The sequence below is a fragment of the Nyctibius grandis genome, chromosome 8 (genome assembly GCF_013368605.1).
Source record: "Nyctibius grandis isolate bNycGra1 chromosome 8, bNycGra1.pri, whole genome shotgun sequence".
NCBI lineage: Eukaryota > Metazoa > Chordata > Aves > Nyctibiiformes > Nyctibiidae > Nyctibius > Nyctibius grandis.
The window spans coordinates 7,454,785-7,598,963 of NC_090665.1; the positions used below are offsets into that span (position 1 = coordinate 7,454,785).

Sequence of the window (144,179 nt, forward strand, 5' to 3'; positions counted from 1 at the left end):
GGGCAACTCTGGACAAGACCTGTCACTAGCTGAAAACCAGGAAGGGGGAACAGCGCAAATGAAGGCTTGAAGAAGAGAAAAAAGGTGTTTATATAAAACTTCCAAGAACAATGGGGTCCCATCTTTGCTGGGACATCAGTAATACAAACCCATAAATTATTGAGCCATTGTTCGTATTTATTATAGCAGAATTGCAAAACTGGGAGTCGTATTTCATTTTCACAGTTTCCCCCCTGCTCTTCCTTACTCATGCCAGAGACTGTATTTCTCATAAACAAGATTCTTATTTCGGTATTCATTAGATTGTTTGTCAAGAAGAGCAGCTGGTGTTGATGAATTGATTAAGATGCACTGAGGACAGTTCAGCCTAAAGAAGAAAAGACACAACAACAGATTTCAAATACATAAAAGGCTGCTGTGAACAATAACAAAACAGCTTTTGCTTTCCCCCAACATTCAGGGTGGACAAAAATAGTGAGATTTTAATTGCAATAAAGACAACTCAGATTAGACACACAGGTGCTTTAACATTAAAGCCATCACAGCTGGAACAGATTGCTCAGGAAAGCCTTCGAGCCCAGGTTAGCAGCTGTCTGTCAGAAACAGGCGCGTGCAGCCTGCCGGACTGCCGAGCTCCCTTGGAGACCGCCGGTTCCCCTTGCCTTCCTCATTATTTGATGACCTCGTTATTTTCAAACAGAACCTCCAAAAGCAAAAGTATTCAATTTGATCCTGCTCATTTAAAAGTCCTCCTAAATAAAGTGGAATAAAATGGCTGGAAAGCCGGAAAGACAGAACTCTCCTAATTCCTGTATCCACACATCTAAAAAGTGATTCAGCTGTGAACGACACAGAAAGCCACGTAACGGGCTGATGTTCAAACCAACAGAGCACTATGGGCACAGATTTCTTATCCTTATTATTTCTTATTTTTTGTCCAATTCAGAGGCACAACTTACCTGTAATAAGAAAAGCATCCGATAGAAACACCGAGTTGATTTATCCACCAAACAGTAATAAGCCAGGAGATAAATAAATAAATGGGTCAACATTAATTTTGCAGTTTAATGCTCTGGATAAGAATCCATATACCTAAAGCCCAAACTCGGAGGCATACCCACTCCCCAGGAAACAGCAACAAACTACACCTCTATTTAAATCATTTCGAATGGGTACCAAACAGGAAATTTCCTTGCTTTAAAAATACACACTGCAAAGTTGTAATAATAAAAAAAAAGCCATATTGAATGATTTCCTGTAAAATTAGCTGCAGGAACTGAACTGAAATAGACTATTTAATAGAATAAAATAATAGAATATTTAATTCAGCACACGCAGCAAGATTTACTGATTTGAGCATGAGAAGGTAAACAATGCAATTGAAACAAACTACACACACTTCTACTTCTTTGCCTTGGGAATTGGCTCCTGGCTTCAAATTACTTACTGCTAGAAAGCAGTTTGTTCCTATCCACCTAATCAGCACCTGACTTTGCTGCAGTATTCAAGCAAACTGAAGATAGATAAGGTGTGACAACACAAAGTAAAAGAACTCCAAAACTTTCAAATAACACTTTAAACTAAGCATCGGTCACCACAATTCTTCACTGTTTTCTTGAGGTGGGAAATTCCTACCTTACAAAATGATTCACTGACAAGAAATTAAGGGATATATGTCAGAATCTACTGCGGCTCCCAATTTAAGTATTAGGAATGCACAGTTATTATATCATAAAAAGTCTTTCTTCCATATTTATAAAGTGTAAAGCCATAATGCAGTTCAAGCGTAACAGCTAGCAGACATTACGCTCCTACTAAGCTTTTGTAATCGCAAATGATGCAGCACCACAACTCCGTGAGGAAGAGCAAGCTTGTGAAGACCCAGTACAGCTCTGGAGACCCAACAGCCACATTCAGACGACTTAACACCCTACCTATGCCCCTGTGCCTGGCATTTAGTAAAGGTTGACCCTACACCTTCAAGATGTTCTTGTCAGTAGAAGACACTTGAAGCAGGGACAAAGGTAGAAATGAAACTAAATGGAGCCTGCATATTTACTTTTTTCTATCAAGGCTGAGACAACACACAAGAAGAGCAAACGGTGCCTTAGCTGTGTTGTATGTGCACTTCAATATAGTGGAATGGGAAACATGATCTTTAACAGATAGATTTTTAATATTTGTCAGAAAAAAACCCTTCACCCACCAACATTTCTTTTCAGAAGTGCTGCCCTATGTCTGCTGGCACTGAAGTAATTGGAAATTTTCCCTCAGCATTGCCGTGAGCAGGGATCTTTCATTCTCTAATGGGGAAGGGAGAACACCCAGTCTGAGTTGTCATCAGTCCAGTGGAGAAGTCTTGAAATGTTCAAGAAAATGTAATTCAGAAAGTTCAAAATGTAGCTCTTTCAAGGTAAAAATCACGTTTCTCAGCATCTAGAACAAGTCAGAAAATCTCTGTGCAAACAAGAAAACTGTCTGTTGAAAGTACTTGACCTCTGTTGATACTTCTTGACATCTGTTAGAGAGCAAAGTCTTGACTTGGTATCTGAAGAATGAATCTAGGAGCTGAACATTAAGTATATTAAGAAAATCTGTATCTTTTTTAATCCTTCAAACTGTCCTTTATGGTACCAATTTTCAGTTAGTCAGATGAATAAGAAAGCCTCTGCACTGCAGATCTCCTGGGTCAGCTTTCCTTGATGACAAATTGTACTAACTGGGGCACCATCATTCTCTACAGAATCCTTGATAAACTCCTCCTAAATCATTATTCTGTTACAGCTGCCCTGTGCTGACATCAGGGAACCAAAAATGTTGCTTAGACTTCCATTAAACCATTTCCCTACCAGGTAGGGAACATGGACTTTATGAATACCTGAGATCACAAGTTCCTACAGGATCACAAAAGCCAGATCACTATAGCATGAGGAGAATCAAACTTCAAAGGAAAGATTCGGGCAGTAACAGCATAATGCACCTCCCTGGAATAGTCTCCTCCTCACAGAACAGAGGTGGGCATCACCACCATGCAAGTGTAACACCTGCGCACTGCAACACCTCTCTCTGGTTCCTGCATCTCAGGGTGGCCGTACTCTGGAGGGGAGCATTTGCACTGATGACATTTCAAGACACACAACATTTCTGTATCGTGACATTAGTCTGTACAAACAGCCTGTCTCAAAACTGTGAAATTGCTTCAATATTGCTCTCTCAAAATTCAAACAATGACAGAGAAATCCTGAAGTGCAATCAGACTCCAGGTGAAGGGAATCCAAGACTGGTTTTACACTTGTACAATACAATCCCTCCTCCATCTTCCATCCATTACGTATGCTTTTCAACAGCATGTTTCAACATATTAAAATAAATTCATTTTGATAACATTACTGAAATAAGAAAGCTATTACTTTCAAACATATTATAGCAAATAAATAGTCTACATGAAAAAGCAGAAATTTCACCATAAAGTTCTAGCGACATGGAAAATAAACCATTCAGGTTCCCTATCGTGGATTATGATACGACCCACAATTCTAAAAGAATTAAAACATCACTATGTATAGATGGATGCATGTTACTTCATGTGTAAATCTAGATGGTTTCAAATAGCTGAAGTACAGTGACACAAATAACATTCCTTTCCATAATCAAATTGAATCACTCTGTAAGAAGGGATCTCTGTGAGATTGCATTACTATACAGGAGCCGGCTCCCACACCTCCAAAGTCTTCTGAACAGCTGGTGTGTAGCTGTGAGTGTCACAAGACTCAGTTTCTCTTCCACAAGTGTCTGGGTAAGGAGAAGATGAAGCACAGAAAACACACACATGAGAAAGCAGTTCATCTAAATCAAACGCACAGCGGTAAATGGTGGCAGAGGACCGCTTCAGAGGATCTACCGTGTGTTCATCAAGAGTATGTAGCTGTGCAATGTATTACCTCCCACTGCTTCTTCCATACTGTCTTACGTGAAAATGTGCCAAAATAAATATTAAAACCAGTGGTTTTCAGTCTATCACTTCCCCAACGTAATCATCTGTAAATCTTCTGTACCAAGCACTTAAAACTACATTCAGCCAAGGTAATATCAAAATATATTTTATTCTGGACCTCTTTCAGATCTGATTCAAATTACAGTTGTCAAAGCAATACAATGCAAAGGGAAACTGCAACAGAAAATGTGCCTAGAAGGGATATAAGGGCCTTGGGGACAAATCATTGTGATGTAGAACCAAAATACATCATAAAGTGTAATTAACATGGTCCAGGACAGTATAGAACATCTATATCAGTCTTCTTGAGACAATAATCATGAAAACTGAACAATAAAAGTCCTTTAAACAAGTACAAAAAACTGTCATGGGCTGGTTTACACTTTTACAACAGTTGTAATTTAACTGGATAACTGAAGAAATGATGCAGACATTTTAATCCAGTGCTATAGGTAGGCTCACAGAATTAGACCCAAAGGATTTGTAACTCCAAATGAAACCATTACAACTACAATGTCAATGTCAGGAGAGAGAGAAAATTACTTCTGTATTCTAGAATTACTGTTCTGCACACTGCAGTCTGTTGAGGACAAGATTGCAAAGTACACTGGACTAGCAACAACATGCAGACTGGTTTCTTGTATTTACCCACAAATGTCAAAAAACATTATGAAGTAAAAATGAATGATTATTTAAAAAAAAAAGAAAACAAAACAAAAACATGCCTCAAGTTATTGTCAAGCTTCAAACTTAAAGGCAGAGAAAGCGAATTATGTACTCAAAACTACTGATCTGAAGCGCTATTAACACTAAATCTGCAAGAAAGGGCAGATTTTCCTGTTCGTCTGCCTTCCATCAGCCTGACAGTGAAGACAGCCACACTTTCACAGACCGTGGTATCTCAGAGCTTTCTCTAGAGGGAGAGGTGAGGACTGCTCCACAGCCCTCTCCCTACGGAAAACGTCAGGGATCATGATGGAGATTTACTGCTGTCTCCCGAAGCCATATTTGCTTCTAACATGCCACAATGTTGCTTCTGCTTTCTTCAGACTTCTGGAGAGTGTGAAACTGATCCCACGGGGGAACGGCTCTCCAGGACTTTGTGAAGGGAGAAGCTATCACGCTTGTCAATGAAAAAGGAACGCTGGGCTAAATCTGGCAGGCCCTGCTCTGGCAAATCCCCACCGAAGCCAAGGGCAGTCCTGGCTTGAGTGAGATATGGCTCATTTTACCTACAGATCCAATGCCTCCAATGCTTATTCTGGCAAGGTTTTCTCATGAAGTGAACTACAATGGGATGTCTGGTTAAGTAAAGATTGAAAAAATCCGGTCCCAAGGCTCCTCTTTGCTAAACAGAAAAAACATACAACCTTTTATTTACAAGCTGAAAAACCCAGTTTGCGATTTTAATGAAATTCCTTCATTCAGGAGGACTAAACGCATCGGCTGCTACGATCGCTCCTTAGGCAAACTGGCACAACCGCCCTATGCCACCTACTATTCTTCCTAAACACAAAGAACATTTCAAAGGTACAATGTCCCATTAAATACCCTAGCATGAGGTAAGCAGTGTAAGAAAAAAGGAGTGCTTTTCAAATGAAAATTAATTAAAATTGGTAGAAATCTTTGGCCTTTCTCTCAAGATGCATTAAAGTGTCATGAAATCAAGAAACATGCTTCAAAATGCCATGTCATTCTGACTCTGGTAACTATTACCTCCCTCCACCCAACCCAGAAAAAGAGGCACTTTTAGTGTTTCATATAAGATTTCCAATCATCTAGTAGACACGCTAAATAACCCTGCACAATTGTAGTCCCAGAATAAACTGAGTTTATCGACATTACAAAGAGTCTAAAAAAGCTTTTATGAGGACCTAGATATTCTCTTAACTACACCAAAAAGTCCACTGGTTGGGAATCTTTACATCAATTTAAAAATGCAGAAAAAGGTAAAGTAAAAACAGAAAAAGAGGAACTCTACAGAAACCTGGGCCTAATTATGCAGAAATGAGAAACGGGATTCTGAGATGGATGCATAGAAAGACAGCGAACTCACGAGCAGTTCATTTCTTATTCCATCATTAATTCTGAGCCCAGTTTTTCCCCTTCCTTTTATCCTCTATTTGAATATTTTCCCATTAACGTGTTGAACTGGAAAAAACAGGAACTGTAACGTATGCAAAGGCTTACGCACACCTTTGCCTTTACACTTGGAAAACGGGTGCAACAGAATTAGTCAGTATGTAAGACTAAGCATGTGCATACGTTTACAGAAAGTTAGGGTCTAACTGATATTTGGCGTACTCAATTTAAAGGAAGAATTTGGATAGTCTACCTCACTATTGAATACAAGGTCTTTGTGCTATAGAAGATAATAATTAATGTCATGGTTCTCTTTATTTTTTTCTTTTTGCTTCACAGAATCACAGAACCTGGCACACCTTGCATGCATGCGTTTAACAGTGTATAAAACAAGAGGCGAGAAGGGGTGTGAGCAGGAGCAGCACTGTGGCATGCTAGTAAAGGACAACAATAAAATACCTGTTGGCCAGATCCTTTGCTAGTGGAAACTGGCATCATTCCACTACCGTGGGGCACTGCTGATTAACACGAGGTTGGGGGTCTCAGAGCGCTCAAGTCAACAGATCTGACGTTCCTGCTGGACTGTGCTTCAAGCACATGAAAACCCTGGACCTGTGAAGCTCTGTTTTATCTATTTCTGAATATGTGATACTATGCTTAAGCAACTAGAATTACAACCAAAACAGCTGATGATTGAGAAAGAGGAAAATGGCAATACCCTAAAACATGGCTGTGTGATTTTGCAGCTATGTCACAGAATTCCACCACAATTGTTTAGATTGGCTGAAAGAATCATCCAATAACTTTTATGAAAATGAATAAACTGTCCATATTAAAATACAAAAGTACTATCAAGAATCACTTCTGACTTTCAGATTTAAATTCAGTGCAATTGACAAATGCATTGCTAAACGAAAAATGCAGCTTAAACATACTCAAAACATTTGTGTCTATTCCTGGGAGCACAGTTTAAAATTATTGCACAGAATTTTTTTTTATTTTTTTTTTCCATTAAATGACAGAGGTCAGCCACAGTCATGGACCTCCAGCAATAAAAGCAATATTTCAAGTGCCAGACACTCAATATAATAGGTTTCCTACATATTGTAACTCACAGGGTAATTGCTCTAAACATTTGTAATATGTTCCAAAGCCCTACAAATAGCTGGCACTGAACCACCACGGATGACTGTCTTCATGGATATGACTTTTTGTTGGTTTTAAACGCTGTGTACGGTAGTATTATAATCCTGGGGTATATATAAAGAATGTATTGTTGATTTCTCTTTACCACTGGCAAATTGCTACCCTACCTTAGCCAAACTCAGACTTGCTTCAAGTCGTGTTTATTCCATGGAAATAGCAGAAATCAATGCCTGAAGAACAATGGTTAAAATGTCAAAGCTGCATTATCTCAATTAAATTGATTTATACATAACTTGGAGGGGGAAAAACCAAACCAAACCAAAAAAGGAGGTTAGAGACTAGCAATCATAAGCCACAAAATTATTTGTGATTGAAATAGTGTTATAAAACTGATAACTTTGCAAAGCTCTGTAATATAACCATTCCTTAAGTAAAATGCCTGTGACATAAATTTGACAACCTCTCTTTTTATAAATTTACACTCTTGGAATCTTATACAAGACACGATGCAACCTTTTCGACTACACATACGCGTAAACACAACCTCATGCTATCATTTACAAATAAAATCACTATCAGTATACTTTTAATCACATGAGCAGAAAAAGGTTTGCCATATACATCTGTCATTGTAAGAAAAATACTTGATATTGTAAACAGAGTAAAAGACACTATATAGTAGTGATTATTAAAAAAATAGCAGCTTACATCTACCCTATATTTGGAAAAAAATGTAGTCACAAGATACAATAAACTGCAGGACTGGAGCAGCAGGGGAATTAGTGCAAGTATTCATCTTTTAAATAAGCTGAATCACTGCTATTAAAATAAACTTGAAGCAAGTCCTCTGTTTAAGATTTTTTTTTAAATCTAAGGTAGTAAACATTTTGCCTCTTAATGGCAGTGTTATCAAATATATGCCAAAGATTTTATTTTAATAAAGAAAAATTACATGTGATACTTTTAATACTGGAGTTTGGTTACAATTATACATCTAAGCTCCTACAAATAATGATGGGCAACTCTCAGAGAAGCTGTGGCATGAACCCTTGTCCGGAAAGATCTTAACCTCTTAAAAATGATCCCCCAGCTATACTTTGCTCCTTTTCACAATAGTGCACAATTTAACCATATTTTAGCTATGGTCTTCAAGCAACAGAAGATGCATTTTTTTGTCCTTTTTTTTTTTTTTTTTGCATCCCTGTAGTTTTCTTTTCTGTATTTTTGTGCCCTTCTATTCTTAAGTTTGGCAGAATTATGTCCCAAATAAGAAACTACTGCATTTCAGCCATGTCACCAGAAAATAAAACATAGCATTATACCCATTATTGTCATACTTCGTAGATGAGTAGGACGTGAAATATCACGTCTTGAAAAATTATTTTTTTTCTTCTCTCTCCATTATCCCTTTTCCACCCTCCCTCTGTTCACAAAATTGTGCTCTGGGAGCCACAAAATGTACCAAACATTATCAGGTTCAATCTACCTCTTCAAAGAATGCATTAAAATACGTTTCAAAGAAACATTTTTTTCCAAGGTGAAAAAAATACAAACAAGAAACTAATTCACTCCCTTACTTCATGCATCCGTAAACTTAACCAAAACAAAACAGAAAACCCAATGTTTAAAAGCAAAGAAAAAAAACTACTGCTGCAGATTTCTGAAAGTTCATTTTCTCTGTACACACAAACTGCTCAACTACTGAGAAGGAAAACAAAAATACCCCACAATCCATTGTCATAATGGATTTAAAGGGGGGAAGGGGTAATGAAGGCTGCCATTAGTATCTTCTGAATTTGGTATGTATATGGGTCTGCTCTTGTGTACGGAATATTTCTCTCTCTCTCGCTCTCTCTTCTGTTTTTCATATCCAAAACCTTTAAACGTTATTTTGGGGCACAGCAGATTCCAGCACTTGGTGAACAGGATTCACAAGCTGTGACAAAACTCTGTCATCCTCTTCAGGGTGTAATTTTTTTTCCTCTTTTTTTTTATATACAGTATTTGTATATATTTCTTTTATGTTTGGCTGTAGTGGACTGGCCATGGTTCAATTGGGACTATAGCAGTACATGGGTCAGGGACAGTCAGTTTGGCTATGTACACATTCATAGTCGGTCCATGGCTTCCAACTAGTAGCGCTATTTCCGTAGGTCTAATACACAAACCTGTAAGACAAAGAAATACATATACAGAAATTGCACATTGCACAATATTCCACATTTATACAATTCCATGTGAAATATCTGAGCAAAACCTATGAAACAGACTGTGCAAACTTCATCTGGTATCTCTTAACAATAGACTAGAGGCGTGGGGGTAACCACTAGGCGAGCACTTTGGCTATGAGCACCCAGCCAGACCTGCTAAGGGTACTGCTGCCTAACGAATTACTACCAGATCATTAACAACTAGTTAATGTTCTAGTTCTGTCAGATATAGAAATACAATCATATAAAAGCTATGGTTTTAGTCATCAAACAGATCAAATGTGCCTGTATTTGCTGAGTTATTATGAGCTGTAAATATATTTAAAGCCGATGGGATGAGGAGGGCTTTCGCTAGCAAACAATATAAAACAAAACAAACCCAACATTTTTAAAAGAGCAAAAACTAAATGAAAACCAATCTGTTGCAAGTACAATCAGCCTCTTGGGTCAAATTAACTGGAAGAGTGGAAAGGTTACACAGCGTGTATATAAAAGGGTCACCTAGGGTGGAATGGTAATTAATTTCTACTCAGGATATGCCTTGAGCTTATGTTCCTTTTATGATATTGTCTATACTTACATGACTAAAATGATATGAAAGACCAATCAAAATTAATTCTCTAGAGTTCAGTCTACTTAAAATTCAGAACTTCCTATTTTCTGTTCTAAACTCTAACAAAGTGATCTCACTTACCAGCATGGAGCACGCAGGACAGGAGAACACTTTGGCACCTGTGTTAAGATACTGCCTGAGACTCTGGGCTAGAAAGCTACCAGGATTGCTTTTTGCTGACGTTTGTTACTTTAAGCTACAGCACTTCAAAATACAATGCCTTTATCACTCCTATTTTATTCTAATTTTGCTTTTCCGTAGGCTCTCTTCTTTCTTTTAAAACCATGGCAAAAGAGGCGCAAGCAGCCAACTGTTGTACTTGTTATGAAGAATCGCGCATTAGTATTTGACTGCAATACTTTGCAGGATGAAGTCAGAAGAGCTAGGAGGTGACGCTGCAATACACCACTATGAAATGATAAAGGGTGCATTCATAATTAATTAAACGTATGATTGTACTTCCTGTTTCTTCTAAGCAATGTAAGCAGACTAGCATTTACATATAGCTCCTGTCATTTTCAGGAACTTTTTAATTATGAGTATTCAGAAACTGGTACTTTGTTTTGCTGCTTTCTGTTGAATGCAATGCAGAAGATATTTCATACCTATCATGCATTACAATAATGTCACCTACACTGAACATGTTCATTCAAAAAGGGCAAAGAGGCAAAAATGAAGTTGTTTCCAGACTACAATGAAAAGACCAGCCACAATGTCCACACATGTCCATGGTAAGCCCCAGCAGGGACAAAAATTTAAATTCGAGGCATCTTCACCTTCTGAGATTTTTGGAGGGTTTAGAACAGCAATGCATTAAGCTGGAATAAAGACATATTCTCCTTTCAACATTACAGCACCCTTATATATGAAAATCTACATGTCAGCTGGCTGTATTAAACTTGAGCTACAGGAGGACATTTTGTCTCCATTGTTAGTCAAAAGACTTCCAAAAGATGCTTGTTGTTAGAATGTCAAACAAGTCAAGTTGCACTTACTGAACCATCTGAAGCACTTGCTCCAACTTTGTCTCCTGCTGCATTCCAGCAAACCTCAAAAATCCCTCCTGTTCCCCGATAACTGTGAACTAGGGCACCTGTCTAAAAAGGGACAAAACACGTAATTAATATAACAAAATCCATGCGAACAAGTAAAATTTGTACAACATGTAAAACTTCCCCACTGCTTTTAAAAGCTGAAATTCTCAAGAGGAAAAGGTCCAGATGAGACTCGTGGACAATCTCAGCACTGTGCTAAAGGACGGGACAAACACAATTACTGCATCTTGATCTCTTGTTTGACAGGCAAAACTGGGGATGGTCATAACTACTTTCAATTACTAAAACGAGCCCTTCAGAAGTTAATATCCAATTCCCAGTACCCAGGGATCACATCTAGTCTAACAACAAGGTCTTTAGACTTTCATTCGCAATCAGCCCTTTTTTTGCCAGGAATACAAAACAACAGTGTCCTTTCTTAGAAAGTTATGTAGAAACATTTTGTTGTCTTCGTCTACTCTCACTTTACATTTCTCTTGTTTTTCAGTGAAATTCAATGAAATAGCTATCAGATTTCTATGTCTACATCCAGTCATCATTTTTCACAGCAAACCTGTTTTATCAGGAGTTTAAAGATCAGAGTTAAAGATAATTTTTGGATGCAACACGTTATTGGAGACATTTTGTTGAATACATTTTGTTTTTGTTGTTTTTTGTTGCTTTTTTTTTGGTGGGGGTTTTTTGAGAGTTTTTGTTTGTTTTTTTCTAAGTAAAGACAACGTAAAGACAATTATTACTTCACCACAGGCAAGCACTCAAAGAGAGAAATTAAATGTACATCCACTAACAGAAGTAACCTTAGAACAAAGAGAAAGCGAATCAGCACGTTAGCAAGGGCAAAGCTCTTTGTGCCCAAAACATGATGGAGCAACAAAGGTTGGAAGGGTGCTGATGAAAAAGACCAAAATACAAACTTCTAAACAGACAGAAGAGCTATACCTGTGTATTCCAGATGTGTACACATTTATCAAAGGAGCCGCTGGCCAGGTACCTGCCATCAGGACTGAAAGCTACACTGTACACAGGTTCTTGATGTTTTGTCAGAGTATGAATACAAATTCCTCTGTCTACATCCCATAACCTAACAGTAGAATCAAAGGATGCACTGTCAAAGGAAAAAACACATATTAATTACATCTCAATTTGACATATTTTTGTTTCTAATATAAATGTAATATGACAAAGTATCCTACATGCTTCAAAACATTCTGTGAACCTACATATATAAAGAATGAAATAAAAATAATGCTTAACAGGCATTTAAAAACAGGATTAAATAGTACCTTGCTAACATAAGATTGGCATTTGGATTATTCGTTCCTGGTCCTGTAGGACTCCATTTGATAGTATAAATTTCTTTGTTGTGTGCTTGCAAATCATGGACACAACTGTCTTGTTTCATACTCCAGATCTATGATAAAAATGGAAGAAAACACCAACACATTTAGTACAATATTGTACCAAAATACATTTTACATCTTTCTTCTTTATCATTTGCAGCCTGACTGCTACTTTTTAGGCCACTCAAAACATTTGCTACGACTGCTGAGTTTCTAAAGTGATTATGACAAGTATTATTCCAGTACCCTCCATTCTGTTATAAGTACCTGATGGGGTTAACGAGTAACAAAGGTACTAGCTATAGAAACCAATCTACATGTGCTAACTACAAGCCCCTGGAAAAGTACCGGGATGATAGCAGGTGATAAAATGAGAAGAGCAATAGATATATGTTCATGTCTGAGTTGACAAAATATCACAGTCCTATTTTTAAATGAACTCCTTGCTACACAGATTGAGTAAAATAAAAGAATAGCAGAGAAATTTTCTGTTTTCTTGCGAAGCCATAGATGTATACCACAAAAACCATTATGGCATTTTCCTGGCTTATTGGGATTTGCATGGCCAGGTGTTCGTTCAGTACTTCATACAAAGCAGGAGTTCCTTAGGACTCCAACTCCTGCATGATAACCTTCAACAAACAAAATATCTTTATTCTATTAAGAGTTTCTATTAAGGCTCGTATACCTCTTCCTAAATGTGAAACTTGACACAGTAGTTAAATCAACTGAATGCTTAATTTTAAGGATATCTGGTTTAGTAGTGCTTTAGCTCACCTTTTGTTAGAAAAAGCTAACAAAGCGTGTTTAAGCCCAACTGTATTTAAGATGCAATTGGGGTGTATGTTTAAATGAATGATGCTTTTCAGAACTGGTGCCTCAACTGAAGGGGAAATTGATTTTCAATGTGCAGTCAGAATTTAAATTGTCTTTCCAGTTTAAATTGATGGGATCAAAACCTAGCTTCTATTCCTGAAACTACTATAGATGAAAAGAGTCCATATTGGCGGCCATAGAGAATATCAAGTTGGCATCACAGGAGAGAAAAATAAACAGGTATCTTCCATATGCTTCAAAACCTGACTTTCATTCCTACTGCCATTGAAAAGTAAGTGATCCACAAGTGATCAGTGACGCAGTATCTACGAGCAATTGGTCTTCCAGTTAATTGTGAACAAAGACAAAATTTTTTCCAGGCTGGGCTGAATTCAAAACAGCAACCAAGAAGTGCCTCAGCCCACAGTGATATGTTCCCAGTTGTCACCTCTCTAGTCACCAAGATGCAGCAGCAACAGCTTGAGCTCTAAACTGGAATTCATCTCACCTGAGTTTCAGCTAAAGATTAAATACCTAGCTTAAGCTGGCTATTTTGACTCCATCCATTGCCAATGGAGAACGACTGATGCTCTCAGGGGTTTACTCATCACACTTGACTTAGACACTTAAGGATTAATTGCTCTTCACTGGTGCTAGACACACTGTTGACTAAAGGTGTCTAGACATCTAGCTTTAGACTGGAGGCTTAATGCTTAAATGTTTATATTTGGATAAGGTGATTTCCATTGCAAGTGCCTGACTGTGTGCCAGCACAGGAGGGGATATCTGGCTACTCATTCAGCCATCCCCTGTCTCTGACTAAACAATGGTGAGCTAGATGGAAATAACTGTCCCAAGGGCTACTAGTAGGACAGTGCTGTCAACATAAAAACAACCATATCCTGAAACTCTACTAAACATAGTGCTAAACACCCACTATATGTAAAGCAGTATGGGAGTAATGGAAAAGCATCTGTAACATGGAAACAACACAGGCCTGTCAGGCATGAACAACCTCGTTTCTTCTAGTGCATCTAACCTGGTGGTATTTTTGTATGGATCTCTAATGTGCCCTGAAGTCATATGTGTAAGTTACAGTATCCTCTGCATTCACAAGTTTGCCCCATTTCTACAAGAAAGCATGTGGCTATGAATTATTTGGAGGAAAAGTGTAGGTGCAATTGCATACTGCAGAATGACTCCTGTTGAATTGGATAAACCAAGGAGTACAAACAGTCTCTTAAGAAACAATATGCCAAAGATTTTAACTAGAAAGGGGAAAACAGAAGAAAATCAGGAAAGGAGCCAGTCACCCATTCTTGTATGTGTTACACGACATGCATTCCAACTCTTCCTTTTAACCAAAAGCAACCATCACGGGTGACAGCTTAATGATTAATGACCTGATTCTGTGAACAGCTAAAAGCACCTAATAAATAATGCTCCAAGTCTCAGGGTGGCAGCCTATAACAAGTTCTCTGGACCAAATCTTGGCTCTGATTAACAAGGATTTCCTAGGATTGCCTGATCTTATTATATTAAAAAAGAACAAATATTAGACAACATGGCAAGTACAGTGATACTGCTAGATTGCCTGAGCTCATGGTGTGCGCTCCAGAGTCCTACAAAGACAAGAGCCAGTCCCAGAACTCCTGTTACCTTTAGAGTCATATCGTCAGAGCAGGATGCCAGAAGATTACCAGTTGGATCCCATTTGATTGCATTTACTTCATTCTAAAATTGAACAGTGAGAATAAGTTGGAGTCTTCACTTCCATTACAAATGACAGCTTACGAAAGAAAGTTGGACAGCACTTATAAGTATTTGTACAATTTGTTAGTATTTTAACATTTACTTTTCATTCCTACCTTTGCCTTCAATAACAACTTTTTGCTACCTTTCATCACATTTTCCATGCATGCTCTTACACAACATAGGCTGTGCACAGCAAAGTCTTAAATTTACCACGTCTCTTCTTCTAAAGCTCACTTCTGCTATGCCATCCTGGCACTTGTTAAAAAAGCTGCGCATGGGAGTAAGAATTGTTCTAATGACAGAGACTACAGTTACCATATGACCTTAACTGCAACTACCTGCCTTTGCACATCTATTGCCTGTTGCCAAACACCAACCATTAGGCAAGTGCCGTATACTGGCAAGTATACTGGGCCCCCAAGCTCTCATTAATAAAAATATCGTACAGCAACCCCCAATTTTCCAGTACTTACTGTGTGACCCTGGAAGGTTTTGATGGGCCTATCTTGTCCTAGTTTACAGACATGAATACACATGTCTGTACTGCAAGAGGCAAACGTGTTGTTACTCTGCCAATCAACATCTAATGCTGGTGCTAAAACAAAAAGAAAGATATTTAAAACTATGGTATATATTCTGCAGGAGTTTGATTTGCAAATTTAGCATGCATCACCTTAGAACAAATACCAACAGGAACCAACCATTAATTTTACAGCAGTTCTATAGATAATCAAACACTATGAACAGTGAGGAATGCAGCCCAAAGCAGTCTTACATGACAAAACGAAACAAAATTTAATAGAAGTCATTAAAACATTGAACATAGGTATCTGAAATGAAACAGTTACACAGAAGACAGTGCAGCAGGACAACAAGCTGTAGTTAAGTCATCTAAAAATAAATCTCAAGAGTCAGCACGAGGAACAGGTTCCCACAACACATCGTCACGCATGAGCTCATCTCCACTAACAGCCCATGCTTGTGCTCATAGATGGCAGCCAGTGAAAGGTAATGATTTATTTTCTTAATTTCAGCATTATAAGGTGTGGTAACTTGCAAGCTTAATCGGGGGTGACATATTCCATTTGGTCAGGCCAAGATATTTATGGCAGATAGCACAGAGTTGCTTGGAGTAAATCAAGAATTGATGTTTTTGATTGTTGTCATGCCACTGAAAACATAGTGTGAGCGGAATAAAAAGTGGAAACAAGACACATTTCTTAAAGGCCCTTCAATGACGTTCGTCATCCTCTCTATTCTATTTTCCAGCTGATTCTGGCAGGCTTGCACAGCATGCAGCCCACAAAGCAATTTGTCTGACCTCCTGAGAGGCTGCACTCTCATCCCAGCTGGGCAGTGAACAGCCTTTCAGCTGGTTTGTGGCCAAACAAATTGGGGACAGCACAGCAGGCAGCGCAGAACAATGGGATGTGGAGCTGGGATTACTGTAGCGGGAAGATGACAAATGCAGTCTGGAGCTGATAAACACAAATCCTTCGTGGCCCACCCACTTCATTTGTCTGCCACTGTACTACAGGATGTTGGCAATATTTGGATTATCTCTTATGACTTTCATGTAACTGCAATAACATTGTGAGTTATAAAGTTATAAAATCTTTGCTTACATTCTTAAAAATTCATAAAACCATGAATATGGGAGTCAGTATCCAAAGACTGCCTGTAAAACTTTACAGTGGTGTAAATAAGCTCCATAAACTTCAGATTTTTTTTTTTTGTCTTTTCTGATGACAATCTTGAATGATCAGAATCAAGACTTACCAGAATGAAAAGGAAACTGCTGCTTGGCTTCACCAGTGTGGGCATCCCAAATAATTGTGGTCTGTATTAAACATATAAATAAACAATAAACAAACTTGTACAAATTGCTAATTTTCCCACAACTATCACCATTCACACGTATCAGACTACCTAGCCTACTCCCCATTGCCCAAACTTGCTCCCGATTAGATATTTCTAGTGTTTTATCCAGTACTGAAGTAAAGTGAAGTAGATGTACAGACAGCAGTAGAGAACCTTAGCATGTGGTAGTATTCAAAAGGTGTTTAGCACAACATCTTGGGGTCTGGAGGGAAGGAGGGGGTTGTGGGCTATTCTCTTTTATAAACAAAAATTAAATAGATTTATCTCCTTAGTCCTATTTATATTCTTGTAATCTACTCCACACATCTATTTTAACTTCAAATACTTGTATATTCAAATTGTAATTTCAAAAAATCACTTGTTCCTAAGATCTTTATATAAACAATTATTCTCATACTTAAGAATCTGAAAGATTTGACTTAAGGGTGTAATTTTGTTCTGAGTTCTTCTCTGCCAATACTTCTGATATCTTTCTGATGAAAGAAACCTTACATGACTAAATTAGTATTTTATAATCACTATATTCTATGCCAACATTCCTGACCTACCTCAATGATCAATGAAAATTCTGACACCGAATTCAGTGGAAGCATGAACTGATCGACAAATTATTTATGGAAAAGCAGCATAAGGTTGAGTCAATCTAATGCAGAATATTTTTCAAAGCATAATCTCAGCTGCTTTGTCCAAGGAGTTTTACTGACTGAAACAAGGCTTCTATCTCCTCCAGCATATTTGTCTGCAAATTCAGGCTGTACCTCCACAAAGATTTAAAAACTAGCATAAGCCATCATGGCTGCCAAGAGAAGAAACCCACCCTTTCCATGCTTTGAGATATTCACTTTTCCTTCCTTTGTGCCAGCACAAGCATTTATAAAGCTGGGCACTAGAGTAAACACGGTTAAATGCGTGTAGGAGAAAAAAATAATAAAGGAGAAAATCTACTACTTTACAGTGACGCTGTCCGTTTTAAGATTGTGGAGCTGTTGTCTTATAGAGCTTGCAGTTTGCCAGTCTCACTGTGAGAAAGCCTGTGTTTACTTCTGCACCTTGAATCAGTTACAGAGGAAAAACCAAACTCTTCTTATTCTTTGCATTCATCTTAAGTCTATTCTTCATCACTATGCGCCCTTCCTACCATTCATAAAATCTCTCACACTAACAGCAGCTTTGAATTTAAAGACCTTGTGAGTCTAAGTTTGTTTAGAGACATGAAATAAAACACAGTTAAACAATGAGCTTCATGGCATTACACTACTGGCACCTCCCTAGTCAGATATATTGACTTTTCTTATGTTCCAGCTCTAACATTTTTAATCATTCTCAGGCTTGACTGATATCCAAATCAGCCTGAAACTATTCCTCCAGCACATATTTTTTCTGAGGCTTTACATAAAGTGCTTCACTAAATTTTAGATGATTTGGTTTTACAAAGGTTTAATGTTCCTGCGTTCGATGTACTTACTTTCCAGCTTACCCTAACCTCACGGGGAAAAGATCCAGGGACATTAAAATCTAATAAAGTAAAATACCTCAATAAACTACTATAAAACACAAGGAAAGATAGCTATCATAACATGTTCTTTCTAAGTACATATTTACGTCCCATGCCTTTACTTTAATTTACTTACTTTCTATAGCTTTGCTATTATGCTTACAATTAGATTATAAAGGTGAAGGAAAGAATTTTAATTTTACCAAAGATTATCTCACCTTGTCCACTCCTGCACTTAAAATGAAGTTTCCTTTCTTGTTCCATTTTAACGCAAATATAGGACCTTTATGTTGCCCTAAGGTGCTGGCAAGATTACCTGAAAATTTATATTGATATGAATACATTAAAAAAAATAAAAAAACTATGCTGTGAGCCACAATACAGGAAAACATACTGGAAATTAAAAGTATTTCACTTACCGTCTTTAGTCCATATCCTTGCAAAGCCATCGTAAGACCCAGTTGCTAGAAGTGTACCTTCACTCTGCCAGCAAAAAGGTTATTTTATTTATTTATTTTTACTGTGCTAAAGAGCACAAAGCATACATCTGTGTAAGATTTATCACATTTGTTCCATGGACTACAGCTTATTAAAAAGAAGTCCCCGAAGTACAATATAAGAAATTACAATGCAACTCACAAACAAATATTTCAGGAGCCGTAGCAGAGGAGCACAGTTGCTGTCACTTAAAATTTGACTATGCAAAATTATAGGTACAATTTTCTCGGGAGTCTTTTGAGCGCTGCCATTTCTACTCACGTTCCAATCCAGCGACGTCACGTCTTTGTTGCTGGGTACATCCTGCCCTCCTTCTCGTATACAGTGTCGAAGTACCAGCTGCGTAGAGCCGCTTGTGCTGTTTTCACTGAGGTTCCATATCCGTGCCGTCGAATCTCCAGATCTACAGAACAGTTAATAAGAATATAACCCTTTCTCTCAAATAATCCAATTTAAAATGTCTTCCTTTCAAGACAGCAAATGTCACGGCATTTGATGTAGAGGGCACTGGGGTAGGTGTTATTTTAACTTGTTACCATCAACATACAGAAGTATGCCAATGAGCATTGATATTACGTACATACATGGTTAATGCACGTACCCTGAGGCCAAAAGGTCACTAACGGGATTCCAGGCACAGATGAATACTTCAGATTCATGGCCACGCAGCACCACTGCCTTGTTGGGAGGGATTTCAACATCTCCATCTACTTCCATCATATCTGTGTGATTATCTGCATTATGGGAAACAACAGTAGAGAGAGGTGGATTTTAATATTTTGGGACAATATGCTGTAACTACTGTATGGTTAATATTCTTCTGGAACGAGCATAACAATTAATTCACAATTTACATGGACCAAAATTTGACAAAGCTGTAGTGTTCCTTTATTTTTCAAGTTCCAGTTTATGAAGTACTATAAACAGATGGGGAGTTTCAAAAATGTGAGAAAGCTCTTAGCCCTTCTAAACCACAGCATCCAAATGGACTTAAATTTGAAACTTCAAAATTGAGGCCAAAAGTTATTTTTTGCTATGTCAAAAAATAAATGCCGATGTTAAAAGCACTCACAGTTTTGCAGGCACGATGCTGCATAGTACAATCTGTTATCAGTCTATCTTGTGCTTTAACAATATATTTATGACACATTTGTTTTCAAAAAGCTCTCTTTTCACCAATAGCAAACTGGTTTTAAATCTACACTTCAGACACTTTGTTTACAAAATGGTTTTAATTAATATAATAACATTTGGCGATACAGTAAACTGACAACAGAGCTTTTTAAACTGCATCGGCAATTACCGTGGAATTGTGGCAATACACAGCTTTTACATGGAAGTAATGTTGAAACCACATCGTTCTGTAAAGCATACTGGGGGTAATTCAACTGACAAAACAGTTTTCTTGTCAGCTACCATCAATAATTTCCTACTATTAAAAATAAAATCACACTGAGTGTAAATGCAGAATATAAAAAATGCTGAACAGTTCACCTGCTCCGTATTTATTCACTGTGGTTAAACAAACCATTTCTCATCTATTGCAACATTAAGGGTTTCTGTTGCTGTTTGTATGTGTGAGAAAACAGAAAAGGCTCTTAGAGCATGCATATTTTTAAGAGCGATCACCATATAAAACATTGCTTCAATTAAAGAGAATCAATGCCAGTATAATTTGGTGTCCCCACCAGCAGGGGCTGCTGGTATATCACATTTAACAGTGGCTGAGATCTGAACGTCACTCTTAACTCTATCCAGTTCACAGTTAACAAGTAAATCCTTTTTTGAGATTTTTAAAGTAGACAGTTTATTTGCTTACGCCAAAGATTGTATTTCCAAGTTTATTTAATATATATTAAAATGAAAAAAATCTAGTAAAATCCAGCTGTAAAATGCAAAACTTGTACACAGCTTGATATGAGTATTCTCTCAAAAATGTCTTTTCTTCAGGTCCTTTCACAGCAAGAGCTGTAACTCCCACTCTCAAATGTGTACTTCAGACTTCCAAAACAGTATGAATACACCAAACCTGCAAGCAGCTGCATCAAATAATTCTGAATCGCAAAACATAAAAACTGATACTGATAAAGGAGACAAATGACCCAGGATTTGTCTCAGCAACCATGATGACCTCAGCATGACAAGGAAGTCTGTCCTACAGAGAACTGGTTACAGCTCCCTGATTCATGGCGTCAGCAGAACCTGTCAGAAGTAGTTCACGGAGCATCACAACCAATGCTCAGTTTTAACAAGCTGCAGATTAGCAGACTCCTCTCCTTATTCCTTGCACAGGGGCCAAAGCTGAGGAGATGCAATATTTAAAGAGTTGTCTTGGATTTTTTTTTTCTCTTTATGCAAGAGCTCTCAGAGGGTCCTGTGAAAAACCTTCAGATGATGGGAAAGGGGCAGTACTGGAAGAGACTGGTCAACAGAATATTGTGAATTAATTAATTCAGAAGTTTGCATCTCCTCCTGCAATTCCAAATACCAAACTGGGGACAGTCAAAGGTGAGACATCATCTTTTAAAATATCACCTATGACGAAGGTATTCTCTGCAAGCTGAAGGCTTACTAGTACCTCTACACATTTATCTCACTGCCTACTAGCTCATACTACGATAAATGATAAGGAAATGATGTTAACACAGGTTAAGGTAACTTCTGCCTCCACTTACTTGCTATAGTATGTGCTCCGTTCTCTTCTCCGTTTGCAGTATTTTCTCCATTTTTCGCTGATCCCTGTTGGTTAGTCACGGCTGCAGCTGCAGCAGCTGCTGCCTGCTGTTGTGCAAGTTTGTCTCTGTAGGCCTGTTGTCTTGTCTGTACCACATCAGGCATTACTGCATCTATCAGTGAGAGAGACTCTATCGGCCTACCATCGAACAAGGTACCATCCTAAATTACAGCAGAGGGAAAGAACAAAAAAAGACAACACCAAGTACAAATTAACATTATGGGCAAAAATTCCAAGGAAAACTAAAGCAAAAGTTTTGATTTAATATAATAAAACAGTTTATAAATGGTGCTGGAAGCGATATCTCAACATTGTTGCGGTTGGGATTGGAATTTTAGTCTAAAGTTAAGTGGCCAACATAAGTTTGCAAAAAAAAAGCCACCACAGGCCTCTGGCAGAGCTTCTGAAATCAAAAATTATATGCTTCGAGTTTGCTAAATCGCTTGCTAAAGCAAAAAATTCTGTAAGCTATCTATGAATAGAATTTCAAACATGAGTGGCTGCAACAAAATCTAAAGGTTTGTTTGAAGAGCTGCAAACATTGCAAGTCAGGTCACTGGCTTGTGAAGTTATTCTGTCTTATTAAGACTAATACTTTCCATAAACACATTATCTGGAAAGTTGACTAGTTTTCTTCCTTTTTTTAAACAGTGCTGGCATGCCTTCAAACAACAAGGAAGAATTTTATCCTGAAATGGACAAGACCCAGTTAAAAATACCCATATACATATGCCAGGGCTTTGTAAGGACCTATTTTTAAGAGCTAGAAGGATTCCTTGCGACAAATATAGGGTCTCCTTCTTCTGTTCCAATCACTTGCTTCATTTTTCTGAGGCTTCCTAAGGGAAAGGATTTGCTTCACTGGGACTATGAAAACTACACATAAACAGAAGACATAAGGGAGACTGGAAAGAGAGCAGAATTAGTGAAAAAAATGGTTTTCTTCTGCAATATAACTGACACATACAAAGGCTGCTAACCTTCCAGGCATAAATGAGGAATGGAAATTGAGGGTATCTGCAGTGCCAGGCAGGAAGATACATCGCTTTCTGTACTGCTGGAATAACCATTTAAACATCAAATTTAATAGATCCTGCTCAAGATGAATTAGCCAGCAGAGGCAAAAAGCAAACTGGCATATACCTTCATCCTTCCTGGCACAAACTGAAACCCTCTCTCTGTTTGGAAACCTTGCCCTTGGGCTCTCATTACTTCATTATAACAACACATCACCCAAATGAGAGCTGCATAGTGCTCTCCCACCTCCCTAGCGCAAGTCTACAAAAGCAAGAATTAATAGGTTACTTGTCTCAATGATTATTTTATTGCACTTGTCTGGATTTACTACAACATTATATTAGGGTAAAAACTCTACAGACAACGGACCTTTAAGCAATGAGCCAGAACACCATGCCTGGTGTTGTGTGGCTGCACTGGGCAGAACCCCTACCCAGTTATGTCACTCCATTCTGGTTCCACCACTGGAGTCATGGTGAACACCAGCAGTAAGGAATCTGAAGTAAAAGTAAATAAATAGGATACAAGAAAGTTAAGAAAAAATACTAACATTCAAACATACTGCAAGCAAGGACACAATGCTCCTGTAGGCAAAGCCTCCTTACCTCATTAATACTGACTTCTGCCTCTACATACTGCAGACCTTTCTGGATGATGGAAATCAAAGCAGCTGGTGGCACCAGAGCACCGTTTATATTAGACTGGCTGATATGGCTCTCTATACCAAAGGTAAATGCTGAATGGGAAAACCCTAAAGACAAGGCAAAAACATCAGAGTTGATTTATAGATATACAATGCTACTTGCCATACTACTGTAGGGTCTTCTGTTTACAAAGCTAAGCAAGTTATACAAAGTTATAGCATGCTTATGGACTTTAAAAACCTCATCAAAACACCTCTATTGTTTCCCTCTTACATGTTTCTAGTTTAAATGCACAAAAAGACAAAAATTAAGTTTATATAAACACAGCAATTATTAATTATGGTATCATTGGCAAAACATTTGTGCATGAGTAAATATAAAAATATAAAATATGCAATAGTATTTACTATCTATATATTCTAAAGCTATATATATAGAGTATCATATATAGTATTTAATAAAATATGTATCTCCAAGACACCAAGACTCACTTGTTATTTTTATTCACTGATTTGTTACCCATGAAAGTGAAATGGATCTGTATGTAGAACAGAATTCACTTCGTGGTACACTGCTGTCAGAATTGTGTGTGTTTTGGCACGCAGAACTACATCAGTATTACGCACTGATTAAGAAGTGGCAAGCATGTTATGGTGCAGCACTGGTAGTTGCCTGCTTTTATTTGATGGCCCTGAAAAGGCAAATTTAACCTAGAGAAAAACAGTTGTTTCAGCAAATTTACTGTCACAGAATTTTTTCTTAAACTACCGATTTCTTTTTTTGCTGTCAGGTAACTCGGAAGCTGCCTGCAAACTTTCAGATAAAGCAATTTTGTAAGTTTGGCTTCTGTGACAAAAGCAATCTGCAACTGGAGTAAGAACGTATAATAGTTTTCAGTAAATTCAGGTGGAACAATGAGTTTCTGCTTTCCTGACAAGCAGAGATTGAAAAACTCTGTCATTCACCATTGCTTCTGGTGCTTCTTTGTCTCAATTTGAGAAGTCCATGAGCAGTGGACATAAGCAGCAGAGAGATGTTGCATCAGTCAGATTCATTTTCAAGAAGCCTGAAGTTTGTTTTCAAGTTTGATAATATTCATCTGTCTTTTGTTCTTCCTCCTAAGAAGCAGGAGGCTTTGGCTAGCCTGACACCAAAGGACAAAATCCTCCAAGAAAGCGTCCTGCAGGCAGGGTAGCTTTTGAGAACCCAAGAGTCATTCCTGTAAAAAATCTGTTCATCTGTATTTAGATTCAAATGACACAAGTCATATAGTCACAGTTACCACTTCTTCCTTTGAAATACAGCAACATCTGCCCTCCCACAGTCACATTCAGGCAAGGAATTTGGCCAGGCAAGGAACTGGGCCACGCAAGACGAGCTCGCAGGAGCACCGTCACTCCAATACAGAACAGGAGAAAACAGTACTTCCGTGGACTTCCTTTTTTCTTCTTCTTCAAGCAGCCCCAAAGAAAACGCTGCAAAGTGTCACTGTCACCCTGTAGATAAAAGTGATCTCCAGGAAAATGCATTTCTAGCAATCAAGTGACTCCTTAGCTGGTTGACTGCCATCTGAAAACTCCAAATGACTAAATCTGATTAAGTTATAGAAGGTAACTTGGCAGCAATTCATTCTCTTGTTAAGAAGAAACACGAAGAAACAGTTCAGACAGAAGCACGCGCCTACTGGCAAAATAATTAAATGAATCTGCATTTGCTAAAGCCAGTTGCAGATGAATACCAAATAAACTGTGCACTGTTTAACAACCAGAATTGTAAAAACTCACCTGACTCTTGCAAGTATCTATATACCAGGAAGTTAACCTCATCACTGCTTATACTCATCTTTATTCCCAGTTAAACCATGAGGTCACAACAAAGGACACAGCCCTGAAAATAAAAAAGTAGGTCAATTAAATATTTTTAGTACCTAATATGCATTTCTCAACAAATGCTATATTTATAAAGTACCCTGGCAGCAGAGAAAATGGTTTTATTTTATAATGCAAATAAGGCTACAGTAGTCATTAAAAAGTCATTTGTCTCACCACAACATAAAGGTCAGTAAATTAAATATTGAAGGGATGGATTCTTAAATGCTGCAAATTGGTATGGACTGGGGAACTATGCTGCTTAATACCAGTATTAAGGCAGCATCATTTCACAGGTTTTTTTAAAAAAATAACCAGGTGAGTTTCATCTAATCAACACTATTGCTATGGAACTCATTTTTCAAAATGTGGATTTCTTTGTGCCGGGCTAACAAAGACTGAGAACTTGGTTTCACATTGGTATCCAGGCAAGTTCTCATTTTTACTTTCTAATCTAATTCATTTTCCAGGTACTCCTGCTCTAGTAAAAAGGTACAATATGGGCTACAACACTGTATCTGTTCAAAGAAAGCCCAGCTATTTCCACTAAAAATCACAAAACATCTCAGCCATACACTTATGCTTTGCAAAAGAAATTCTTGAAATTAGAGACAAACTTTAAACAGAGTATTTTTAGTAACATTTCTCTAGGCTTTCGATCAATGTTTTAAGAATATTGATGGATATAGATACACAATTTTCCCTTGATTTTATTGATTTTATTAATGATAAATATTTATCAAGACAACGTATCAGACTTTTGGTGACATATTTTGAAAATATGAAGCAACAAGAGTCTTTACAACACAAAGATAAAGAGACAGGATACAGTATTTTTTCTAACTTTAAGCCTCATTTTTGAGAACATTCTCATGACTTCTGAATGTTTGAAAATCCTGATCTTTCCATGACATCTAGTAAACAAGTAAAAACATCAGCTTCCAGAACGTAGTATGAAATAAGGTCCATCTCCTGTCCCTAGTACCCGCTCCACACTTTTCATCAGCGGACCTTCAAGGTTTTTACCCAGCTGTCCACCACTATCATTTTCTTCTACCAACTGGAGTCTGAGAAGGTAAGTGACTTTCCTACTGTCATTCGACAAAGTTTGACCTTGATCTGATGTAAAAAAAAGGACTAGAGAACAGGTTTTCTTGTACTGTTCAAAACAAAGTTCTTGCTGTTAACTATCAGCTATGTGGCTGCACGGTCAGGTCATTCGCCACTGTTGCTCCAAGTGGGAAAGTGGTGAATGCAGCAGTAAGCAACAACTAGAAGATTATGATCAGCATTATAAGGCTGCCATATAGTCAAAGGCTTTACGTACGCTTCCTAAGCATCTTTTCCTACCAAGATTTCCCAAGGAAACACGGCAAAATGACCATGCTCTCTTTCTTACCAGCTAACTTTTTAATTTTACCAGTCAATTGCAATCAGGTTTGACAGCAGGAAGAGCTCTCCAAGATGTGACTTTCCTACAAGTCCGATAGTGTTGTAGAAGAAAGACACAATTAAGCTCCTCGAGAAGAGGAGAGGCTGCAGGATGAACCCAGTCATCAAAAGGAGTGTGTTTGCCCAAAACCATGCACAAACCCTGTTGAGTCAATGAGCACATGGACACCCCCAAACCCACCCCCGTCGCACGGCCACCCACCCAGCTAATAGCCAGGGCTAGGAGGGAGGGCAGCACACACTGCCTGCTTGGCTTGGAGAGGGCACAGGGGAAATGACACAATCCTAGAGCCGGGCAGGGAAGGCTCAGACCCAGCTGGGGCCAGCGGGACCCAAGTGGGAGAGCTGGGGTTATCCTGTGTGGGAAACAGGGCTGCACATGACGCATCCACAGAAACCCACATCTCGTGCTCATAGAGCAGCTCGAGCATACTGCGCTGCCAAAGGGGGCAACTTGCTTTTAGTCTCTTAAGGAAATAAATAAAAATGCAGAGCTACTTAAATCCTCATTTCTAAAGGAAAAAACAAAATTGCTCCAGTACAATAACTTCTAGCTAGTGCAACACAACTTGTAAAGGTACACTAATACCAACCCTGCCTCGCTCCATCCACAGCCCCCAGCGATGCCTGACATACAAGGTATACCTGTCAAATTACAGTATACTTTGAGGGCTCGTTTATTGAGCAGTGTGTGAAATGAATGTCATTTTTAGCCATTTCATGCATTAGCAACCAATTCTACCATGTGCAGGATCAAACAGTAATTCTATTCAGCTATGCTGTGTTGTCATACCTGGTGCAAACCATCTTTATTTCAGACTACTTGTTACAGATAAGTTCTGTAGGAAGAGGAACAATATTCTCCCTAAGAAGAAAAGGCAATTATATTTAAGAAGACTTGTAAAGAAACCTTTTTACATTACACACACAAACGGTAGTATTTGTTTCATGGGTCTGTTACCGATTTTTAAAATCTTGCTGCATCATCCAAAAAGATCAAAATGCAGAAATCAGATGAAAGTGCTATTTGCTACACAGAGAAGACCTGCATTATTAATAAAAAGAGGGCTCCCCACTCCAAGCAGAATTGTGGAGATGCCACATAAATTCACCTGTTACGTAGCTGGACAGCTAAAGAAAACACGCTAACATTCTGCTTGTCTGTCAGGAGTGTTATTTGCCCTGTCCGTGTCAAATCAGTATCATTTTTCAAGGCTAGTTCACAGTGTTTTCCACAAGACACTTTAGGAAGGCAAGGATGAGCCGTGCCACACGCTGCCCTGCCTGGCTATCAGGAGGTGGCACTGCAACACCAGCTGTTATACCCTAACAACAGCAAAACACAGAAATGTGGTCAATAAATACACCGGTTGCCTGATGAGGACGTGAAACTGAAAAGGGTGCAAAAGTTTCCAGTTTTTTACCTAAATATTGCTTTATCCATTTTTTCAGTGCTTATTTAGATTTTCTGTATTTACCGTCATCCCAGGAGCAGTCGCTCAGCCAGCGCCCAGGATACAACCATCGCCCGGCCAAGGGAAGTGAGGAATTGTGAGAAGATGAAGCACCACAAAACCACCCTCCTTCCCCTCCCAAACACAAACTATCAAATTAAAGAGAACATACAGCAGAAGTACAGATAGGAGAGGATACAATAATTCCTTTCCTTCAACAAATTTTAAATCGATACCCAGCTTGCCTCTGGCTGCTGGGCTTATGCTGCCCACCCTCGGAACTAGGGGCAAAGCCAGACACCCCTCAGCAAAGGGCACCTCCAGCCTCGGGAGCACTTTGCAGGCAGCTGAAGAACCAGCTCAGAGCTGCCTGCACCCCACTGCATGTGGTGCGAGCAAGGCGTTGACGGCGAAAAGGAGCAGAGGTGGGACGGAGAGGGGAACCACTGACCCCAGGGTCACGGGCCACGTTGCTCTCAGTGCTCAACACGCACGGCCACCCTCTCGCTTCATGCTGAAGTTAGAGCTTACCAAGGATGTCTGCCAAAGAGAAACAGGAATGGGAAAGAAAATAAACCCGCTAGCCTACAAACCACGGGAGCTTCATTTTCCCTAATGCCCCAAACAAGGTCCCAGGGCTTGTTTGGGAGGTGATGGGGAAGATTTCTTAAAAGTGGTGTCATGAAAATGGAAAGAGAAACACGAATAGAGGAGGAAAGGCTGAAAAGAAGAAAACTCAAGGAGAAAAAAAAATAACTTTATGTATGCACCCATGCATGTACACACAAAACCCACATACTAGCAGATCTACTTCATTACTTCAATGGGTGCAAGCTGGAACACAGGAGGTTCCACTTAAATATGAGGAAAAACTTCTTTACGGTGAGGGTGACTGAACACTGGAACAGGCTGCCCAGAGAGGTTGTGGAGTCTCCTTCTCTGGAGACATTCAAAACCCGCCTGGACGCGTTCCTGTGTGATATGGTCTAGGCAATCCTGCCCCGGCAGGGGGATTGGACTAGATGATCTTTCAACGTCCCTTCCAATCCCTAACATTCTGTGATTCTGTGATTAATGCTAGTTTATTTCCCCCAAATCCGATATTCCCATGTGCAATTGACTATTTATTTTGGGTATGTAATAGGATATTAATATTGCTCTTTATTTTAGATAAAGCAATTAAATAACAGAAAAGACAAATAAGTGATCCAAAAATAAGAAATGACACATAATTCCTACCAGTCGTCTGTTTCTAGCCTAATTTGCAAAGGGACCTTTAAAAATATTCCAAGATATCTGCACCTGTACGTCCCAAATCCAATCTGAGAATACAACAAGATCCTTGAGGCCCTTTTTTCCAGCTCTTATAAAAATTCCAAGTGTTCCTCAAAACATTCAGTGGATTTACAGGAAATACAGCAAAGTACAGTGCACCCACACTACTGTTTTAGTGCCAAGTGTGCTCTTAAAGGAAATCTCCCGCTCACCCTTACATTTGTTTTGCACCCTGGAGCAGTCGCAGTGCATGTGAAGTAGATTCCTTGCAGGTAAAAAAAAAAAAAAAAAAAAAAGCTAAAAAATGTCTGTGCACAAGGGCTCTCTAACCATGCCCAAACTGCTCATTGGCTTCCAGTCCCTGGGACCACACCAGGATCAATATCCACTGCTTAAAACCAAGTCCACTTCAGCACATCTCTGCTCAGGCTCTCTCAGCCCACACACATCCCTGCGATGGTTGGCAATGTTGTAGTGCCAACAAAACTGTGTTACAGTGTAAGCACCCCATCACACTGTTCTCTCCGATCATCTGAAACCACCAGGCCACAGGCACTGGTTATATGTAGGATCCTCTTCCTGAAGGATGAGCCCGTGGTTTATAATACCACTGTTCAATTAGAATCAGCATAGTATCAAGATACCCCAGGTAATTCTTAATGTCGCTATAGAAAGTCCCTGAACTCCCAAAATTTATCAGGCATAAAACATACCATCCATAAAATAAAAGTCAATTGTCTATACAGATGCTGGGCTCAAGATCTACTCAAGAACTAGGTGTGCCACAGGTCAGGAACAGACACGATGCACACCTGTGCTTTAGACAGATTGACCTGCTCATTCCAACTCTGAACCCATGTCAGAAATCACACAAAAAGTCATTCAGAAACTATGTTTTTCCAAAGAAAATGAGGTTTCTTGTCCCAAAGCCAACACACCAACTCTGACTTAGCTTCCACTTAGCAAAAACATGCCTGTATTTCCGTAATATGCCTACTGTAAGTCAGACACATCAGCACGCAGAGTCTCACACGGGATCCTCCACCCCTTGAGGACCATTCACACACTTTCATACTTTGGGTAACATTTACAGGTAAAATGTGTTATAACGACATCAAGTTCCACTATCACGAACACCGGATCTGCAGGCTAATGGGTACCCAACAGTACAAATCTGATTGCATTTCTGACAGATTATTATCCTACTCTGCATGTCTATGCTACCTTCATACTCTTCCTCCAGGTTCATGCCAAATGCTAGAGAACAGATGCTGCCTGATACGGCTCCTGGCCTAAGAGTCTTTTTAGGATTTTTTTTGGTGTGGGGTGTTTTGTTTTTGTTTTGTTTTGTTTTTTTAAACAAACCTGAACTGGCAGAGAAAGTTTATACATCAGATTAGCACTTTGTAGCTCTTAATCGCAGTTTTATAACGCATAGTAGATTTACTACAGTTAGATTTATTGTATCATCAAACAACAGCCTAAGAAAATAGTATTTGTACAGTTTTAGGTGGGCTCTAACATATCCTAATTAGGTGGGGTAACAGAAAAATCTGGCAGGCTGCTGTGAATAATTCTTCCCCAAAACATACCAATCATTAGTTTGATACCAAATACGATATGTTAAAGGGAACAGCTAATGCCCTGGGGTAGCTCTGAAAAATGTTTAATGTTCAGATATAAACAGATTGCTACGTTTATCCACAGAAAACAGAAGTCTGGCTACCGAAACAATAAATCTCCTACAACAGAAATATTATCACTAGTCCTTTTACTTTTTCCTCTTTCACAAGAAATCCAGACAAACATTTCGCCAGCATGTGTGCACATGGAGAGTGATACCATTTTTTTAAAATGCTGTTTAAGGATAGTCCTTTTTTCAATGACAACAGTTTAAAAAAAAAAAAGGGGGGGGGGTGGGGGCAAATTACACGGCCCAACCTGGGACTGCGTAGTTTTTTAATTCCACCCAAAAAACGTGTAGGTGCATACAACTCCTTTAGACAGCTTTATTACAATTCTGCTTTACATCTGTATTTCCTCTCCTAAAAATAAAAATGAAGTCCTGCATGCGATACACAACTTCTCTTCCTTACACTTTGCAACGAACACTGGGAGTCCCTCAGGCTGGCAAACACATCTGCTGAACTCGACAGCTATGTGGTTGCTGTCATGGGGGTTCAGGGCACAGACAACACCCCGCAGCCCAGGAAAGTGCCAATGCTCTGAACTCCACCTCTTGTCCAGCTGTATCCAGGTTGAAAAGACAGTGAGGTACCAATGCCACCAAGTCTGCTTTGACTTATCAACCCAGAGGTGCAGAAGAAAGCACAATGGGTGCTACTTAAATCCAACCACTCAGACCAGGCAAACTCCTGGGTTTGCGAGGTCTCTTCATTCAGATATCAAATCTGCCATGTGAGTAGCTTGCAGAAGTGGAGTTTCAATCCAGGGCTCCACAAAACGCTGTTGCTGTGGGCTGCTGTTCTGCTGGAGCCTTCTCCAAAGGCTCTTCCCCAAGACATGGTGGGTCTACCCCAAACAGCTGCTGAACTCAGTAAGACTACACCCAAAAAAGAGTTATGTATAGCCCTTTATAAATGGTTTATAAAGGAAAACTCTAAATAAATTCATGGTTCCTGTATGTCAAGCATGCAGTGAATGATCAGTGTTGTACATCCTTCTGTGTAAGAATTTATTAGACATCAATTTCAATCAAAATTAACATTTTCTCATACTTTAAAAAGAAGAGAAAAAAGTTGACTCTTCTTTAACAGTATCAACTAATTGCTCTAAACACTCCTATTTGCTCCTTCACATCTTCATTTGAGAGACAGGGGCCAATATTGTATTGGGCACAATACAAATGAGCCCTTATTAAAGTTCTCCTACTATCTGACACTCGGTAATTAGGAATTCTTTCTAACCTGAATTTAAAGGAAAACATTTTTTAAATTAAATGCATAAGCTTTGTGCCTTATATTTCAAAAGGAAAGTTATCTCATTTTCTGTATTTTTACCTGTCTCTAAACGGCTATTATTTAAATGTGCCTTTTTTATTTTAAGATTCAATAATCTGTCAAACGTGAACTTGCATGAAGAATTATCTGTAATTCTACCTAATGAAACTTCTTACTGATTTCCCATGATCAAGTTTTGCTAGTTTTCCTTCTAGCAATTTAAACCGAGAGATGCTTCTCATGTTCATCTTTTAACTCTACTGCTTTGCTTTTAATCTCAAGAATACAGCTTCATTTCCAAATACTAAAAAAATAATTTTTCCTTTTGTCATCTGAATTGTTTTCCTTAGCTCAGGCAATAAATATTTGTATTCTGTACTTCAGCTTTAGTGACCTAATTTATGGCAACAATCTCTGTCTTCCCATGCCAATTTGAGAGTATGAAGCATACAAGATGACAAAGCCAGTTTGAAATTTTCTGAAAAAAAAAAAAAAAGAATTATAGCCCTGAAAGGAAAGGGAAAAAAAAAAAACAACACCAAAACCACCCAAAACCTTAGCTAAAAACAACAGTTACCATCTACTTATCTGTCCCCAGAAACACCAAGCACAGTCCTGAGTACTATTACAAAATAAGCTACAGATGAAGCCCATTTGTTGGTTTTGCCTAGAGCAAAGTAGTATTTAATTACTGAACTATGAATCTCCTCCCCAAAGTCATATGCTGCGTGACCCAGGAGACTGGGATTCCGGATGTTACAGCACAGACACAAGCGACACTATATCCAGTATCATATTTCCAGGGCTATGGCTACAAAGCTGCAACTTCTATGCTTTCTAGAGTTAAAAACACATCTTCCTGGACAGCTATAGGGCATCTTGCAGTGATTCTTGGCAGATATATTTTGTAAATCCCTAGAATGACTAAAAAAACAGGGATATTTCTGGTACTGACACTTTATTCCACGCCCTTTAGGTTCCTAAACCTCTTTTTTTCTTAGTTACAGTGCAACACAAGAAGAAATTATGTGTTTGGGGGAGATTTTTCTCTTTATATCCTCTATCAGAATAGCAAAAAGGTATTGTCTATTAGTATTTTAAAGACTTTTCAATTGTTTGGGGAACAATGCAAATAGACATCTCTTTCCAGGCACAACTTTTCTGCATGATAATTACAGACCTGTTGAAATGGAGGTAGTTCTGATACATCTTTCTTCAGGTGCAAATACCTTATTCCTTCAAAACTTAAAAGCCAAACCCAGCTGCTGAGAACATGCACCTGTATGCCAGTAAAACCAGCAGCAGAAAGTCCTGCCTCAACTTTGACTGCTTTACGAAAGCCATCCGTCCCTGACTCCTCCCCATGATCCCAACCCCAAACATCCCATCTTGCTCCTCTGAAGGCAGCCAACGAGAGGACTTTTAATCACACAGCTCAAGCCCACTGACGCAGGCAAACTACGATTAAACGAAAACTGTCCAGAAGTAGTAGTTAAAAAGTTAAATCACTGCCCTCCTTCAATACTTAAATAATCTTCTGAGCATACCAGGAAATATAACCGAAGATTATTAAATTCTCCTTGTCAAACACCTAATCCAGACCAAAGGCATTTTTCAGAAAAGAGGAACCAGTGGCTGGATGGGCTGGATGACCTTCGGGGTTAGACCGTTCCATCTGTGCACAAACTCGGCAGGTGCCTATGGCAGCCAAACTGGAAATGCAGCATTTCTAAAATTGATTAGAAACGGTTCACTTCTGATTGATCACCGGAATCAGCACATTTACCTGGGGAAGCAGTAGTACAGGCTTGGCCAGTATGGATTACTTCAGAAGATGACCTGCAAAATCCACCTTCTAGGCTCTGTATGCTAACCTGTATCTGCTCTGTAACAGAGTGAAGTACCAGATAAAAGCTTGTCATTCCTCCAGGGAGAGACATCTGTCCCCAAAAAGGGGAAATTCTCTTATTGGAGGGGCCACCATGGGAACAGTGACATGGTCAAGCAAGCTGTAGAGCTTCCATTCTTAGGCCATTAGAAGGATGTCCCTTTAGACAGAGTTACAGTCCTTCAAAAACACATAACTCAAATAAATTAAGGCTTTTGCAATCACACAGATAGACCCTTTCTCAAGAAGGCTTTGTAAAATTGTTAAACGGCTTTACTAAGTGCTAAAATAACGGCCTACTAATATTCTCTAGATCTAGACATAGAATAGCAGTAGGTTGCTGGGATCAAGTGCTAGAAGATGAAAACTGGAAGAAGCGTTATCCGCTACGTTGTTTAAAACCCCATGCAACATGCCTCTTCAGCATGCACAGAGTTTTAAGCATGCAACTATACGACTGCTCATCTCCTGTGCTGCAGCAAAAAATTAATTATGGATGAATGTGGGAGCACACCCATTAATCCTCACTTGGATCAAACTGTGTAAAAATTTCAGAGAAAATAACTGATTGAGAAGAGCTCTTGAGTTGGTCAAAATGAGCCCTATCAAGAGCTTCTGCTGAGACTAAGGGAGGGGAGGGGCAATGCCCTAAAAACGTCTTGTATTTGTGACCACGCACCATTGAAAATAAGCACAAGTACTATGGTTCAAGCTTTTTGATCAAGAACGTGTAGAAATTAAACAGTTAAACAGAGTTAGAGATCTACATGCTGTGCTAAGTTTCTGCTCTCAGCTGATTTACTCTCATTTTCACTGCTGGAAACCCCGCTGAATAACATGACCTGTAAGTCTGATCAAGAACATTCCATTTTTTCCAATGCGTTGTTCCTGATGTTCCCACAATAGATCATTCAGGGCTCTAAGGGACTGCGTCAATTGAATTGAATGATGTGGTCGCCTGCTGGTACATAAATGCAAAGGCAAAGCTGAGGGGGTTTATTTTCAAAATAGGAGACATTGATCCCGTGACAATGTTCCATTACCCTGACTTTATTTCTGTTAGAGACAGTGATTACATCTACATCAATCGCTTTGAGCTGATGGATATTGGTGCACTAACAGTGGCACAGTTTTTCACTATGCTGCTGCCACTGACCTGCATACTGATGGCGTACAAAAAGATTCATTCTGAGCTTGGACTAATGCTACTTATTTGTCAATGAAAAATCTACTGAAGTTTGGGCAGAATTTCTTAATTAGTCAATTTTCAACTGTCTGTGATTTTGGATTTTTTTTTTTTTTTTTTTTTTTTGTTCTGGAAATCTTACTGTGGAATCGTGATGAGTGACTGTGTGGCCTGGCACGGATTCTATTTGTTATGATTAATATATTTATATTGCTACAAAGTTCTTACAAGCATCTGTGGAAAGAAATCTCTGCACTCCTACAATACCATCCCTATCTTAACTGGGGATTTTTTCATACAGCTGTATGGATTCCTCTTCCATTTGCCCATACCATCACCCTTTCACAGTTTCTATCTGCTGTACTTGCCATCTTTCCCCGGCTGGTGATCCATCTTCTGGCTTTCATCTCTTGATCTGACACACGATCTTGAGCCTGTGGTCACGCATTTGCCCTGTTTTTCACCTCTTCAACATGCACTGCCTACAAGTACTCTGCACTCCTGAATTCATCTCTCCAACCGCTTCCAAGAGCACTGACTTTATCTGTACTTCCTTCAGTCATTTCTTTTTCTGTGTCCTTCTTTCACTGCTTTTCCATTACAACACATCAGTTGCTAACATTTTGCACAAATAAACTCTGATGGTTGAAAAAAATTCAATTCATCTTCAACAACAGTGATTTCTATTCCAGCTAAGCCCTGTTCATGTTATTTGTTCTTGTTTGTTTAGCCTTGTGCCCTGAGTCACGTCCTGAAGTGCCTGCAGGAGAAAGGACTTTGACTCGCTTCAGTGTAGTTACCGCCACGGGTTCCCTCATTCTTGATTAGGAAGTTTATTTAATGCTGCCATAACAACACATTGAGGAGATCTGGAGTTATACCTACACGGAGTAACAAAGCACAGCAGAGATCGAGGTTAGCAGCATCTGAACAAGGGCAGAAACAAGGATAACAGCATGCCTGCCACCAACCAGCATCTTCTCATGGCACCCCTCTGCACCATGCTGACATCTACAACTCATGGTAGCGTAAGGTTGGGCACCTTCTTGCTGAAGTCCATTCCATACTGCACATCTATAATTTTTCCACAGCCAAAAGTAAAACAAAGAGACCCCAAATCTTCCTCTGTGGTGTGCCCTGGTACTTGCAAGGCTGAGCCTTTAGGGACTCAACCAGACCTTGCCTAGGAGATCCAAGAGCATTCATCTGTGCAGCAATGAATTTTGGTAGAGTCTGAGTTTTGAAATACCCATTAGAGGCCACCTCTGCCTCATGGTTTTGGATTGGGTCTTTTTTGTGAAATGCTAGGTTTTATTAAGTTTGCTATCATTACTCAGGTAATTATCCTAAATTCCTGCAGGTCTTTGGGATCTGGTTCTTCTTTCCCAGTGAACAACTAAAGACAAACTAAAACCAAAGACACTTTACATCAGTTTGGACACAGATGACTACACAAACATGACCTTTTCCAATAAAGGATCCACTTGTTTGCCCTGCCCTTGGTATATGAGCCTGAATGCTCTCACCTCAGCTTTTTAAGCACCTACAAAGCTACTATCAAGTGCAAGTTTTATTTTCAGCATAGCAGTTGACAGAACTACCCTATAAATAATACTAACCACATAAACGGAGTAAGAGAAGCATTTTCTGCAGCGAAAGACCCAGAAGAAAGGGTGCTCTATGAACCCAGCTGGACTAAACAATTTAAAACAGAAAGCATCTTCCTCAACTCCTACATTACTTTAGAACAGATCTTGGATTATCAGGCATAACAGAACTTCTGCAGTGTTGGGGATATAAACCTGCAATTTGATTAGAGGGGAAAAAAAAAAAGAGAGACAGTAACAAGGCACTTTGTTCACAGAGCAGGTGAAGAGGGTTTGATCTATCTACACACAAATAAACCCACCCTGTTTCCCCATTGTTAAGCCTAGTCTTATACACCTGTCCCATGAGAAAAGAAGTTTTGGAACTATGTACTTAGGCAGCGTCTAGTTTGGGGATAACAAATAATTTTTCTGAAATCCCTTTGTGAGCACGCTAAAGCTGCCAATTTTTTCCTGAGGCAGATGTTTTGATGACTACTAACAGCTCCAAGTCCACTGTTTCTGAAAAGTGAAGGCTGAAATGTAAAACCCCTGTGAGAAAATACCATAATGTGGTGGGAAAAAAAAAAAAAAAAAAGGAAAAAACCCCCTAAAAACCTCACAGGAGACAGAGAAGATCCTTCAATTAGAATTTATTACAATTTCAAGTCAGGAAAATAGAACTGTTAACAAGAAAAGATATCATCTCCAGCTTTAGTGGCCATTAATCAAGAACAACTACATCAGAACCTGCTACTTACTGAAGAGGAAGCCAAATATTTATTTTTTTTTTTTTAAATTGGGATGAAGAAAAAGCAAGCAATGCCCTAAAGATAGGGAAAACAATGAATTAATGACACTAAGAATGCAGGGGGTTTGGTTTCCTTGTTTGTTTGTTTGTTTTTTTATAATGGCTTCTGACTACTTGGGACAAGGCCAGTACTACTCATGAGTTGTGGACTTATGGCAAACAGGAAGATTGGTACTTCTGAATGTTCATAATAGAAATACACTGTGCTTTAGACATGTTTTTCTCTATTAACCCAGATATTAAACATGTTGAGAATCCAACTGCAGTTGGACAGCAAAATTTGGTATTGAAAGTATGTGCCAACATTCATCATATTTAGTGTTCAAAGCTCTCTACAGCCATGAAACATATCCTAAAGCCTGGAATAAATTAAATCTAAACTGACAAGTTCTTTCTAGCCCCAAGATATTCACCTAAAAGATTTAAAGATGTGTAACTCATAATTGACTGCAGCATTATGCATGAATGGAGAGTTTTAAAGAAGGCTTAAGAAAGTTTACCCTCAGATTAAAAACTCAGCTCTGTTTCCTTTACCCAAGCGTTTTCACATCCAGCCCTGTTTATTAAAGCAGCCTGAATTGAGCCTGTGGGAATACGCAGGTAAATAACCATTAAGAGTTCAGGACCTTAAAAAATTAAAAAACCCCACCTTCACAAAACCAAAAATAATAGATAACATGCTTCTGCAATTGGCCATAAAATGTAAAAAAAAAAAAAGAACTTGTGAATCTACGTTAGCTATGTCTGCTCCCACACTCCTCCACTATCCCTGCCTCATTAGATTGCTAATCTGCAAAACAAGACATCCTTTCCTCATAACCACTCCACCAATACCACCTACAACAACTTTCTTTCATTCCCAAATAAAAGCCTGATGAAACAAAATGCAACAATAGTATTAAAAGGTGCAAACTGCAGCTCTGAGTTTTTAAAAGCTGTCTTAGAACTGTGGCACATTTTTGTTCAAGAATAATCAAATTGAAATGTCTGAGCTTAAATGACAGAAATCAGTTACCAATGCAAAGAAGATCGAGTGCAAGAGAGTGGTATGAAACCATCTTCACACCTAGGTGCTTTTTTTTTTAATTAAAGACTAATTAGCAGGAAGAAATAATTAAATCAGAGCATTCCTCAGAAAAGAGAGATGTACTAATTAAAATTAATTTAATGCTTACAAATTTACTTTAGAAAAAAAGACCATTGATGCAGATCAGAAACCAACCGCACTTACTTTAGCATCTCAAGATTTAACTTCAGGTGGACTTTCAAATTAGGTAGTTAAATTTTCCAGAAGCACCTACATCACTTGGAAGCCTTATTGGAATTGACTTTTAATGAAGAACAGGGTGTCAAGTACTTGCCTTTTCTGGGTACTTCCTAAGACCAAGCTGATGTGTCTCTCAAAACCCATGAAACAAATCAAGAAACAAACACTGTCTGACAAACATTTTTTGGTATTCAAAGAGTCAAAGCTCTTCTCATCTGTTGAATTTAAATCAAGGATTACAGTAAGAGTTTGATATCCATGATCTTAGCTCTCCTAAGGAGCCTGGGCACGGCCACACATGAACACGACCGATTGCAGCCGCAGACAGCACTCAATGATTCATAGGTGTTAGGCCGTGACACAGCATGATCAACATACTCGTCCTATTTTCTATTTACAACCTAAAATAATATAAATGTGAAACCAAAGTAGCATTCTCATTTCTTCTTTCACCACACTATACACCAATCTGCAATATTGATGCAATCTATTACAGAACTAATACAGAAATAAAGCAACAGCAAACGCAAGCAACATCTCAGAGATGCTGCACCAGCCATGGGCAAGCAGACACGTATCCCTCAGATGGCACTGGGAATGGCAGTCCAGAGGCAGGGTAGGGGCTGTTGGCGTAGGTCGTGTGGGCAGAGTACTGCATTACTTTTACTGAAACATACGACTGGACGTTCCTGGGCCACCATTCTCTCATCATCTCTCTCTCAGGGCTGTCATTGCCTCTGCTACACACAGTCTAGGAGCCAACAATCAAAGAATGATAGAGGCAATGAAGTGACTTGCACAGCCCACGCCCCAGCTTCCACTATGGGACAGGACACTCAACTACACAAGAAGCTGAGCTGCAGACATGAGACTCTTGCCAGGACACAGGTAGCTCCGACAAAATCTCCTCATCCCCAGTAACTGCAACAAGGGCCAGATTGTGTTCCAAGCCTTCAAGTATCTCTTTCCTTAATTTATATAATTTTCAGATTCTGCTACAATAAACACCTTCACTGCAGACATTCAGTCTCCGCATCTCTACATCCTACTCTGTGTAAGGTGTCAGGAGCAAAAGCAACACTATCTAGGCCTTAGTGTAGATAACATCTCTATCTATATTAGCTATACCTAAATTTCATATGAAATAGAATTGATTTTTCCCTTTGAGTACATACATTTAATGAAAAACTCACTCATGCCTCCAAAGCTTGTCTAGCCATTAGTTCAGTCCCCCCCTTCCCGCCTTTAGCATCTGCTATTTTTTTTCTCTAAATGAAGCTGTATCAAGGGTCTTTTGGCAGAATATTAAGAACAGCATATATGCTGAGGTGATATGTGTACAATACATAGAAAAGACATGCAATACAGTCATCATCCTTGACCAGATTTTCCAGACCCTGCAAAATATTTTTTTTTTTTTTCCCCTGGGAGCTGTTCCAATATCTGAATCATCAAGAGCAGTCTTGTCTTTTACAAAATGCCCTGAAAAATAAAAACAAGCTTCTTTCCTTGTCTGTTGAAAATGGAGTATTTTACCTAACTCAAATTATCCTAGACTAAGGGCAGCTTTGAATGAATGCCAAGTTCTGATACTTCATCAGTGTTTAAGTCTAGAGGCACATTTATACTATTGCAAACGAAAAATTCCCAGAGATCCTATCAACACGCCTGCCATAACACAGCCCCAGACGGCTCCTACACATTGTAAAGTCACCCATATCTGTAGAAGCAATTCCACTGTTGTTCTTCGAAGATTAAAGAAATGTACCAAATGTTCTTCTTGCTAATTTGGCACTGTACAGAGAGTCTGACTAGTAAAGGAACCTGAACACACCTCTAGAGGGATAAGCAATGAGTTTCAGCAAAATATTAAAGGATGGTTTAAAAGAACACTATTTTTGCTTTTCTGTATAGCACATATGACAGAAAAAAGTTTTTGTTTTGTGAGGGAAGCATCCTTCAAAGCTGTATGCAAAAGCTTGCATGAGTGTCTATACAGACACATAAAAACCTTAACATTTAAAACCGTTGGCTTTGTACAGTAGAAGCAGGAGAATCTATTGAAGAGACTTTTGTCAAATGAACTGAAAGTCACAAAGGATCCAATTAAGACAAAAAGTTCAAACCCAGGACACCACTGCTTCTTTCTGACTGCTTAGGACAACATCAGACATCTGTTCTCACAAATTTGTGAATTAAACCCTTTCAAAGCAAATGTCAAAACCTGATAATCATCATCTGTCCAGTAGGGATCCCCACTCCATTAGAAGGTGCTATTTTGATTTAAAGAGTCTCCTCTACTGGTGCAGTTGGAAATATGATCATAGTTTCACGCTTTTGTGTAGAGAAAACAGTTTTGCTTAGTCAAATTAAACCATCAGCAGAGATAGAAATACACCATGTCTTATAACTGCAGGCTACTATTACATAGGCAGCTGCACCGAAATTGGTTTCAAATTGTCCCACTAATGACCTCTACTCGATCTTTTACAGAATTAAGCAATCACAGTAACTACTTCTGCTAGTTCAGATTTAAACAAATCAGATAGCTTTTAAAAAAAAAAGAAACCCACCATGTTCGGTTATCTTTACCTTACCTCACAAACACTGAATTATCAGGTTCCACACATGAAAAATTCTGCTCACTCATTTCCAGTAACAAAAGCATTATTTGAAAATACAGAGATGAGAGGAAGAAGCCCATGACTTCTCCAGATCACATTATACTTTAATAAGTACTGCACAAATTGCTCACAACATTTTGAAAAATCCTCACGATTTCTCAGACTCCAAAGAGCTCCCATCATCTTTCTTTTCTTACAATATTTATAAAGCTGTGATGTCTTTACTTTGCAGAATTGCTTTTTAATATTCTTGAGTAATGCTACTCAAAACTTCACAATGCCATTTCTCTCATATAAATCTGAAAGCCTATTTTCTTCCACTCCAAGATTTACAAAATCTAATGTAAGTCTACATGCATTATTTGTGCATACTCAAGGTATTATCTACCTGTAGGGCTAGAAACCATACAGTGTGAATAGCACCATGCCCAAATATTTTAGATAGTCCAATCTAATGCAATGACAGCAGGGAAAATGGTTTCAGTCTTTACACCAATTCACTTGTATCTTCAAATAGCATCCTTTTGCTTCCCTAATTTATCAGCCTCCAGAGCCTTCTCAAGCAAGCCCCTGCCCTCCATACCTCCAACACAGAAAGATCTACTACTAGTTTCTCAGGTTAACTAAAGAATCCCAATTAAGAAGTTCTTGTGTACCCCCTCTTGTTTTTAGAAAATAAAAAAAAAGCTTTTGAAAGTATACATAGATATGGATCAATCCAGAAGAATATTTAAACATATTGTAGTCCCATTGACTCCAATTGCTTAAGTGATTTGTTGGAGCAGAGCCAGTACAATAGCTCCCTGCAAGAGCAAGGCCATAAAGCACAGTCAGCGATATCCTTCTCTACCTTGTGGGGGTCTACTTGCAAGATAAGGTTTGTTAAAACAAACTCCCTCTGTCTTTGAGTGCCCTCTATAGACCTAAGAGAGTACACAAATAGAGCTTGCTAAAAACTTTAAGGGATTGTGATTTTCAAAAAAAAAACCAAAAAAAAAAAGGAAAAAAGAAGACGACATCTGCTACACCCACAAGACATTTGTTAAAATACAGCATATATTAAAAATTCTACAGATACAAATGTGGTATCAGTTATCTACTGCTGAAAGAACAAATAGTCAGTTGTGCTCTTGCACAATACTTAAGCATGGCTGCTGCTAGACTGGTTCAGAATGAATTCTCCCTTTATTAGAAAAAGTAAGGTAATCTCATCTCCCTTGTAACTCTAGCCATGAAGAAGAGATAAGAAAATACGTTTAAGGAAAGTATGCAAAATCAAAAGAAATGATTGAGGGATTGCAGTTACATACATTCAAAGAAAACAATTTCAAAATCATGACCGTACATTAAATTTAAGATGAAGAGACTAGTAACAGCACACGGTCTGGATATTTGCCCTCTGAACAACACATTCATACTTTCCTTTAGGAAGCCAAGACTTAATATTTAATATTTCCATACTATGAACTGATGGTGTTATATCATAACAACTCTCAAGGAAATGAATATGGATTTACGTATGAGAGAATAACAGCTCCAAAAGGAGCTGTTAAAGACCATTGAATAAAAGAACACTTAATGTAAAGATACAGTGGACTGCAGAAACCGATACCTAACAAATACTGTAAACACACATAATTGCGATTACTAATACTAAATCATAACAAACTCTCAGTCCACTTTTATGACAAATAAATAGATAAATCATTGAGTGACCTTACCAGAACTACTCTCTGAAACCCCACAAAATTGAGATGTGGCAGCAGTACAGCCCTTGGTATTACACCACCTGTAACACAAACCATATTAGGATAGTTTCTATGAATATTTATTTTAAAGGATGAAAAAAAAGAGGATAAAAGCTATTTTTCTACCAGTCTTCTACTGAAAGCATTAAAATAACAGTTTCATACTGATTACAATATATGTTAGATAAGAAGATAAATGAACAAAAACTAAAGACCATCTTTTGATAACTTACATGGAATATGTTTAAAAAATTACAGGCACAGTTTCAAGTTTCTTCTCACTCTTTCAGTTGAAAACAAAACCCCAGCACAGAACAGAGCATTAGCTTTAATGGAATTTCTGGGTTTTTTTGGATGCTCATATTGACAAAAGGGAACTTCATGAGAACTCAGATTAAAGTTCACAAATGGCAAAGTATTGATGCGGTAGATTATTTTAGTTTTAGCTGAAGTATACAACTAAAATGACTCAATAGCAAGATAAAAAATACGAAAAACAAGGCCAAAATCAAACCAGCCAGTGTTTTCCAAATGGACCATTTGGGATCTGAATTTAACACCAACAAATGAAAAAGAACATGTTATATGAAAGAATCCTTAAAATACCTTCATGGAGTAAATTTCCACAAGCAACTTCAAAACATAAACACTCTCTAGAAGTTAAGTACATTACACACCTGTGACCAGAACAATTACTGACCCTACATTTGTGTAACATAGTGGTTCCTACCACCAATATTCATTACAGATGAAATCATTAGAGTAAACTTACATAAACTAAGGGATTAAAGAAAATGGTTTGAAGGTAAGAGCGCAGGAACGCTGTCTGAGCACTGCAAGAAAAGAATCCACGTAGCAAAAAAATGCTGTTTGAAGCAGGACATACTTAACAGTAAAACAGATAACCCTGCCCCAAATGGAAGAGGATCAGGAAAAGAGCAAACTATTTTCTAATTAATAAACTCCAGCCACAAAGGCTCACAAAATACATTACAAATAACACTGAACCTTCCCAAAGACCTCCGTAAAACAAAGAAAGGCAATACATGCCTTAACACGTAGCATTTAAGACTTTCCATCATCTTAAAAATAATCATTGATGTCTAAGAAACCCTCCATTATTTAGTTTGTTACTAAGCTGAATAAGACTTGAAAATGTTTATTCCTTGTTTTCATCGAGGAACTACAGAGTATTTTGGTCAGCGATCATTTTCCTTATTTAAATTCCCAAAAGATTCAAGTAAACCAGTATCTGCTCCTTCCTGACAGCTGGGTAGATACAGTCTTCAACTCAATGGGAAGAGCCCTGGGAGAGAGGAGGAGGAATGCCACCTACGCTGATGGTACTGCACTCCTCCACGTATATGGAAACTGCAGCAATTGTTTAATGAATATTTAATTTATATTTATATATTAATGGTTCTCCTTTTCAGAATGAGAAGATATAAATACTATGACCTAGAGGTGTGAGAAATAAATGCTACAAATGCTTGGAATACCAAGCTCACCAGCTTCCTCATAATAAAAGTCAGTTTATTCATTACTACTTTTCTAAGAAAAACACTCCAGTACCACCACCTTGGTCTTGAAAAGCGTCCTTGTCCTTCTCTGTAACAACACTTACTGACAGTAGCTCACAAGATAAGTGAAAAGGTCCTGACCCTATATTAATGTAATTTTAATTCTCTGCTAGGCTATTATGTACTGCCTTGATCATTGCTGTGAACTTAACTGTATGTGTCAACTGTATTGCTAAAATTTAATTAAAAAAAAATCAGAAGCAAAGCTTAAAACACTTACAAAATTTTAACTCCAAGAAGAATGATAGTGCAAAAGGTCATTAAAAGGGGATGCTGATCCTGCTGGTTGAACAAACAAGAAGGAGCAATAAGTTTCAACATTTACATGCTTTGAACTTCGTGCATTTTACATTTGCGTTAAGTACTTTTCATTCATTTAGAGTAAACTCTGCTTCAAGTAAATAGCTGATATGACCCCCAAATTGATACCAAACAGGAGAATCAGGAGGCCGGCGCTACAGGAGAGCGGTGTACCATTACAGCCTCCACAGAAACTGCTCTCCACAATTCCCCACAGAACGTACACAGAAACACAACACAGCACTAGAAATTCATCCCTGCATTAGCCTCCCTGCAACAGCAACAGGAAACCTGCTTACAGTTCACTAATTTGCCCTGGGATGGAGAGGGCTGAGAGGGGCACAGCAAGAATTCAATGCACGGCCCAAATTAACAGGTCTTTTAAGACGGACTAAGGGACAAAAGTAGGTTTTCAGCTGGACCCTAACAGCCAGCTACTTCTGCAGTCACGTGCATCACAATGTGACCAGAGAATCCCCTAAACTGTATTTATCCTGGAGACATTTTTTTATCATGTTTCAGATTAATAAATAAGAGTAAAATTTAAGGACAACAGAAAGGGCTTCTTCAAATATATTGCAGGTAAAGCCAACACTAGAGGCAATGTAGGCCCACTGATGAATGAGGTGGGGGTCCTGGAGACAGAGGATAAAAAGAAGGCGGAGTTACTGAATGCCTTCTTTGCCTCTGTCTATACTGTTGGAGGCTGTCCTGAGGAGCCCCGGACCCCTGAGGCCTCAGAAGAAGTCAGGATAGAGGAGGAATCTGTCTTGGTTGATGAGGGCTGGGTCAGGGACCAATTAAGCAACCTGGACGTCCATAAATCCATGGGCCCTGATGGGATGCACCCGCGGGTGCTGAGGGAGCTGGCGGAAGTCATTGCTAGGCCACTCTCCATCATCTTTGCTAAGTCGTGGGCAACGGGAGAGGTGCCTGAGGACTGGAGGAAAGCGAATGTCACTCCAGTCTTCAAAAAGGGCAAGAAGGAGGACCCGGGTAACTATAGACTGGTCAGCCTCACCTCCATCCCCAGAAAGGTGATGGAACAACTTGTTCTTGGTGCTGTCTCTAGGCACATCAAGGATAAGGGGATCATTAGGGGCACTCAGCATGGCTTCACCAACGGGAAGTCTTGCTCAACCAACTTGATAGCCTTTTATGAAGATGTTACCCGGTGGATAGATGATGGTAAAGCTGTGGATGTGGTCTATCTCGATTTCAGTAAAGCGTTTGACACGGTCTCCCACAGCATCCTCGCAGCTAAACTGGGGAAGTGTGGTCTGGATGATCGGGTAGTGAGGTGGATTGTGAACTGGCTGAAGGAAAGAAGCCAGAGAGTAGTGGTCAGCGGGACAGAGTCCAGGTGGAGGTCTGTGTCTAGCGGAGTTCCGCAAGGGTCGGTTCTGGGACCAGTTCTATTCAATATATTCATTAATGACTTGGATGAGGGATTAGAGTGCACTGTCAGCAAGTTCGCTGATGACACAAAACTGGGAGGAGTGGCTGAGATACCGGAAGGCTGCGCAGCCATTCAGAGAGACCTGGACAGGCTGGAGAGTTGGGTGGGGAGAAATTTAATGAAATATAACAAGGGCAAGTGTAGAGTCCTGCATCTGGGCAAGAACAACCCCATGTACCAGTACAAGTTGGGGACAGAGCTGTTGGAGAGCAGCGTAGGGGAAAGGGACCTGGGGGTCCTAGTGGACAGCAGGATGACCATGAGCCAGCAGTGTGCCCTTGTGGCCAAGAAGGCCAATGGCATCCTGGGGTGTATTAGAAGGGGTGTGGTCAGCAGGTCAAGAGAGGTTCTCCTCCCCCTCTACTCTGCCCTGGTGAGGCCGCATCTGGAGTATTGTGTCCAGTTCTGGGCCCCTCAGTTCAAGAAGGACAGGGAACTGCTAGAGAGAGTCCAGCGCAGAGCCACGAAGATGATTAAGGGAGTGGAACATCTCCCTTATGAGGAGAGGCTGAGGGAGCTGGGTCTCTTTAGCTTAGAGAAGAGGAGACTGAGGGGTGACCTCATTAATGTTTATAAATATGTAAAGGGCAAGTGTCAAGAGGATGGAGCCAGGCTCTTCTCAGTGACATCCCTTGACAGGACAAGGGGCAATGGGTGCAAGCTGGAGCACAGGAGGTTCCACTTAAATTTGAGGAAAAACTTCTTTACGGTGAGGGTGACTGAACACTGGAACAGGCTGCCCAGAGAGGTTGTGGACTCTCCTTCTCTGGAGACATTCAAAACACGCCTGGACGCGTTCCTGTGTGATATGGTCTAGGCAATCCTGCTCCGGCAGGGGGATTGGACTAGATGATCTTTCGAGGTCCCTTCCAATCCCTAACATTCTGTGATTCTGTGATTCTGTGAAAATTTATTGCATGTGCTACAAAGACTTAAACATTACATAGAATATGTTCATTTATTTTTTTTTAATTTAAGTTAGTGACATGAACAGAATTTGTAGCATGTAGGACAAAAACTTGACATTTAATTATATTCCTACCAAGCGATGCGATGAATGAAGCACATCACAGGATGCTCACCTATAATCACAGGGAAGAATTCCCCTTACTACCTCCACTCTTCAGACTTTCATTCTGCAGTAATGCTGTGGATTGCTTTGTAGTTACATGCTTAGTCTTTTTTTTTTTCTTACAAGATGCTTGTCTAGATACATTTCAGAGAATCTGAAAAGAATCAAACTGCAAACCCAGTCTCATTTGAAAAAAAAAAAAAAAAAAAAGAGTTGGGGAGGAAGGGAAGGGCTAAAGAGATTTACCAGCCTCAGGGAGAGGACAAGAACAGAAAACACTGAAAAAATGTGGATGATTTTGAGCACCCAACATTTTACACGTGACGCTAACTGGCAACCTTAACAACTGTATCTGTTACTAAAATGCTCACACTCCGTCAGAATTTGTGCATCATGAGCATGAAATCTTTCCCTCCGCAGCTTAAAAGAGCTAGTCTTTTAAAAACTGTACACAAAAATATACATTACTTCTGCATTTCAAAATTAATTGCAGAGCAGGAATTTTATCACATTACCACCAATCCACGTAATGATGCCACGTGTAAACATATTGCACTTGTTTTGGCAAAGGACAGCAACAGAAATGGTAATTTGAAAAAGATTCTGTGAAAAGGTTAGCTTTTTTTCTTGAAGTAGTTAATGAATGTCGGTGCATTTGGTGGATGGGGTACTTGAGAAGGCCATGCTGGATTGACCTGCCACTGGGGCATTCTCCTTGATCAGCACCCAGTCCTAGTTACCCATTTCATGGGAGTTTCTTTTTTCCCACAAGCTTTTTCATTTCGCTAACTGAAAGAAATACAGGGAAAAGTATGTCTTGTAGTTTTCTAAATTAAAGGAACACAGCTATCCAAACTAGACTGACTCGATCTCTTAAAATGATGGCTTTGTTTGCAACTCTGCCAAGCTTTTGGGCAGCAATTTCCAATATAGATTCTTCTCTTCCATGACATGTAACTGAAATCCTTACTACTATTAGATTGGGACTTAAGTCAATGCCATTTGTTTAAAAAAATCAAAAATGGATTTTTTAACAAACAAGTAGCATTTCTTTTTTGAATGACTATCTAGGGGTTTTGCTTGTTTTGATATTAAATCATGTACAGTTAGGGGAAAAAAAGACAAAAAAGTAAATTATGTGCTCATAAAAAGTACTGATGTGCATTTTATAAATTGAATGTGGCCCATCAGGGAGAAAGAAATGATCTACTTTTGGGAAGTATTGTTTACTGCTGCCTTACCCACTAGACCACCTGTTAGTAGTATTTGATGTTTTCTCTCTGTATGACTATAGCAAGGACTGCTACTAAGGTGATAAAATGCATGTGTACAGAAAAAGAATTCAGTATAAACTGACATTAAACAAAAATGTAAGTCTCTCTCTTGAACTTAAAGCAATGCATGTATTTGGATCTTCAGAGAGCTCAGTGCATGAATAAGGCCTTATTTTTAGTCTGTCCTATGAACGCAGCATAATTTCTGGTCTGCTTCTCCCTCCATTTGCATAAACCCAAATGTTACCACTGAGATATTTGATCTCCTCACTACCACTTATTCCCTCTAATCCCTCTATTTCAAAGACCATCCAACCAACAAACGTCACCAGCAGAGAAACCGAAATCCAAGTAATGCGTTAACAAAATAAGGGTTGATTCATCTACAAAAACAAGATTTGCTTTTCCATTTTGTCTCTGCAAACAGTACCACAGATCCCTTTTTGCCACACCTGAGGAAAAAAATCACAACAGGAGAGGTGGCTTAGAGAAAACCAGTCTTGGGTTGAAAAATGCACCTCGGCCTCTTAGACTCGCTCTACGGCACGTAAGCAAATTCTTTAATTTTCAAGTAGGATTGCACTGATTGCTGAATATTTTGTCGTAATTCAGAAGCTTACACACAGCACAACCAAACACAGCATCAGAAGTTAAACTGACAATAAATAATTTATCACATGCAACGTTTAAGATGACAATTCACCAAATAATGGTTATGATCACAAAGTAAACATGACAAAAGTGGTATTTCCTTGATAACAGCAGACGCAGTAATTTCAGGAGAAAACTGAAACACTGATCACAGAGTGATGATTGGAGTGATCCAAGACAGCCCTAATCCTGCTGAAAGGGACTCAGCAAAACTATTCATGAAAATGGATGCAGGAAGTTTGAGCATTACAAAAGCTTAAGTCTTTGGTCATAACCACACTCAAGTTAAAACCTCCAAGAAAATTTTATCCTGTAAGCTTAAGCCCAGACAACTAACATTTTCCATAAAGCTCCCCAGGCAGATGACAACCAGACATGGATTAAAATGCTACAGACAAGCAAAGCTTCAGCATTATTGCATCTTTAAGTATAACTGTACTAGTAAACATTACTTGTTAGCCAAACAGTTATTCCAGGTTCTGAAAGTTAAACTATGAAGTTTAAGATCTTTATCTGTAAAGGATTAATGTTCTGCTTTGACTACCTCGAGGCAATGTCCCAAGTGAACGCACATGTTTTCTTCTCTTCCTTATCCACTGTCATTTCCATAATTCATCCGTTTAACGATTTAAGAAGTCGTACATTACCAGTGCAGAGGATATTTTCAAAGTCCATTGATGATGCTCAAGACATCTTATATTTGACTAGCTGCTGAGGGCACACCAAGGAAGCAGTATGTACACCCATACAAGCTTTGACTGGTGCATATAGGGAGCAGACAGGTTTTTGAGCTTTATTGTTTTGTACATTCTTCAGATGAGATGTGTCTTTCAAACACTGAATGAAAACAACCCAAGAATTAAAGAACTTGAGCAGTGACTTGCATTTCCGATTGCCCGATATCCATCATACATAGAAGACAGGCTTTTTTCCTTCCTTTTCTTTTCTCTTTTTTTTTTCCCTCTTTAGTATTTTGTAGCATATCTCCAAGGAGCTGGTGCATATTGCTTTTTTTTTTCCATGAGATTGCTTATGTACTGTCTATCACAGACACTAATATATATTTCTATAAAGTTACTTGGTCAGACTATTTTGGAAAAAAAATACACTGAAATTGTCATTCTTTCTTTTTGAGAGTTATTCCAGTTCTTTGGCCTAATCATACTTAAAAGTATTTGGCTTAAAGCCTTCAAGTATTATATGTATATTCTCACTGAAAAATGAAACATGGGAATGATTTTTACCAAAGTGTATGGCAGAAGCATTTCATTTTTTAAAGGTTGCCTCCACTTACATTGTTTTATGACTGCTCTTGCAAATGCTACAGGCACTACTTCGCATACTCATTAAGAACGATCTCTGGAGCTTGCATCTCTCTTTCCTAAAAAAGCAGCCTTCAAAATGTAAGCTGATCAAAAGCATTGAAAAGCTGTGGTCTTCTTTCTCATTCCTGAAAATCCTCAATTTTGCCATTTTAATATTTAGTAAAAACATCCCCTCCCTATCACCACCATTCTGCATATGATCTCTAGCAACTTATCTCATGGCAGCAACCCTCACCACGATCACAATCCCAGAGCAGAAGGCTGCTACATGCTTCATGCCTACAAATGCAGAAAACCAGCAGCCTTCAGCTTTCCATTTAGCCGCGTTAAGTCAGTGCCACCATGTTCTCCCAGGAGAAAATCACAAGAGCTGAAACACTGCAAGGGACAGTAGACAAAGACGCTCAGAAATAAGGTCTGCCCTCGCCGCTCTGGGACTGTGAGAAGGAAAGAGCCAAACTGCCAGGCAGTGACCGTGTCTTGCAGGAGCCTCATTTCCTTTCGAATAAATATCAAGTGGCACTTCTGGGATGGAGCACACACCTCAAAGTGGGCTTTAATTTGCCTGGGTATCCATGTAAAAATAGTGGGACTTGGTCCTAAATTGGACTGAAAGCAGGTTATGTCATAATTATGTCATATCTAATTAAAGTCTGTATCACTAAAATAGACACTCACCAAGGTAGATACAAACGTCACTTGGCAGCCACAGAGGTTCTCAAACCTGCAACTGGAACATAGCTCAGGACATGAAAGCATAATAAAGCTACTGACTGAATAGCCTGATTTCTAGAATTTACGTAGATTTGGCCTTTTTTTAATAGCATTGTAGTAACACTTTACTAGAGGGAAAGACAAGTTCTTGGATTTCAGAGTTGTAACTCAATAGTCATATGGAGTTACAACATAGATAGCTCTTGTGCTCTCTCAGGAGACTCAAGTTAAATTCTTGGATCAAGTCTGTAGTGAAAATAAACAGGCAGCATTAACCTGGTCACCATTTATTCATAAATCACATTAAAAAATACCAAATCTTAGTTTACTAAATGGCAGCCCAAAAGATTATGAATGCATCTGTCAGGAGTAACAGCAAAAAGAAAGTGCCTGACCAACTCTTTAAAGTAGCTCTTGTAATCTGTGTATCATCTACTTACGGAGACAAAAATCATCTTGGGACAGACGGATTCACAAAGTCAACTGAACAACTCAAACCAGGCTTACCAACGCCCACGGTCCTGCTCCATGGAAGAGACTTTTGACAAGGAAATAGCGTCTGTTTTTCTCCAATTTTGGAAATATTGCAGCTGCATATTGCTTAACAATTTAGTTTATTAAAGGCAACAACTGTCAAAATCTATACAAACTAATTTGTCATGCAGCAACTTTACATTATTGGAACCTTGTTATAATCTGACTAATGCACGCTATCACTTTCTAACCATGCCTATAATTGGCTTCTTGGCCGTATAGGCCTAAAGAAGTAATCCAAAACATCTTCCAATTACACTGAAAAAAATATGCATGTTTGCAGAAAGTTACATTACTTAATTTTCAGACTCAATAGGCCTTCAATAATTTGAGATTTAAAAAAATGTTTGCAAAGGACACTGATTTTTGGTGCTATTCAGAAAGTCACATGTTTATGTAGGAAAATACCATCTCAAGACTTGTAAACACCAAAGAAGCACATATTGAGATACTTAAGGAATACGAGACAAACTTGAGAAAAAAAGGTCAAAAATTCATTCAAATGGAAGAATATATTCCCAGTCTATACACCCAAACCAAACAAGAAACACAGACATTAAAAAAAGTCCCGTATCTCAAAACTTATGGAGGTATGACAGTTACTCATGAACTTAACTTGTTTACTTTCAACACATGCAACTGCCTATTGCCCTTGCCTGCAATCCTTCACAGATTATTTGAAGTTCCTTGAATCTGTTGGTAGATCGGCAGCAGTTCAAAACACAAGAACTTTGTACAGGAGCCGTTGCTTAATATTCCCAGAGCACGGTATTTGACAGACACTTTCATTGCAGTACCAGGATTGGCATACAGGTAATTTTTAAGATGCTTAAAGTGTTGCAGCCTGCTATATTAAGTCTTTGACAAATACAGTTTACTATTTTTGACAGAAAAGATAAGCAAGTATTACAAGGACAAGCAGGATTGCCCAGATGTAGATATGCTTCTTAGCAAAGGCAAAAACATTGAAGTTGCCACTTGAAATGCAAGGGAATTTTTGTAAATTTTTAATGTATTAGAGATTTTTTTTAAACTACTACAGAATCTTAGAATTTGTCTATAAATCTTGGTAGATTAAGTCTGCACCTTGTGATGGATTCTCATGATTACAGTCAAATCAACAGGACTACGTTACATACAGGACTAGATGCAATAAGCACATGCATAGATACAATATTCCCCGAGTCACAAGGAACTGAAAATAAAAACAAGTACTGTCATGCAGAAGTATACAGGGACCAAAAAAAAATGCAAACCAAACCATTGACAGTCACTCCCAACGTGACTCAAACTGACTGTGAAACATGAGAAATCACGCTTCAAGTGTCCCGCAGAGTTTAAATGCGGGCCTCGTTATCTGCCTTCATATACAACGCTCATCACTGGAGCAGGCGAGTGCTTTAGCCGTGTCAGTTCTTCCTCAAGCCACTGTGAACTGGGCAAACTCTACCAGCTGCATTTTATCAATAACTGAACCTTAAGCACTTCTCGAAATGTCCTGGATCCCAAGCAATGCCTAAAACACCAATCTCTCCACCTATGCTCACTGTATCAGTAACACAAGTTGTCTGGGTTGGTTCTCTGCCCAGAGCTGTACCGTGCACAGTAAATTACATAAGAGCCAGGAAAAAAAAATTAAAAAAAACACAAAAAAAAAAACAAAACCCACCTTAAAATTGAAATCTTTGGATATCTGCAAGAAAATGGAAGCAAGAAGCTTGCTGCAGAGAGTCTGTCTATCCTTAATTATTTCTTTCACAACTATGGCACTGTGAACTATGCTGAAACACGTGCAGAGACACAGCTCTGGGACCGGCAGCAGAGGAAAAATACAAAGAGCTCATCACCTTTCAAAGGACATTGGCAGTTGCCAGGAGGGCTGTGAAAGCTCAAAGCCCCGCACTGTGCTTCCACTATTGTCAATAACTGTGCCCTCCAACAAGCAAACAGCTGCAGCACCCCGCCCTCCAAAGTACAGGGTATTAAACGGCAGACCAGTGCATCTGCTCACGATTAGATGATCGGCACTAGTATGGGTTTTTCCTCACGCTTGCAACAAATGCTGAGAAGACCTTAATGCCGAAGATGCAGCATGTGGTCAAAGGTACCACTGACGCTTCCACTAGCAGGTGAGTTTCACAGATAACAGCCAGCAGGCTTTGGATCCAGCAACAGCAAACGCCTTGTAGGACACAGCTTAAACCTCCTAGGACAGCTAGGTAAATGAATAACGTAAACTCTATAGGTGGGGAAACAACTCTTGTTTCCCGTGAGTTGAGTGCTCACAGCAAAGTTACTCACACAAGAGGGACGAGATGCAAAGACGACGCACGCAGATTCCACAGCCGGCAGTCACAGCCTGGGGTACTGCAGCACTGCTCTACCAAGTTTAGTGGAATGCATTTAAAAATGTTTGGATATGTGACAAAACAGATCTAAAAATATCAAGTACGTGCAAAGTAATGCATCTCTCACATAATCTTCCTGCCTTATTATAAATTCATTTAAGAATTCATTAAAAGGACAAGTATCACACAGTTATTAATTTACAGATGAGTGTAAGTGCGAGAAAGAAGGCAGGAGGCAAGACAAACAGGTAGAAGAGAGACGTGGAAATTTTTCCTGTCAGAGCAAACCAAATGTATCTCTCTGGTATAGCAACACATGTGCTGTGAGAAGCGACATGCACTTGAATGCATGTTTTACTCTGATCCCAAAGGATCAAGGTTCTTGTGAGATGCTCCTTCTTGTTTTATTCCTCTTCAGTTTGACCATGAGCTACCCACTTCCAATGGAGGCCTGAAAACTGCCCTATGTTTTACTTTATACACAGGAAAACATATAGTATTGATGCTGATTTAGGACACACAAATTAAGGCGATACGTAGGCGCCACATCGTTGGCTTTCCTCTTAGGCCTTGCTTCAAGATGGAAGCTTTTCTTAAGATAGTTTAAGTGACATTACTTTGAAATCATCCTCAGAAAGTAGTTTTGAGAAATACAACCAACTTTGCTTTCAAGCTTTTGATTGCAAAGGCACATAAGCGTGAATGTTACTGAAGCCAAAGTTTCAGAATTAAACATATATGCAAAGAAGGATACACAGCATAGATGAATAATATATGCCTATAAATAAGTAGAAAAATAGGCTTAAAATATCCACATAACTATTAATTAGTTATTAATATTAGATCTCTGGTCTATTTCCCTTCAAATTAGCCACCCACTAGCAAAATGTCAATTGCAAAACAAGTGACTGTATTTATAGTACAACCTACTTTGAGTTTTGAGAGACATGTCAGCCACTGCTAAATTACAATACCCCTATTGTGTGCCTTCCTAAATTAACACCTAACTTTCATTTTAGGCAACTATACATTTGACTAAAGTCATATTAGATTTTAATAGTCTTTGTTACATCACATGAGCTTGTGCAAACATTTTTTCCATATAGAGGTCTACCCAGAGGGAAATAAAAAAAAAAGAGTAGTGTTAAGTAATTCATCGGTATGAAGCTGGGTCAGACACTGGCACAGCCGTATCTTAGAAGGTCCTATGCAGCAGTGATGCTGGGAGGAGTGACTGTACAGGAGGTGGTAATAAGGAATTACTGGATCAAATTTTATTATTTCCCACCCAGAGACTAGCTTTGATTGCTAGCACTACAAGCAATGCACCGTGAAATGCGATACAACATACTAGTCGATCTTTAGACTGTATTTCATGTGAAAGAGCCGCCAACAAAGGTGAAACAACATCTCTAACAATGTTCTTATCAATCAGTGGGGGAAGGGGTATGCACATGCATAAGATACCCTGCACAAAATCATACTGGGTCCAGACGAAGCCCCCCGGTGACTGCCAGCTCCCCGAGATGGAAGATGTGCTTTACACATGGCTATGGACTGAGATGCAGAGGTCCCTCTATGGCCTCTCCGGCTTCTCTTCTATCATGGAAAAAACAAGTAAAGTTCAACCAACATGGGACGCCTCTTCTCTGTAGCTTTTACAAAATGAGGTAATTTAGGGCTCCTTTGGCAAAGCTAGACCATTTGGGGGATTTCAGAGGAGGCCAAAAGTCACTGCGGTGAGTTATGCTTTTAAAGAATATGGCCCATTCTGCTGAGTTTTCTTCTGGTTTCTGTTTTGTAATTTGCCTTGAAAACAGTTCTCCCCTTCCTTCTCCAGATACCTGACACTATCCACAGAAAAAGCAGAAAAAAAGAGCATCCTGCAGACGTTCACTGAAGACAGAGCTGGCAGGAGAAAGAAACCCTGGCAACACACTCTAAAGCGCCTCAAGCCTTCTGCTGAAAGAGCAGCAGGACCCATTGTTTCAGGTACGTCTGGCATAGAGAGGAAATAGAAACAGAGAAAGAATTACAAGGAAACAGTTCCCTAAGCAAACCTAAGACTAAGGAACATCACGGCCTCAACCAAAGGTGACCTGTGCTCACATTTTGGTGGATAATAGTCTATTTTACAGTTTTATAGCAGATTAATTTGGGATACTCAGAAATGTCTGAGAGACAGACTTGAAGAGAAACACAGTAATCATTGCTGCTCATCCTCCCTCTCAGCATAAAAATCACATCACCTCCCATCAGCTTGCAGGAGCACACTCCTCCTAATAATGCCTTTTACAGAACTTCCTTCTACAGCTAGCTCTTTTACTCTTGTAAAAAAAATAAACAAAAAATCATCCTTCGAGCCTTAAGATTTGCACAAAACCAGGGGCCCTGTGCCAGCTCTTTAATTTCTCACGTATTTATCCATACCAAAGTATTTGTACAAAGAAATCAATTGCAGCTGCAACTAACTTTACACATTGCTGATTCACCTTTGAATCCACAGGGAGTGAAGAGAATCCTGCATTAAGATCATAAATTGCTATCTGGGAACAGGATTGTCTATGTTTGTACATTTACTAAATTTTCCTTTTATCCAAAAATTCACTTCAACACTGTAACTACTAAAAACTAGAGGAGTCAAAATTGAGAAAAGGAAACAAGAGCTCAAGAAGAAACAAAATACGAAGCCAGCTGGGATCCAAAGCCACTTCCATCACACGGGATATTTTTATATCCATTGTCCACTATTTTTTCTAATAACTGTCACACATGTAAGCAGGAAAGCTGCGAGGTAATTTGAAAGGGGATAAGGAAGAAAAGATGAACACAGTCCCATCTATAGCTTGCTGTGCTTTTCCTTTTTTGTATCCTGAAAATATTTAAGCCCTCAGCAGATCATTTAAAATTTTTCAGGATTAGGATGGGCTTGACCAGCTAAATGAAAGTCTCCACTATCAGCGAATTTCATTCAATGGCTGTGGGGGGATCAGCGTGTCTTATACCTATGAACAAAAACTGGAGCCCAGCTATCGATAAGCAAATTTGTCTCTGTAGCTGTAACACTGAAATCAGTCTCACACTGCATGCTTTATATCAAGCCAGCACCGAGTCACGGCCTAGTTCGTATCTTTTGATTTTTCTCCTATTCTGAATCAGTTTACTGCAACAGCTTATCGCAAAACACGCAAACACTATCAGCAGAAGGAAAAATTATTTTAATTTTAAAATTTTTTTTAGTTGCACTTATCCTAGGCAAAAACTGGCGTAATAGATGGAAGGACATTTGACAGGATTTTCACGTTTTAATTAATCTTAATAGAAATAGGAATAGAACTTTGAGGTTTGGGTATGTTATGAAGATAAAGGCAAGTGGTTTTCTGGGAAGTCCTGGCTCATACAGACCACTCAAAAAATCCACAACAGGAACTTCTTCAAACCACAGAAAAAGAACAAGCCAATAACAGAGACTTAATCCCTATTGCTTGTAGATGAACACCCATTTCTAAGCACTATGGCTTCAGATGTTTATTCCACATCCCACAGGCTCCCTGCCACTACCAAAGGCTGCTTTCCACCAGACAAACCACAGACTTCACGGTAAATCTAGGTGCACCTCCTGGTAAGAGCATCCCTCTCAAGGATGCCAGTGAAGCTGCCTTTCCACCGATTTTAACTGAATGAATTCGGTTATTAACTGAATTGTAATTATTATAACCAAATATTCTACTATATAACCACAGAAACAATTAATCCCTTGCCATCATATCCTTCACCTGAACTGCAGTTAAGAAGAAAGCCAAATCTGACAATCCCACGCTGTACAGCAGTAAGCAGACATGGTTATTCAGTTACACAACCTCTCTGTGGATGAAGATGAGGGCAAAAGTGTCATTCAGGCAGAGGCAAAAGAATGAGGCAGCACTGTCAAGTGATCATGGACTTTAACTTTGGCTCCTAAATCTGCTAGACTCTTACAAATGTTGTTCAAAATACATAAAAAAATGTTATTTCCTACCTCAGGTGAAGTAAACCTGTCTGTCTACTAATAGCAACACTCAGAGGAGAAAGAGGTTCACTGTAGATATGCAACAACATATAGTGTTGTTGGGGGAAGCTCATTTCGTCAAGAAGAAAACTGAGAGCACTTGCAAGTAGTTAAAGGTTTGTAGGGTTTTCTACAACTATTATACTTTACATTTATACATACCTACTACATTTTTATAAGTGCTAGAAAAAAAGATAATAGCAGATCTGTTTTTGTTCCCTTTTCTATTGAGAAGCAAACTATTTAAGCACTAAATACCCCTGACAATGCAATTAAAACCTGACCCAATTTCTAGACACAAACGAGCTGTGTATTTCACAGTGATACATAACCAAGTTCATCCCTATTTACCCTGCCCCTCAATTCCATTTGTAACACTGAAACTGGAAAAAAAAAAAAAAAACCAAAACAGGGCTACTCCAAATCAGTGCCTTGGAGGAAAATGAGCCGGTATGCATGCAGGGGAGTGGGTGGGAACCCACACAGGCGTGCTTCCATGACTCGTAGAGAAGGAAAAGCCAAACAAATCTATGTGCAGAGTTTATATCACTTATCTGCACTGCAAAACAGACAGCAAGTGAATTACAAGGCTGCAAGGCCAGGATTATATAAAACCATAAAACCTCTGGTAATCATCATCTTTACTATCTGAGTATAAATCACAATGTGCCTTGATACAAACCGTTGTAAAAACTTTGATGTGGTTATCCATGCTCGGATAAAATGGAGCTGTACAAAAAGATCTATGAAATACACACACAATGTAAAAACAACACATGCAACAGATCACGGGGATTTTACTCATTTCACTTAAAATTTTTCTGTTCTATTTCAGGCACCTCTCTTTTTGCTCACAACAATTCACAACAATTAAAACCAGACATTATAAACATTATTATTACCGCTATTTATTTGAATAACAGCAGCATCCAAAGACTTTTTCAAGATGGGGGCCCCACTGTGCTAACGTTGCATAAACATATAAGACTTTGTTCCTGTGCTGAAGAGATTGTAATCTAACCAGACAAGGTCGATAAACAACATAAAAGTAAAATGTCAACAACAAAAAAAATCTGCTGTGCAGGACTTTTGTTGTTTTGTTTTAATATATTTTCCTTAGACCATCTGCTACTCTTTCTTTCTGACCAAGGTCCTCCAGACAGTCTGCATCACTGCTCCTGCTGATTCTGTCCTCCTAGAACATACCATTAAAAAAAAAAAAATAAAAAAAATTCCTCTTCTCTGGGAGGCAAAAAGCATTGAAGAGTCTTCAAAGATAATGAAAGTGCCAAGATGTAACATAGCTTTTGCAGTCATTCCTCAAAGTGCTAGTGTTTCTGAGTTAGGATAAATACAATGTTGAACATTGCCATCTTTATCTAAATTCAGTAACTTCCCTGGTCAGTGAAATGAAATATTTCAGTACTAAACGAGCATTAAAGGCTAGCCCTTGGTTTATGTGCAAAAACAACCTAGATAAAGAGCTATATAACATGTCTATTCTGTGTTTGGAAAAAACAATCTATATACAAGTTATAGTGAGAGAACACGATTTCTCTTATTTTAAACGAGCCATATACCAAACAGCCTCCTACAGATGTGTCTTTCCTCAGCCCCACAGCCCTGTGAACGTGGCAGAAATGCGAGCACTGAGCTAGTTGAGAGCCCAGCAAGCTGGAAAGTGTTTTGAGGGAACAGGCTCAGGGAGGAAAGGAAAAAGCATCACGGAACAGGCACTCTGGCTGCTGGGCTGAGTTAGGGAATGCCTTATTAAACAGCTAAAGCTCTAGAAATTTGTGAGGCAAGATGTTACACATGCACTTCTGTCTAGAATTCTTTCCTCATTCAGCAAATACTTAGTAGATTTAAGATTCCCAAAACAAACAATTTGTCTAGGTGTTACTAAAAAATACATACAGCTTGCCTAGATTTGGTTAGAAGTGATAAATAGATGCATTTCCTACAGTAAAGGCCACAGTTTACAGATCCTACAGTCGCTTTCCTCATTGCAACTTAGTACAGGAGAAAGGAAGCAAAAAACACCCTGTTCAAAATGCTCCGTTTTAGAGGATTTTTTGGCATTCGCCTGTTACTACAGAAACACACCGCACCGCCCCCCCCCGGTATATTCCTGCTGTTCGACAGCATTGCTCTTTTCATTTAACCTGAGATGCCTATCATGAAATTCTTCCAGGAATACACAGCAAATCAGGGAACGCTTTACCTATTGACAAATCCACTAAACTTAAGGAATATAAGAGTTTCCCCCACCCAATTCTTCAACTAAGCTTCCTAATTATAGCACTCTTATCACAGAATTTCAACATATGATAGCAGAGGCGTTGTATAGCACACTGTGAATTTAAATTTGAGATAGCCACAAAATTGCTCATCAAATACACTAAAACCATGCACACGGTAACAGCGTCCCATCATTTCTCAGCCCTGACAGTGTGCAGCAAGTTGCTTGTGTGAAGAAGTCCCAGTGTTATCTCCCAAATTGACCTAAGTGACACTCAGCTCCCATAAACCATCCAAGGAAGGGCTACGAACACCTCTCACGGGGCAGTCACGTTTCACCCACTTCTGTTCCCAAACAGGCCCTTTTAGTTGACCTCTAGGCAATTTTCATGCGTGTCACCAGAAGAGAGATGTGAGGCAGGGCTAGTGTTTTTTTGGTTTTTTGGGGTTTTTTTTAATATATATACATAACTACTCTGACATGCATTAGTTTTCCAATGGAAGATCCCCGGGGAGGTAGCACTGTACAAAGCACAAATGACATGCTGCCAGGGCGAAAGAATAAGGAAGCAAGTGTGTTATTCTGTGACCTAGATCTCCTGGGATCTCCAAGCTCCTTCCCCTACCCAGAGCACTGTGCCTACAAATCACTGTGGATTTTCCACCGGATGATTATAAGTCACAAAAATATGTGGAACAATTAACTTTGCTTAAGCTGCAATGCTTTTTCTTCAAAAGCAAGCACTGGGGTTCATAACTTATGAGTCTTGAATAGCTGAGATCTTTTCAAGTAGATGTCACCCACCACAGCTCTAACTTGGCAATTCTAGTAACGCTCTGCTCAAGTTTTGCCTTTGCTGATATTTATCCACTCGAGCATTGTGCAAAAAGTCCCAGATCAATCTTGGGTAACAATTGAAACTTAGGAACCCCAAACAAATGTTTTTTCCATAGGTTTGCTACATATAGATGCCATGAGTTCTCTTTGGAAGGCTTCAGAATTTAGGTAACACTCCTTTTCAAAGCATAAATTTAAACACATTTACATAACAGATTAATGTAAACTGTTTTCAAATCAGACAAAAAAAATGAGTCTAAGACCTGTTACATGCTTCTGAATTTGCTGAACTATAATGTTCATATTCATTATATCGTTTTCTCCCAGGCAGCAGTTTTTGTCCCATGTTCCTAACAGAAGGACATGATTTACTTCTATATGCGTCAAACTTGCTAATCTGGCAAAACAGAATGTGGCTGAAAGATTGCTGATGTTCTCTCCAGGTTACACAAAATTAAGCTTTCTTATCTTTCAAAGACAAAACCTGTTACTCCACAAACAAACTGTGCTTGTTAGGAAGACCATTGGGCCCCACCCTTGAGCCCTGTTTGTATTAAAAAGCGTCGAACGCAAAACTAGTGAGGCTGTTTTGCCTCCCATTATATTACTGGAAGATTGTCCCCAAATCTTACTGCCCTGATGGATGAGATCTATTTTCTAATTTCCAGCCTTAATACACTCCTTGCCAAGAGATACACGTTTCTTCTTGTCCCAGTGCTGTCTTCAGTCTAACAGAGAAAAGAGCTTTATTCACTCTAGACTTTATCAACCCCTCATGTATTCAGAGAAAGCAATTATATTCCCTCTCAGACTTCACTTTACTGCAATAAACCAACCAATGTCACAGTGTCTTCTTGTGAGATGGACTCAGCTCTTCCTTCACTATTTCCATAGCCCTCTTCTGCACCTGCTCCACTTTACACTCCCCTTCCTTGAACATGGTCTACCAGAGTAGTTCAGCGTTACACACGGGGATGCTGCCTTGCACATGAGCAGCATTAACACTTTCCTGTTCCTACTATAAGTACCTCTTCACCTCACAGATTTTATGACTCCATTTTTCTGAGCTGCAGGGTACTTGAAAAGATATCCTTTGATTTTTAATGGCTAATATCCTCAAGTCTGTCTGTTCCTCCATCATTTTCAAGAGATGAGCACCCAGGTTAGGGCAAAATTCACATCTATCCAGAAGTGCACAACCATGCATCATGTGCTGTGAAATTTCTGTATTCTTTTTCCACTCAAGTCCTAAAGGTCATCCAGCTCTTGCTGTATGATACTCTGTTCTTCATCTATACTGACAGCATCTCCCAACTTTATGTCACTGGCAAATTTTATTGCACACTCCTACTTTTGTTGCCAAGTTCATTAGTGAACACATTAAAATCAGCCCAAGATCAATTCTTAAGACAGCTAACTTCCTTTAGGCACATCCCCCGTGAGCACAAAATGATGTGACCTCCCTTTAACACGCTCCTTATTGACTTCACAATTCTACATTTCACCACTATTTTAAGGAATAATTTCCTATGTATTGCTGGAGTAAGCGTCATACCACAGTCTAGACAGATTAGCTCTAGAGTATTTTGTATAAAACCAAAAATGAACGACTTTACGAAAGACAGACAACACAGATCCCACTATAGGTACCCATGAAGCCCATGTGCTTCAGTCTCATATATTCTAAATATATATATATGCACGCACGCACACACAATACAGAGTAGCAACCCTTCCTCGGTTCCCTCTCAACAGAAAGCCAGAGCTCCCATGACCTCCAGACACTGGTATGGTAGAACTAAGATATTTCAGAGGATTGTAGTTACGTTACACATATAACATTCATTCTTCTTCCAAATATGCTACAATCCACATCCAACTGCAGATGACTGAAAAGCAGTCTGTTGAAAATGAGAAGCAGTAACAGTCCAAGGGATATTGTCAACCTCAATGGGGCAATTCCTGCAACTGCTACAACATGGTCATATTGCAAGACAAAAATTGATAGTTTATTTAGTTTGCGTTAGGAGAAAAAGGAAATTCAATTGAAACACGTAGACTACCATAGAGACAACCACGGCACATGTGAATAAAATACAAAAAAAGAGGCAGTGCTTGTTGCTGTAGGCTACGAGGAGGTAGATATGCTGAGAAACTTCAGTCAGCTTCAGCAAACAGAAGGGTGGAATAAAACTAGATGGGTCAATGAAAGCGACTTCACTCCACAACAGCTTATTCACCACAGCTTTCAGCTCAAGCCAAAAACCAAGACACACAAAGAGTCCGCCCGCTGACTGCGGTGGGCTTTGAATCATGAATCTAGTAAAGTGTAGCACAGAAAACAGCACAGAAAATATCTTAGCAATAACTGAAATTGAAGGATTCAGCCCAAAAGGATTTTTTTTAAAAAAAAAAAAAACGTTAAATATAAAAGAAACTGGGAAATTAGGCAGTGGAAAGGTATGCCAACAATCCGTTCTAAGCTGCATTCACATTCATAAACTCATAAGCAAACCAGTTACTTGCTTGTAATAAAAAGCATGAAATCTCTAGCAGAAAAGGCAGGAATGATCTTGCCGTGAGAGCAGCACCATTTGCAATGTGTGTAATTAACAGTCACCTCCTCACAGTGCTTCTTTGGGTTCAGATACCCTTACCTACTCCTCAGGTTACTTCCCATTTCCTAGATTGTCAGTCTCCAGAAAATATCTTCTGTGCCTCAGCCACTTCTTGGTTAAATCCATTTTGACAGCTCATTAGTAGAACAATTTACAAACTGTTGCAAGAATAGCTGTTATAAATTTGTTTTCTATGTAAATCAGGTTCCCTGCAACTAGGATGGAATTCCAGCCTTTTCAAATGCATTTTAATGTGAAATGCTAACACCAAGTCTTACGTTCATTTGATTATTTTTTCTGTTTATGTTATTAGTAATCAGTTTTTCTGGCACTCTTTTCTGTTCCAGTTCAATCACTCAGTTGAATTACTTGAACTCCTGGTGAACTGCACCAAAAAAAAGGAAAATTAACTAATGCCTCATTTGATCTTGTGACCATAAAACTTGCATTTTCATTCCCTCTTTAACCTTTGACCATCTATTTTTCCCCTTAATTTGTGTGTTATGTACCTGATAGTTTTAAATTTGTTTCTTTTATTCATGAAAAAAGAATCCGCTCTGACAGTTGATCTGCCCTCTATTCATTTTAACCAACACTGACTTTATTCTAGATTCTCATTAATAAGCACGCATGTAAAATCACTTCTTCATAGTCCATCATACATGCATGTTATTTGATTTACTGTACTATATGCATGGCTGTTTTCACAAAAAGTGGCGACTACACTAATAGAGAAAACAAGCTTACAGAAGAGTGAAATGGCTATTTTTGTAAAAGCTCAATTGCCAGTTTATTGCTTTTTTAAAGTTCTCTCCTTTTCATATTGGTATGATGGACTTGAACTTAATTTTTGCTACCGAGTTTATCTTTTTTTGAAACAGATATCAAACACCTGAACACATGATAAACCATTTTTAAAACACACACAGACTGTAATAAAATATGGTCCATCTACAGCCAAAAGAAATTAAATGAAAGGGGAAAATTTTATGAATATCATTAATGAGGACAAGTATTCCAACTATGGCTCACATTTGATATCAATACTCTCCATTCGTGTGAATATTAAATTCATGGATGTCGAGCCTACATACACATGCTCAATATCAACCCTGGGAGGATGCAGATCCCTTGTTTTGAACAGTTTTTTACATATATGTTCATTAAATCACAATAAGAACACCACACATGACCTTCATTTACAAACATGGGTGCACTCACCCAGTGACTACAATCTTTATTTCTATTCATATGGTGAACTAGAGACCTGGAATGTAAGTACAGGCTTCTAGATCTGGCATCCATGTTGATGGCCACGCAGACACAGGGTCCCTGGTCTTTGATGGCGAACAGGTCTCAGTTTCTCCAGAGCAAACAGAAGTCAGTATATTTAATATCATTCCCACCAGCCTAGAGAATTCCTGTTGTTCTGCAGCAATATTCATTATCTCCCAGCATCAACACACTGAAACTAAGGGCAGCTTTTACTTTTGTTGACTTGAACTAATATCAACTTTCTGTTGACAGGAAGGAAACCAGGATCAAGGCCTGATGATACAAGTGACACATTAACATGGTCTTCTGTGAAATAAACCCTGCTCTTCTCCAGACAGTAATGCTCACATGCTCGGACACAAAAAAGCCTGTCCTTAGGTTTTCTCTACAACATCCTACCTCACGTACACCTAAAAGCCAGTTTAATTTTTTAAATGTGCAACAAACTTAGTCATTGTCAAAAACATTTAACACTTTTTCTAATTCTTTCATATAATAGAGCGAGAAAAGGGTCATTTCAGGTTATGCAACTTCACCACGGGCATATGGCAGTGAACCCACAGCAGAAACATAAAATCTCCCTCTCCTCTAAAGCAGATGGCACGCTGATCAAGTAAGATATAATCTAATGCTAGCTGCACTACTACTGCTGCTATTAACTATTGAACAAAAACCAGTGTAAAGTGGTAAAGACGGAAAAACCCAAGGCAGGGGAGGTGAAGGAGGAGGAAGATGACAAGGAAAAAAACATGGAGTAAAAAAGCTGTAACGTAAGACAACCTATTGCAGCAGAAACAGCCTCTTTTCAGGTACATTTAAGATTTAAAACCTAGGAATAGCAATAGGCAAGGAATGGCAATGGCCCTCATCTTGTTTTAGAGAACACTCTCCTAGTTTGAGATACTGGCCAGGTTGACTTTGCTCTTGTGACTGCACTGAGTACCTCCCCAGGGCTACATATCCCGGCTGCTTAGATAATTGCATATTTACGATTCTGCCGAGAATTCTTAGTCAAAGCTTATTTCTGAACTGTAAAATGGTTAGAGAATCGGCAGAGAAAGTTCTCTGACAAATGCTACTTCAAAATAGAGCCACCACTTCCTAAAATTTTTAATGACAGTAGTTTCCCTTTCAGTTGATTCATTCAGTAGTGAATTTTAATAGTAGAAAAAGGAGGCACGGGGTGTCTTCCCTCTGAACCAGAAAGAGATCTTATTAGTGTGTTTAACTTGCTTTCTATAAACAAACAGAAAATTAAAAAACCCTTCCAAAAATGGATCTGAATGCAGTATTACATAACACTTTTAATGCTTATCACAGTATGCATCCTACCACACCACACAATTTTTCTATATCACTTCATTAGCACTTCCTTTTCAACGCATATACCACTAGATCAGCTAATTCATGCTGATCCAATAAACAATTTATGAACACTCTGAAATATAATTGTTCAGGTGTAACCAATTATCAGACAAAATACATTGCACTTCACCTTCCTTCATTGATAATAGCATCCATTGATTTTAGAAGGAGCAGAACAGTCCAAAATTTCATGTTGTCACTTAGCTTAGACTCTTTCAGAAACTGGTAGAATTTTTTTTTTCCTTTTAAAGCTGTGCTCTATAAATTGCACAACCAACTGCCTCAACAATAAATTTCACGAGCACTTTTAGGCCCTACCGTTGAAACACTTTCAAGCTTGGTTAGCTTTATGCATGCAAGTACTCCTCATTTATATCTCAGAATAACTAGTCCTACACTTTAAGTTACATGTACGCACATGCATATTTATTTGAAGAATAAGGGCCTTAGTCTTGCAGGTTTATTTATTTTGAAGCAACTATTGATGTCTCTTGCAATCAACATCTTAAGTACTGTCAAGTTTTATAAACTCTTGAAAGCAGGGGTCCCTGTTCTCAGTATAACGAAAACGAACCCCCAGCTATACCGTCTTTCAAAGGTCTGCCCACCCGCAGATATTCTTTCGTGTATACTTATAGTTGTGAGATGACATTCAGCTCCTGTTGAAACAAAGTCAGTTTTGCAATTCCAGTGCAAACCCTGGAGCTAGCGGCACAGACCTCCCGCTGTCCTTGGCAGGCGCCCGCAGAGGCAGGGCTTCCACTCAAAACCCAACTCCTCCAGTTCTGAGTGAAGGCTCCTGCCTTCTTCCTTGCTTGTCTTACTCTGCATGAAACCATTTTAACATAAGGCACTGGCAGATGATTAAGCTGGCAGACAGATCAGCATTTAGATGGGTTAGCTGTTGTGGAACCACAGGCTAATAGTTATATTCATTTATTCCTTCAGCTGTCTTCCAAGGAGTGGTGAGGTCACAGGATGACACTACAGAAGGCACCACAAAGGGGTTTGAAGAAAAAGTCTTGCTGCAGTTTTGGGGAAGTTTTTGCAGACATCTTCCAATCCCTTCACTGACTGCCTTTTTCTTTGGAGTGACTTTTTCACCCTCTCCAGCTCCTCCAACCACTCCTGCTGTTTCTGGGCTCAATCCACTGGGTAGATAATCACACTGAAGTGTTGCACACATGGAATTGCCTGGCCCAAGAGACTTAGCACCTGCAGAGCTGTTCTCCTATAACAAGTCTCTTACATGTAAAAACGGTTGATGTAACACATAATGGGTGTGTTACACCTCCAAAACATGGTATGATATATTCACCCAAAAGTAGAGAGCATTGAAAAGAATGGATTTAAAACACTTACTTTGTATTCCTCTCAAGAGACTATGACGACATGACTTAGCAGTTGACGACCCTGCTTTCCTGGAGACTAAATAACTTTGTGCTCAATGCCTATCCCCAGACTTTGCCTCTGTCAGCTTGTAATAAATGATAACATCCTCCGTTCTCTTCTGCAGGAGACCTTTTTAACTGATCAGTGTGCTGACCTTTGTCAAACTGACCGTGCAGTAAGAGATGGAGCCAAGAACCCGGGCATAGAGTTTTTCAGGTTGCCTCTCGGAAAGCCACCATGTTGCCTCCCTTGCTCGATTCTTCCATAGCCCTTTTCGGTTACTTCCTGCAAAATTAAACCCATCACAGCAAGCTGTTGTATGATAGTCACAAACGGAGACTTCCCAGATTTCTGCAAGTTCCTGGTTTTTGTATACTCCTTTTTATATATGTAGATATACATCTATATGTATACACATACATACACACACAAGCACACCCCTATATAGCCGCACGTATTTATGCATACACACATGCAGGCCTGCTTCAACGACTTGTAAAAGACAGAAAGGCAAACTGCTTTGCTTCTAAACTCACAAGAGAAGCCTTGCAAGGTACGATGGAAAAATCTCTCTCAGGTAAGCTACCTGCTCCATCACATAACAAGAATATTAATTTGCTAAAGCCTTTGCGGAAATCCTGACGTGATCTTTTGCTTAGGCCAAAGGTCCAGGACTTTGGATCTTTATTTCCAACACATTCATTAATCCTTGTGACCGTGGATTAAGTACCCAGGTACATATACTCTAAACGAACCTTTGAAATCCTAGGAAAAATAGCATTATACACTAATTTTCCTTCACTTAACAGGCCTTTTTTGTTAAGCCTTTGCATCTTTCCTTTGAGACTCTAAGGAACATCACAGTTGACTGGAAGAATGGGAAGGAGAACTCACACCAACCGAACACAGCCATTCTCTCTTTTAGCAGGCTATATCACAATATAAATTTTATTCTTAAAAAAATTGCCAACAATTACAATAAGTTTTTAAGGAGTAACTGATATTTTACCTTATTTAGTTATCAGTTAACATAGCATATACGATGCAAAAAATAAGCATCTTTTAATTACCTTTAAAATAGAAAAGCAAAGAAAAACCAAAAGCGGATGTGTAGCTTTATGTTTCACTTTTTTTTTTTAGTACTAAGAAATGGAACTGATAATCATGATTAAAAAACTGATCAAAAATGCTAGTATGATTTCTCAAGGGAATCAGAAATTAATTTCTCATTCAAATATATGTACCAAACATGGGTAGGCAAGTTAAGCCAAGTCTTGTTTGGGAGAAGAACACAAACTGCTTTTTTCAGGTCAACCTCTGGCCCATACTTTGTCTACAAACATCAGAGAGAAAAATAACATAATAAAACCCTATAAAAGTCTTTTTTACTATAAACGAGATTAAGTTATGATTACTTTTGGGATGATGAAGAATGTGTCTAGCTTGTCTCTTAAATCTACATTCAAACAGTTTCAAAGTTAATTAAGAGGTGAGTAATTGTTTAGAAAACTCTAGAATAATAAAATAACAACTTATAGCACAAAAGCAGCCCTTAAAGAAAAGAGTGAGGAGTATTTCACTTCACTACAAGGAACAGTTGAATATGTTTTATGATCGCTGTAACAACTAGCATGCCCCTGAGACCGTGCGATTCTGAATTTCTAATATAATTTGTAGAAGGAAAATTACGACAAAATGCAGTAACATTTCAAGTACAGTCTCTCGCTATTTTAAAATTTTATGAAGTATAAGGACTAGGTTAATATGGAATGAGTCATGCTTTTAAGAGAAGCAGTAACATGGACCTGTATTTTAAATCATAACTAAAACCATGCTCAACTAATGCAAAATAAAAAGAAGTCAAAGTAGCTTTTTGTTGCAAAAAGGTCAACAACAACAATGAAAATTTAGCAATAATAGAAAAGGCTGAGAGCACTGCTAGTTTCAGTTTTGGGAGGTTAAAATACCAGGATAAGTGACCAGGTAAATATGATGCCTTCTCACTCAACAAATTCATTCCCACCAGCTGAAATTCATCCCAAATCAATATAAACTTTACACATACCAACTCTGAGCCTAAACATCAGGCTATTAAATGACATACACACTTGGTGCAGATCTTCTGATTTCAGAGTCATATTTGCTTAGTGTCAAATACATTTCACTCCATGATGTCTTGAGAGTCAACAGAATTACTTACTACCTTTCAAAGTAAAGCAGTTACAGCCAAGCAAACTCTCTTAGAGTGTCATTTTGCTCACAGCATAAAGACAGTGAAGTTGCAAAGGTATAAGTGAGGTTATAGTTTATTTACATATTCTTTAGATCCACACCCCCACGCAAACCAAAGGAACCCATCTCAGCTCTCAGATCCCAAATTGAGTTTTCAAAGCTAGTGGTTAAAATACTATCCCGTTAACTTTTATCCTGAGTACAGTGATCTAGAGATGCTTGAAATACAAAACTCAGGCTGGCACTTCATGTATTTATTTCTTAAGGCTAATGCTGCAATTACCATTCTTGTAGTACACCTCAACTGTGACAACACAAGATACCAAAACTACTGAAAAAAAGATTGTTTGATCAAAGCTGAAGCAGTAAGTTCCAGCCCTTCTCTTCAGACCTCACCTCTGCCTTCCATCTGCACAACTATCAGAAAGCATAAGTAAACCACAAAGACAATCTGCAAATATGAACTTTCATAGTTTGTAACATTGAGCAATATTCCAGAGATGGAATGAGATCGCATCAACCAAGCCCCTTTCTACAGGAGCTAAGATTTTACCTTCACTAGTTTCATGCTGTCAAATGTGCTGAAGCAAAATACACCTGGCACTGTGTGGGTTTTTTATAGAGGAAGCTGTTAGTACTGAAACAAACTGCAGAGAGCACCCAAGGAGGGGGAACAGAGCACTCAGCTAGGCTACAGCTCACCCAGAACAGGCTTTTAGCCAAAAGAGGAAGCAAAACCAGTTACCAACAGGATGAGCTATGTTATTGTCAAGTCACGCTTCTCACTTCAACATTAACACACTGCCCGACTTTCCATGGGATAAAATCCAGATACAATTTTAATACTTTTGTCAAACAGAATAATGGTCTAGATGCATCTTAAAAAATTAAAATAATCCACTTGTGTACTAAAAAGTAGTTATTCTAAAAATACGATTTGCAATACAAGTTGGCTTACAGGACATCTGCAGGAAGGAACCACACCACCTTTAGTCAGTTAAAAAGGTACTTACCATTGGCAGTGCATTGATATACGGAAGTTTTCCTTTCAGGTACCTCTTGCCACAGAAGGGTGATGCTGACGAGGAAATAAGGAGACAAAATAGGAAATATTAATATTTATTATTTTGAAAACTGTGGTGTTACATTATCAAGTATGGGCTCTTGCTGCCTACTCTGTTGGAGGAGCCGCGTGATCACCACTGAATTTGTGTGCAGCCTACAGCAGCAGCCATCGGGCACGCAGGGCTGGGGGTTTGCATATATCCTGTCACTACCCACATCACACGAACTGCTCCTGAGGGGAGCCTGAAACACAGACCTTTGAACAAATAAGCCTGTTGAATGAATACTTACACCATCAGACCTCTAGACAGTCACACCCATTCAGCAGGAGCGTACACAAACAAAACAACCTGTCTATAAAAATCCCCATGTCTCGGTTTTGCCTTAGCTCTCCAGGAAAGGCTTTGGGAAGTTAACTAGGCAAATAGGCAGCTTACAGTATCTTCTGCCCATGCCAAATTGCTTCTGGAAATAAACCTCAGCTCCCAACTTCTAAACACTCTGAAAAGCCCCAAACAAAATATTAACATTCCAGCAGTTTGACTTCCAAAATGGTTACATCCACTGAAAGGTGTTTTTTTTTTTAAAAAAAAAAAAAAAATCTGTTTTCATAATACATACTGCACTAAATAACTTCATTTATGTGCACAGGTGTGCCCATGCACCCAGATAGTTACCAACCCCTGCAGGGACCTCAGTGATTGAAAATACAGCTCATACTAGTTGCTGGCTACATCTGAGACATGTACACAAGAGAAATCTTCCTAGTGCAATATTCAAGAGAAATCTTTCCCATCTTCAAAAATCAAACAAAAACATAACACTAAAAAACCCACGCTCTCCTATGTTTTAGTATTTTTTTTTTACATATCGATAATATTTTTATGCATCTGACAATAAAATAGTTAAGTATAAGCAAACACAGTTTCATGTCCAAATATGCGTTAACTCCATCCACTGTAACATCCGTTTCTATTCAGTAATAACAAACAATTTTTATTCACACTAGTATTTCTCAGTGGTTGCTCTCCATACTCATACTTGCCAGACTACTTTTCTTTAGGAAATAATCTAATCGCCCACTCAAAGAACAGGAAGGGGGACAGATGGACATGGGTGACTAATAAAGTATTATCAGACTATTTTTAGATTAAACTATTTACAAAGCATCTGCAAACTGCATTCAAAAACTTACACTACGAGTAAAGAATAACTGGTTTTCGGGGCTCATGATCAACACAAAGTCCTCGCGTGCAATTTTCAAGCTCGACCAGTAGGAGATGGGTTATTATAGAGCTGGTTTTGGACCCAGACAAAAAAAAAAAAAAAAAAAAACTGCTGCAGCAGTTGAGCTTATTTTATTCTTAGAAGATCCCATCGCACCACCAAGGCGGGCAGAAACGTAACCTTCACAGTGTAAGTGAGAGGCGCTGCAGAGGATGCTGAAGCACGCAGGAATGCTGGGAATTGAAAGAATTTGCAAACATGCTCTTGTTCCCTTGTTTAGTTGTACTGGTGCCGCAGAAATTATGTAAATAGGCTGAGGGAAAACTCCACTCCTCAAGTGCCGCGTTTCCTACGTGGAGTTACTCAGAAATTGTGTTTTTTCCACAGCCAGAGCTGCAGACCAGCAGAGAAGAGGAGGCTTTATCACCTCGCTCGGCAGACCCCATACACAAACATTACTTGCTTATAACAAGAGTTTTCCTTAAAACCAGAATAACCGGCCAATGGATATTTGCACTCTTGGCAGAGGAGGGCTCTGCTGCCCCATTCTGAGTGTGACGCTTGGTTTGGGTTATTTCATTTGGGAAGGAGCATGGCAAACATAAATAAAAGGATGATTGAACAAACATAAACCATTTTCTTCACTGAAAAAAAGGCTTTCTTCAGTATACACTGCCCAGACTGTGTCCTTCCAACACCCCTTTGCCCTTGTGCAATCTTCTGAGTGCTGTACTTATCGTCGAAGCCAGAGAGGGAAACCTTTCCATCTGATCCGTGGAAGAGCCTTCTTGTCCTTCGCTTTATATCTAAACAGGGCAGTGACACGGAAAGAAGCTGGAAGCAAAGACTCAAGAGAGCAGAGAATGAGAAAAGAAAGGGTTCACTGACTCTGCTTCATTCCTCACTAATGTTAATTGGTTGTAGGCTCCAGTTTTAAATAAGAGCGCTTGAAATGACACAAACATTTAGAAAACTCTGCAATGTCCTTCCTCAGAATCAAGTACTGAGTACAAATGCCTCATCAGCAGCTTTTCGCTTTCCAAACTTAACCTATTGGATCTTGCCATTTTGGCACGTACCTTGAAACAATGCGGGTGATGGCTATAATTTATTGATTTTAGACTCTCACCTTTATATACTGACCTGTTAGGGTGATTTAAACAGGTGACCAGGTGCAGTAACAGCTACACTATGTGACACTTCAAAATAATCCACCAGATGCCCTTGAAGTTGATAAAGCACACCTGGGGAATGCACAGGAGCTTGTGAGTTTGGATCCTTCATCTCAGAGGGGCTGGGGGTTCACCACTGGCTGGGGACTAACGCCTTCAGCATCGAATGAATACTGGCTCCCCTCGACTTAAAAAGTAGTAAGATTTTGCTGCGTGTGTACCGTGTTGCCAGCCAGTGCTCACCAGCTTTGTCCACACTGGGTTTTTCTGCACCAGAATGACACACCAGATGCTTGTGCCCCCCATGACACCGTGTCCAAACACTCGGTACAATGCCCAACAACTTCTCCTCAGAAAGAGCATCCCACTGCTGTGTACAGAGCGGCAGCAACGCCTGAAGCCATAAACTCTTGAGACCTGCTTGCACGCAGAGGTGGCAAAAAGGTCTAGGCAAACAGGTTGCACGAGACAGGCAGTTCCCATCTGCAGAGCCAGAACTAACACACCAAACCAGCTACCCCAAAAGCAAACACCGACCCATGCTGCTAGCACAGTCTGGGCTGCTGTTATCAACCGGGTAATAATTGTGCGGTACAAAGATGAAACCACAGAAAAACAACCGTGGCACTGCATGGTGACAGATCTGGGTATAAACCCATAGCGCAGATGTACGCTAACATTATTCCTTACACGTTTCCAAACATAATCAGTTCAAAACAAGGATTTCTCTAGAAGACATTTACAAAAATGTTTAACCATTTTCTTCTAGAAACACCATCATTTATGCCATTTTCTCCTACCCATCCATTACGCAAGGAATTACCCCGGGTTCGCACTACGGCTAAAACAGTGTTTTCTGCGTGAGCTTTGAACTTCTATTCGTCATGTGAACTTGTGCGTTCATGGTTTTCTTCTAACCCTCTTGGGATAACACTGTTTATACTACGTTCTGAGATTTTGGTGCTATTTGAGCTTGAACAACAAATTTAGTCATTAGATGTTGTGCTCTGTGAATACAAAAGCCTTCTAAGGACACAGTATTTTTTCTTCTAAATTCCCCTCAAGTATCCTGCTTTTATCTAGATTCAATATCTGGAAAGAGTGTCCCAATCAAAACAGAATTAAAAATAACTAAATCCTGGATATTCCTCTCAGTAACTAGGCTGCAACAAGCATCAGAAAACAGTTTTAAAAGCCTAAATTGAAAATCACTCAGTTGAATCCTTCCTTTCATTTGGTTAACAGACGCATACAAAACTAGCGGTGATTCTACCACTGCCGTGCTTGGAACGTAAACAGAGAAAATCAAAGTTATTTCTTTTAATCACAGTTCCACAGCGATGTATGGCAATTTTTTTTAAACAATTCAGCAGTTCTACAATAACATCTGCTTTTCAGATCTAACAGAGAAGCTGAACTGAGATAAATACCAACTCAAAAAATTCTAGAGAAACAAATACGTATGAGTGTGGAAAAAAAAAAAATCAGGACCACACACGACAGCATTAAGAACTGTCATTACTTGCAACTAGTTGGTAGCAATAGGGTTCCTCGTGACAAAGTAATATGCACAAACTGCACCAACCCTCCACTCGAGGAGCGCAGCACTGGAGTCTGCTCGGATGGAGGGGGGATCACCGAGGGTGTTTTACAAGAAGCCCCCAACAGGGAACACCCGAAGTATCCGAGACCTGCCCACAGACACATCCACCTGTATTCCTAAACTCTGTCTGAAATGGCTTTTCTCTGTCAATCGAGAAATCTTTATTTCCTGTTCTTTATGCTATTTTTAGGCCTTTATCACGTCAGAAATATGGAAAAACCTGACACAAGTTACCTTGCTGGGTGTTTCAAAGAAGAAATGCTTAACATATATATTCATATCACATAAAAGCTGCACAACTTTCCACACTTCAAAAATACTCTTTCATATACCAAGCACCTGTATGTCTACAGACATATGTGAACCAACTATTAAAACAAAACAGGATATCTGAGGGGATAAAGAGTAAGAATTGGGTGAGCAGACACCACCATTCCAGGGAAAGCTCATCTGGATATCGGAACCACTCTTCAAAAGTGCACAGAGACAGGAGTCACTGTGCAATGAGAAACATAGAAGAAGTCAGACCAGAGCAAAAGAATATTGTAGCAGCTATATACAAGTTTAAACGCCAGTTTCTATAAAAGTCAAAAATTGAGGCAATCACAGAAGATAGCTTACAGCCCACTGAAAGGGGAGGAAGCTAAACTGCTAGAGAGGAAACGATCTTAGCCAGCTCTATTAAAAACACACAACGCACAAGAGTAATCTTGTCAATACCAACCAGTTGGTACCACTGGGGAAGGAAGGAGGGCGAGCCGTGCCGCAGCACGATTTCACTTGCAAGGCATTTAAATGAAATTCATTAGTAAGTAACCCAATTCACATAAAATGAACATTAAAAGATCCTAGAAAATTAAGTTAAATCCAGTCTAGACTGGGAAAGAGTACAAATAGTACTCAAAGTGCTGAGTGTTTTGTGAAGGGACTATGGGCTATAGACTAGTCACAAAATCCCACCTTCACAGATGGCTACATCTAGGATGGAGGCCCACCTGCGTAAATTCAAGGTAGTTTCTAATTTGTGTTGCTTGCTTGTTTTCTGAAAATAGTGGATGTGATGACTAGTGACATATTAATAATAGTAGCATACCAATGAATAATTTTGTGGTTTTACTCTAGAACTGAGTTTTAAATTCAGATTAATCACTGCAAGGTTAATCAGAGAAAAGACCAAGAATAACAGCCTGTCAAACTGGGTGCTCTCAGCAGACTCACCTCAAATTGGAAAGAGAAAAAAAATTTTCCTTGTGAAAAAAAAAATAAGTCTGAAGTGTAGCATTTAGAGGCCACTCTGTTATTCTCAGTAAGTTTACCACATATTTCAAATACATACCTAAAAACTGAACCAAGACACAAGCAAAATATACCACTTTAAACAAAGATTAAATCACTATTTTTTTTTTCCATTGCCTTTCCTCCAGGTAGGAAGAGCCATATTTCCCGTGATACTAATTCAGCCTGCTCCAGCTTGCCAAAGGGACTCATCCGTTGCTCAGTGACAACCCTTCCCTTCAGCATGCAGAGCCCGTTAACTCTGATGAGCCTTCACAGTTGAACAGACACAGGCACCTGCTTTTGTCAACACGGCAATGTGTTTGTAGGGAACTGATAGTTGCAAGGTTACCAGGACTTGTAAATTGCTCTCCAATTTGGGGATACAGAACAAAGCTCAAACTGCTTCCCTGGGAAAAACCCTTCCCTTTCCCTGCTTCTGCTAACAGAGCCTGCCTCGTCTGTGTTTTTAGATATCCAGAACAAGATGTTCCTCTGCTTTGGGATTAATGGTGGCCTTGCAGAAGAACCAAGCTAGATTACCGCAAGCATCAGAAATCGTTACAGTGGGGCAACTGTACATGTCTCTTAAAGAGCTTAATTTATCAAATTTATTAAAATTCTGTCTCAAATGTGACATGCTTTGGGAGGTGGAATACATGTTTTACGTAGACATCACATTTAGAACTAGTCTCAAAATGTTTAAATAAGGAAATCTCAAAAAATAACAAGAGGACAGGACAACATTGTGTTATTTTCAACCCTAATGAATGTAACCACCATTCAGGCTCTGTCTGGGTTTCCCTCAGTGTCAGTACCATGATCACCCTTACTTTTTTGAGCAAACAGAAGTCAAACAGGGCATTCCTTCAGAGTAAAATCTCTATCTACATTTTTTTTTTTTTTAAGCCAAGCTAATGAGCTGCAGAGGACATTTAGACGATGCAGCGGGACTTGGGTTCTGCTGCGAGACACGGCGTTTGCAGACAGTTTGACGTCAACAGGCTCAAGAAGTCCCGCTGTGGCCACTGACCCTGAACATCACGTACACCCAGTGCTGTTGAAGTTGTGGCTCTCTTCCTATCTGAGAACATGTTAGGAAGGCTGGTTGCCTTCCGTCTGCCTTCTGCAGAAGCACCTTGCAGGATTATCTGCCCTCGCAGCGAAATACCGGGTTTAAAAACAGATGTATATCAAAATGTTCTAAAAATCCACCTCACTTGTGATACTAGGCATGTAAAAGTAATAGTACAGTCTGAATGATTGGGATCCAAGAATTCTTTTAATATAGCCCTCAAAATTCTGAGTTACTTTTAATACTCAAAAGCACTTAAAAATCCATAGGTATGAAAAGATTTTTCTGAAAACTTAAAAGTCATATCAGAGGTCAAAAGAAAAGTTTGTGGTGGAGCTTGGGCTCATATACTCCAGATGCTCCCGGGATGCAGCTCCCCTAAAATAAGGTGTTTATAATGCATTCCAGATTCTTCCTAAAATTATTGTTACTGTTTTTATTTTGTGCAAAGCCAGAGAAAAACGTAAGCCTCTCACACTGCCAAAAAAGGTAACACACTGACTGCTCGGAAATCATCCATTAAACATATCAAGGAATAATTAAATATTTTTTCCCAAAATACTGCTCATCAAAGGTGCTACACTTCTGCTTACAGTCCCCTCTCATTTCTCCAGGAATTTTTCAAAACTAAGTGACATTTGTTGCATAACGTACTCATGCAGTAGCACCACCTTTCTATAAAGATTCTGTGTGGTGGTCATATTTTCATACAAATAATCTACAGATTAAACTCTTTCTATACAGGTAAACCCCATGATTAAGCAGCAGTTCAAGTTGCCCAAGACCAAGCAACACACAAGGAATTTTTCCCTTTTTCAAATCTCCACACCCTACCACCAGCAGCCAATATCATCTTTCCTGCAAGCCCTCCTGCCTCTGCCCTTCCCATGCTCCCATCCTCTCTCTAACGGGGTAATCTTACAGCGTTATATGAGGGCTCTGACTCACAAGGAGTTAAAACCAACCCAGAGAGGGCTGCCGTTATTCACGCACTGGTTGTCCAGCCATCCCTGCTAAAAGGACAACTTATTCTAACACAGCAGCTACTGAACTGTGACAAATTGCAGACCAGGGTACGAGGAAAAAAGCCTGTGCCCCTCATTACCGTGGCAAGCTTTCCTGCTTCACGAGCGGTAAGCCATCCCTGCAGCAAGGGCTAAAAATCTTCGAGGGCAGAGGGACAGCACACTCGTTCCCAAATAAGCTGCCTCTCGTCCCTAAGAGCTCAGAGGGTGTAGCTCACCCGAAGGCTTTGGTTTAGTTTCATTCTCAAGTCACATCCTAGCCAAAACCTACCTGCTACTGTGCAGGGAGACCTCGGTACCCCCCATCTACCTGCTCCCAGTTGGGTGCTCTTGCCACTTCCTCTCCCCTAAAAAATGGAAATTAGTAGTTTTCTACCACTCAGGTCCTGAAGTATCTCACTGCAAGGTCAGAAGAGGATGGAACTGGCTCAAGACAGGACAAGGGAACAGCCCTGAAAGGGAAGAAATGTGGGAACAGCACCTGCTCTATAGCTCTGTTTCTGGGGATGCCTGATGCCTTGGACGACGATGGGGATCCCAGCACAAATAATCTCACCACAAACTCAGAATGATGTACTAGGTAACGCGAGTCATAACAGAAATAACACAGACACTAACTGTATAAAATATTCCGTTGTCTTTTCAAACTATTTCAATACCAGAGCTGAGAAACTATGCTTGTCTGTCACGCTGATTGAATAGGGAAATAGTTGCATCAATATTAGACTTATACATGGAGTAAGAGACACTGAAACCTGTTCCAAAGGATAGGCAGCCTACAGTACAGATAAACATAGCAAAATATTTACTCTAGCAGTATGGTCAAGAAGAATAACATTTATTAAATAAATGGATTAAAGCCATTAATCAACAGCAGTATGTTGTTCTTCACTTTTTTTTTTTTAACAGGACTTAAGCATGATCAAGGAAAACAAATAATCTGATTCATCAATGACAACATATTCAAAGGATTTGATGAGCATCAGGAAATGAAGCCACAGTAGAGATGTCTCACATAAAGACCGTCACCAGGCTATGATTAATTGATAACAACCTAACAGTGCCCTTATTCAAGTCTGTCCTAAGTAGTAAAGTGGAGCTTATCTACACGTATACAGTTAAACTATTAAACTATGTACCTCCCACCCTAGGTGGTCTATTCTGAAACAAAAGCAGCTTTTCCTAAAAATGCTGTTCATTATGTTAATTAACATTTCAATTACGTTGGGCTTTCCTACTAACATTTTCCTAAGGAAAATGGTTTTCCTTATTGCAAATGGGTGCAAAAAAAACCTAAGCAAACTTAATTTGTTGCCAAGATGTGTGATGTCAGTCTATTTGTTTCATTGGAAATATTTTCTGTTGAATTTCCTACGGTCATTGCAGCTGTACAGCTCAATTTATAGCCCCTTTGAACTAATGTATTACACGCACAGAGCAACACATAGCAGGTGCTCATCATACAAACAAGTGGAAGCGTGAATAGACAACCTATCATGCTGCTTTGCAAACAGTTAAAAAAAAGTGAAAAAACTTGCTAATGTTAGTTCCCCAGCACCTTGTATTTCCCTTTATACAAGATAAAAGATATTAACCAAATAAAATTGCAAGAGACCTGACTGAGACCCGAAGAGTGGCCATACCGGATCAGGCCAAAGGGCTCCCCGGCCCATTATCCTCCCTCCAGCAGGGACCCAAAGGCAAATGCTCAAAGGAAGAGTGAAAACAGCACCAACGTGATCTAGTCCCCTAAATAATCTCCTGCCTCCAGCTATTTTCAACTCAGATGACTTTTCAGAGCACAATTTGTTTGGTTTCTGTGTATTTAGTAACCTCAAAGGAATTATCTTCCATTAACGTTTTCAGTCCCGTAAACATTTATCATCTACCTCTTCTGGTAAGCAGTTTTACAGGTCTGCGCCCTGCTCGGGAAAAGAATAGCTTGTGTCTTTCTTTACAATTTTATATATCAGCCTCTTATTAGTTTAACTTGACATTCCTGTAAGAGAAGAGGAACCTCTGACCCCTATTCACCCTCTCCACAGCTCTCGTGACTCCACAGACCTCAGTATACTCCACTCCCACTTTGTAACTTCTCCTTAACCGGTTGCTGCATGAAACAACTACCTGGTCTTTATATTATGTTTTGATAGGACAACCACACACTTTGCATGGGATTAACTGAAGTCTCCCGTGGCGTTTCCAACCCTCCTGCCCTTTCTGATCTTTCTAGTGTTACCATCTTGATAGGGTGGTCAGTAATACAGATCCACTTCTACGGACAAATCATATACCACCCCCCCCCCCAAAAAAAAAAAGCACTTAACACATTGTTATTGAAGGTGTTCATCTATAGAAGTGTTCATCTAGGAATGTGAAATGGGGAATTGAGCATCTACCATGGTAAATGTTAAAATAATGCCATTAAATTTCAAGGCTATTTTTAAAAGAGCATCAGCCAATATGTGCTCATGATGATAAGCTCACACCTAGAAAAGAACTGTTTCTTACATATTAGTTTTTAATTCAGGAAGCTATTAACTTCTAAATCTTATCTTCACAGTAATCTAATACTCTTCTCAGCGTCTCACCTTTCCACTCTTATTTTCTCTTCTGTTCTTCAGTAGAGCTCCCTGTGTAACAGGGTTAATAGTATCTTGTATTCTCTATAATGGGTATGTCCTAATAGTAACTGTAAAGGATGTGTGAATGCTGTCAAGAATGACTTGAATTTAAGCTTTCTTAAGCTTTTCTGAAGAACTGACAGTAAATTCATCATCTTCAGAAGTATCCCAGGAAAAATGAGTTTTGTCAAGCACGTTACTTATCATTTTCAAAATCAACACAAAAAATGGAACTAGTTGCTACCCTCTGCATTAAATGTATTTTTAACCTCAGTGAAAGTCTACCCGATAACTTGGAAAGCTGTTAATGGATCAGATCTCAGGTACAGGTAAGTAACATCTCCAACCAGGAGTTAACAGAAGCAAAAGTCAAGGGCAAGAAAAGATCTAGGGTTTAGATAAATCTACTGAAGATGGTGTAGCTGGAAACACACTAAGTAACCAGGAAAAACTTCTCCAAAACAAAATCATGCAGCTGAAGAACAGTGATGAGAAACAGCCTATGCTATGGGGCTCCTGTTATTTTAAGCAAGAGTAGTAATGACTCTGGAAGGAGTAATTCTGCCTAAGGAGGCATCTAGTGTATAGCATTTGATCTAACAGGGCTTTTTCCTTTCTTTACTTTTTGATTCTTATCTTGATCGTGTCACACCAGGAATTTTGAATTGGCTGAGCTGCACATGTTACAGATCTCACTGTTCAAACTCGAATAGGCTGAAAACAGGATTTCACCATTTGGGAATTTCATTTACAGGGTTCTGACTCTGCGGTTGCCTGCAGAATTCTCCACAACTGCTGTCAGGACTTCACGCAAAGGGTAGGTTTGGGGCATTTATTTTTTTTTTTTATTTTAAAGTCAACTCTCACTTATCAATGCAATCTACTAGACTGATGAGAGAAAGTAACAGACTCAAGTCCTCTAGTCTTGGTCTTTGGGGAAAAAAAAAGCTTCTTTAATCTCCCAACTTGTCAAAGACAGAAAATTTACCCACATCTTAATTTTAAAATATGCTAGATAGCTACCATCACTGAAAATACTTGCTCCTTGCATGTTTTTTGCTGCTCTGATACAGATTTACTAAAGCGTCCACAGACTAGCCCGGTTCTCATTTTTAAAAAGCAAAAGAAGTTATGAATGTCTATAAATTTAAAAAGATTAAAACAAACTAATAAAAAGCTATGCCTCTATTTTCAGTTTGAATATACAGATATTTAGTTCTTTTTATTGATGAAGAACAAATTGGAGGCCTGTACATTTTGCAACTGTCTTTTATGATCACACAAACACACGCTCATTGACCAAGGAAGCGACGGACAAATGCTTGGGTGAGGAATATCAAACACACACATTGTCAAAAATACTCCACCTAGCAAAAGTATTTCCCCTTGGTGTCCAACACGTCAAATACTGGGGTCTGGTTCATCTCCAAACAGAACACTGTAGATATTATTTTAGTCACACCTAGTCAAGGGTTTTTCTCCACCCGTCCCCCCCTTTTTTTTAAGCATGTTTTCCAAGCATGCTTTTTTGCCATGCTTTTCAAAGTCCGTGGCAGGATTTTAAAATGAAACAATATGATGCATTTAGCACTCTAATAGATACACAGAGCCTATACAGCACTATAATAAATGCATAGAACTTGACAGCCCAATAATGATGTATCTTCCCTCAGCCCACAAGTAATAACAACCTAGGTTTACAGGCTGCTGCACTTCAGAAGAAACTGTTTATCAGATCAGTAAAAACAAGGTTCAAAATATATATATTTTTTGTTGCATGACACAGTACAGCTGCAATCATTTATCAGATTTCTTCTTGTGTCTTATCATTCTTATCATTGCCTAAGGAACAAGCAAAATCTTGGAATTACAAGAATGTCTCAAACACTAGCACTTCTGACCCATTTAACACATGGCAATTTTTTTTACACCAACTTTATCCAGAAATAAATCCACTTGACATATTCTCACAGGAATACCTCTACTAGACTGATTTTGACACCTTTTCAGAGAAGTCTCATTTGACCATCTCAGACTGTACGTGTAGCAGGCTGTGTGTACACTACAGACACACGGACTTTCTCCCTCCTACAAAAATGAAAAGGATGCTATTTCACTAGCGACATTTGTAGGCTAAACAAGATAAGTTTAAGAGCAATTAGCACTATTTTTTCTTTTGTCAAGTTAAGATAATTTTCTTGTGGCATTTTTAACTAAATAATTTGTTAATGCAATGATTCAGAAAACATTACTATTTTTATCTTTTTGTTCCTAATAATATCCTCCTGTAAAGTAGTAAAAATAAACATGAAACTGCATTAATTTATTTTAGCCTGCATAGGAAGAGTTAATTTTTATTATTTCAGTGTGTAAAGACTTTACTACAAAACTCTTAAGTGACTTGGAGAATTGCCAGTCCTTGAAATGACATGCCAAACACTCATTACCGAATTTTGAAGATACTGGCTCCACAAACCAGCCACAGACCACCCATGGCCTCACAGGGCAAAGACGAGTGTGGATGAAGGCATGCAGCCACAATGAAGTGCAAATATTTCACGTCAGAGAAGGAACAATAGCGTAAAGTGTTAGTAATACACGTATGAGAGTGATGTACAAAGCCTCCCATCGCTGCGTAAAATTTCACTGTCCCAGCACCCACTATACAGCCGTGAACGGTAAGATAAGGAACGGGACATGAACTCTAGCAACATGGCGTAATGAAATTCAGTATATGCACATACATGATGGGAAATGTAAATAGAAGTTTACTTCTTGGCTTGCAGTCGTAACTTTGGGATTCAGCTTTTTGCTTTTGTTAGTACCTAACAAAATTGCCAACGGGGCAGTTTGATTTCACATCTCTCATGTGACACATTTTAGGGAGAGAGATGTATTTGGAAAATACTAACAGCAACAATTGCATTTCTTTTGATTAACAAACCAGAAAGATACTACTGAGGATCCAAACAGTCTGCCCATCCTTAGTTACCAGAAGACTTGACCTGGTGAGGTCATTTCAGCAGTCATATCTGAGGCACTCCACCCAAACCCTCCTGTGGGTTTTTTTTTTTTTTCCTCTTCTTTACATTAACCATTTCTCACTGCTAACTATGAATTATCAATTATATAAATCAAGTTTAAAGCAGAGACAGTTCCTAAGCCTCCCAACAGATCACTGCATCACTGCCCTTGCTATTGCTCCATCAGCTGAATAAAATGACCAAGATATTCAGAGGGACTTAACTGCAGCTACTCACAGCCTGGACGTGCATGGGAACGTTCCCAATAATCTCTTGCAAAGGAAAGGTACGGGCACTGCCTGAGATAAGCAGCTGAGTTATTCACGGCCAGAGAGACCCAAAAAGCCAGAACTGACATGGTGAACTTAAAAATTCTGGTAAAGATACAGAGCATAAACATTTTTATGATATCAATATTAATCACATTTAGAATTAACAAATATTAAAATACAAACCCTACAGATACCACACAATAAATTCTAAACTCCACTGCTTATTATTTTAACTGACTAGAACAAAACAAAAACAAATGATGGTGCCTAAAGAGAACCGGAGCGCAGCAGCTCCAGCTCCCGTGCGGGCTGGCTCCCTGCGGTCGGGCTGCACCTCCTGCCCCGCACCACTGCCTCACCGGGGAATCACGGCGTGAGGGGAGTAGAAAAGAAGAAGAGGGAACACCACAGAAGCATTTCCGTTTGTTCTTTTTAAACAGTATTTCTTTCATCTTTGCCAAAAAATTTTATTAAAAAAAAATTTTAAAAAAAAATCTTTTGTTACTTTTTAATTGAAATTCTTCACTGTGTTTTGACAACAACAGAACCCAGCATCTTTGGTATGTGCGCTGACTATTATTCTCTTAAGAAAACAAAGCTTTTGCAATGATACTGTTTGCCTTGGATCATATAATTTTAAGGTTGACATTAAAGACATCAGTTGATATCAACCAGATCTGAGAGAAAGAGAGAAATCCAGAAGTCTCACTGATGCCCTAAAATAGCTGGCCGAGTTGGATGGAGATGGTGCATGTGCTGTGATACACACCACATTTCTTCCAAAAGCTCCTTGAGGGAAAGGCTGCATCGAGTCACATGGGAGATCCCTCAAGCTTAGGAAAACCTTCAAAACTCAGGAACGCAACACCAATTCACAGGACACCACACATCGTTATTTCCGCTTTCCTTAGAGTAACTTACGGATTGCTAGGGACAAGCAGGCAAAAATTACTCATGACTCGCTCTCTCTCCTGTACTGGAAAAGCAACGATGGTCAGAGTAAAACCCAGTATCAAACTATTTACAGGTTCAGAAGTTAAAACTGGTATTTCAAACTGACCCAAACCCACACGCAGAGGCAATGCGCCCAGGAAAGTGCTGCCTCGTGCGCTCAGCAGTGCCTTACACCGGGACCACTGACCCCCACACCAGTTCAAGGCTGCACTGCCAGGCGGGCAGAGCCGAGCCCGGGGCAGCAGGAACAGCACCCCATGGGCCAGCGTGTTTTCTAAACATATACCACCTGTTAAGATTGAGTTTAAATTTTAATTTCAAATTCAATTTCAAATTTTGGCAACCTATACCAAAATCTGATTTAAGTCACTATAATAATTTCAGACAAATGAAATATTCAAGTAGTACATTAAGTTTTAAAGAAAGCTAAACCACTGATGGAACTGTTGGAAATCACAGACATAGCGCTCACAAAGAGCATTTATTAGAAGTTTAAGTGATAAGCTTTTATAGTGTCAAAGAAATCGTTTTTCATACCCCAAGTAGTTTGTATTCAACTAGCTTCAGTACTTTGAATGTGCTTCATACACTCAAGGATGAGAAGTTTATCTGCCAAATTATAAGAGGGCAAACCCTCAACTAATTCTGAAACCCTGAAGAACAAAACCAGTTAATTACTTACAAAATTCCTTTTTCCTAGTTTTAAATGCAAAAGTTTTCATAAATAGTCCCTCTTTATCCAGTATACTGCAACAGTAGAAACAAGTGAAGATTTTGTGCAGTAGATACCTACTTTCATCTGAATGCGGTTTGACCCAGTAAATAAGAAACATGCTATTTGTCAACTGGCAACTTCATAAAAAGTCATGAGAACTCAATCTGTATAAACGAAGGCTAAGTTATGTGCTTTAACAAAAGCAGAGCAAAGCAGTAAATCTGCCTGATTAGCAAAAGAAACACCAGTTTTACTATAACAACTCAACACTAGGAGCAAATCAAACATTTTAACAGATTGCAGCACAGTTATTTTCTTGACAAAGTTTGATTTCTCTAAATCCAAAACAAAATTACAATCAATTACTTCAAACAAGGGCCTTCTGCATGTTGATTAAATTGTTTTCACTTTGATCCACCCTGGGCCTAGCAGATATTTCTTCCAGTATTAAGCAGTCAAAGGTATAAATTAAAGCTTGAAAGACCTCCTTAAAACAACATCTATAATAAGCCTCGATATTCAAAGAGCAGCCCAATACTTTCAAAAGAAAAAGATTTCAAATAGGGCAGCAGAGGCATGCAGCAATAGGTAGCCTCTCTGTTTCTGGATGCAAGCCATTGAAAACCAATCCAAGGAAAACCCTAGCAGGACATGCCCACATCCTGCGGTGGTTGGTGCTCCTTCAGAGGTAAAATAGTGAGCACCAAACAAACGATTAAGGAAGTTTAACTACTCTGTTCTAACAGCCATGTGACAGATCAGGCGCTCTTAGATGTTGGTATTCTGGAAAACTAACTTCTATGCTGCTGAACAACAGAATCTCATTTATACAGTGATGGCATCTACTACAATTATTTGTATTGTGGTGGCACTGGGGACCCAACTGTGAATAAAAGACCTAATGTGCTAAGCAAAGATATAATATACCTGTAGTTTAAGGATAAAGACAAATTCTGCAGAGAGATGTAACACAAGGAGCACAGAACCACCCCAGTGAACAGGGCAGCAAGAGGGGTAATGGGAGGCGATGCACCCCACGCTGCACATCGATGAACTCTCTGAAACCATGTGTGGTAGCAAGGCTGCTTCTGCTTCTCAGGTCAGCCTGAACCTCTCCAAACAGCTTGCACTGAGCACTGCTGACAAACACATCATTAAGCTCTTCGATATAGGGGCAGCCAATCTCTGAGCACTCAATACAGCAGGCAGGTCCAGAGGCTACGCAGAACCGAAAGCAGATGGTCCCCTCAGAGGGTCTCAGAGGGCATCACTGCACTCCTGTGAGGTGATGGCAAGGCTGCGTGCCACAAGTCTATGGGTTACGCAGTGACAGGGCTCCACCTGGGCTTTATGTCAAAAAAGAGAGATATTCATAATATCCTCTACTCATTCATCTTCACACTTGGAGAAATCAGATCAGCACTTGAAGAAAAAGAGCAGGCACTGAACAATGTACGGTACCAGCAAATTGGGTTCTCAAGTTCTCAGGTGTTGGAATTGCTCCTTCTCCTGTCCTGATAAAGTACAGCTTTCTAAATGAATTTTAACATATATCAGATTGACAAATTTCCACCATTTATAAGCCTGATCTATTTTGCAACAGTCAATTTTGCAGCCTTATTTCCAGTGATTCATATTAACACACTACAGATGACAAAATCAGAAATACAGAGGTCAATATTTAGGCATTGCCCATAATCAGAAAAGGCAGTCTTATCTTCAGGTTTTGTTTTGTTTTTTTAAGTTTGGTTTTATCATTTAATTCTAATCCAGCAAGCATTCAATATTTAAACAAAACAGAAAATTCTATCCAGACTACAGTAATCTTCAAGTAATTACACTGAGAAAGAAGGAGAGAATAAGAGGGCAGTTGCCACAAAAAGTCACCTATCTTAATCACACCTGCAATTATTTTCGTATTTGGTATGCATCAAAACTAACCTTTTTGTACTTCATTTCTAGAATTCATATGCAGCAGTGCCACACTTGCTCTCGCTTCTGCAGGCAAGCATTCCCCAAAAGTTCACTTTGCATATCATAAAATCTGAACTGCATAACAATTAACTTGTCCATCTCGTCCAGAAGTTTCTTTACAGTTCCTCCTCTGCATCCTTTCTGGAACATCAGTAAGAAACACCAATGACGAGACCAAGAGGACTGATTTTAACTACAAACAATGTCAGAAGAATAATAAAGTTGTTCCCATTTGTACAGTAGCAAATAAGGAATCAATAATAATGTAAAATACATAAACTATTTAAAAAATCTCAGAAACACCCTTCTAAATTTAGGTTTCACTGTCTGGCCTACTTCAAAACCATGAAGTCCCCTGAAAGATCAATTCAATACAACCCATAAGATACTGAGGTGCAGAAATCAATTTTTTTTTTAATATGGTAAATCGTACAGTAGCAAACACTGAGATAAACCAAACGGATCCTCATACAAGAAACAAAAGAGGTTATAAATCAGCTATGTCTAAACCTCCCATATCTTCAAATAGGGAATGTTGTAAAAAGAATGCATGCCAGAGAAATTGTTTTCTAGTGGGCATTCAGGTTTTGCTCATTTCAAGTAAAAACTTTTATTAAAGCAATGTGATCTCTAAGGATTTATCTCTGGGTTTTTTTCTCATCTCATCTTAATTTTTAAAGGGCTTTCTGAAAATTCACTTTGCACTAAGTATCACTGGTTGGGGATGCCAAAGGAAGAGGGCAGTACCCTTTGATCAGCAGAGACAACCCTTCTGCTAGCTTTAGAAGGATTTTACTTACAGTAACTTCAAAAATCTTTCAATTGTAGCACCAAAGTCTCCTTTCACATCATTCCTGGTTTGGAGACACTGGGGCTTTGCATTCTGCCAAGTCATTCCTTTTGTGAAGTAACTGAGCTCAGACACTGGGTCCCTCAGCAGAATGTGCATAAAAGGATCCAGCAAGACAGAGCTGGCATCTAATTGCTACTCTGGCTCCATCAACTTGCTGTCGGATCCACTTTTATTCAGTTCAGTGCCTAAGAAGTGTCCAAACAAGGCAGAATGAATCTGCCAAACCCTGATGTACATCCACACCACAACGACACTTACTGGTCTGTTTTAAGAATGGGACACCATTTGGGAAAGTTAAGAAAACAACTCATTAGAGCACCAGGAGAAAATCCTTTTCTCCTAGGACACTGCTGTGCCATGTAACAGAAAATGCCATCAAACAAAAATGATCAACGGCAAACACTGATAATTTACTGAATAAAAAATATCTTGCAATTAAGAGACAATATAAATTACCATATGCAGACAACCAGTATGCCAGAAGGGCAGGGGGCTTGCTGCCCCACAGAACTAAAGCTGCAAATGCAGAAAGATGGTTACTGGCTGTGTTTTGATTTCAGCAATAGAAATTTAAAATAGTCCAAAATTGAGATGCAATTGCCAAAAGGATGAAACAAACAACAGAGAAAAAGAATAATCAAGACCAGAGAACAGGAGATTATCAAAGGCACCTGCTAGCACAAGAAGAGAAATGAGAACTTCAGAAGCCCTGAAGGACTCCTTATGGAAAAGAAACAAGAAAAGCTATTAAAAAAAAAAAAAAAAAGAAAGTGATCATTACTGATTTGATCATTTTGGCACACAAACAGAGATGTACTAGAGATGGTGGAGGACTGCCAAAGGGAACAAAAAAAAAAAAAAAAAAGGGGGGGGGTGGGTAGGTTGTCCTGTATCCTTCTTGCCTGTGCCACATGCATTGCCTGTCTTTGCCACCTGCATCCAAACCCCTGCAACCTGTTGGTTCTGCAACAGCTGCATCACTCGCACTTCACAGCTACACTGCTCCAGGAAAACAGACACCGAGGTGTAAACATCTCTGAGACTAATGCATCACCTTCTAAAAGACTTCCAGCGTCTGCACTGTCGGTGGCTCCAGCCCCAAGACAACATTACCTCTCTATTCAGAGCAGAAAACGCCGCGTCCCACCAGCGCAGGGCTTGCTCTGTGCTGTTCCGCTCTGACCACAGCGCTGTTTACTCCATCCTTCCCCCTTGCCCGTACACACCACAGAGTACCAGTTGCCTCTCTAAAAGATTACATTCCCAGAATGTGGGTTGATCAAACATCTTGACTTCTACAAATGAAACTCAACAGTTTCTATAGCAATTTTACCTACAGAACTTAAGACCCCCAATAAGGAGGATCCTGTTTGATGTTTGAATGCTCTACTGTAGGTATCTGAGACACAGTGTAAATATTGTTTTAAACAAACAGAAATTCTACACATTTCTACTCGTTTGCAAGATGATCAAAACCATTAAGTAGTTCAAAGGAGATTAATGTTGTTCATTCGCCCATTGCATCTGGTTTGGAAAAACCAGAAGAGCCCGCTGGATAGGGATGGAGAGAGTGCACATTATTTAATAACCAGAAACTACGTATGAGAGACCTTTATAGGTTTATTTTTAGCACAACATATCTGTTGGTAGAAAGGCTGTATTTTAACACTGAGAGGAATGTAATGGGAAATTTATTTTAAGTACACAGTTCTAGCAGGTCATAAAGACTGTATCATTATCCTCCTTGGACAGTAATTGGCAATAAGAATACATGCTCTTCTCTTAATTTTTGTTTCATTGATGAGTTGTGAGGAAAGAGAAATGCTGTTCATCCAACATGCTGTTTATTTAATATTCAGCTTTCTTGAACTCTTCTTCTTATGCAAAGCACAAATGCTGATGATCAATTATTTTAGCAATCATAATTCAAGCTGATATTTTACACTCTGTAAACACATTATCATGACCACCACATTATGCGTTTGAAAAATTCCAGTTGCAGCAACCCATACAAATGAACATGCTGCATCAGGTTTACAGTAAAATTCTGTTCAGGCTAGACATGCAAGGTTTTTTTTTCATAACAGTAAAAGGAATGAAGCACACATATATACTGAATATTTTTCTATGTGGTGTACAACCACACACATCCATACACAAAAACATTCATGCATTTGCTTTAAATATTAAATAAAAATTTTAAAATATTTATACTTATCTCTAGTAAGAAGTTACTTCAAATATTAGATTTTATGTTTTAAGAATTAAATTATCAGATAAGATAGAGAAATGAAAGGACAGCTACATCATGTTGTAGGAGAACTTACTCTATACTTCATCAGGTTGACAACAAGGAGAAGCAAGTTTTCTGAAGCAACTGGTAGATCTTTGGGAGCAATCTAGAACGCCCTCACACTTAGTGGGTGGCCTAATACATCCCGAAATGTAAGTCTATAATTAAATAAAAATTTGCAAATTCAGTTTATACTTTTTATGAGAACACTTATAGTACATAACCGGGGCGTAACACATATACTGCATTACATTTCACTGATAAACCGTAACTTGCCAAATCAACGTTTCATGAAAATGCTTAGCAAATAGTTTGACATTTAATGCTGCAAATAATAGTAAAAGGCTAAACAAGGAAGAAGTGGGCCTGTTGCTGCAGGAGGTGTATGACTTAGTTGACAGCAGATGGAGATAAGGCTGAGGCCCATATCAGGGATCATTTGAGACAACCTGACCCATGGGACCCGAGCAGCTGTGTCCAAGGGCAAAGACAGCCAATGCCATAGAAAGGTCACTATCATGTTAGAAAGCTCGTGGAGACTGAGAGGGTCCCCAATGACTGCAGAAGGACAGATTTTGCACCATCTTCAAAAAAAGACCTAAAGGAGTATGCAGGATCTACTTTGCTCTCTGACAAAACCATGGAGCAAGTCCTCTTGGAACACATTTTGCGCACAAAGAACAAACGTGACTTGAAACACACAGCATGGGTTAACCAAGGAGAAATCACCCCTGACCAACCCGATTGCCTTCTCTGATAAAATGACTGGATTTGTGGACAAAGGGAGAGCAGTAGAGGCTATTACCCCACCTTTAACAAGGCTTGACACCACCTGCCACAATATTCACGTATCCAGTCTGGGATGTTGCCATCTGGATGAGAGACCACCAAATGGGTAGAAACCTGGTTGGATGGTTGGTCTCCATGGGCAGTGGTTAATGGGTTCTTCAGTTACTGATCCAGAGGCAGTAACACGTGGGATCCTGCAAGCCATCTATCCTGGGACGTTGGCCATTCAACGACTTTATCAACAACTTCAAGAAAGGCAGGGAGTACACTCTGGCTGGCCTTCTTGATCTTACAAGGGTTTATTCTGTCTATTCACTGCCTTTGGAGTATTTGACTTTGAAACCTTAATAACATTATTTCAGCAGTTCTTTTATAAAATAAAGTAGCCCTGGTAGAGCACGTGACACCAGCACACCCATGTCAGGCATGGTGCCAGTTGTGGATTTTTTGTTCCCAAACTGTGCTCTCTGTCTTCAGAGACAGACAGTGCAACACCTTCAGCAAAATAACTGAAAATTCTGATTTCTGTGTCTCTAATTAAGCCACGATTGGCACTTTAAGGGGCACATTCTACAATGCATGCTGCAAAAGTAAACACTATGTGCATGAAAAAATGCCACACAGTGACTGCAATAAGCATCTATGCTTGTTTGCCAAAGGAGTTCCTTGAATTTGTATTTAACTCTGATTCCTTATCAAGCGCATTAAAAATCAAGCAACTGCAAAGCCCCATGAATATAAGTCACTATTTGAATTTTCATTAATACAGTACTTAACATGCAAAACCAAATTAATTTATTTCCGCATGCAAAAATCTGAATGCGTTGGAGAGACAGCGCATGCTCACACACGCTTGGAACTGAGCAAACTGTTACAAATTCACTGGAAAAATCGTATACTGGGCATATGTAATAGGCAATTTGTGAACACATAATTGCTATTTCCAACCCAAACCAACGCAAATCTATCCAAGAAAAATGTTCATATAAACACATTATTTTTTATATATATATATATATATGTATATATGCACACACACGCTTTTAAATATTTTATACAGAAGCACATTTTGAAAGCATGAAAAACAAAGCATACTGGGGACATAAAGAGCCCTGCTTCGTCTTCCCTAGACGCAAGGCGAGCTAAGCACGTGCGCCCACGCTATAACCAACTACCCCCCGCCCAGAGTTATCTTCTGCCGGGAAACAGAACAGCAGCTGCACAAAGAGAAAGTCAGAGGTTAAACCGTGAGCATCTGGAGGGAAGAAAAAGAGGCAAGAAACTTTAACATTAATGTCTTCCCAAGCTTGAACAGCAGCCCGACCTTCAACCCATCCCATCTCGCTAATATTCCAAGATATGTCAGAACATTCATCATACAAGCATACTGAAGTGACATATTTTAACTGCACAAGCACAAGACTTCTAACATTTATGTAGATAAAAATCAAGTTCAGAGTTGTTAAAAGAAATTATCTTAAAAACTAAGGTTTAAACCACAACCTGAGGTTAAAGTAGATTTTATTTGGCAGGGTCATGTTTATAGTTCCCACAATTTTGAAATACCTGCAAAATTCCCCTTTTCTCTTTAGCTAAATATCTGCTTAGTGTAAAATTTCTTCCCACAGTAAAACTCAATCTCCTCACATAAAAAAAATGAAAAAAATATCATAAACATTCCCAAATTAAGGTTACAAAAAAGAACTTCCGACATGTACCTGAGCAATACTTGGCAGATCACAAAATACTCTCATATAATGATGACTTTGGAAGAAAAAAAGGTTAATTAAAGCATATACTTGGAATATTAGCTGAAAGGCTGACATATATCATCCTTCAATTCCCACTGCTCTTCAATAGAAATCTTCTTAACTAAGCCTGCACAATCAGAACATCTACTCCTTGAATAATCAGGAAGAAAAGCAAGACCATTTTACTTCTTGAGGTCTCAGTGTACATTCCAGAGCTCCTTATACTTTAAGCAAATAGCAATAAAAACAAAGGTATTCTTATTTTGAAAGTGTTTTCATAGGCTTAGAGACTGTGATTGTACATCTTCAAAATGCTCAAGTACATACATACACAAGAGGCAAAACATCAGTGCCACTCATCAAAAAACTCACACTTTTTTATTGGTCTATATATCTCTATCTTTAATAGACTATAGATTTAACTAGGTTATATCTAAATTTTGCAATTCTTTCTGCATAGCACTTCTAAAACACGGCCTACTCCATCCATCTGAAGTTCTCATCCAGACTTTCATTATCTCATGCCTGAGCTTATGCTGGTCCTGGCAAAAGCAAGCTGGCCCCACTCAGATCCACTTCGGATCCTTCTGAAAAGATCATTGTCTTTTGTCTTGCCATATCCCTTTGTACTCCTTCACCAGCTTCACTTTCTAATACCTCAAAGATAACACACTTACCAGGCTTCTCTTTAAATAGCCAAGAAGGGCCTTTGCACTTTGCTTATCACCAATTTGGTACCAAAGAGCTAACTTCAGCTACCTCCAAATGGCTAATGATGCACTTGATATACTTTCTAATGAGCACCAGTGTGCTTTTTCACATAGCAATTGTTATGAGAGGTGCTCCCAAATTCACAAGTCTCTTTTGAATCCCTTTTCAAAAGTCTCCTTTTCCATGTCAGCTACAAAAAATGTGTGTTCAGTAGCTCCAGGTGAATTTTTCTTCCATGAATATATATAATGGCTTTCTGAATTCACATAAACTTTTAGCATTACCATGTTCTGAGGCAAAGAATTCTGTGGGAACGTTCTAGGAAAAAATACCTAGCGGTGTTTATTCTGGACATCACTTTCTAGTTTCATTTGATGCCTTTAGTCTTTGCCTTAGAGTAACAACAATCACTCCCTGATTACCCTCGCCATAATATTCCCGGTTTTACAAACCTTTCCCATCGCCTCACTCAGCCATTGCTGGGTTCCTGCCACCCCAACTGAAGACTACTCATCTGTTTAATGAAACTCTTCCACTGTTGATTCTGACTGGAGAAATGACCTTACTTGTGAATTCAAGCAGACACTTCACTAAGTTTCTAGCAAAGACTTAAATAAGGTTGTTTTCTCATTAGCAAGACAGGCTTCTGGAATTGTTCTACCTCAAGGACATAAGATGCTGAGTCCAGTGCACAAAGAAAAGTGTCAGCACTACTCATTTCTGCTGCCAGGAAGAAAGAGATGTTCCATATCCCCCATGGCAGCAGAAAGGAAAGGATAGTAAGGGATACTGAAGACTCTCAAATACTTTCTCAACTGCTATGGTTATTCAGTTTCCACACCTTGTCTTACTACCATGAAAAAAGAATTAGATTTTCTCTCAAGGTTTTACTTCACTGAGGATGATGAGGTAGCTGTGACGAACCAGAAACCTGCAGGGAAGCCACAGACCTGGTTCCTGTGCACTTCGGTAGCAGCTCTAATGCAACTGTTGTAAGAGCCTAATCTGCCTCCTGGTCCAATTCCTTATTCTGCAACAGCAGGAAAAAAAAGTGATCACGTTCCTGCTCTAGGCAGCAAAAGGGAATGGCTGTGTAAGGAAGTTCAACATGCACGCCTCCATTAATTCACTAGATGAGCAATTTCCCCATGATATCCACAGCACAGCAGTAATGTCCTAATAAATTCATATCTTTAAGTCAGGAAATACATTTTTGGTACAGATTTGAAGTTGACTGAGACACAAATTAATGAGATTCTCTGGTACTGGTTTTCTTTCCTTTGAGCGTGAACCTACAAGAACTTCGGTAAATACACTGAAAGGTTTTATGGTTTCACTGCTTTATGGTTAAATAATTTTATATCCTTTCCTGAGATGTCTCACATCTATTCAAAGAACTACTGCGTACAGAGTCACAGATATTTCCAAAGCCCTAGCCACACTCGACCACTGTTATTTTTCTGTCTCCAAAAGCAGCAAGATAATCATTAACTATAGCATCAGGGAAAACAAAATCCATGCTGCCTCACTAAGTTAACATTGCACATCCAATAAAAATAATAATTTCAAAAATTATAAAATCATTCAAACAATTTTATCTTTGACGTTTCCCATAGTTTCTCTTACTAAACTTAGCCATTTTTTCATGTTTCTCTTAACAAGGCTTGCATGAGATGACCTCGTTTATTTGCACTCCTCCCAAACTGTGAAGTAGAATGTGTTAACATAAACCAAATGGTCCCAGTCATTTTGAAACAAGCATCTCTTCTGCCAGCTACTACCCTCTGCCACCTCTGTCTACTGCCTTGACACTTTACAGCCATTTTTCCTCCCAGACCTTTGCTGCCATCTCCTTTGCTCTCAAATCTTGCCACCACAAATGCCTGATACCTCCCCACTTTTTCTCCTGGGCTGGTGCCACTTTCTTCTCCCACCCAGGCCAAGCCATGCAACCACAAGCAGTTGGGTTCCACCTTGCAAGCGGTTGCCCCTCACTTCTAATGTCACCAAGCATCGCCATGTGGGAATCAGTAGCTCAAGCTCCTGTGAAGCCAAGTGCTGCTCATCAAGCAGACGGTGTCCAGCTCTGCCTGCTGTTTGAATGAACGCAGTTTGCTTCCCAGCCACGCCATCAGCCAGGGAGCACAGCCCAGCAGACACCATTGGTTAACACCACTGCTTCCCATCACGCGCCTGTAGAGAGCGATTGAACGCCCTGGGCATGGGAGAAAGCCCAGCTTGGATTTAGTGCCAAAACACGGAGGAGAGGGTGACGTATCACCTATCCCACTGCTAAACAGGAGATACAGATCCAGTGAAGGTGTCGGTGCCATCCCTGGCATACGGCATTACTCAGTTACTATTTTCATCTTCACTAAAGCAGTATCTATGGTAAGGTATTGCATATTACAACACGAGGGGGAAAAAAATTTAAAAAAGAAACAAACAAGAAACAGCAGTGAGGAAAAGGCCTTTAAAACTTTTGTACTGTTGCAGCTTTGTTCTGCTATTCAGAAAAAAAATAATATTAAACAACCCTGCAATAAGCTGCCTGAAGCAAGCTATTTTCGAGTTTCCTCTAGTTTAATGACTACTCATTTCCTCACTCCAGAGGCATACCCATAAGTGCCACAGGCCATATAGAAGCAAACAAGCGCCTGTGGTAGTTAGGAGGAGAATATGCAGTGAACACTCACCCATTAAGTGCAAGCCTGAAGGACAGATTGTGAATTGCCAACAGGGGACCCAACGACCAAATCATACAGAGATGTAAGAGTCCACCATTCACACAAAATAACTTTCATTTCTTTAAAATTACTTTAACTGCGCACTCCTATGTCAGAAGTTCACATCCAGAAAACATCATGGGGTTTGTTTCTATATTAAGCAAACTTGCTCTCACTTATCCTCAAGTTTAATGGACGTTGTTTCAGCTGTTGTGAAGTTTCAGAGAACAGCAGATAAACCCGCAAGAGCCTGGAGACTTAGAGCTTGGGACCAGGACTACCACCATGCTAAGAACACAAAGGAACTGTATCTAATGTACATGACCCATGGTTGTGGCTGTAAAATACACCTCACCCAGCACCCTCATGAATGTCATCTAGAAATAAATGTGGTGAATTAATTTAAGCAAATATTTCCCTAGCTCTCACCATTTTTCAAGGAAACCATTAAATGTTCTTCTCAACTGAGTCCACTGTGAGCAAACACATGCTGAGAACTTACCTTTCCCTTCCCTCTTTCAACCTGTGCGCTGCATGTTACTCAAGTAACCATCCTGGACCATTCATTCTCAACTAAAAAAACCCTGGAACTGGCTATTAAACAGACACACCCACTGCAATCCAAAGGGACAAAAAGTAATTTCCTTCAATTGTGGTGTAGAGATAAGGTACGAGTAAGAAAACACTCAAATAGAGTTTAGTTTAATGAAAGTAAAATGTTTCACACATCCTCCAGCAATAACCCCCAAAAGATCAATCTTCACAGCCTTTACCTCAATAGTTTCTCAACTCCAGGGCTGTTCCCAAAGCCAATTCAATTATTCCCACAAGCTGTCTCCGCTTCAATGATACCTACCCTCTCCATGCTTAAAATGTACACCAGTTTGTGTTTCTGTCAATTCCAGCCTGACCTGCTCACGAAACATCAGAAACTGTCCCTTACCAGATCTGTCCACAAGCCACCCAAACCATGACAAGGTTTTCTCTCAGTAAATGCTGGGACCAAAGCCAATTGCACTGTCAGCACGAACTCGGACGCAGAGGAAGTCAATACGAGATGGGACTTCTCAAGCTATGAAGTCATCTCATCATCACAAGCGATAAACGAAAACAGAACTCCTTTCTCCTCTGGGAGCCACTTACTTTTCATAAGAAGTGAAGTTTGATTTTAAGAGATCAGTTGCTCTGTGTCACAGTCAGATCTACACTCCAATACATGTAAGATGATTAATACCAGCTGGGGTAAGACATTATTTTGAGCTTCAGAAAATATAGTGGTGTGAGGAAACCAGATCTGGAGATACCCAAGAAAGGCATAGATCGGGCTATAGTTCAATGTCTCATCTATGACCAGGGTCCTAAAGAGCCTTCCTTACTCCTGTGTGTATCAAAATCCAAGCAGGAGTTCGCTGCATAACTCAAACCCCACCTCGACGCTCTGATTTTGGCTTCTTCCTTGCTAAGCACGGGGGATCGGAGTTGCAGCCCTATCTGACACCGAATAGGAGTCAATCAGCTTTCTGACCCCAGCAGAGTCACAGATTTAAACCTGAGGCCTTAAATCTAGGCAGGAACAAGAACAGTATTCTCTTCTCTAGGTATTTCTAAAATCCTCATGATGGTACTATGAGACAAAGGGTCACTCCGGTTGCTTGACCCAAGTTGCTGCTAAACTTCACGCTGAACAGAGTGCAAGCAGGACACAGGTAAATGCAGCTGAAAAACACCATTATGAGGACCCTGCTTAGGAACATCGATGAGAGTCCAGGCATTTTAATTACATCACATTTATATTTCCATACTGTTTAAAGAATTATTTGCATATAATTTATTTCAATTATTTGCATGCCTATCATAGGAGTTGGGACATTTTATTAAAAGGTAAAATAATCAGTATTTCACACAACAGTTTACAGGAACCTTGCAGTGAATTAATTATAAGTCAATATAACGAACGACAAAATAAAAACTACCCCATAAATAATGAAGGCCCTCAGTCTTCCCATGCCACCCCCATTCCAGTAATCATACTGGTTCACTAAATACTAGAATAATTTCCACCATTTAAATTCAACAGAATGCAACTATTTCATTTACAGACAAGAATCAGCATCTGCCTCCACAGAACATCAAAGCAGGCATCCAGCATGCAGTCACCCAGCCCGCAATCAGAAGGTCACCGAGTTTTCTGGTGTGTCTGCACAGCATTCAAAATGTTACAATTTTTCCACCTCAAAATACACATTGTAAAAATGTATCTTTTGAAAAAAAAAAGTTCAAGCTAGAATGAATCAGGGATCAAAAAACTTCTTGCCCTGCTCCTCCTGCTCAAGTTGTTCACAATTGATTTTTATTATAACATCTCTAACAATAACCTCAAAAAAAATATAGCAACAGTAGGGTCAGAATGTGGAAATGGGTGGATGCTCCCCAGAGAATCTGGTTTGATATAAGACTTTGATCAAGCTGAATGGGTTAGGGGAGTTGGTCGTTAAACTGGAAATGGATGAAGAATGGGTTTTTAATGAGGAAAGCCAACACAAGAAGGAAGGGACCAGTGTTAAGTTAACATTACTACCATCAAAACTGATTTTGCTCAGGCAGTAAGGAGGAGTTTGAATGGAAAACAGCACAGCATTATTTTATGGTTTTTGCTAAACAAGCAAAAAAATCCTGAATACAAATTCATGAGAAGAGCGACAGGTGATGGTCAACAGAATAACTTGCAAATTTCACGAGACAAATATAGCCGATAAACATCTAGCAGTATAAACTGAGGACAAGACGTGAAACCATGAAAGACAGAGTTAGGTGTATCTTAGGGTAAAAAAAAACAAAACAAAACAAAGCAGTGATAAGAACCCTATCAAACAGCCTGAAGTATACCTGATGTAATTTCTAAGTTTCTCTTAATTTCAACAAACTTTGATATTTAAAAGAGAAATACTGACATCTATTTGTGGAACTACACTATGTGGCATTTGCACCTTCTATTTTTCTCTTGCTCCAATTGGTAACAGCAGTGATCCTGCAAGAACACGTACTTGGTCACACAGGGGACACTATTACCTTGTTTAGGCCACCAGTAACCAATTTTGACAGGATAGATTTCTGTCCGTATTTTCCACTGAAAGTAGATTCATAACATTCTTCAACAGACTGGGATTTTATTTGCTCATGTTTAACAGCTTGACAGCATAGACAGGTAATAAATTACTCTCTTACTTTTGGATTTAAATCTAGACTATGACTCAGTTCCTTAGCAGCTTAGAACTGCACTACACAAAAGGAGCACTTTTTCTTTTGAGCATTTTATTGAGATGCTTTCACTGTTTAAAGAGCAAACAAAAAAACAACCAAACAAACAAATAAAAAAAACTCACCCCACCAAGAAACCCAACTCCCTCTGCATCATAAGCATTAATGGTCTTTCAAGACCAAATCCTGCAGACATGTAAAGAGGAGACATAAAAACCTTCTACTACTTGGGAACCCCCCTACAACTGACCCAACAGCACAGGGAGCTCTGCACCATTCGGACGACACTTGCCCTGCGGATGCAGCTCTCGCTACCGCCAGTCCAATATATGCTGCTCACTACCAAAAGGAAAAGGGTAACCAGTGGCCTGATGCAAGGATTTCAGTAGCCATGTTTGTTCTGTCACGCCCTTTCAACAAGCATAAGTAGATAAAATCCTAAAACATAGAATATTGCTATACAACTACATCCTTGTGAAAATATATTCGAAAAACTCTCCCATTACTTGGATTTCCACTGCTCATTTCATTTGCCTTGCTTCTACCCATCATTCCACTACTTTCCTTCCTAGCTCCGGGATTTATTAACTTGAGTAAAAATTATTTCAGTATTTCTACTAAAGCAATACTCAGCAGATGTCTAGCATCTATATTTATACGACTCTAGAACTGGTAATAAACATGATTTTTGTATTGCCACACTACATTTTTTAAAGAGACATCATTCCTTGTCTCTGTTTACCAAGAACTACGTTGGCCACAACTGAGTCCTTATCCCATATTATTACACCACATGACAAGGGTTTGGAAGGCTGAATGGAAACTTCTCGTTATGTGTGAAGGAACGCTTAATGGCTAAGGATTGGCGTCGTTCTCCCTGTGCCTGTGGACAGCAGGGCTACTCAGACGTATGCAGGAAGGGATCTAAGGGGAGGGAGATGCTTAGGAAGGCACTAGGTGTGAACACTCAGACTTTAGAGCTTATTTCTATCCAGATCCCAACCACAGTGACTTTCACAGGACTGTGCCAAAGACGTTTGTCCAAGGCTGAGTGTGTGGCTCCTAGATGATGTCAGATGTCTGGGCAGCCAGCCAACTTCCTATGGAAGTGATTTCAATATTGCTAAAGTTCAATCTAATTGTATTTATCACGTGATTACTTATGTAAGGAGCCAGCAGCTTGCATAGGTAGCCTGTATTTCTGAATCTAATAAAATAAAATATGTTTTGAAAATACAAAGAAAGAGATTGAGGTAAACAGAAATCATATTCAAATTTCATGCTTTCCTCTAAAGCCACTGATTCCAGAAAGGAACAGATGTTAGCCAAGACGAATTCCATCCTTGCTCAGCTGGGACTTTGACAGCCTATGATGCAAAGCAGAGTATTTTCTCACCTGCAAATTTACAATTGTTCCATACCCATAATCATAACCTAAATGTAAAGTGCCTTGCCCCTTCTACTCATGCTTCATAATAGGTTCTCACTGCCCCAAGGCTTTCCATAAACATTCACAAAATTTGTTCGCTTTTTCCCTTTTGAGACCTCTCTCTCAAAACTTTCCTGTGACGTACAAAAAACTCCACCCAGCCAACCAAAAAGCCAAACTAATTTGACGACAGTTACGCTACAGATTACTGAAATGACCATTCTTCTTCATGGAGAATATAACATCAGTACCTGCATGCATACTTTCATCTCTCTGTATCCATTCACCTACTGCCTCATTTTTTTCACTGAAGTTATAACTGCACTCAATCAAGCACAACTAAGCCATGTTGCGTGACGAGAACGCTGACAGATCCCTGTCCCACAGGCAATGAGCAGTGCCACATCAGGTGGCAGTACTCTGTAACACGCTCATGATCGTAAAATAGTTGATTGTTAACAAACAGAAATAGGAAGCTGATGAAGTTAAGGCAGGGCACTGAACCTAATGCATTCACATAATCGGTGCTCAGAGCATTCAGAGACGAATATGCTCCGAGCCAGGCTTTGAAAGACAAGAGAAAGAAACAGCATTAATCCAACTCCTCCCCTTCCTCTTTCAGCCCCAGTCTCCTCTCCCAGTCCTCAAAAAGGAACTATGGGTTTGCAACACCCCAGTTCAGATTTCAGATGCTGGCAGAGTGTTTCCAAGGTCTGTGCTGTCCTTTCTGATCATCCCGCTCTCCTAAATAACAGCTCAGAAGCTCAGTGACAAACACCAACAGCAGAAGGCCAGCAGAAAAGGCTCTGTCCTTCGGCAGTGCCTTCAGGATTCACCATATGTCTGAAGGACTATACTAACCATAACCAGACTCCCTTTCTGTTCACTGCAATCCCACAACTCTTCCATGGAAATCTCCATTTCCAGAAATAAAATTTGGACTATTCTCTAAAAATGTAAATAGAGCAGACAAAAAAAATAAAAAAAATAAATCGATGAACTTTTTCCTCTGTGGTATTTTTTGCACAGGACATATTTGCAGTAGTGTTGATCACTCATCGCTATGAAGTATATTGTGCAAAGTGTTTGAAAACATTCTGAAATTCTGGAGAAAATTAATAGAAAGTATCCATCCAGGAAAGCAATACATTAAGTTGGAGTTCTTTATTATACCAGCCAATGTTTAAGAATCTCAATCCTTTCATCTTCATTAAAAAATGTTTCGTCGTAATTTGTTATGTATGTCATCACAGTTATGTATGTATGTCATTTGTTATGTATGTCATAAATGTTAGATGATCATTAGCATATTTTATTTCAAAGCTTATTCTGCTATCTTTACACTTTTGCTTGTGTACCAATTAGTGCTATTTTGTCCTTTATAGCTTTTTAATATTACACACAACCTCTTTACAGTAAGTAATTCACTAGTCTGAACAGTATTCCATTAGACATGCAAAAATTAAGGTTGCCTATGTCAGACTTCTGTTTTACAGAATAGCCCCACTCAACACAAAAAAAAACCCAAAACAACACAAAAGAAAAACAAAAATACCCCCATCTCTGACACAAAGGTCACAATTTTGCCAAACTTCAAGCACATGTTCCCAAACAGGAAATAAAGCTTTTCAAGAAAACTTTTTAACAGGTAAAAAAACACAACTTACTAGTTTTACTTGCTGTTGTTGTTACCACAACAGTTGACCTATTCCAGCTAATTTGGCAGGAAAGGGAGTCTTCGATACAAACTTTATCATCAAATATTTCAGCCTACTTATAAAAAAAAATAAACGTGATCCAATTTCCCAAGCTTAGCTGTTTTTACAAAGCTTTTCCCCACTGCAACCACATTTCCACTTGGATCATAACCCTAAGCAATCACATAACAAGTGAATTTCTGTGAGGGCCGTGACCCCACTTGCAGGTTCCTTCGCCCACCCCGAGTCACCACCTCTCACCAGGAAAGCCCTGCAACGGGGGCAGAGGGATGGACAACCCTACACACAGGAGACCCTGATATCCTCCATTTAAAACATCAGGGAACAAAAAGTATTTTCAAGTTTTGTCAGTCACTGACAAGATTAGGCCCAAATCAAAGTCCCAGACAAAAGCAAACCCAAAAAGAGGAGGAATCAAGACCTACAGCTCCAGACTGGCTTTTACCCATGGAAGACGCAAGCTGTGACAAGCTTTATTTTGGCAAATTCTAACACAAATCGCCACCTCTAGTTGAGGTCATCTTCAGTCACTTGCAGTTATTTTGGTGTTGTCAATGCTCATTCATGGACTAATTTACCAGAAGTGATTCTTCTGGTAAATTAGTATAAGTAATCGCTATATAGTTGAACCATCTTTTATAAGTATCAATAAATAGGGCCTTACAGGATTCCACATGATGAAAATAGGATACCAGATCCAAATACCATGCTTTTAAAATACTTCTTGGCTAAATAAAATGTTAAAAAAAATAAGCCACGAATACAGCCTAGAAATCCTGAACCACCTCACAACACAAAGGATGTTTCATTGGTAAAACACAGAACAGCAAACATTTAAAAATCTGTCCAGTTTGGTTTATAGTTTATTTTGTTAACCCACATTTTGCTTTTGACTTTGCATATTTTGGGACCACAGTTAGGCAGCAAAAAAAAAAAAATAGATGTCATTTTTAGCAATTTATAACCACACAGATACACTTCTCAAGAGCAGGCCCAAGGCTGTATGCACAGATCTAACTCTGCTTTCTCCACATATACATTATGCAACACAATGTGATAAGTACGTGACCATGAAGTCATACACCATATTGTAAATAGGATACAGTGATCTTCAGTGACCCAGGAGAACGCAGGCTTCACCAAGCTCTATTTGTGATTTTTTTTTTTTCCCATTTCATTTTCATAATGGTCCAGCACTTATTTTGCAGACTTTTTATACCATCTCCTCTCTAAGGTATGTAAATAATTTAGTCAACAGTAATGCATTATGCAATTTATTTTCAGCCAACAGCACAGCCCTCGTTAGGTGCAATTCATGGGAAGAAGCAGTTAATTATGGTAATTCATCTGCAGACCTAGGTGAGCAATTTCACTGTTATTCTGCTATCCTACTTAATATGCATACGCTGTATAAGAGCAGTTAAATGACAACTTTCAAAACTGACATCCCAAGCCCTGATTCTATAACAAGCTCTGAACCTGGGCTTTAAGGCAGAGCTACAGTAAACACCGCTTCTGGGAGGCAAAGGAGTCGATTTACACAAAACAACTTGCAAGATCCAGGGTTTAAGGTAGTCTACTGAATAGACCTCTACAAAATCCTAGAAGTAATTCTATGCTATTGTATTGCACTATTTGTGGGACGGTATGTGATCATATAATTAGAGATCATATAGTACATTCACACAAAGAATTATTTAGCACTTGCCGGTGGGGATGGGGGGGAGCTCTTTTTTAAAAGAAAATTATATTATCTGGAAATTCAGAGCTAATCTCAGCAACTCAGAAATGCTACCAGAGAGCTTTTCCTTCACAGACTTTAGAGGAATATATTTCAGGTCTGATTTCTGCCTGAGGAAGAATTAGTTCCAAACAAAACTAGCTGAGGTTTTCAGTCATTAGGCTGTTAAAAGTCTAAACAAAGTATTTAGGAAAATAAACTGAAAAACGTGTCAACGGTAAAAAAAATTAATAATTTCTAAACTGCAGCTCTATGATTGCAATGACAGGGAGCAAAGATGGCATCTGGTTCAGAACTAACACTGAAAGAAGCGCCCTGGACAGGTGCAAGAAGAATACCATCGGTTTGGCATCTAAATCAGAGGAGAGGAGAAAATGGAGGGCAGGTCTCAACTAGACGCAGGAGCGTGGCAGTTTCCTGGAGAAGCGCTGGGCTCAAGCACAGACTAGTTAACTGACTAGTTAACCCCTCTGCTCGGGGGAAGGCTCCAGCCTCTTCTCCTGCTGACCCGGGCCAAAGGCTGTTCTGGACTGCCCTCCCTGTGAAACTTCCTTTGGGGCAGCTCAAGCAGCATCAGCAGCAGCCTGACCCAGCACCCACATCCCTGGCCATCTCAGCACATGCCTTTCAGCAGCCTTCAAAGAGTCGTCCTTCATCTTGGGGCTCTTCTTCACTGCACCTTGCCTCCACCCCTCTGTAGCCTGTCCACAGGCTTCAGAAACCCATTGCTAAATAATCCAGCTCACGTAACTTCGAAGAGCATACAACCACCGAAGGGCAGGCAGCCTTCTGCCAAATCCCCGTCCTCCCGAGGGAAGCACATTAAATAGTGCAAAAAAATCACCAAAGCTCCACTTGCTTTGGAGAACGGGCAGCCAACTCAGTCAGGTTTGGGTATGCAGCGCTGGTCTTCAGCCATAAACCAAGCCTAGAAACCTGCAAACCCCCCCCTCAATTAAAAGCTTGACATGGTAATAATTTTAAATAGTCACTGCTTTCATGATAGAAGGCACAGAATTTCTGCATGAGCATCTTGAAGGTCTCAGTGGAGCACAGGTGCAAGATGCACACGCACAGACAGACATTCAGATAGTTTTAATTTTAACCTTATATGCTTTGATATAGCCGCAGGACTAAAACATTAGCAGTCCCTAGCTTGTTTATGACTGACTACATATGCTAGGATGTGTTTTGCCAAAACTCATAGCTAAAATAAAAACCAGCATTCAAACAGCACAAAACTTCATAAACCAAATAAACAACACATTGCAAATATTTAAGACTTCCAAGCAAAGGCTACTTCCACAAATTTCAACATTTAAATTGGCAACAAAGCATTTCAGACACTGAAACAAATGAGTGGCTAAAAAATGCTACCCCATCATCATCATTTTAAACAGTTCATTTTTCCTGTTCTCCTGAAACATGCATGGCACTCACATTGTAACTGAACAAATGTACATACCCCTAGCTATTTAAAACAAAAAAAATGGAAACACTAAATTTAAATCTTTTTGCTTAACCCAAGACTAGAAAACTGTCAGCCCCGAAAATTAGTTTTGCAGAGCCTTAATGCATCGGAAAATGGCTTACTTGCTAAACATGACAAGCAAATTCCGAAATAAAGGGAAACCCTTTCCCTCAACAGGCACACTAATATTTTTCTTTCCTGAAGGTTGGATCATTTCCAGAGAACCTGAATTGACTTCAATGGAGCCATAATATATTTCTTACGAAGAACATGTAGACTGCCTCAGAATACAAGACACTGGTTCAACTAAGAAAGGGCTTCACTCAGCTCTTCTAAAAATACCCAAGGATCACACTTAAAAGTGACTTTTTTTTTAACAATTAGGGCTTGACTACACCAAAAGCTATATCTGCTGATATATAGATATGTATTACACTAAACAGGAATCAGACACTTTCTGGAGTCATTCCAAAGAAAAGTATAAATACATTCTTGTAAAGTCTAAGGGATTTACTAAAGTGCTAGCAGAATTTTCTTTTTAAATTAACCAGCAGATACTTCTCAGTGTAGAGTAGGGTGAAAATAAGAAAAGTCACAATATAAAAGCACAACTTACAATGGCAAAACCCAAATGTATACAACCTTAAGTACTATTCCCAAACTGAAGAGATTTCCCAAAATTAAAACACGCCTAAAATTTCATTTTCCAGCAGATGAAAAATATCCAAACAACATATGAAAACAAGACAATGTAACAGAAAGCGTGTGCTCATCAGTAGCACAGGCACAACTGTGCTCGCCAGGACTGCGATGTGCTTTAGGAGACATCTAGGCTGCCGGGCAAAGCTCAGCAGAAAGCAACGTCCTACGTTAGGACTGCACATCTTTCAGAAGCATTTCTCATGACAAGACCTGCAATGCTCTATCTACCCGAGGTACGAAGCTCTGACAAGGAAAATACCGCTGGGTCTTAGTAAAGGGCATAAGAAAAGATTTTCACACAAGCTTGTAAATTTGCTTAACTATAAATTTATAAACAAGAATCATTTAGGAAGTTATTAAGGAAGTCTTGGCCAAATGAAAGCGTAAGCACTTGAGAAAGTTCACGTCATCACTTATGTCTACTTTATCTATGGACAAAACGGTATGAGGGATGCGACCCCTACTTACAGAAAGGCTGGTGTCAGCCTGGCTTAGCTATTAGCTGGCCCACTGCAGTCTGCGAGGATTTTGTCTGATAGCAAAGCTGATGTAAGACGCTCGTTGCCCACCCTCACCTATTATAGATAGGTTTGTTCCTATGGATAAGCTATAGTTTACCACCACCTTCATGGTAACAACGCAGGCATTTGTGGGGTCATGCTGTAAACTGGTTCAGCAAAGCCACTTGGATTTTAACATCCCCTCCAAAATAGCAGTAGGTTTTAACGCAATCCTTCCACAGGTGATGTTTGTAGGACCAATAAACCACTGTATTGACATGGCGGAGGAGTCAATAAACCATGCCAGAGAACAGAAATTTCTTTCCAGACAGAAAAGTTCACAGAGCTTCACCTGCACCTTTTGTTCTGTGTCTCTGTTCCACCAAGACCAGGGTCAGCTGAGGGGACCCACCACCCCCACTCCCATCTCCACTGCTGGGACAAGCAGCCGCTTGTGTAGCTGTGCTCTGAAACCCATCCCTGAAGTGGCTCCACCAAAAAAGTTCTGCCTTTTCCCCACCCCCAAAGAGCTGCTGAAGTCTGGAAAAAGTGCAGGAATCTTAAAACTTCATAAAAGGTTCATTCCCACATTACTAAGGACATAAACATGCCTAACTTTATGACCCAAGTAGCCTGACTTCAACACGACCCTTCATCACGTATGGGCACTATCAGCAAATATTTCCAATGTGAAGGGCTGTGTTTTGTCCAACATAAAAGAAAAACTAGAAGACAAGCACAAAACCTATGAACACAAAAGGAGCGCTTGCCTAAACTAAAAACCCAAAGTAAGCAGAGGCTGAAAAATAAAACAAAAGCCACTTTATACTGCTACACAGCCTTTCATGAGAAGATCTCAGGGCACTGAACTAGTCTGAAAAAACTCCTGGTAATTATTAAATTACTGGTGCATGGGTAAATTTGTTAATCCATTTGCTAAGGTCACACAGTGGCAGAAATAGCAGATAATCCAGACACCAGCTTTCTATCCTAATCATTATGTGGACAGAAAATCTTCAGTGATGTAAACTAAAATAAAGTAAATACAGTTACCTGTTAACATACAGGTATATTAGGTCAACCCAGAAAAGCAAAATTGTGGATGTGGGGAGGAGAGGTGTGTCTCTGGGGATCCACCGCAGATCTAGACAAGCCCGTGAAAATTCAGAGAGAGAATTTATGACCAGAAAGTAATTCCATGATTCCCTCTATTCAAGCAGTCCCTATGAAGGGACTGTGTAGACAAACTGCAGCTGTGCTCAAAAAAAAAAAAAAAGTCTGAAAACCTTGAACAGTAACGCACAGGATATATTCCATTACTGTAGAGTACCTACGTTAGGACACCAAAAGCTTGCCATTCATTCTGTATCGAAATTAAAGCAGTATTTTACAGATTGCCTGTAAGCCACCAAAACTGAGGAAGTCTTCTAATATCAGAGGGCAGAGAGACACACAGCTGACGTCGACACACAGTCAAGAGAGCTATGACAATTTCTACCAGCTTAGTGCCATTACACATTAAAGCACCCTGGTAATACCAGCTATGGAGCTCTGACAATTCAAAATCATTTTGGTGAATGCTCTTGTATTGGTACAAAAGACACTGAAAGCACCAGTTTCTGAAGAGGACAAAGCAAGACTATGACATGACAAAAGGAGAAAAAGTTATTCTACAAATTAAAAATACTGAACCAGACACTGAGCCACATTGGCATTATTAAGATGTACTAAAAACAACAACTAATAAAATCACTGTAGGCAGGGAAGACTAATCTTTCTGTTCCTCCTTACGCAAAACACACAGCAATTTCAATGGGGTTCTCCCCCAGCTATGGCTGGATGACTACACCCACAGCCTCCACATGCCAAGTTTGCTCCTGTAGCCAGTCTCTATTGCATCCATCTTAGTTACACTACACTTATCCCAATTCCAGGTATTTATAAACAGCAAAAGTAATTTAGAGGTGATCCACAAAACTGTGACTTGAGTAGAGATGAGGTTCACTACTATCATCTCAAGTGTCAACAGTTTTGCAATAAAGGACTTATATTTGAAAGACTTTCAAGCAAAAATCTTTTACTGACTTTCTCAAAAGCACATCTTGCATTCTCTCAATCCCAAGGACATCTATTTCAGAGACAGAATACAAGCCTCCTATCCACAGGTTTCACTGGGCAACAAGGTATGAGAGAGTTTATGATGCATTATCCTCTTTTTCTTAGGTTCTGGATCACAAGATACCAAACAAAAATGGTGCTTAAATATCAAGCAACAGGGTATTTCATATATTAAACTGTTTCTAGATGTGAACTCTTTAAAGACGATCTTTCAGCTCTGAAGTCTCCGTTCCGCACACCCATCTGCGCAGCACAGGACAAAGGCTCCCGTGCGCACGTATCCGCTCGCTGTCTCAAAGCGGTGTTTGTTCACCCAGAACAACGGGGCATGTGACTTGTCAACACTACCCACAATAAAAACAGTAAGATAAGGCTGCCACTGATTTCACCATGACTGACTTTGTTTTTGCTAATTTTAAGTCACAACGTCAACAAAAATTTATTGCATGAAATCCCTTAAAGAGCCCAGAGCTAACCTCACGGTGCGCTGAGGTTTTCACTCAGGCTTCCTCAGCTTTTTGCGTTTGCACTAAACACTCTCACCAGCTGCCCCCAAAGCCTCCCTCTGACTTCATCAAGAGTTGGATCAACGTTTTACGCCTAAAGCCAAGATTATTTTTATCAAACACAGGCACTGCCAAAACGTGTCCCCTCCATTTCCTGCCCCGTGTGCCTGTCCCAGCTGCCCTCTGCCTGCAGGCAGGCACCTCGCTCACCTCTGCTCCGTGCCCGGCTCACTCCCTGCAAAACAAGACTTCCTCAGCGCTCTGGCAGGTTTCGCTCCGCCATGGACCGGGGCTGCGCCAACCAAACCCATCTAACCCCTCCGGTTCAAGAGGGCTACATAGGACCAAGTCCTCTAAGTAAACTGAACTAGAGTTAGGAGAAAGGGGAAGAAAGCAGAGAAAATCCAAGGGGGCAGAAACAAAAAGGCACCAATTTGGTTTAGAGAACTGACAAAAGAACAGATAGGGAGAATGCAAAAGAAAGTCCAAAATTGAAAAAATAAAAAAGAAAGTCCAGGGGAAAGAAAAGGCTGGGGTGAGATTAGAAAATCAATTAACGTCTTAGGAAGAGACAGTAATAAAATGATGCCAACTGCCAGGACTGAGACAAAACACCCCGGTACCTCACATTACTTTGCCCCATTCGCACTACAAGGAAGCAGAGCCAAGCAGAGGAGAGGGCACGACCACACTGACCATTGGAAGGGGTTAATTTTAGAAAGAAAAAAGAGCAGCACAATCTTGCACCGCTTGTGTTTTAATTACGCAGGGGGAGGCTAGGGGGGTACGGAACAGCAGTAGGCCCAACAGCACCAGACTAACAAATAAAAGTGGGCAGCAACAGGCACATGGAAGTACGTTACAGTTCCGAACTTTCACCATTTACAGTGACATTAACGCAAACGAAATCTGACTAATCTGATCTCTGAACATGTGTTTTTAAAAACGGTGCATTTCTTTCTTTTCACCTTGAAAAAACTCTGTTCCACAAGTGGGTAGTTACAAACCACAGCTGGAAAAGTGGGAGGCACATAAAGCACACATATAAGATTTTACATATTCTAACACCATCAATGCAGCTTTCTGGAACTCCTCAGCGATGTCCAACATACACAAGCCTTGCTGCTGGCAGTCTCGGCAATTTAAAGCGAGAGAGAATCTCAGCCTACATAATGGACGCGCTCTTAGCCGGAGTCTGACTCCGCATTTCACATACCCTCCGAGTCTCTCGTATGAAGTCACCCGTAGCATCGAAGAGCGAGTCACAACACATCAGAAGTGTTTTCCCTGGCTATCTCTGAAAGTTTCCATCCCTTTATCCTTCATAGAATTTTTTAAACTCTTCTTAGCGTTTCTGTCAATACATGCAGGATCTTTAAAAGTCCAGTTTTGTTCCCCAGTACACCTAAGGAACCAGTATGTCTCTAACACGGGACCACAGCTGTGGTGAGCCCAGGCACTGGGACAATGAGAGGAGACTGACAAAAATGCTCAGTTTGGTGCTTCCACCACCAGCCCACAGAACCACACAGAGAGCAGAGGGTTTGTTTTTAAGACATAAGCAATGCCCATCCATTTTACCAGAAAGTGATATATCTGGGAGGGCAGTGGTGCCCAGGCATCCCAACGGGATGAGCGAACGACGGTCAAGGAGGCTTTTTGTTTGTTCGTTTGTTTGGTTTTTCTTTTTAAGGGAATAGACTCTTAGAACTTAATTTCTAATGTATTTTGTGTGTACTAGATGTACTGTAAGAAAGAATCTTACAAAGGGCCTTGATGATCTAGAAATAAATAATCCATATCAAAATAACCTTGCATACGTAGACAGTAGAGGAACCAACTAACACGGACTTTGCCAACAGTAAGATAAACACATTGATATTTCTAATGTAATCAACAGCTATTCAGAATCTGCCCTGGAAGACAGTCACAGAAATACAAAGCATTTTTCTTACAACTCAAACAAATGTGACAAATATTTACTATAATGGTGAAAGCTGTCAAAAAAAAAAAAGAAGTTGGTTTCTATTAATCAGCTACATTTAGATATCCGTTCTTGCTATCAGATTAAGCTCACCAAAACTGCTTAGTAGGCTGTTTCATTGTGTTTTTGTTTAAGTTTTATCGCAATTCAACATATTGAAGTTTCATATTCCTGACTTTTTTCATTTTACACAGTGCTAGAAATTTACAGTCTAAACAAGACACACCAGATTGTAAAATTCAGTTATGCATTTGAAATAAAGTGAAATCAGGTACCACGTCTGCATCAGCAAGACACTGACGTTATACAGCAAGTACACACCTCACTTCTCTAAACCCCAGATCTGTTTCATTAGCTGTAAGAAACAGCTAATCCATTGCTACACAAGATATGTTTCTAGCACAATCTATTTGACGTGAACGCTAATAGATGTTTCGACAACACTGTTCTTCATTTTCCTCCATCCACATCTGTGCAAACTTTGCTTTAAAAGTACATTAAAAAGTATTAAATCTGAACAAATGTAACCCCAAAGTAAATATGTTGGATTCACAAATATCATCATGGCAAAAATCCATGTTTTTACAAAGCGCTTCCTAATTAAAATTTATCACTACGAGTCTGTATTTAGAAATGCATATTTGTGTTAATATCCAAGCAAAAATTGCTGCACTAGAGAAGAATGTTGACATCCGTACAAAAATTAGCTGTGATTCATTGTTTAACAGTTGTCTTCCCTTTACAGAACACCACAGACTGAAGGACATACTGCCAAACTGAAAGCACCAATACTTCCTTTAACCTAATATAGGACAAATAAATACACTTCAACAGCTTCTAAATCTTGCACGTCCTACTTTTCTGACCCAGATCTCTTGTTATTCCTCCCATAGGTCTATGCAATATCAAAACTAATTTTTCCCACAAATTTAGACTTAACCTAAAAGAGGAAAAGTTCTCATCATTTCTGGGAGCTAAACAGACCTGGAAGCAGGGGGGAGGGTCAGACAGACTCATCTCTTTTAAGATCAGTTGGTATTTTAAGGTAAAAATTTTCAGTCACCCTTAGCACTCTCCCAACTGCTGAAACTAATGGCAAAAATTCTCATTTATTCCAACAGGAGTGTAAGATAGACCAATATCAGTGATAAATGAAAAATAATGAAATCTTTTTATTACTATTTTTATAAGGCAAAAATGTATTTTCAGAAGTCATGCTGACACTTGAGCATTAATCACCCTGTCCAAAAAACACAAAAGAGCTATAAAACTTGTTATTCCTCTCCTTGGCCAGCCTGGACAACTTCTTCCAGGAAATCAAACTGTCTCTTCTTTGCCCGGTACTTGTAGGGAACCATCACAGGATTGAAATTCACCTTGCGTGTGCTCGCGATCAGGCGAACTCTCAGCTCAGGGTTTGCTGGCCATAGGTCACCCATGTGAAGAGCCTGAACTTTTAACACAGTTAATGTCAAATGGATGCAACTTTTAGGATAGGTTATATTTAGGGCTCTAAACCTTGACAATTTCTGTGGTTTTGGCACTGGGCACAGTACTTAGCACTACGTTTTCATGAACAGTAAATATTTGACCCTTAACTCATAATCTTGGAAAAACGCTCCACAAATAGGCTGTACAGAGATCTTTTCTGTAGGCTCAAGTAGTCGCTGCCAGCAGGCACGTAGCTGCGTACAGAACAGGAAAGTTTCCAGAGTCCCTTTCACAGTCCTAATTCATAAAATCCTACCACCGGCCTGACGTCAGTGGCGTTCAGTGGGAGCTCTGCGTGCAGCCGGGGAAGAGACTAAATCACTCCCCAAACCCACCAACGGGTTAAGAGGAGCACTAGCATCAGCTGCAGTGACAGCTGCCTGCCTGCCTTCCCAGGCTGGCAAAACTATTGCCCCGCTGGGTGGAAAGGGAAGGCCTACTACTCGCACCACACCAGCTAACATTTCTAGTAACACACCTCCAGCGATCTGAAGTAACACTCAGTCTGTTTGCATATGGCACATGGTTGCAGAGAGTGTCTCTGACACGCGCTTACGTTGAACAGACATTGAACTGAATCTCAGATCATAAAAGAAAAAACACAACTGTTTTTTTTCTCCAGATGATTCTGATTTTTTACTGCTAGACATTACTAATAAACAAGATTTCTCCTTTGCAACATAGAGACTTCAGAATTACAACAATAAACACAAGTCAAAAGCACACAACATAGCCTTTTACTAATACTGCTCCCAGAAACTACACCCTCACGGGAGTTCGCAAAAGCCAGAAAACCATATGCAAGACTTGATTTTTAGAAGTGCTAAGCACACACGGGACTGCCAGCTCCACGTGCAACTGTGGGGACTCGGCGTCTTTGAAAATATGACTGTATTAATATCTTACTCTGCAGATGCCAGTTTATACTCTTCAGAAGAGTCATCCTTGCACCAAGCACAACTACAGCGCAGACACAGGGGCCTGCTGTCCTCTCCCACAAGCCCGTGCTGGGCAGCTCTTGGAGCTGTGCGGGGTACACACAGCCCCATGAAGGGCCACGTGCCAGCACTGAACCAGCTCAAGTACGACCAGGTTGACATCCAGTCTGCTTGCGTTACTTGTCCTGAAAAAAGGACCTATTAGTCTGATAGCACACCTAGGTATGTTGCTTCTGGTATTCAAGCTAACTTGTTTAGAAGGACCTTAGTATCTCTACGCAGCACTGAATTACGCCATGTACACTTACATTGACAGACCAAGGTGGGACTTTTTGAAAGATGCTGCTTACATTGGCTGAGACAATTCTGTAAAACTCCTCCTCATCACTTCGGAGCTTCTTTCAGTAGGTTTTTCAGAAAACTACACCAATCCACCAAGCCTTTTTACTATTATTTCTACAGGCAAGACAATATTCTCAAAAGTCTTTCTAGCAACCAGCCCACCCAAGAAAGCAAGTGAGCAGGGGTAAGCTGCAATACCTGCAATTTCACTCCTTGGCTAGCCAAGCCATCTAGATCCTACGCACCTGACCGATGTGTGCATTTTCCCCTGCAGTTACACATCCTCTGGCTTGGAATGACCACTTATTTCTCATCAAGAAAGAATCTTTTTAAGGCTCCTTAGCTATATAAAAAGGAGAGTCTAAAGGATGTCACAAAAACCACATGGTAAAGTATTAAAAAACAATGTTTCAGAGGGTAAGCTGAGTTACGGTTCCATAGATCCTCCAGAACCAAAGGAAAACTCAACTTCCAGCTCACACGTGGCCATTAAGACTCCAGGGCATTTTGCATAAACAATTTCAGCTTTGTTTTCATTACGAGAAGGAAGAAAAGGGCCTTCTCATCTTCCAGTAGATACCACAAGGCAGAACCTTAATGAGGAGAAGTAGTTCACAAGTTTTCACACAAACTGGCAGAGTGGTTTCTAGACCAGACTTCCGTACTTTATCACCTAACCTATCAACTCCCATGAAGTGACAACTATGCTGTCCCGTCTTCACTACTTTTTACCTCAAGTTAGCTAATTCAATTCTGCGAAATTAAAGGAAAGCCACTATATTCCCCTACAATTTCATCTCTAAAGATACTTCTTATTCCTCATTTCATTGTTGTATTTTATCTCGGAGGAAACCAATTACGAGATGAATAAAGCAGTCTCCATCTACTCTGCCTGGGATCACTGGATGAACTTTTTTCTAGCAAAGTCACTCTTTTCATTAAGCTACTTCACAGAAATTAAGACCATCTAACTTTATACTGCAGCGCTTAGAAAGCTGCATGTATTTGGGACGGGGCAGCTAAATCAAGAGCAGGAACATAGGAACTGTTTCTTCATCACCTGTTAATTTGAAGGCATCACATTAATGCTGCAATGCCACCCAAAAAACATGGAAAAGAGCTGTCAATCATAGTTCCTAATGGAAAACTTCTGACACTCCTTCACCTAACAAAAACACTGAAATTTATATTTAAAAATGAGCATGCAATGAGTATATTCTCGCAGTAGTCACTTTTTGTAGGAGCTGAACATGCATAATTACAGTGTGCACACACACTTTCACTTCTCTCCCAACCCGCAGCTACTTGCATGAGCTCATGTTTCGGGTTTTAAATATACAGGCATCATTACACCCTATACCCTGTGTGCGTACACATGCGCAAACACACGCACACTAAGGATGGTCAGTACACATAACAGTATCACAATTCTCAATATAAACAACATGAATTAGTTTAAAAATGAGTTGTACTTCAGTATGATACATTTCAGTATCGCAATACTGCAGTATTGACACAACACAGCCCTGCAGTACACCCCGTCCTTGCCCTCCTCTCCGAAGCGGACACCGGACCACTTTACAACCTCCCTAACGTGGTTCAGAAGGGCAAGAGATGGCGGCAGGTTTATGTCTGTCTCTTCTCTGCTGGTCAGTAGTGTCCTCTCCAGCAAGGCATCAGAATTCACACGGGCACCGCGATCCTGAGCAGCTATGGGCAAAGCAAGCAAAGACTGGGGGGGGTGTCTATCCCTTGGGACTCCAGATGAGCAGAGGAACGGGATTAGTGAAAGAAAGGTGCCATGCCTGCCACTGCCTCCGCTTTCCCCAAAACGCTTAACAGCGCTGGGATACCAAAAAGGATCAGTGTCATGAGAGATTCGCATCCTATGGCCCACCACTAATACAAAACACACTGAACTTCTGCGCGCAGCTTCACAGACATCTGCAGAGCTTATTCAACCAAACCAGACCGCTGATGTTCACAAAGTTGTGCGTTTCTTTACAGGACTTCCTGACTTCTGCACAATTACATCCTTGTAGGATGTGGGTCTTTACTGCCACTACAAAATTTATAACAGCGAACACATTCTGACTCAAACGTGAAGTACACGCTAAATTAAATTCCAGAACCAAAATCAAGTTAGGTAAAATAACTCAGTTTGCTTTACATTATTCAGATCTGTTCTTCCTAACTAAAAAAATATTACCTGAAAACATTATAAGCAATTTTGACCATTTCCCCTAATCCATCCAGAGCCTCTTTAAGCTTAGGGCTGTAGCACTTTTTAGCATCAAACTCTTTCATGATGGGAAAACGACTATGAAGTACTGCTGTTGGGTACTTAGCGCTTATGCCATGCGTTACAACTTCAAAGCATTACACAAACATCAATAATTACCATATATAGAGTAAAACTGAAAGAAGTGTTCGTATTAAAAAAACTCACAGGGAAAAAAAAAAATCATAACTACCTGTTTGAAAGGGAGAAAAGCTTAAGCAACAGAATCTCCTGTAATTATTGCATTCTTTATGCTATGCACATGCATTATGGCTGTGCACGTTTAAACAAACAAAAATCATAACCTCTTGTGCAGTCTTTAAAAAAAATTAGAAAGCCCAAAAGCCAAACCCCAACTCCTTTCATACATTTAAACAACATTTCCTTCCCCTTTCCTGGCGGAGTTAGAACGAACTCTTTTCCAGGTGTTCTCTAACACTTCGGGAGGCATGCCACCAAGTTCCCAAGACACAGTACCACATGAACCCTGTTCTCATGGAGACAAACCCACCTGCCCCTAAGAAAACTTACGACAGTGACAGTGTACAGGCTCAGGTGATCTTAGGTAAATAATACAATACATTGTATTCCATTAGATCTTAACCAAAAGCAAAGGAAAAAAAAAAATCACTACAAGAAACCACAGAAAGTTTGCTATGATCATTTGCGAGGCACCACCTGCACCCTAAGCACCACCACCATAACAGTGCAGCCTTCTTCCTACGGCTAAGAGGAAAAAAACCCTTCATACGCTCACCCACGTACCCACTTGCTTAAATTCAAGGACGCCCAAAAGAGTTTGCAGGAGCAGTCCTCATTTGAAATGTATCCTGAAGTAACGGTTAACATGTATGAGTCCAAAGGAAGGCCCCAAATCCAGCACGAGCCTCACACGTACCAGCCTTCAGCTTGCTCAGAGCAAGACAAGGGCCCAAAACTGCCCAGTACACCCAAAAGCTCAGGTACAACTCAAAACCCAAGCATCAGTTTTGCAAATGGTGCCCTCTCTCTCAAAGGGGCACAAACCACAGCCCCAGTGAACACCCAAAGAGTAGAGAACGCCAACACCAAAGGACCCGGTTAATACGCTCAACGTGCTCGTTTATTTGAGTACCGCAGGACAGGAGAGTCAAGACAAGCCCAGAAATGCATTCTTTTTAATGCAACAAAGACTTGGTTCTCCTGACCATGCCTCTCATGCTTTAATAATAAAGGAGGAATATGTTTTGTGATCCCCCTCCCCCACAAATCAGTTAGGAATTTGATTTACACAGACAGGAAAACGAGGAAGTTGAGCACACTGGAGAGTAGTAAAAACTTCACCAGCAAACTTCACTTTCCTACACAGCGACCTACAAACCAAACTTTCCTCCAGACTCACGTGTCATCTGCAGCAACAAGCCTCTGCCATAAAGCACATCCAAAGTTTGCTCTTCAGGGGGAAAAAAAAAAAAAGGCAAAAAGACAAGCGAGGGGAGACTTTTATTCTCTCAAGCTGCCTTAAAAGGAAATTTGGTGATGAAAGATTAAGTTCACCTGGAACAACACGAGAAATTTAACCCTTTCGGGGTACAACAATAATAACAAGCCACATGTCGTGCTATTGCCAAGACCTATATCCTCTACCAAGAAAATATATACATTGCATCAACGGTGCAAGCCCGCCTAGAAGATGTAATGAACAATTTGCACCGGGGGTTCGGACAGGGATAAGGCCAGGAAGAAAAAAAAAAAAAAACAACCCTGTAAAATGCAAAAAAACCCTTATTTTCCCCAAACCGGGCAGCGGGGTGTTTCACGTTCCGCCCTCAACTCTCGCAGCGAAACTGACCAACAATAACTCGGCAGCTTTGCCCTGGGGAGGGGGGCACGGCCCAGGCCCCCCCAAAGCAGCGCTGGGGGTGAACTCCGCCGGGCGGGGGAGGGGCGGCCGCCCAGCCCCCCCTTCCCCTCCCCCCCATAAGTAAATATGCGGGGAGGGGGAGGGGAGGGCGCCTCTCCACACAAATCGGGCTAAAAATAGTCCGCTCGCCATGGCTCCCCTGTGCCACTCGCTGCCGAGGCCGGTGTCGTGTCCCCCCACACCCCATTAAATCCTTTAAAAACAACAAAAAAAATGAAGCCGGGTGGGGGGAGGGGAGGGCAGCGGCGCGGTGGGGGAGGGGAAGAGGGGTGCCGATTGCTTACAAAATATAAAACACACACACACACCCCCGCACCCCAGACCCACGGGAGCGCACCCCCCGCCCCGCACCCCACAATAATTAATTAAAAAAGGGGAGGGGGGGGCCGCGGCAGGCGTTAGGCGGGCGCCCATCCCCCGCCCGCCTCCAACCGCCACAGAGACAAACAGGGCGCCCGCTGCCGCCCCCCCGGCCCGGCCCGGCCCCGGCCCGCCCGCACCCGGCCCGCAGGGGCTCGGCGGCCCCGGCCCTTACCTTGCGAGTGGCGGCGGAGCGGCTGCTCCCCCCCTTCCTTGGGAATGGAGGCACCAGAAATTCACCCTTGTTTGTCTCTCCTCCTTTTTTTTTATACAGCCATATGCGTATATATACACATCTGTGTGTCTCTGTGTGTGTGTGTGTGTGTACACACGTAATGTATCGATAATATTTTTTTTAGCTGAGGTGTCCACACCAAGAGGAGGAGGAGAAAAAAAAAAAACAGGAAAAAAAAAAAGAAAAACACACACCACACACACACAGGAGAAGGAAGGAAAAAAAAATACCCAGCGAGTAGTGCTGTGATATTCAATTATATCCCGAGCCAGGGGGAGGGGGAGGGTGGGGAGAGAGGGGGGGGTTAGAGATTAAGTCCCGAGGAAGGAGGAGGGGGGGGAAAAAAAAAAGTAATATCTGTGTGTGTGTGATTTAGATTGAGGAGGAATTGAGGCAGAATGTAAAAGCTGTTACTAAGGGAAGGAGCCAAGCGGCTCGGAGCAGCCAGCGGCCCTCAGACACTCCGCGCGGGGAGAGGGTGGCCAGCCGCACGGAAATGGGCGCCGGAGAAAGCGCCGCCGCCGCCGAGCGAAGGGAGGGAAGGGAAGGAGCCGGGAGGCGAGGCCAGGCGAGGAGGAGCGGGGCCGGCCTGCTGCGGCCGCCCGGCAGAACAAGCCCGCCGCCCTGCCAGCGCGGGGGTCGGCGGCCGGGGGATCCCCCCCCCCCCCCTCTCCCTCCCCTCCTTCCCCACACGCACCCCCCCCCGCGCTTTCCGGGCAGGCGCAGCGGCGGCCGGGCGTGCGGGAGGGGAGGCGGGCTGCGGGAGGCCGCCCGCCGCCCTGGCAGGAAGGGGAGGCTGCCCGGGCCTACCGGCGGCTGCGAGGCCCAGGCAGCCGGCCAGGGGCTGGGGCTACGCCCGGGGCACCGGTGGCCGGAGCCTGAAGGAGCGGGAGGTCGGGGTCGGCCCGACGGGCCCCGCAGCGAGCCCTGCGGCTGGGCGGCGCGGGGCGGCCCGGGAAGTTTTTCTAGGAAAGCCATTAATTGCGCACAGCTGCCAGGAGCGCTGATATAAATGCAGGATTTAACGTGGTGGTTTTTACTTTTTTTTTTTTTCCCCAGTAGGGCGTCGCGGTTGGCGATGGCACCTGGCGGGGGATCCAGGCCGCGGGCGCCGGCCTCGGGCGCAGCGCGAGGTTAACGCCTGGGCCCGTTACTGCGCCTGCCCTGTAATTTCATTTATAATCCTCTGCAGCAATCACGTTGTGTCCTACCTGGGTGCTGTTCATTTTTAAGAGCTGGAATGCTATTCATCATTTATATCGCAGGTTTGTTTATTTTTTAAAGCAAGCTTTGTTAATCGGAACCACGCTCATCGCTGGGCAGCCCTTTCCATCTTCGAATGCTTTTGCAAGTAGCATTTCACACTCTTGGGCGTTGGTCCAGCACTCTCATGTCCGGACATTGGCGCTCACGCAGAGTCCCAGTGACCACAAACCATGCACAGATCTGACAGCAACATCAGATGTCATTCCGGCTTGTGCCAAAGGCTCTCCACACGCCTCAGCCCAGGTCTGATGCTGCCCAAATGGGGCCTCCCCATCACCACGCTCCTGCAGAACTTGCTTTTACTGCAGCTGGCAAAAGGGGAAAGTAGAGAGGCCGCAAAAGTAGCTCTTATTTTTCTTTTATTTTTGTGAACAGAGCTCAGCATTGCTGGAGAGTTGTGCTAGTCCTAAACTGGCAGTTCTGGAGTTAAGGGTGGATTTTACTTTTAGCCTAATGACTGGGACATATCACAGGCAGATCTCACCTACCTGAGCTTCATCTCACAAGCAGATGGGACCCCTCAACGCGACAAAGTCTTGCTGAGAGCAGATGGGTGGGTCTCTGAGTGTAGGACCACCTCACAGTGCTCATTTTTTTCAGGGTCAGGCCCATGCACTTTTCATCCTTTTATTAATATTTAAATACTTGCAGAAAACAAGGGGGTTTTTTTTGCATTGCAAAATCATTTAATTCTGAGAAAGCCCCGGGCCTTTAATCCAGTTGCTTGAAGAGGCCTGAGTTCCATGAGGAAACCAAAGTCTCTCTGGAAAGCCAGGGAGCACATTTGTAATTGCAAACCACTTGGTGTTCAACATTTATTTCTGTAATGATTTTTGATGGCCCAAATGGGCAACTTTCTCCCCTCAGTAATGGCGTGTAGGTTGTCTGCTTTAGGTATGTAAAGAGGTGATCATTTTTGAAGACCATATCCAGTCTAATTCCAAAATTTGACCACTTTGCTGAAAGTTGGAACATTTAAAAGGGGGGAAAAAAGGTGGCAAGGGACTCATTAACGCCTTCCTACATTATAATCTCCGATCTGTCCATGCTTCTAAAGGAGTTTAACCTCTTGATACTCCGAATGATTTATTTCCCAGGTAAAAGAAGATAAGCAGTAACAGTGGGTGGAGGAAGGGGGAATGGGAGTATGCACGTAGCCTAAGGCTAGAGGAAAGAAGATAAGGGACCTCTTACAAGGGACTGCGGGTCACCAGGGGCCTGAAGAAGTGTATGGGAGGAGCTGTGAGAAGTCCATGACGTAGGAACGGGAGGGGTAAGATTCAGAAAGCTTGTGTGAGAAACGGAGGAGGGAAAACCCCTCAAGTATGTGTTGTTTGGCCCACAGGAACTACAAACACCGTCTTCCCATCCATCTGCTGAGCAGCGACAATGTGCTGAACTGCAGTCATCTGGCTGAAGGTTTCCGTGGTCTAGTGTTCTCCAAATGTTCAATCACGACTCAGGGTGCCAGGCTTTCATTTTTAACACAATGATGTACTCGACTGAGTGATTACCTGAGTATACGTTCTGCTCTGCGGAATCTACAAAGTACATTCTGGCAGATTTGTGCTTTAATAATTTTACCTCATCCGTTTTGCTCTGGTTTCCCTTTCTTTACGACGACAAACACCTCACAGAACTGCACAAAGGCCCTCCTTTCCATGATGAGCTTTCGACTTTGTAGTTCTGTTGCCCAAATACACATCTGCGCTCAGAGTTACCGGGGCCACTTCCAGAGAGTACAGGAGGGAAGTTCTCACTTTCAGAGGTTTCCAAGAACGGATGTTGGGTAACACAGGGCAGTTGAGCAGGTTATGGTTTACAGCGGGTTGTTCAGTGAAAGCCGAGCTTAGGGAGCTGGCGTTGCCTTGAGCCAGGAGAGGCACTTTTAAACAACAACTGTTGTTACGTTTCCTTACCCAAATTCTCCTAGTAGCAAGAACGACGGAACCGAACCCTAACCTTTGGATGTAGAACTGGGGCGGATCTGAGGTCTTGGTTCATCCATGTGTTTGAATAAAAGCGTGCCTTCAAAGTGCTTCAGTAATACTGCTGTTCCCTTTCCACGGCTCTGTCATCCCAACTACTGGAAAGTCTTCTCACGGCCATGTTTGTAAGACACAGCCTTGAAATAGTTGAAATTACTTGTAACAGCGAGTGCTCGGCCTACTAAGCACATATAAGCAAATATTTGCAATAACTGGACCAGTGTTTGCACAGCACCAAGCATGCTGCCCGGACTCCATAAATAATAATACTTGGCACTCACAGAGTATTTCCATTTTCAAAGCACTTTAGTCATAACCCTTGACACCTATATGGCCTGTTACATCTTTACAAGAATTAATTAATCCTCACAATGTCCTGTGAGATAGGTATGCACTACAGTAATAACAACAATTAATAATTCATGCATTCTACTCAAAAATCACTTCAGGGATTAAAATGCATCTGTAATACTTGTTTTTTATTAACATTTTTCCAGCAAATAATAAAAGCCATGGTATTGTGTTAAATCTATATAATATCTATCCATAAATCTTTTGCAGATTGGGGCGAGATGGAAGGCCCAGTGAGATACCAGTATGTCAGTAGGAATTAGATGACTGACTTCAGAAAAACAAGTTCAAGCCCAGTCCACCACGCAATCTAGGTGCCAGAATGAAACTTGCCACGCATGGCAGCGCAGAGATGAATACCAGCAAACCAGGAAGGCTCTTTGTTCATTTTTAGCTACGGCATGCGTTACGGGACCCCATCCTATACAAACACAGCACCAAGAAAACGCAAGCGCTGACTGGGTGAGAAGTGGCAGTGACTCAGCACCACGTTGTGCAACAGGGAGAGCAGGGACAAGTCTGGCCAACACCGTGGCAAACCCTTTCCCTCGTAAAAATCACCATATTGCCTTTGATATGCAGGCAAGCCCCAGTTAAACCTGATATTTAAACAAGAGACTTAAACCCTGTTGACTTAAACAGAAGAACCGGCAGGCTCGCACGGGAGCACCCTGGCTCCGGGCTTGCCGGGGTGGAGGAGGAACGGGTGCTGGAGTCGGGCTCCCCGCACAGACAGTCTGATTCTCCACAAAGATGCTTTTTTTTTTGGTTTATGTCCCAAAGTGGATTAATGCAAACCAGAAAAGCACCTTTAGTCCTAATAAGGCTGCCACGCCAGAAAAAAAAGGGAAAGAGTAGAGAGAGGTACACCCACACCCTACCAACCTCCCCATGACTTCCTCGTGTCTGCAAACTCTAAATCTGGAGCACTGAACAGTTAAGGCCAGTGGCTTTCATACTGTAAGACTTATTTTTTTTCCTTTAATTTGAGGAAGATACAATTTAAAAAAACAACCTCTAAATGATTTGTCTTTGTGTTGTACATACCGAGAAATAAATGGACGTTCACCAGTTCGAAGGGACTGGCTTTATTCTTTTTGCAGCTCCTGACAGTGACTGTTTGCAGGAGAGGACGTCCTGGGAAAGGGGCTTGTTTCTGAGTGGGGAGCATCTTCCGCCACTACCTTGGCATACAAAGCAATCAGTAATTGATCTGTGGACACGTGGTAAAAAATGTCTAACATTGGTGATTAACATGCCCATAGCACTACTTTTTGTCATTTGCGTTGAAGTCACAGATATGCTGTAGATCTCCATAAGGCAGAGAGGATTCGATCCCAAAAACAATCATCTCATTGATACACTTACCCAGATTGATCTCGGAGGCTTCTGCTTCCCAGAATAAACAGCAAGAGCGCAGGAACGGCATGACCAGGTGAACAGTCCCTCATTCATAGACAGTTGATGAACTGTGTGATCCAAAGCCATGAAGTGGCTCTTTCAGAAATTTCAGGACACAAGTTACGCTGCTTGGGGCACGTTTATCGCTGCTGTAAATCGGTGGTGTTCAGACACACGAACCACTTAGCATCTCCCTGGTATACAGAGCTTCAGCAGGACACGGGCTGCTCGTCCCGGCCCTTCTGCACAGGGGCAACTTCATGTTTCTATTTTTAAAAGCTACCAGCAGGTCCCCCAAACATAGCATAGCCCACAGATGACAAAGTTAGGAACTGCTGCTGTGGGACTGGGATATTTACCAAACAAAGCCGTTGGCCTTATTGTTTTATTGCTGCTGACCTCATACCCGGAGGCCCAGCATACCCTCAAGGCTTTAAGAGGAACACAAATGTGTGTGTGAATGTGCTACACCAAGGACAGCTTTCAGATACATGCCAGAGGAACATATTTTTGAAGGAAAAGTGAGAGAAACAGAGGAGAAGAGATGCCAGCCCCTTCAAGTGAGGGCTCCTGCACCTTGTCTTCCTGCAGGAGAACAGCCGCTCCCACTGGGGTACATTTTCCCTTTTTATTTGGAGAGGAAAAACAACGGGGTTTGTGGCTGCAGTCCCAGGGCCTCCCTGCCCACGGAGGGCTGCCATTGTGGGCAGGGGATGCCACCATCCCCCTGGGCTCCCAAAGCGGTTCCTGGCACAAGAGGGAGGGTGAAGTTGTCCTGGGGCCACCAGCCGGCACGATTACTGTCCTATTGAAAGCCCTGAATATCATCCCTTGCTACCCAGAATCTGACACCGGGAGGATTTGTGGAGGTTTCGCACAATTGCGGAGAAGAGGAGAAAAATGAGCGAGCAACACAGAACGATGCTGATACAGACCTGACGCCGGAAAGCAACACAGACTGACCCCAGCGGGTTTAGTGAGCGCAGGTGCAGAGCTGTAGTTTCAAGTGTGAACTGGGGTTGTTCCCTCGAGAGGCGATGCTCTGACAGTGGGTACCATGACAGCAGGCAGGCTGTTGTTAAACAGCCTCTCTGCAAGCACACCCAGCAACGCAAGACCAGGCTGCCTCGGAGTTCCTGTGGTAATTAGTTTAGACACAGCAAGCCGAATTAGAGACATGGGAACAAATTTATTTTTTGGCTTTAATCTCTCTCTAAGGATTGCTTTAACTTTTTTTTTTTTTTTCCTTTTTTTTGCAGTTGGGTATGTAAATGTTCACATTTCTTAAAATAGAAAAAAAAAGTTATTTCTCAAATAGAAATACTGAAGAGGGCCCTGTTAACTCCACAGTCATGGCAAAGCTCCCTTCGCTGCAGGGTTGTAACTCAGTTACATCCTACAATGGCTAAGCAAATCCCAACTTGTTTTACTTTAACAAGGTTATGAAAAAGGGTGTGTACCAGCAGCTATCGCACACCTCTGAAGTTTCAAGCAAGACATATCTGGCTCTCGTATGAGATCAAACAGATTATCTCACGGGGCCAGGATGTGGTTGCAAAAATTCAGTATTGTAAGTGTCATCATGATTCATACTATAATCTACATTACTCAGTATAATTACTGCAGAGTAAATAAAGGTACAAAAGGTATAATATTTGTTAGGTATTTACCTTTATCTCTGTCACATACTATTTTAATGTTTCCTGGCAGCCCAGGAATCCAGCCAACTCGAAGAGGATTCCCTTTTCTTGCCTGTACTTAAAGCCCCGCTTTTCTTTCATTATACCTACGTTGTTCTGGTTCTTTACGTGAGCAGAGGATGGAGCCAGGACTGTTTGCTCCCTAATCAGAGTCCTGAAAGACTCTTCGCGTGGCCTTCAGCAAGCTGTTTATTATCAGGGCATGAGCTTCCATCTATAAAAAGAGAGGACTAACACAGCTACTAATGATGATGATATTACTGTTAACACATAATTATCTATCTCCCAAGAAAATTGGGAGAGTAAATTAGTGTTTATAAAGTATTTTAAAGATGATAATATTATTTATGTGAGGGCTATACTTTGTGTCCCGAGGAGAGCAATTGTTGAAAACCACCGTCTAATTAGGTTTTGCTAATGACAGTGTCAAAAAGATTATGAAAAAACCATCAATAGGTACATTCAAAAGTCTCTGATTTTTCTTCTTATTATTGGTATCAGCTGCTTTCCCATAGATAGATGTGCTATATCCACATCTACAAGACATTAAGCATTGTTTTCTGGCATATTAAAGGTAAAGTACACGGTAGTGCCAAAGCACACCCTGCAGTATGTTATTAGACAACTTGCTCCAGTGGTTAAAGCCCTTGAAGTCAATAAAGGTTTTGCAGTTGTTGAGTTGTTCCCCCCACCCCCCGCTGGGCTAGGATTTCATCCTGGATCTCCAGCCTTGTCTTTCACTGCACATCACTGATGCGCTTAACACTCAATTAAAGCACACCCTGGATTTACTTTATACAATCCCTTAGCTGTGAAAGGCTGACTGCAGCACAATGTCCAGCCAGAAGGACTTTGCCAGGGCCTCCCATATTTCCCCTTTTTTTAGGCAATTATCTGCATCTCATTGAACATTCATTTCTTTCAGTTTTATTCTTGAGGACTTCTGATAACGTATCAAACTTCCACAAGCCGTTGTAATCTTCACCCCCTCCGATGCGTACCGCGACAACATTAACTGTGAACGGCTGCAGTAGATTAAGCAGCATATTTCCACAAAACATTTCCAATATGAGACCAAATTTTATGAGCTGTGTGAGCATCCTGTGTAACATTTCTAGCAGGTACATAAAACCCTCCGGGCTATATCCAGAAAGAGACATTTGACTGGGTAGACCAGTGCATTAGAAACAGCTCTCAATCTTTCATGGTGCTAGATGTGTGCCATAACGTGACACCAAAAGACCGAGAAAAAAAAGAGGGATCAGAGAAAAACACAAAGCGCAGGGTGGAAGAATGAACTGAGAATTATTTCCTCAGCTGAGCCAACATTTCCTACAAGACGGCTTTCTGTGAGTCAGCCTTTTTGTGCCACAGAACTTAAAATAGCAAAAGTGAGATAACAGCAGGCTTGTTGGAAATAGAAATTTTCAAGGGATACAAAAAAAAAAATAAAGAACAACTTTTGGACTGAGAGAGTGGTGATGAGCATGGTGGTGATCTGCTGGTAATGGATTACTGTAAAAATATGTCAAATAATCCTAAAAAGGTGACATTTATCCGAGATTGTAAGACATGGGAAACCCCAGGGATGCAGGAAGCCCCCAGCCAGAGGTTTCAGCAGCTCCCTGTCCCTCTTGCAGCGCTGAGGGCAGAGCGCAGCACCCCAACTCCTCTCTTTCTTCCTCTCTGATAAGCAGGAGCGGTTTCATCCCAACCCCAGCACCTCCTTTAATTTTTCTTACACTGCTGAGAAGCTCTGGGCCGGCAGAGAGGAACCTCAGGCGAATTCCACACTGATTTCACATAGTTCAGGACAGGGCTTAATAAATATACATAGAGGAGGAGAGGGAATATTTCTAGAGGCAGAGCGAAGCAGGGGATGGGCTAGCAATTATGCAGACTTGTTGGCCACATCCCAGCCTTTGGTGGTTCCTCAAGGGCTGTGCCTGCTAGAAACGAGTTTAAAGTCTGGATGAAACGCGTCTCCCACCAAATCCATCAGATTCCCTATTTGCATATACAATGCGCAGTGCACCCAGGCAAGGAGAGTTCCCACTGAGAGCAAAGATCACGCGCCCACCGGTAATTCTGCACCGTCAACTAGAAGCAATCAGCATGCCAAAGGGGTGGAGCCCCACCACGGTCTGTGTAAAAGTTAAGATCATTATGAAAATGGAGCCAAAAATGAAAAAAGCACACTGTGCACCCCAGCTTTCACCAGGGCTGGGCTTGTCTCTTCCATTACTGGCTTGGTGAAGCCGCCTCACATTTCACCTGCTTGCTCGTAGCCCGTATGGATAATTCCCTCCATTCCCCTATATTTAGGTTCAAAATCTAACATTTGCTAACTTAATTGGACGTGGGGCATTTTGCAAAGAAATAGCCCCACGCAGACACATGGCATTTGTCTTTTATTTTTCATTCCTTCCTCTCAAATGCAGGTCCCGTTCTGCAAGGCGCTGGGCAGGGACAGCTGCGCCAGACGTGTAACGTAAGCAAACAAAGCTGAGGCACGGATACTGCCCGGCTTTACACAGCAGGTTATTTTTAAAGCCAAGAGCAAAACCTCCGTCTCCTGAGCCTCGTTGAGGGGAGGCTCGCTCCGGCCAGGCTGCGTCCTGGCGTTCAAACACAGGCGTTGCTGTGCGAGCGCCTTCTCTCCCTCCGTTGCTCAGGAATTTTTATTTTACAAAGTCTATGAGGACATAAAAAACTTCTCATTTCCCACATCCTGTCATTAAGCAGCTGTACTCCGAACAATGAATGATGACAAACCAAAGCAACAGTTTTAACTGAAGCAGGATTACACTTGGCATCGCTATTTGTTATGTGGCTTGCTGGACAGCAAGACAAATGCCTACTTCTGCTACCCTTTCCTGCTGCCAGCTCCATCTCCTGGTAATACGTAATAGGATGACCGGAGGGGCCACCACAGCCAAAGCAGCTGCAGGATGAGACCTGAGAAATCAAATGATGTCTGGGCCAGCAAGGGCTGGGGGTCTGCAGTCTTGGACAGGACCCTTGGTTCCTCTGGGTTGGGTCTCACCTCCAGCACTGACCCGGCAGTACCTGATGCTTCAGCAGGAAGAAAAAGACTCGCACAAGGCTTCTGGCCTGCGGTGCTCTCATATACATAAGGGGAGACAACTGTCCTGACCTGGAGGGGATTGGCTCACCAGAGAATTTTAACCAAAAACCTGCTCCATTGCATTGCGTTATTCTCTGCCGGGTAAGGTGAAAACATAACCAACCCACGCTTGATTTATTATCACACAGTACTTGCAGAGGTTTAAGTAATATCACACTTTGCTCGTGCATCCTCTGAAGCCTTGCTGGTAATGATGATACATCGCTGTTAACAGTAATGCCATTTAGAGACTGGAGGTACAAAAATATTCGCTGAGGATGCTGCCAGCTTTACACAAATTGATGTGAATGTATAATCTCATTACTCTGCACCAACGTGGTCCATGTAAACTGAGAGGCTCCAATTGCTGTGCCAGTCAGGGCAGACAGCTCCCATCAAGGTCCGAGGCTGCCGAGGGACAGCAGGACCTGTGCAGTGAGCGTGATCCCTGTCGAGGGGCTGAGTCCAGCCTACAGAGCAGCTCAGGACACAGGCAGGATCCTGCTCACACCACCTCCTCCCTGAGCACGGCCCCGGACTCGCACAATGGCCCCCGGGGCCCTCATGTCCCCAGCCCTCACCAGTAACCCAGCTCACAGCAGTACTCTGCGCCTGCAAAGCGACATGTAGCGATGTCTGCTTGGGAACGTTCTCAGTTCCTTCTGGACTGTCTTTCCACGCAAACACAAGACCCATTCAGCCCAGGTCTCATCCGCAGGCGACCATGAGTCAATGGGATCATTCATGTTCTAAAAACTGCGCACACACTCGAGTTGTTCCCTCGGCAGCGGCCCGGGCTAACGCTGCTGTGCGCTTCCAGCCCCAAACGTTTCAGCATTTGCACGTATTCCACCTCCTGTGAGGTCCACAGGACCTCTGTAAACATAAATAATGGCAACATTAAGGCCACATTTCAAGTCCAAGACTGCAAATGGTATTTCTATTTACTATTGAGCATCTATTTATTCATCAAATGCATTAGAAAATCCATTAAAGAGAAAATTAAGGACCTAATGACCTGCACCGTCATTCGAAGTCGGTGTTTCAGATACAGGCATCGAATATAGTTCAGCACTTGTGTCTCGTCTTGCCCTGTAACTCACTCGAGGTGGGAAGCGGCGTGATGAGACAGCCTTATTCACCCTCCGCGCCAGTCACCAGCTGGCAGAAAACGCGGACGGGGGCTGAGCAGCTGCCTCACAGGCAGGACAGGCAGCAGGATGGGCAGAGCCGGGCACCCGTGGGCAGCAGCAGCGGGCAGCTGCCCGCTCACAGCCACTCTGCCGGGAACCGGTGGCGGCTGGGAAGGAAGGGGTGGCACGGTCTGCTGTGGCAGGTGTATGTGCACGTGTATGTATATAATACGTATATTTAGAAAGCAGGAGCGAGCTGCAGCAGATCTGCCTCGTAGCCCTGTCTGTGCTGCGGGTGCAGTGGGGACAGCGAGTGACCCCCTGGCTCAAGGGCAGGACGGTGACTGCCCACAGCACTTGGCTGTAGCCAGACCCGAGGGTTAAGCAGCAACTTACCCTCTGTCTTCAACAGCAGCTACGAGCTGGCATGTCCCCAGCTCCTTCACGTTTGTCACAGCACCACAGCAAGGGCAGGTTTTCTGATAGGACTTTCCATCCCAAACCTCTCCCAAACAGCCGACAGCAGCCAGGCTTCCCCATCTTACACTTTGCAGTGAGCTCCGTAAATTGTTTGAGGGCCAGTGTTGTTGTATATATAAATCTATACGTGAACTGTGTCTGTGCTGCTCCATTGCATTAAATAAGCAGAACAATTCAGTAGCTGTTTTTATACCTCCAGGCACTTGGGTCGTCTTTAATTTTTACTCGTCTCAGAGTTCATGCTTGCAGTGAGTGGCTTCTCTCCCTGTCAGGAGAATGAGATGAAGTAAGCCATAAAATCTTCCCCAGTGAGATGGCTCCCAGCAGCAAGGAGCAGGGAAGGGGAGGGCTGGGGCTCCCCTGGCCCCGCAACCAGGAAGCACGGCCCCGCTCTGGCATCACATCCCCAGATCTCCACCTTTAGTTCAGTCTGACGGCAGAAGTCAGGCCTGAATTTAGCCACCACCCCCGACATTGCTACATCCTTCACTCCCCTTCCAGATTTATAACACAGCAAAGTCCTTTCCTTCCTCAGCTACACAGCAGTGGTGGCGTTTGCTTCCCCCACACCCCAGCAAGGGAGGTTTTGCAGCCTTTAAATGAACTGAAAAGATCTCAACCAGGAGCTCAGTTCAGCAGCTAAGAGCTTGTCAAACATCAAATCCCCGTCACTTTCAACAGGGTCTGCGATAGTTTTGCAAGCAGCTAACATATAGCTGCAAAAGATTTAAAGCTTTCTAATAAATGCTGTGTCCCCCCCTTCACTGCACGCAGACACACACAAACTGCAGTATTCTAATTCCCTGCTAAGCTTTCTAACTCCTTCTTACATCACGCGATATAACCAGCCATTTGGCCCTGAGTCAGTATTTCCATGAAGCAGAGTCAGGGTAAAAAGCTTTCAAGGCACTGGGATTGTTTTTGCTTCTGTAATGCTTTAAAAATGCTATATCTTGGGACTCAAGAATATTCAGTGAAAACACAGCATTTCTGGACGCCTTTCAGCTCTCGCATCAGGAACGCTGGCGCTGAGAATAAAATTGTTCCCATATTTGAGCTTGGTACCAAAACATCAACATTAAGTTTTTTGTTTGTGAAATTTATAAAAACAAATGACTATAGACTTGAATACATTAATCTTGGAGAAATGGAAACAGCTCGCTAGGACTGTCTAGCACCCTTTGTACTTTATACAAACCATCATAGGTCACTGTTTACCAGTGGCCGTACCAGATGAAAGCAATTAAAGTGGTTCGCATGGGTATTCAAAGCTCTAAGCAGCATTCGTGCGTGGCCGTGTACCGACCGCGCTGGGTTTGTGTGCAGGCAGATCAGCTCTTGCTGTCTGTAATATGCTCACCCAGGAACATGCCCAGGTACCCCGTACCTAGACTATATATGAAGAAATCTCCATATAAACAAGGTATCTGCCCAAGAGCTGCTGGGTTTCATGGCACGCCACAAGTCACTGCTGCCCTTCACCTCCTCCCTGTGCAGAACCACCCCGTGGCCTGGGCCTGCCCCCCCCCCAGCTTTGGCTGTTCTCGGGGGCAGAGGAGCACACGGCATGGCAGGGGATGCTGGCAGGCACCCCAGTACCCGTCCTGAGCCCATCGGGATGTGACCTGCCTGGCACTGAAACGCCAGGGTCAAGCCCATGGATGAAAGAATCCCTTTAGGGGATCTTTGAGGATCCCTTTAGGGATCCCCTTCCAGCTGGTCTACAGGAATTAACCCTGACTCCTCGGCAGACACGTCCCAGCACTCTCTCTTTATCTGTAACAATACCGATGTGACACTGAACGCGGCGTGGGGACAAGGGTGACACATTGCCCATGTTTTTTGACCGCTGATAAGTGTATTTGCCACCCCTGCTTATTGCACGTTATTACTCACCGCTGCCCGGGTTCAGTTTGCTTTCTGAGGGGAGAAGCGGTGGGGACGCTGTCAGACCAGCGACAAGGAAAGCAGCACGTGGGCATTTCGGCGTATTTATGTCCGTTCTTAGCCATCCTCTTTCTTTTTCTGTTTTTAGAAGCCATCAGGAAGCAAGAGTGCAATTTTTGCCTTGGTTACAAAGATTGCACGACACCAGTTGTAACCGCTGACAGGTTTAAATGTCATCTGAGAAAAGGAACAGCGAGAAAGGCCGTGTTTTGAATTTTAACGGGGAGCAGGAGCTGGTCCGATATGGCTGGTTTGGAGCGTGCTTGGGGAAGGACCAAAAGGTCTCTCTGCGCCGGAGCGATGCACATAGCCAGCGGGAACAATGCTTTCTGGAAAGGTGGTATTTTTTGTAACAGAGATCTTTAGAGACAGGCCTTCTGTCCTATGAAAAAGAGTATTTTTTTCAGTAACATCTTCATTCCCATTTGAAAGGGCATTGCGGGGTGACACGGGACATACAGCCCGGCCAACAAAACTCCCCGGCAAGAAACTCCCCTCGGGGAAATTTCCCAATCAGAACTTTAAGCTTTGAATTGAAAGTTTCTGTCCCAAAATCTTCAAGGTCCAACTTTTCAGTAAAAACTCTACATTCTTTGGGTAATATTTTTTTTTTTTAAGTCCAGTAGAAAGGCCTTCTAATCATTTCCCTTTCTTCTTGGGGTAGGGGTGAGCCATGTGTCATCTCTAAAAAACCAAATAATAGCCTCACACTTTACATCTAAAAAAAAAAAACCCTCTAAAGTCTTGTGCTGGTTATTAGTAAACGATAAGTTTTATCTGCCTCTTGCCATCTCAGTACTAAGGGGGAAGTTGAAGAGTTCTCTAAGAACTTCTTAAACTGCCAGTGAAAACTAGCATTAGAGATAAACTACGGTATCTGAAAATCAGAAAATAGCTTCTCTCCAGCTGTCTTATCAAGTAGCAGCACAGAACTGTGAAGTGCACTTATTGCGCAGCAACTGAAGAACAAATTTGGGGAAAACAGTGGGAAGTAGGAGGTGTGTTTTGGGCACCCATCAATGTGCACAGTGTCCATCTGAGAAAGGAAAAAGAAATCCCTCAGATATATCAGAATTTCTCCAGATTACCAGAATCTAAAACTGGAAGAGATTGAAAAGTTATATTTTTTCCATAATTTAAGGGAATGCCTACCAGAGTCTGCAGGAGAGCACTTGGCTGCTTCCAGGAGAGAAGCAGGCACCAGCTGTGGTCCCTCTACCCAAGGCGGGTCAGCACCACGGCCATCGAGCGCAGCACAGCAGCCTTTTCCCTGGTGATTTCCACACATACGTCCACGGAAAAGCAAATCCGAGTAGAGCCCAAGTCCTCCATCCCACACCGCTGACTTCGCACACATGAGTAAGCCACGCTGCGCTCTGCCCCCTGGCTCCCTGTGCCCATGGCACTGGCCCGCGGGGCTGGAATGGTTGCCAGCTGCCGTGGCCCCAGTCCAGCTGGGAGAGGTTTTCTCAACCTCAGCTTGGCTGCTGGCCCGCTGCTTCCCTGGCCCTCATTATCATCTTCAACACTCACAGTCCTCTCACTCTCTTGCAGTTTTCCCAGAGTTACCAGGGCTTTTCCCAAACTTAGCCCTGCTCTTGTGAGCCCCTGTCCTTGCAGGCACTGTACCCCCAAACTTAATACCCCATTAATACCCCATTCACTAGGTAACAGCCGAGACCGCAGAGCGTGTTGCTCAGATATGGAAGTATCCAACCCCTCTGGGTTTGGCATCGCCTTTCCAGCCCGCGAAGCTGGAGATCAGAACCATCCCACGCATTTTGTTGCTTTTCACGGCTGCACCTCACCACCCTGGCTGTCTCCAACTGAAACCTGCTAAAAAATAGCTACGCCCATGGGGAACCTGTCCCCTCCGGGGTGACCACACCGGGTGACAGCGGTGCACAGCACGGGCTGCAGCATCGCTCCTGAGCAGGGACCCCGTGCACCCACCGAGTCTCGGGGTGCTCGTGCAGTCACCCCTGGGGCTGGGAGGCAGCTCAGGCCAGGGGACAGGCGACAGCCATCGACACCTCGCGTGCTCCTTTCTGAGCAGGAAGGGAAATGCACTGCCCATGCAGGCAGCCCAGCCCAGCCCAGCCCAGCCCGCGTGGGCCGGGGAGGAGTGAGCGTAATTTAAGAGCTGCTGTCCACAGCAGACGTACACACTGACGCTGTAGTATTTCTGTAACGAAGAAGTAGAGTCCTCTGAATGCAAACCTCAACATTTTTGGAGGGCAATTAATTTTGGGGGAAATTTCGAGGGCTGCGATGACCCCGTCTGTTACGGGTGCAGCACACAGCCAGCCCAGCAGAGCTGGTTTAGCCATATGCATGGCCCAGGAGGGCTGGCGAGGGTCAGCTCTGCTGCACGGCTTCAGTTCTCGTCCAAGGACAGAAACAGCCCCTGCCAGGCACCAACCAGCTCACCGGCAGGGGAGAGAGTCGGGACCAAGCCCCACGGTGAAAAGAAATGGCCCGTGTGAATCTCCTGTGTTTAATCCCAAACCACAAGGATTTAGAATTGAAATTTCCAATTCAACAGCTTTGAGTAGCAGATGTCAACCCTACTGACAGTAATAACACTGATTGTTTGTTTGTTTGTTTTTAAACCAGGCCTGCATTTTTGCCTTTCCGTGTTTTTATGTTCATTTTCCCCCTAAGCTACTAAAAACAAGCTCAAGAAGGATAAATATTGGACACTAAGGATAAACCCCAATTCAGCACTAACTGGGCACATGTTACGTGGGGAGACAAAGAAACCAAGGGCTCTCAGGGGCCTGTAAAAGCCGTTTCCCGACCTGGCAGTCCAGATAGACACAAAAGGTTCAAAAACCAGATTTAAGAGCGGCCTGAGCCCAGGTCTACCCGGCGTTTAGGACAGCAGCTGAACTGGTGCAGTGAGGGAACACCGACCTGCACCACCAGCAGTGCAGATGGAGGCGATGGCTCCCACCCATCCACCCTTTCTCCTTCAGCTCAGTCAAACGCAGACAGCTTTCAGCAGAGGTTTAAAGCAAGGCTCAGTCTGAAGGCACAGCAAAATGCCACAAGAGTTATCTTGCAGCAGCGTGAGGTTTAGCACAAGGGTGGAAGGCGTAGCCAAGGACCATGGCAAGGGCTTTTGGTAAACACTGGTGAGAGAGAAGCTGTATTTACTTTGGTGGCGTCAGTTTGGAGCTACCGTAGGATAAATGAGACGAAGATCTAGTTTAGTCATTAAACCAAATGTATCTGACGTTGACTTCAATAGACTAATTCCAGATTTATATTACATTGAACCTAGAGCCAGTGAATACACAGTGCAATGATAATTACAGGGAACAATATAGAAAAACAAATCACTGTATTAAGAGAAATAGATCCTGGAAAAGTGCCATGTTTCTAAACTGGGCCACAGTGACTTGGGCTGGTCGGTGCCTATTAGATCATCCTCATGCCCAGGCATTTGTTTTCTGTATCTTAATCGTGTTGAGAAGCTCGGGCAGAAGAAAGAAAAAGCAATTATCTTGCTCTTAACAGAACAGTGCATTTAATAATAATAAAAAAATGCCAGGCCAAATAAAAGCCACGGCAAAAATCAAGGGAAAGGCAGATCCGATCCGACACAACTTTCTCAGGCTTTCAGAGAGGATTTTCTCCTGCACTGCAGACCAACGTCCCTCAGCACCTCCCTCCCCCAGCTTCCCTAGTCCGCACAAAGCGAGAAGTTAAAGGTAAACATCTGTTTCTGCTTGCTAACATTTCTTTCTTTCCTTGGGACACTCTTACTGCCGACAAGGGCACTGCACATATTTCACTCCGAAAGATCAAGCGAGGATAAAGGGAGCGGTTTCCTGCTCCTGAGAGCAGCCCGTGCCAGCGCAGTAACGCTGTTTAAGCACAGCTCTTCGTCATCTCCAGGATGAATGAAAAGCCAAGGGAGCCTGGGACGCAGCAAGCGAGACCTCTTATAAACCAGGACAGCAAGCTGACCTCCAGCCCCGACATCGCCAGGCCACCATTTTTGGCCTGTTTGTCACCGCTCGGTCCCCCGGGCACCATCTCCGTGAGCGACAGCACAGAGGAGGGCTGGGGGAAGAAGGAGTTCCCCCAAGGAAGCATCCTTGCCCCACACACACAGACATGGCGTCCCCACAGCCCAGCTGCATCCCTCCTGCCCGCCATGGCCCCTCGCCTGGGTGCTCCGGTGCTGCCCCCTGAGCCCCGCACTTGCCCAGTTATCCAATGCCAAATGACATTTTATTTAGGCTGTTTCAGAGCAGCAGAAAGAAAAGACACAGTTTTATGCTTTCCAAACGCCCTCAAGTCATACTCTTTCCACCCGTATTGTTCATCTCCAGCAGCGGAGCACAGCAACAAGCACCCCGGCTCCCCCTGACCCCTCTGTGCCCAGCAGCTCGTGCAGACCCCATGCCTCCACCCCATCGCCCCCCTCCCAGGGCCGGGGCGCCTGCCCGCCGCCTCCAGCTGACCCGGCACAGCCCTCCCCGACGAAACATGGGGAGGGATGAGATCATCCAGAGCAGCTCGTAAGACAAACATCCTGACAGCTCTCGCTAACATTTTCCACAGGTTTCTCCTGCTCCATTAGCTCTTGCTAGACCGTATCGCAAAGCGGTCGCCATAATTAATGTCTCGTGTACTTTTGCACACACGGGTTCTTATAATCCCTCTGCTCCTTTCTAAACAAAGTCAAAAATCACCAGCCCAAGGCAGCGAACGTGCTCAGTAAATCCATGGTCTTGGCAATCACTTACAACCTGTTCTTTTAACAAACTTTCCTCCGTTCCTCCCACCTATATGTATTTCTTAAATATAAAGATGTGGCCACCTCCCTTGTAAGGGGTGAGGCATAAACAGAAGGGCACACACCGAAGTCATAACTCGACTAAAATCCTTCATCTCAAAAATTTGCCTACAAGGCTTCGGGACCAAGAAAAGCAGACCAAAATTTTCTTGCCTGGACCTAACTTTTAGCTAGAGCTGTGACGAGAGAGAGATGATGGAAGCGAGAGGAGAGGGGCTTCCCTGCATAGACAGGGCTGAAAAGGCAAAGAGAAACGCAAGCTGTAAATGAGCCCTTCCTAGCAGAAGCTCCTCGCTGCAAGGTCTGATGGAGAAGAAATTCTCCTGAGAGGAGCAGTGGAAACCCTTTCCCACCAGTGACTTCGGCACGGAGGACAGAGGGCCCTTGCTGCGGCTTGGGCAGGGCGGGTTCTCCTCCAGCTTTGACCTCTGGTGAGTTCAGGTCAAAGCCTCGCTTCATTTGGAGTCACGGGGAGTTTCCCTGCCAAGCCCAACAGATCCAAGGTTTCGTGCGCAATCACAGAAGGGTTCAGGCTGGGAAGTGACGCCCAAGCACCCTCGGGTCCAGCCCCGTCAGAGCTGGGCCGTTCACATCACTGAGGAAGGACGCACGGGCACCGCGCTGCAAACGGGGCTTCCCAGAACATCCCTCTGGGGTGCTGCGCCCAGGCAAGGCAACCCGAGGGCTGAGCCTGTCCTTCACAGTCTGGTTGGCTTCCATGTGGACCAGGGTGACGGGTTGTTCTGGTCAAACCCGGTACGCAAACTGTTAAAGCCAGCTTAACAGCATGCCCATCATCTCAGCCAGCACTACCGAGAGATCTCCAGCTCCATCCTGGCCTCTAGCCACACTCAAAGGCAAACTCAAAGCCACGGATTTGCTCCATCTGTGTCCCAAAACAAGCAATGCCACGTCCCCAGGGTGACAACCTCTGTTCTGCAACAAGGCATGCTGCGGCCACGTCCTTTTCGTAAACAGGACTTTAATTCCAACACTTTTGGAGATCCCCCAGACACCTTCTTCCAGAGAAGGTCACCAACAGTAGTGCCACCAGACCCTTCCCTTCCCACAGGCGAGGACCAGCACCACTCCCTACCCCACAGCAGCATCCAACCCCAGCCCCAGCATCTGCACGTGCTCACGCTCCTGGTGGTGATGAAACGGTCATCGTGGTGGGAAGTTAATGGGCACATAAATAGCACCAGAGTCGTTACTACTGGCGCTGCCGTTCAGGCAGGCATCGCCGGTATTTACAGTGGAGTACGGCGGTGGTTTTAAGCAGTATTTGGGTTTAGGAGCCATTACATTATTTTGAAATATGGACACTGTTAGTGGATGCTTAAAGCTCTGCTACACTGTGGCATAAACTTCGTATTAATTTTGGCTCCGTAGAGGAAATTGAAAATGGTGCCCTCGAAATCATTGTGCTGAGTGAAATTCAGCAATAGGGGAAATAGAAAATTTACTTCAGGCAGCTGAAAGACCCCGTGGGACTTGCTCAGCCCAGGCCCAGGGGTGCGGAGGATGTCGGGGCAGAGCGGTGGGATGCTGGGGGCTCTGGCAGAGGGGCCCCAACCAAAGTACCACGGTCCCCCGCAGCCATCCCTGCAGGCACCGGAGCCCCACACCAGGGCTGCGCCTTCCTTAGTGCCAGCTGACAGAAACCCCGCAAGCCCCTGGGAATGACTTTCCGCCTGTTCAGTATTGTTTGCTCTAATTTTAGCCCTATTGATGTAACCTCTCTGATGGGGGTAAGGCGCAGCGTTCCTGGAGGGACCCTGCTGAGGACAGAGCCTGCACCCACACCCCCATAGTGGTACCGATGTCTGCCAGGGTCCTTCTGCCCCTAAGCCCTGGATACAGGTGCTTGATAAACACGATGAATTCAGCTGTTTTTGTCCAGTCAGCCAATACCCCCATCTGCCAAACCACCATCACTCACGGTGCCTGGCACAGGCAGGGCTGTGCGTCGCTCTCTGCAAACCCAAAGGGAAACGTCGCACATCCCAGCCGCCACACGGCGAGCTTCTCCTGCCAGTAACACGTACAGATGGCAAAAGTGGGTGGGCCTGCTTTTATACATATATATATATATATATATATATATAAAAATAAAAAATCCCACTTCAGCTGCCACCCCAAAAATATTTCCCCTGCTGACTCTGCACGTCCCACCCTCTCCAGAGAGAGCTACGCAGATCCTGAAAGACCAGCCCTGGTCAGTCAGCACAAAGGATTCAAAGTCTGTTTGAATGAGCATCAGAAATAAGTAGGGTTTATTGAACTGAGATAAATGCCTGGATCTCATCCATGTAGAAAGGAAATACGCAGAATTCATCTGAGAGCTGACTCAGACCTGCCCTTTCAACCTCATATCCTGACATTACAACCTACCTATATAAAAAATAATAATAAGAAGAAAAACACTCTCAAATCTCTACTGGGGCTTCAGCAAGTAGCAGAACTGAGCCCAGAGAAAGAGGGAGGCGGGGGGGGAACCAAAATCCTTGAATAGCTCCATGGGAACAACTGCTGGTGTGTGCTCTCCTGCTTTTTCTCTGGCTTGGGAGAGCAAAGCCCTGCAGCTGGAGCAGAAGCGAGGACCCGTCTCTACCTGGGCCCCTCCGGGACTGCACGTCACAGGCATTAGCCAGGTGATGACAGAGGAAGCAGCTGTTCCCTCTCCCCCCAAGCCCGTGTGGAGCTGCAGGGATGGCTCCACCACAGCAGCATCCCCAATCCCCCCAGCTCATCCCCCCAGCTGGCAGGGTGCAGCCCAGGGAGCGATGCCAGCCAGGACAGGGGCTCCCACCATTGCAGGGAGGATCTGCCTTGCAAGTCCCCACCAGCTTTTGGAGGGAAGCAGCAAGCACTCAGTGGATTTTCTTGTTCTCTACAAGTATTTGCAGGAACGGAGGTCTGGCTCGGTATGGCTCAGATTAGTTTTCATATGTATAAAATTGTGCTGGCAACACAGCTGCCCTTTATTCAATGCAGATTGTGTGTGCTCCCCACTCCCAGGCTGAGCGGAGCAAGCATTACCTCACCGGCTGCATAGAATTTCTCAGCTCCCCGACTTCAATAAAAATTCTAACACCTGCAAACTTTTTAAACAAATCATGTATATTAGAGCAGAAAACCCCCCACCACGTTCTCCTCAACTAGCAGCCGTGCGTCTTGAAAACAAATCCTCAAGAAGGCATCTGGTCCGTACTGGTGCCGTTATTACAAGGCTCCCCCGCGGCGCCGGTGGCGGAGAGCCCACGGACCTGCCCCACCACGGCCACGCTGCAGCCGGGACTCCCTCTGCCATACCGTGCTCCCTGGGAAGCTGATGGGTGGCTTTCAAGAGTGTCTTAAAATAAAATAAAATCTCCGTTTGTAAACCGAAAATGAAACAATAGAAAGCAAAGGATGAATCCTCAGTTTGCTTCGGTGTGTGCTGACACCAGCATGGTGTTAGGGGCCAAAGCAGACCACGGAGGCTTTTATGGTATATCTGTGCACAGGGATACCAGGAAAAGTGTCTGGGCTGCAGAAACTGTAGGGCAGGGAAGAGGGAGAGGTCTCCAGCTTACATTCCTGGGTACAATCCTCTGAAAAGCTGTTTTCCCTCCCCACCCCAGCAATAAAGAAGTTTATGCTTGAGCTCTTGAGTGGCTGCTAACTAGGAGCTGAGCGCTGGGTGGGTTGAAAGCAGCACGTTTTCACCAGGCCCCGATTGCTTAATTCAGGTGTGTGCAAAAAGATTTGCAAGAACAGGCTCCAAGAAAAAGCTCATTCATCTAAAAAACCCTTTGTTTCCTTTTCCCCAGACCTTCAGAGCACAATTCCCTTCCCAACAATAACGTGAAAGAACAAGAAAAGACACCACAACCCCCGCCTCCCTCCAAAGCCCTGCACAGCAGAAAGGCCACGCGCAAACCTCATGAGCAACCTTTGTTCTGGTGACATTTCCAGCCCAGTCACTAGGTCAGAGAGAGCTCGGACGAGTTTAATTAAACATCCAGACTGTCTGGTGTTGCTTTATTATCACCTGAACCTTCCCACTGCTTCTCTAGTGGGACCCGAGGCACGAAATCGTGACAGCGAATTAACAAGTTTATTATTATGGTTGATTGACTCAGACTTTGGAGCCATAGGAAAAGGAACAAGGGTTTGAAGTTCGCGGCACTCGGTGCCAAGTATCACTCCGAAACGACACCCCAGAGCTCAGCAGGAGCAGTTGGACTTTTCTTACCCAATGTCCTGTCACCAGCAGCCTCTACAAACCACGCAAATGCTGCAATTAGTATCAGAGATAAACCAGATCTATTAGGAGATGGAAGGGGAACTCAATCTGTTTTACAAATGGAAATGAAGTAGCAGCCTCAATTATAGGATTTTTAAAAACATGCAATTTAGCAAAATGTTGATTTCCTTTTCGTTTACTTCGTTCTTTGTCTTTTAGATACTTCAGCTCAAGTAGCAGGCAGTATATTAACCGACCAGATTTTGGCAATGTATTTAATAATCAAGCTCAAATAAGTGCTCTTAGGAAATAATTTTATTTACAGTTCAGCTGGGGAAGAATATTAAAGCTTGAGTATTCGGGTAAAAATTATTATCCTACAGTAATATATTTTGAAGGCACTTGGGCTGCAGATGACTAGTGCTGGTGAGTCAGAGCACAGCATTTGACCTTTCAGAAAATTCATCATTTATTTGGGATGTAGAGCAGGATTTGCCCTCCAGCTTCACCCAGCCGGGGTGGACAATCACCAGACAGAGGTTTAGCACCTCTCTCAGCCCTCCTGTCCCCTGAGCCCCAGCAGGAAGGTTTTGGGGTTCCCAGCAAGCAGCAGAATCACTTCTAACTCACTGCTCTCCCTCCTCCATACAGTTGCTTTATGTGTAGATATATTTTACCATTCTGCAGCAAGACTGGAGTTTGGGAACGCTGCATGAAGATATTTTAGCGTGTACATGCCTGTATAATAACCCTTTTGTTTTTAATTGGTCCAGCTCATGTTACTGCTTAAATAATTGAAGGTGCTCAGCATTAAACATATTTTGCCATGCTTTCCCCATGGCACCTTTCCCACTCCAAACTGTTTGGAATACGAACAGACACTAAGCATTAACTAATTAAATTTCTCAAAACAAAGGTTAATTAGTGTGTTTATTTTGGATTATGTATATATTGAATTATTAAACACTATATGGTA

The 144,179-nt window shown here is 41.2% G+C and overlaps 1 protein-coding gene across 3 annotated transcripts; it reads right to left on the reverse strand.

The window, feature by feature from the left end:
• Positions 1-4,079: 4,079 nt before the first annotated feature.
• TBL1XR1 (TBL1X/Y related 1) lies at positions 4,080-121,220 on the reverse strand. Of its 3 annotated transcripts, XM_068406400.1 has the most exons (17): positions 120,710-121,220; positions 71,679-71,743; positions 43,373-43,440; positions 25,065-25,167; positions 23,242-23,387; positions 21,561-21,780; positions 19,487-19,619; positions 19,147-19,288; positions 18,807-18,870; positions 18,606-18,703; positions 16,791-16,851; positions 15,485-15,606; positions 14,916-14,990; positions 12,384-12,511; positions 12,040-12,205; positions 11,041-11,142; positions 4,080-9,390 (listed from the first exon to the last, which is right to left on the reverse strand). In XM_068406400.1, exons 4-17 carry the CDS (start codon positions 25,120-25,122, stop codon positions 9,364-9,366), a joined length of 1,542 nt encoding a protein of 513 aa, XP_068262501.1. In that variant the 5' UTR covers positions 25,123-25,167; positions 43,373-43,440; positions 71,679-71,743; positions 120,710-121,220; the 3' UTR covers positions 4,080-9,363. The 3 variants fall into 3 exon arrangements, with proteins under 3 accessions (XP_068262501.1, XP_068262502.1, XP_068262503.1); XM_068406401.1 differs by lacking the exon at positions 43,373-43,440; XM_068406402.1 differs by lacking the exons at positions 71,679-71,743; positions 120,710-121,220 and adding an exon at positions 68,603-68,641.
• Positions 121,221-144,179: the final 22,959 nt, after the last annotated feature.

What these genes read in the sequence shown, in the direction of transcription:
- TBL1XR1 (XM_068406401.1), bottom strand. Translation starts at nt 25,122, where the DNA reads ATGAGTATAAGCAGTGATGAGGTTAACTTCCTGGTATATAGATACTTG. An exon ending in GCAGTTTCCTTTTCATTCTG is followed by an intron (nt 15,607 to 16,790) that starts GTAAGTCTTGAT and finishes TTTTTGTTTTAG; the next exon opens with CACCAGCATTAGATGTTGAT. An exon ending in AAACCTTCCAGGGTCACACA is followed by an intron (nt 14,991 to 15,484) that starts GTAAGTACTGGA and finishes GTTCAATTTTAG; the next exon opens with AATGAAGTAAATGCAATCAA.